At 47.1% G+C, this 144,179-nt stretch overlaps 1 protein-coding gene and 1 long non-coding RNA gene across 2 annotated transcripts; one reads left to right on the forward strand and one right to left on the reverse strand.

Annotated features, from left to right (window-relative positions):
* Positions 1-11,011: 11,011 nt before the first annotated feature.
* On the reverse strand, positions 11,012-60,866 carry FEV (FEV transcription factor, ETS family member). Its single transcript, XM_069227277.1, has 3 exons — positions 60,772-60,866; positions 56,991-57,065; positions 11,012-12,935 (listed from the first exon to the last, which is right to left on the reverse strand). The coding sequence occupies exons 1-3, from the start codon at positions 60,860-60,862 to the stop codon at positions 12,400-12,402; spliced, it is 702 nt and encodes a 233-aa protein (XP_069083378.1). The 5' UTR covers positions 60,863-60,866; the 3' UTR covers positions 11,012-12,399.
* Positions 58,993-104,999, forward strand: LOC138286779 (uncharacterized). The gene is made up of 3 exons (XR_011202061.1): positions 58,993-59,063; positions 71,917-71,989; positions 104,235-104,999. It is a non-coding gene; the product is annotated as an uncharacterized lncRNA (long non-coding RNA).
* Positions 105,000-144,179: the final 39,180 nt, after the last annotated feature.

The following is a 144,179-nucleotide window of genomic DNA, read 5'->3' on the forward strand; positions in this document are numbered from 1 at the left end:
TCAACAAAGGGTTTGCGGTGCTAAAATCACCATCTTCCCAGCCTTCAGGAACAGGCAGACTTGAATCAGAAAACCACATTTTTCAACACAATTTTGGCATTTTACTGGAACATATCCCATTTTTACTATTTTTGTGCTTTCAGCCTCCTTCCAGTTAGTGACAGAAATGGGTGTGAAACCAATACTGGATCCCAGAAAGCGAAACGTTTCTGAAAAGTAGACAAAATTCTAAACTCAGCAAGGGGTAATTTGTGTAGATCCTGCAAGGTTTTCCTACAGAAAATAACAGCTGAAATAAAAAAAACTTTGAAATTGAGGTGAAAAAAACAGCCATTTTTCTCCAAGTTTTACTCTGTAACTTTTTCCTGTGATGTCAGATTTTTGAAAGCTATATACTGTTACGTCTGCTGGACTCTTCTGGTTGCTGGGATATATAGGGCTTGTAGATTCATCAAGAACCCTAGGTACCCAGACCCAATAAATGAGCTGCACTTTGCAATGGGTTTTCATTCTATACCGGGTATACAGCAATTAATTTGCTGAAATATAAAGAGTGAAAAATAGGTATTAAGATAACCTTTGCATTTCCAAAATGGGCACAAGATAAGGTGTTGAGAATCAGTGGTTATTTGCACATCTCTGAATTTCGGGGTGCCCATACTAGCATGTGAATTACAGGGCATTTCTCAAATATATGTATTTTTTACACACTGTGTTACATTTGGAAGGAAAAAATTGTAGAGAAAGAGAAGGGGCAATAACAGTTGTTTTGCTATTCTGTGTTCCCCCAAGTCTCCCGATGGTAGGCCTAATGCTCACGATAGGAAACACAACATGGACACATCACATTTTTACATTGAAATCTGATGTGTTTTTTGCAAAGTCCTTAGCTGTAGATTTTGGCCTCTTGCTCAGCCAGGACCTAGGGAAACCTACCAAACCTGTGCATTTTTGAAAACTAGACACCTAGGGCAATCCTAGGGCAATCCAAGGAGGGGTGACTTGTGGGGCTCTCACCAGGTTCTGTTACCCAGAATTCTTTGCAAACCTCAACATTTGGCCAAAAAAACACTTTTTTCACAACATGGACACATCACATTTTCCCAAAGAAAACAGAGCTGTTTTTTGGAAAGTGCCTAACTGTGGATTTTGGCCTCTAGCTCAGCCGGCACCTAAGGAAACTTACCAAACCTGTGCATTTTTTAAAACTAGAGCTCTCACCAGGTTCTGTTAACCCGAATCCTTTGCAAACCTCAAAAGTTTCCCAAAAAAACACTTTTTCCTCACATTTTGGTGACAGAAGGTTCTGGAATCTGAGAGGAGCCACAAATGTCCTTCCACCCAGTGCTCCCACAAGTCTCCCAATAAAAATGGTATCTCACTTGTGTGGGTAGGGCTAGTGCTCACAACAGGAAATGCCCCAAAACATAACATGGACACATCACAATTTCGCAAAAAAACAGAGGTGTTTTTTTGCAAAGTGCCAAGCTGTGGATTTTGGCCTCTAGCTCAGCCGGCACCTAGGGAAACCTAGCATACCTGTGCATTTGTATAAACTAGACACCTAGAGGAATCCAAGATGGGGTGACTTGTGGGGCTCTCACTAGGTTCTGTTACCCAGAATCCTTTGAAAACCTCGAAATGTGACCAAAAAAACACTTTTTCCTCATATTTCGGTGACAGAAAGTTGTGGTATGTGAGAGGAGCCACAAATGTCCTTCCACCCAGCAATCCTCCAAGTCTCCCAATAAAAATGGTACCTCACTTGTGTGCGTAGGCCTAGTGCCTTTGAAAGGAAATGCCCCCAAAACACTATCTGGACACATAAAAATTACAAAATTCAAAACTACCTGTTTTTGCGGGGGGCACTTGTGGTTTTGGTCCTGGGCTCAGCAGCCTTACAGGGAAACCTATCAAATCCAGAATTTTCTGAAAACTAGAAACCTAAGGGAGTCCAGGACAATGTGACTTGCACGGATCCCACAGGGTATTCTCTGAAAACCTCAAATTTAGCTGAAAAATCACATTTTTCCCACATTTCTGTGTGGGATCATCTCACCGGGACAAATTTCCTACCACCCAATGTTTCCCTCAGTCTCCCGGTAAACACAATACCTCACTTGTGTAGGTGGGCCAAGTGCCTGTGACAGGGAAGAGCCAAAAACATGTTGAAATTGAGGGGGAACCAAAGCGGGTCCAAAAGAGCAGTTTGAAAAAAAGCATTTTAGGCTGACAAGTGGGGCAGAATTTTTATCAGTATAGATGAGACAATGCTGGGTGGTAGGAATTGTGTGGATTCCTGCAGATTCCGGAAGGTTCCATCACAAAAATGTGGAAAAAATGTGTGATTTCCAGCGAAGTTGGAGGTTTGCACGGCATTGTGGGTAAGAAAATGGTGCGGGTGCATGTGAAGCACACCACCCTGGACTCATCCAGATGTTTAGTTTTCAGATGTGTCTATGTCTTGTGGATTTTTCTATATGGCAGCGTCCCAAAGTCCAAAAAGTGCAGCCCTCACCATTCCAAGTGGGGCGATTTTCAAAGTTAGCCAAGCTCTCATGGCCCAAATGTAAAACCAAAACCCAAAATAATCAAATGTCCTCTTGCTTGCCATGGGATAAGATGTTTTAGTGTGCGGGAGGAGAGCTGAAAGACTGTTACCCCCTTCAGTTGGGGTGGGGGCATAACCATGCCCACACTGGTTGGTAGCCACCACCAAACTATTTAATTTTTTAATTCCCTGGCATCTAGTGGACTTTCTGCCCCCGGGGTGTGGATCGGAGGTAATTGCCCCATCTGTCCACTGGTGGGCAGAACAACTTTGGCCCCATTTATTTGGGGTGGGGGTATGGCCATACCCCCACCGTCTTATTTTGAAAAACAAATCTTTCCTGGTCTCTGGTGGGCTTTCTGTCCCCCTGGGGGGAGATGGGCCTTCCAAAAATAGGACGATCTGCCGTCAATGTCGGCAGATATGGCCAACAGTAATGTGCCCCATGGGGAGCGACCCTTGCCCAAGGGGCTGCCCCCCCAAACAAGACACACACATACACACACACCAATCCCTGGTGCCTAAGTGGTTTCCGCCCCCCCACCCCAGGGTCAGATGGCCTAAAAGAAATAGGCCGATCTGCCCCCAAGGTAAGCAGAAATGGCCTAAAATAAATTTGCTCCCACAGGGGAGGGACCCTTGCCTAAGGGGTTGCTTCCCTTACCTGAAATTGATGCAAAAAAAAAAACCCTGGTGTCTAGGGGTAGCTCCCCATATATAAAAAAAATTAAGTAAACAAAAAATATATATATCCCTGGTGTCTAGGGGTCTCTGCCCCTCCCCTCTGGGGGCATATCGGCCTAATTATAATAGGCGGATCTGCCCTCCAGGGGCATGTCGGCCTAAAAATATTTTGCCCCCCTGGGGAGTGGCTCTTGTTCAAGGGGCCGCTCCCATCATTCAAAAATATATAAAACAAAAATCCCTGGTGTCTAGTAGTTTCTGCCCCCCTTGGAGGCAGATTGGTCTAAAAAAAATAGGCCGATCTGTCCCCAAGGGGGCAGAAATGGCCTATATACAATTTGCCCCCCAGGGGAGCGACCCTTGCCTAAGGGGTTGCTCCCCATATATGAAAAAATAAAGTAAACACAAAAATATATATATCCCTTGTGTCTAGGGGTTTCTGCCCCCCACCAGGTGCATATCGACCTAATTATCATAGGCCGATCTGCACCTAGGGGAGGCTGAAAAGGCCTAAAAATATTTTGCCCCCCTGGGAAACGGCCCTTGCTCAAAGGGCCGCTCCCCTCATTCAATATTATAAAAAACACAAATCCCTGGTGCCTAGTGGTTTCTGCCCCCTTGGGGGCAGATTGGCCTAATAAAAATAGGCCGATCTGCCCCCAAGGGGAGCAGAAATGGCCTAAAAGTAATTTTGCTCCCCGGGGAGCGACTCTTGCCTAAGTGGTCGATCCCCACATATAAAAAAATAAATAAACAAATAAAACAATTATCCCTGGTGTCTAGAGGTTTCTTCCCCATCTGGGGGCAGATCGGCCTAATTATAATAGGCTGATCTGCCCCCGGGGGGCAGAAATGGCCTAAAAATAATTTCCCCCCTGGGGAGCGGCCCTTGCCCAAGGGGCCACTCCCCTTATGCGTAAAATACAAAAAAAACGAACTCCCTGGTGTCTAGTGGGCATTTCTGCTGCTGCGATCGGGCAGCAGAAATGCTGAGAAAGACCTCAAAGGAAAGGAAAGGCCTTTCCTTTCCTTTGATGCCTCTCTCAGCCGCTCCACGTGATCAGAGGAGAAATGCGATCGGCGATGAGCTTCCAGCGTGGAGGGGCAGGCCTCTGATGGGGACAGCGTGCAATTGCGCGCTGATGTCATCAGATGCCACAGACGGGTCAGGGGGGGTGCGGGGGTGGAAGGGGAAGCGATTCACCTTCCATCCCTGCACTGGGAGCGCCACAGCAAGGCACATGGGGAAAGCACTAGCGCTCCGCCCATGACCCAGTCCAAGGACGTAACGGTTACGTCCTTGGCGTCGCAGCCAAGGACGTACCGTTATGTCCTTGGCTGTGAAGGGGTTAAGGGAGCTAACCATTTTAAATTTATTTTTCCTATACGTTTCATGTCAAGCAGCTACCAAGGGTGAACTGTTGTTGTGGTTTCCTTGGAGATGCGGTATTTCAAAATATGCACTTAGATTTGTTGACTTGAGCCAAATGGCCTCTGGCCAATCAGAGACTGTTGCTCATCACTTGCTTTTCCAGCAACTCAGGGCACAGGATGTGGTTGATGGGCATGCAGTGACAGTGTGCAGCCCCTGCCACTGCCCTTTCATTGGGTCTTGATGAAGCATCAGGGCACAGACTGACCTGCTGGAACTGGCTTCATTCAGACAAGTGAACACATACAGTCCTTTCTTATCCACCAACATTATATACATCCAAAGCAGACCCATACATTCAGCTTTACTATACAGGACAGTGGATGAGTGCATGGGGTTGGGGTTATGACGTACCCTACAACCTTAGACGTCATGCACATATAAATGATTCTCTAAAATGTGAGCTTCATGCATTACTGACATACCACTTAAACTCAGGGAGCATTGGGAAGTCCAGTCATGAAAGACTGCACAGAATTTGAACAGGGAGGACCTGTAAGTCGTTGTCCCACCGAGGTGCAAGTAAAAAGGCCTGTCCTCCACAAGTATAGAGCAAGTGAAAGCAACTGTTAGTCACACCATGGATTAATCATGGGAACAGCAGTCCCACTTCAAAAAAGAAGCACTGTTGGTGATTAACATTCAAAAACATGTAGAGCGGCCAGGGGAATCATGCCACAAGTCCCTTGCACAAGAAGTATACTGGGTTTCTCAGAATCAGGAAATGAGGAACAGACTGTCATGACTACTGAACCAGGAACATTTTGCCCCATACTAAGGCCTACATTACGAGTCTGGTGGTCACTAGACCTCCAGACTTGCGGATGGCAGTCGGACCACCCCCAATGCGGCGACCGGACAGTGGCTTTGCTCAGACAATGAACATTGCGAGGGTCCTGGTGCACCCTGCATCCTACAGCTTTGCCACCGGCTCGATTACAAGCCAGAGACAATGCTATAGGCTGTTTCACACTAGGCCAGTGGGCAGAAACTCAGGTTTCCGCCCGCTGACCTAGCGGGAAACTCTAAATGTCTCTGGTGGGGAGGTAGCCAGCATGGCGGCAACCTCCCTGTCGGAAGTTTGGTGGACGGTCTAAAGTGTCCGCCGAAAGAGGCCCTATGTGTGACCCATCATTCATGATGGCAGTTCTTCTGATTTGCCACCTGATGTCATGTTCCCATTGGATAGAGGTTAGTAGAATAATCCCTATTGGTACATTTCGCTAGGTAGAGCCCCATTTAGAGAAAAAGACATTGGCAGGAACAGAGTTGAAAGTGATTCACTGATGGGAGGTCCATTGGACAGAGCCCTATTCTAGGAAGGCCCGCCTTGCATTCAGGGACCCATTGGTCCAACCAAATGTAGCAATATTGTGTCATGTAAAGGTTTACTTATTTACTCAAAATTACAATGAAAATATTTCTCAAAGGTGTTTTTAAGGCTGTTTTTTTTTTTGTTTTTTTTTTAGCAAGTACACACCTGTAGGCTCTGTGATGGACTCAAGGTTATTGGAATGAAAAAATAACCAAACTTTGATCCAGGAAGTGGATGAAAGAATGTGCCCTCACCTTGTTACGCCATGGACATGGAAATCTCAAAATGAGGACACTAACTACCGTGGATATTGGATATTTTCATATAGCAATCAATAATAATTTGAATGCATTCCTTCTGGTTTCTAACTTTAATAGCTGTGTGAATGTAAAATAAAGAAGACTTTCTATGCTATAGACAATTTTTAAAATTGTACCGAAAGAATGCAAAAGCAGTAAGATTACGATTACCTTCTCCAGTTGCTTGTGCTTACCATTTGGAAAAGTTTTGGCTCAGCTTGGATTCTTCTTTATTAATTTCTTTTTTGCCTCATTACGAGGGTTCCGGTTATGAGACAGCCAGCCTCATGGTGGCGGTCAGGACTACTGCTGCTGTGGCAGTCCGACTGCCACATTACAAACCTGGTGGACAGACCACCAGGGTACCACCATCTCTGCCTGGATCTGAACTCCTTCGTGCAGCTCTTAAATTAGAATATATTTTCACTTACGAAAGCGTTCTCAAGCCAAGTTAAAATCGCACTTCACGTGATAATGAGATCAAAAAAGAGAACGTTTTAAAACATCCTTTAATAAGCACTTCCAATATAATCTCCTTGAAGTTTAAACTAGACCTGGCAGTGAACAGGACTCCCACCCAATACACATCTTGGGAGGGGGTTGGGGAGGGCATACATTGTGTTATATTTTCATACAATAAATGATTGCAACAACTCTGCCGAAACCTTTTTCAAGTTCAAGCCAAGGTGAGTCATCTCTAATGTGGTTGGTTGCCTCACTTTTTTCATACCTTTCCCTCAGAGATCCTTCAGTCACATCTACTGTCTTCAGTCAGCACCACCACCCTGTTGCCTCAAGCACTAAAAACAATAATAACCCTCATAAGACAGACTTCAGGCCGGGGACCGACAGTGTCCATTGTATAAGCCTGACTCACCTACTCACCTTGGTGTGACTCCTCTTCTCTACCTAAGGTCATTCATAAATATTTATTTTGGAATGTTTGGAAGACCAGGCATGTCATCTTGGAGACATGATAGTGCACTGAAAGGAAAAAAAACAATCCACAATGGTGTGGAGGCTTATCTTTTTATGTGCAGAGTTCTCCGCTTCGACTGTGTAGTCTTTGCAGTTGTAAGCTTCCTATTAACTTGTAGTTTGTGAATACCAAAAAATGTAAATTTATACAAAAGTGTATGCTTACCTTTGGGAAGATACCTTTGCAGCAAATAAAAGCAAATAAAAAATCGGCTTTGAAGATTAGCCCCAGATGGATTGTATATCAGACTATTGTGCACAGCAATACTTTATAGCATGATTATCATGTCCTAAAAGTCATTAACAAAATATTGCCCCAATGTTTGTAGATTGTTCTATTATTCACTTCCAATCAGGTAATATTTTTGCAGGCGGTATTTAGGACACAATATTTTTATTAGGTGATAGTCTTACAACATTTTGGGATTGTACTCCAAGATATTGTATTGAGCTGTCTTATTGACATCTTCCAAGTACCAGAATCTTTGCTTTAGATCTATTATAAGGAGAAATTCTTTCTTTCAGGGGATGTTTGGTATATGCCTGAAGTTCTTTATTTCTGAGTTGTTAGCTAATCATTGTAGATAACATCAGATTATAGTTGCAAATGTGTTCAGTGACTCTCTTGCTAGTATGAAAGTAGAAGCATGTGGATGTTGAACAGTAGAAGTGTGCCATAGAGCAACTCTTGACACCATTTAATGAGCAAAGAATGAATCCATCTTTCCTCTGTGCCATGTAAAGGGTCGTTTGGTCCACAGTAAACATAAGCTGCAGCTAGATGAAGACAAGTTGGAGACAGGTGCTTCCATTCATCCAGGGAGGAGAGGAAATCTTACCTATTGTTAGAATGTAGGATGACTGGATACGAAGTATGATTTTATGCCATGAAGGATATGTTTAGACAAAATACATTATATGATCATTTTTACAAGGATTTTACTGATATAAGTCATGTTGGAAATTGGCTAGTGGATGGCAAGGTCATCTGGATTTGCTATCAGTTTCTTCAGGATGGAGAAATAATTGCAAGTTCCAATGTTCAAGAAGATATTGCTTAGATGTGGATGCCTTTATCACATGTGTGATGTCAGTGACAAGCAAAGAGAGCAATAGCTATATGCGTGCTGCAGGACAAGAGGACATGGTTCAACCTCTATGTTGGAGGCTATATAGTGGCCACAAGTCAACAACATTATCCATTCCTTCCTGTCTGCTGGATAAGAGAGAGGCCTAAATTGGGTGGTGGGGTGAGTTGGTGGGAAAGTATAGCAATGTGGTGAGAGATATTGTTGGTTTAATGTAGGGCATTATGACTATCTTTTCTTTATCTCTTACAGCCTGTTTTATTCTCTTCAGATAATGTATCCAAGCTATCCCAAATGTTGCCATTCTTGCTTTAGATATCTTAATTGTTTCTCACTCTTGTTACATATTTTCCTTCCTCTGTTTCTTTTTTTTCTTTCTTTTCGATTCCTTTTGTTTATTTCATCATTCGTCATAATTTCATTATTCGTCCATTTCTTCCTTTTTCAGTGGTTTTATCTTGTTCTACTTACTCATCTGATATTTTTTTGTCTTGCTTTCTTTTTTCTTTTTTTCCAGGTTCTCTATCTTTTTCACTCGCCTCTTTCTTTCTCCACCAACTGCTCTCTCTCGTCTTTCTTTTTTACTTGATCTCACCCTTTTAATATCCTATTTTATATTTTTGACTTTTTTGATTTTGCCTAGTCTCCTTTTTTCCATCCTCATTCTCTAACTCTTCCAACCAGCCACATACATCACCAGACACAGGGACATTGTGGGTTAGAAAGAGCACTTGAAGTGACTCGCCAGCTTGTATGGCTATTTATCACTTTATATACTTTCTATAGACATGGTGTCAAGCGTCTTCAATGACAGAGGAAAATATAAACAAAGCAGTTTGGGGCACAACTATATATTGGCTGGGGGTTCTATTTTCTTTTCTTTACCCTATCTTTTTTTCCATGTTCTCTTTTTTCTCTTCTCCCTCTTCCCTCTCCGTCCCCTCATTTTACTATTCAGTGTCTTTCAACCAAGCACATTACGTCATGTGAGTTCTTCCCTCCCTCGTTCTCACAAGATGAGGTTCTTTTTGGGCTATAATCTGCCAAGAGGTTGGGGTTTGGGTGCGGGGTGGGGAATGGTATTACAACAGACAGGACAGTTTTTGGAAATCTGAAAGACAATGGAAAAATGTTGTTCATTAGCAATACACTTCCATGACAGTCCCATCCGACATGGACAAGAGCCTATTAGATGGTTATATTTGACAGTGCTGTGTAATTGCTGATGCAAATCAAGTTTGCTAGAGGTAAAGGGCATCTTTTGGCATTTATTATCCCAACACCCCCAGGTCTATTTAAATCAGATGCAATTAACTGTTTTCTGCCCCTTTCTAGGTCGAGTGTGCAAACGCTTTGACCTGTTGTGTGTATTGTGGGCTTTTAACCATGGCCATATTAAGCCCATCACTTTCACTCGTTAGTGAGATTACCTTTCAAAAATCCCTAGATGTCGTTGGTAATTGCTTTACATTTGTCCCACCTTGAGGCGGTTATGTTACCGCTTTGCAGACTGATCCTGTTATATGGATAATTGCATGATTGCCATTATACTTCAGCGTGGGTGAACTATTTTTTTCTTTTGTCCCTCTTCTTCGTGTTCCATGGCAGCCATGGACCTCACAGCGTGAACAGCGGCAAAGGTGCAAACTCCATTGGAGGTATTGGAGGGCTAGGTACATTGTTCACACTGTTACCTAATCAGGGTAATTTTTTGGGCTCACCCCTTCACGCTCCATAGCTTTCCCAAAAGCACTTATAATTGATAAATGCCTTACATTAAAAAAACACAGAAATCCACAACACAGCTCTCTCTGCAGAGCGGGAGAGCCAATACTACAATATTCACTGCACTTAGGAAAAGTCACCCCACAATGCTTTACAAGCATTCTTTTTCAAAACATTTTTGCCCATTACTCAGCCTGTGGTGGTCCTAGGGCAATGGGGCCATGACCAAAACATTCAGCATGATGCACTCTTTCTGTTTAGGTCATCCATGGGTCCACCACGCTAGGGTAAACATACTACAATATGTGCTGCACTCAGTCATCCCATAACGCTTTGCAGGGCATTCTTTTACAAAACATTTTGCTCATAACTCAACCTGTTGTTGTCCTAGGACAATGGGGCCACCTTCAAAACGCCTTGAGACCCTCACAGGTGAGTAGCGCGCTCTATACATTTTTTTGATTGATTGATTGATTGAACGTTCACCAAAACCTGCTTTTTGAGTCTAGATCATCTCTGGGTCCCCACACTAGGTTAGTGGGGACCCCAAAATAATAACCCCTCCCTCCATTCAGTGTCTTTTTGAACCTCTCTCATGGCTGGAACTTTTGTTTTATAATTGATAATAGTTTGTGTTTCAAGTGTCTTGTTTGTAATATCTTTGCAGCAGGCCTCCTAACCCTGAAAATGTGTAATGTACTACACTCTCTAGGGGCTAAATATGTGGTTACACTGCAATACTTTCAGTCATTTTCTTTTCATGTGGTTATGCCCTCTAGGGGAAAACCATATGGTAACATGTTTCTTACAATTGCTACTTTCATTGTGATGTTCTCTAGGGGCTGTTCTGAGCATTGCAGTCTAATGCCAAATGTTTATTTCTGATAAAGGTTTTCATCAGGTTTATATGATAATTGTATATGTTTTTTATTAATCTCTTCTTATTGCAATTATGACCATGAATCAGGCCAATTTAACATCCTAATTACACTATGACTGTTTAAACACTTTTGATATGTTTGGGTGACCCTTTTAGATTATTTATCCCGTTACTCCTCCGTGGTTGTCTTGTTTTGGGAATTGTGTTGGCCAGCCAGCAACTGTGATGGTGGGGTGGTAATAGTGGTATTCTGTTGGAATTAGCATGGAAGATTTAAATTGGGATGCTAAATGACAAGATTTTCATTTTTGGCTACAGATAGAGGAAGAAGGTAAATGGAAGTGCTTTACTTATATGCAGGGCCACTGGAATTATGTGGCAGTAAAAAAACAAATTATGAGGCAGGATTGACCAATTTCTGTGGCAAGAAAAGTTCAGTTATGAATTTACAAGACCTCCAGCTCTAATTCAGCAAATGTGAGACCCATTGCATTACAAATGCTTGTTTTAACTGGAGGTCCTGATTTGTCTCTTTGATGCCAACATCACTGTACTCAGAGAGAGGAGTTCATGTTAGAGTGTGTTATTTAACAATTTACATCAGGTAGGATCTTCCACATAGGGACATGTTAGGTAGGATGCGAAGCATACATTGTGTATCATTGGTGAAGTCAACAGGGGGGCGTAGCATGCACTAATCCAGCTTAAAAAACATAAGCAGCAAAACTCATAGACTCAAGTAGGACTTTTTCTTCATACTAACAAAAAACAAATATCAAAAATTCTGGACACATTTACAAAAGATCTACATCATTGTCTCAATCATGAAAACACAACAGTGACTTCATAAATGCTCTAGCTACCACTAGAACATCGGTCTGTTAGGAGATCTCCCTATTTCAAAATGGCAAAATGTTTGTTTTCCTAAAATTCTCTAGGGTTTTAACCTGAAACCTGTCTAAAAATGTCTTAAGTTCCAATAAATGAGCCCTAAACAACAACACATATCTGTTTAAGATACACACTTGGGGTACATACGTCACATTTTTTCTTGTACAATAAGTGCCTTTTACTGTTTTGAAGCACTCTACAGATTACACATCATGAACATCTAAGAAAAACCCTCAGAAAAAAACTTTTTCTCCACCGCTAAAGTGCACTGAAAATCAAAGGTACGCAGCTCTTTTTTACCTTCTCCTAAAAAGATTGATTCTAACAATTCTAGAAATGGATAAGTTGGCACAGAAAGCAAATTGGGAAAAGTGCACTTATGCTAAAGCCCAAAGAGCAAACGTAGGGCTTTTGATGTTCTGCATTATTTTGGTCACATCACTTGTTTTGCCCTAGATGAATTTCAGAAAGCGCTGCCCCCTGAGGAAATATCCCCATGGCTCAGTACACAGAGGTGCCTCACAGATGTCCATAAAATTGTCAGTGTTGGTGCCCTCTAGTGGTAGTGGCTGCTCATGTTGCTGATGGAATTGATTGTGCCCAGGTGTGAGGCCGACACGGCGCTGAAGGGTGTTGACGGCTGAAGCCCATGACTAGGGTACAGAGCCGGTGCAGATCCTGTCCAATAAGAAAAACTGGTGGGGGTCACACCTGAGGTCATCAGGTTCAGCTTGGAAATTCCAGAGAATGGTAGTGGGGCCAGGTTGCTTTGGAACTTGTAGAGAGCATGCTCTGTGGTGGTGGTGGTGGGCTGGCACACCTGCGCCAGGCCGTGGAAGTCAAACTTGTAGGCATAGCGCTTCCCGTGAACCTTGGTCATGATACTTTTGTCATAATAGTAGCGCAAAGCACGGCTCAACTTGTCATAGTTCATGTTGGGTTTGCTCTTGCGCTCGCCCCAGCGGCGTGCCACTTCATCAGGGTCAGTCAGCTTGAACTCGCCATTTGTGCCCTCCCATGTGATGCAATTCATGTTGGCGCGATCGGAAAGGAGCTCTAGCAGGAACTGCCACAACTGGATCTGGCCACTGCCTGTGAAGAGTGAGAAAGGTTACATTGTTTTAAGAAGTACTATGTATACCTGATTGTCTGAAAACTGTAATGACAAACTGTTTGACTTATGTACATATACTGAAAACCCATCTACAGAACTCTAGAGGACTGCACAAAGTTGGGCACATACCAGTGCTTAATTTGAGACTGTGGTTCCGGTGCTTGGCACCGGCACTTATTTGTGAGCACCAGCACTTATGACAGCTGCCACATGGTGGTGCTGTTTGTGTAGTTTAGAGATGAGCTGAACAACAGTTGCTTATTCATTCAATATGCCTTATTGTTTATTCATTCAATATGCCTTATTAAGAACTAATACCTGTTGCTCAAGCCAGTCCTATAATTTTGGAGGTCTCGAACAGTGTGAATTGCCACACCATAGCAGTGTGATAGTTAGTCATTGCGAAGGTACTGTTATTGGCAGCACTGTCAGTGGCAATGGGTGGTGCAAGCTGTTGTGTCCTCCTGACGAGTGCCCTAGTACTTTTTTTTTATTTTTTTATTAAGCACTGCCACGGGGGATGGTGGGTACTAGGGTGGACTTCAGATTGGAAGCAGACAAGAGGGAGAGGCCGGGGGAAGGAAGAGGAGAGTTCAGAGGTGAAAGTGTGGGATAATAAGAGGTGACAGCCATTGGTATCCAGGGTTTGTGTTTTTTAACAGCGCCAAAGACTCAGGGAAGTGAAGGGGAGGAGAGGTGCGGATGCATTAAGAATGGGATCTGTTATTGAGTATGTCTTAATCTTTGGTGTATGGCTGTTCAAAATGAAAGTTCCACTGGTAAATAAAGTTTGGTGTAGTTCATAGCTTTTGAATATTTGAAAAATTGTAGCGTTAGGATTTTACTTCCAATTATTTTTTTGTGGGAGGATACTTCCCCTACAAGAATATTTTGCTGTTTTTCACAATACAAATCTCCCTTTAGCAGATTTACAAGTTTAAGAAGCACTGCTGCATTAAGAAAGCTGAAGGAAATTCTCATAGTTTACAATCCTATGAAATTTTAGGGGTGTGCAAATTTTGCATATTTTTCTTTCACTTTTATAAACAAAAATTAAACATAATTAAGCAAAATTGTAATCTATAATTTTGTGCTATAATTTAACGCTCAATACGCCCTTTTGTCAATTTTTGTCTCAAGAACACAATCCACACAAAAAAAAGTGCAAAAATCCTAAAGGAACATAAGCATCCGCCACTGGCACTCAGTTGCTCCAGTGCATTCACAGTCAATTTTTACAACAAATGTCACGTTCACTGTAAATCTTTCTTCCAAATGGCAGATACTTACATGTGATATCTAGAGAGTGACTGATAAGATGGAGGAACCTGAGACCATCATAGATACCTCCGTGAACGGATCTGCACTATAATAATGTACAAGCTTCACCTATAAGCTGTCTGTAGCTACATGAACTTCATGATTATGACCATACTTCTCTCTCTGCCCGACCTTACATTTTCTCTATTCAGGTTAATTTTTTTTATTTAATATTTTCTGGAGTTATTATGAGTCCATCTTGTCATACAATTAGGAACTACTGTGTTGGGTCTTGTTCTCCAAAGAACTTTGGGCCTAATTACGAGTCTGGCAGTCACTAGACCTCCAGGCTCATGGTGGCGGTCTCGACCGCCGCTGCTGTGACGGTCTGACCACCACATTACAACCCCGGAGATCCGACCACCAGGACACCGCCGTCTCCACCAGGATCGGAGATCCCGACGGACTGACAGTGGGTGCAGGTTGCATTCAGCCAGGGCGTGCAGCACTGACCTGCTGATTACAACTTGGTTCTCTGCCATGAAAAGTCTGGCAGAGAACAGATGCAGGGGCCACAGGGGGGGCCTGCACTGCCCATGCTTGTGGCATGGGCAGTGCAGGAGTCCCCCTGCACAGCACCGTAATAGTGCGCACTGTCTGCTCTGTAGACAATGAGCATTACGGGGGTGCTGATGCCTCCTGCGGGTAGCATCATTGCCTCCGGCTCGATTACCAGCTGGCGACAATGCTGCTGCCACTTTCCTGATGGGCTGACAGGTAGAAACCCCAAGGTTTGTGCTCGTCAGCCCAGCGTGAAAGTCATAATGGGTCCAGCGGGGAGGTCACCACTACAGTGGTGGCCACCCTGTCGGGAGTTTGGCACATGGGTGCTCTCGTCCGCCAAACTCGTAATGAGTGCCTTTTTGTCCTCATTGTCTTCACGTCTTTTCTCTTCTACGATCCCATTCTTCCCCTGAGTTTCTAATGTAGGATAATGATTGTTTTTCCTTTACTGTATACCACGAAGAGAACTTTTCCAACGGGTGTGAAAGTATTCGCTATTTCTCTATTCCATTATCAATGTCTATGATTATACACAAGTTTAAAGAAGTCACTTCCAACAGCTTCTTCCACCCCCTTCTCTGGTGGGCAAACCTCGATCTGTTGTGGACATTGCTGGAGTGTGTGGGGCACATGTGAGGGTACACTGATACATTGGTATTAAAGGCATGTGTCATGCTCCAGTTCCATCTATCCTGCTGCCCATTTCAATAAGTTATGTAGCACAATCGAATGGTCCCCAGCTTTGCATCCTCACCCATCCCATCTTATACATTCTAGAATTCTACTACTGTTTTTGCTATTTCCTCTTTTTCTTTAAGGCAGATCCAGGCATTCTTCACCTCCTAATAGTAATACTGAGCCTCAACCAATAACACTGACTTCATGGTCTCTCTACTTAGCTCCATCTAAGGAACATATTAACTTCCTGTACTGTGATCATACCCCTGAGGTACCTCATCATCTTGGTTACCCCTTCCTCTCACTTACTGAAACTAGAGATAGGTGTCCTTCTATATCTCTACTTATGATTTCAAGGGCATGCCTTACATCTTAGTAACACCCAGAGCTTTCCTTTTTATCAATTTGGTAACAGCTTCAAGAACTGGGTATAATTTTTCATGCGAGGTCTCACCGGTGATTCATGCAGTGACAACACAATCTCCTTTTGTGATGGTAACACCTCTGCTTTTACAATTCTTGGATTTGTTTTAAATCTAACATACACAACCAAGGGGTTGTTCGCAATATGAATGTCCACCTTGCCAATTTCTTTCCATAGCTTATTCACCACATATGCACAACTTTGCAATAATCTGTGATGGATCTTAGTTGCCCAGTCTCAAATAGCTATTTAGGTTTCTTGAAGTACTTGTGTTCCTTCCAGTATCCCCAGGGAAGTACATGACCATTTGAAGTCCAAACTGATCATTGGAATCTATAATGTTTGTAAATTATCTAGTGTACTAATAACAGACCAGGTGGCCATTTTTGTTTGCTTAGTATGAGTTTACTATCACCTACACTCCTGGTTCAAAGAAAGTGAAGATCTATGCTTTATCGTATTGTTATCCTGAACCATCACTTACTTATAATCAGCCTGTAATTCTTCCTCAACAAGTGGTTGGAATACTTCAGTCCTTCCTAGACGCAGTCAAGATGGCCCAAGGGGATGGCTCAGGGGAACTTGAACATCTTCATTTAAAGCCTCACTTACTTCCACTAAATGAATTTGTCTTAGCCAGCAAACCATTTGTGTTCCAACAAAGGAATTACAAATGGACGTTATGAATATTTAAGATAATTGAAAATTAAAGACTGCTTTGGATTTGGTTTTGAAATCATTTTTCTGGACAGTTCTTCTTTTTGATGTTCAAGAATATGCCCTAGAATAAACATCAGCAGTCTAATCCTTTTGGATATCGTTCCTGAACCCTGGCATACCGTGTCTACAGATTTCATTAGAGAGCTTCCACCTTCAGGTGGATGTGGTATAATAATGCTTAGTGTAGACACCTTTTCATAGATGGCTTATTTTTCTCCTATCTCAAATTACCAACAGGTGAGAAAATGGCACAGTGCTTTTTGACACTTATTTTTATGTCCTCGTAGGCTGTATTATACTATAATTTCAGATAGACAAACATATCCATCACAATTTTGAAGAGCTTTATGTAAGGCAGTGGGGTTTGAACAAACTTCACCTTGTGTGTATCATGAATTAACCATTCATGGATTGGAGCAATAGCAATGGTGCTACTGTAATTTAAGTGAACTGCATCTCATATCTCCCAGTCAAGGAATTTACTTATAATAATACAACTCACAGAGCCATCAAAGTTCATCTTAAGTCTGTACACATATTCCAAGATATCACCCAAGAGTTTTTCCATCCTCTCCATGTAGTGATCCTTTGGTTCCAATGGCAACTGATTAATTGAGCCAGTTAGATAAGCATAGACAGCATGCTTCTGGAACCCTGTTCTGTTCTAGGAACAAAGTGATGGGAATTGAGATGGATCAAGATCAGGTCTGCTTCCTTTGCTCTTGGGGGAAAATGTTGGTGTCTTCTCATTCCCTTCCTGTCCATACACTATCAGTGTAATGTTGCCACAATTTTGGGGTCTTTTGTCATAGCTCTTCAAATCATTCCTGGGGTCTTTCAGGTGAAGCTACCTCATACTTGGAAGATTCATCTTGTTTTTAATTTCTCGCACTGGGGTGAAGACGAACAGGGCTAGGAGTAATAGAAATTAAAAGGGCGAGGATGAGTAGGTTTTTAGAGTAATAATGATTACTGGGGGCGAGGATAAATAGGAGTAAAAGTAATAAGGATTACCAGGAAGTAATCAGGACACTCGCCTCCAGGGCGCACACACAGCATCACCGCCTCACCATATGGAGATGTATCCAAACATGAAAGCATACAGTGAAGAAACTGGATAAAATGTATTAATAAATAAGTAGAAAAAATAGGAAAAGGGTGGTCACCGACATCACCTTCCTTTTCTAGGGGTGTTATCTTTTGTGAAGGGGGTCGTTGTTCCCTATGCACCCCACATTCAAGCCTAGCCTTTTTGGGGGGCTGGTGGAGCTGCTATCAGGTCGGGTCAATCTCATTCACGAAGCTGTGCAAACATTAATACTGCCACGGCATCTGTCGATTTAGGGGGGTTTTAAGCCACTGTGCTGCAGCAACCCGGTCTTTGGCGCTTTATGTGCATGAAGACTTTTTCTCTCGTTCCCGCGTGGTGGGGACTAGGAGACTATACAAAACATTTTTGACTGATGTCACAATAGGGATTTTTTTCTCTTTTATTTTTTGCCATCTGCACTACAGGCCAGGTGGGGTGTCTGTTCTTCTCTGTCAAACTGTTTCACCTGCATTTCCGGGCGGAACTAGTTAAACGAGATCATACATCTTATTGGGGTGCCGTGGATCGGCTTCCGGGCTCTGGAGCTAGAGATCAGAAGGCGAGATAACTCAGTGGGTTAATGCACCACTTAAAGCACTGCGAGGGGAGCCTGCAGCATAATCTCGGCTTAATCGCACGCCTGTAATTGATTCAAGGGGCCATGAACGAGGATGTCCCAGTAACAAACAGTAACGCTTAATATTTACAGATCTACAAAGTAACACCACCGAAGTGATTAACAATAGGTTATGACTAGGTCCTGAATTACATAATCTACTCCTCGGTCCCAACGGAAGAGGATGTGATCAGCTTTGGGTTCATGATATTCCATCTTTTCGAATAAGTGGGGTTTAGGGTGTATCCCTGCCCCCCAACGTCATCTCTTCTGTACTCTCCGCATTTCAACTTTTCAGTCTTTCTCGCTGTTTCTGACTCCCAGCTCTCTCTTTGCCTTACTTGTAGACTAGTGTTCCAGTACACTTTTACAAATGGCGCTTTCCGTCTCCGATGACGTCACAGTCCGGTTGTTATTTTGCTGCCTTTTTGACATTTCTGGTTCTCCTTTAAATGTGTGTGGCTCTTCGGTGTATTCTTTAGTTTTGAGAAGTGAGTGGTCTAGGTTGAGGATGTCCGACAATAGTACTCACGTGTGTACCTCGTTTTCAGAATTCAGATTAACATCTTTCGTCCTGGCCTGCTTTCCAGCTCTGTCTTTCGCTCTTTACCAGTTTTTTCTCTCTCTCTCTCTCTTCTCTCCCTACGTCCTAGGTCTCGCTTTCTCACGTTCATTCCTCTTTCATTGACTGTGTCCACTCACCATCCCTCTGTCTCCTCCTCCACCTCTCTCCCGCTATTCCCCCCTCTCGGTTCCTGTCTTTATCGTTCTGTCTTTCTCGCATTCCCTCCCTGTGTCTTTATCTCTGTTTCTTTCTGTTTCAATATCTCTCTAACTCTTTGTCTCTTTCTTTCCGTGTCCCTGCTCCCTTCTCTCGTCCTCCTTCCAGCTCTGTCAATGAGGACCTCTCCATAAAGCAAAGATGCTCTGATGAGGCAAAATGCTGCTAAGCCGGGCTGCACCTTCTCTCATTGTTAGCAGTTTGTCCCATTCCTCCAGTGTCCTCAGGAATGTCTTCGGGGTACTGAAGAGCATGCGCTGGTACTTCACAGTTCTTCGAAAGTTCTCTGGAATGTCTTCGGGGTACTGAAGAGCATGCCCTGGTACTTCACAGTTCTTCCAAAGTTCTCTGGAATGTCTTTGGGGTACTGAAGAGCATGCCCTGGTACTTCACAGTTCTTCCAAAGTTCTCTGGAATGTGTTTGGGGTACTGAAGAGCATGCCCTGGTACTTCACAGTTCTTCCAAAGTTCTCTGGAATGTCTTCGGCGTACTGAAGAGCATGCCGTGGAACTTCACAGTTCTTCCAAAGTTCTCTGGAATGTCTTCGGGGTACTGAAGAGCATGCCCTGGTACTTCACAGTTCTTCCAAAGTTCTCTGGAATGTCTTCGGCGTACTGAAGAGCATGCCGTGGAACTTCACAGTTCTTCCAAAGTTCTCTGGAATGTCTTCGGCGTACTGAAGAGCATGCCGTGGAACTTCACAGTTCTTCCAAAGTTCTCTGGAATGTCTTTGGGGTACTGAAGAGCATGCCCTAGTACTTCACAGTTCTTCCAAAGTTCTCTGGAATGTCTTTGGGGTACTGAAGAGCATGCCCTGGTACTTCACAGTTCTTCCAAAGTTCTCTGGAATGTCTTCAGGGTACTGAAGAGCATGCGCTGGTAGGTCACAATTCCTCTAATGTCATCAGGAATATCTTCAAGGAGGGCGTGGCCAGCCGCAATCTAAGATGGCCCCAAACTAGTGAGGCTCCGTGCCCCTAAGTCGCTCCATCCATAAAATATCCGTTCATCCATCCGAAAAACATCTGCAACAAATTATGCAGTGATATAAAAATGAATCGAGGCCCGATCTGAGACCGGCTAACTCTGGCGCAACGTAAGGAAAGTACTGAGGAGTTGCGGCCTAGCGCCGTGGGGACCGGGGCCTGTCATCGGCTGGGACCCAGCCAACCTAATGGCACCAGTGCAGGAGGAGCAGCCGTAAGCGGTAACCCCCGCAGAAGAGATCTGGACGCGGGTGAGTGCGGAGACGACTGCGAGCAGCTTTGAGTGGGGGCGAGTGGCTGCGGAGACAACCATGGCCACGATGAGCTCCCCTTGGAGACCCCAGGACAATATGAGAGGAGGAGTCAAGGAAACTGCCGGAGATGCTGATCCGGGCTGCGAAGGTGGCGAAAAGGTGAGGCCGCGGTGCAGGCAAGAAACGTGCCAGAGGTGCCTTGACGCCGGGAGCGCCCGTTCTGGCTGGGAGTTCCTGAACCCCCTGTGCGTGCGGTGGAAAGACAAAGGACTGGCTCCCGGGGGCGGTCCCCCCCTAAACAGATGGCCTCAGCGATCCCCACCCGGGAAGGGGAGCGAAGGGAAGTGCCCGCCGTCTGGCGGTCAAGCGGGGGAGTTTGTCAGTACTGGGGCAGGGGGGCTAAAGGGACGAGGAGGCCCCAAGGGATTGGTGCTCGAGTCGAGCTGTGCAGAAAGTGCCCACCAAGGGAAGGAGAGTGGGTTTGGAGGTACCGGGGCACAAACTGGAGCACGAGAGGTTGAGTCCCTGCCCTTGGCCTGACACTACAGACTAAACCGCAGGACAAAACCACCACTCACCAAAAGACGGAGCGCAGGCCCTGAAACAAAGGGATGCCTGGAGGGTAAGCCGACATGCCGCTGAGGGGCTAGCTAGACCCCTTGGGCGAGGTGGCAGCAATTACTGAATGGCAGCCCTGAGATAATAAACGGAATCTTGGCCGCACAGCACGACTTGGCCTTGGGTCATGATGAGAGGGGGCCATGGAGGAATGGCAGTGCAACAAACCAAACTCGACAAATATACCATACCTAAATGATCAGCAGACGCAGAAGGACCCCCAGACCTGAGAGTGATGTCACAGACCCAGACAGCGAGGGAGGAAGAGCCCCCCACACTTCATGATGTGAAGGAGACCACAAAAGGAGTCCGTACATCCCTAGAATCACAAATCGACTCGGTAACAACGGAGGTGGGCCTCCTGCGAGCAGACTTACATAATGTGGGCTGACGGGTGAATGAAGTCGAGGAATCCACTTCCATCCTCAGAGAAGACAATGCCAGATTAAAGACTCAGGTTAATGAACTGCAGGCTCTCACCACCACCATGCAGGCCAGATTGGAAGACTATGAAGGCAGATCAAGAAGAAAGAATATACAAATTGTGGGCATCCCGGAGAGGTCTGAGGGGCATACAGTGGATATCCTTATAGAGGACCTCATCCTTAAGGAACTACAACCTAAAGGGCTATCCAAATTTTCTTTCTGGAGTAAGCTCACCAGGTGCCCAGACAGCCACCCCAACCTGGAGCACCACCCGCCCCTTCATTGCTAGACTCTTTAATTTCAGGGATAGAGACTTGATCCTGCAAATGGCAAGAGCTGCTCCCCCAGTCCTATATGGCAACGCAAGGATTACTTTTTTCCCAGACTTTACACTCCAGGTGCAACAACAGAGGCAGGATTTTCTGGAGGTTACAAAAGGCTCTACAAGAACGAGAAATTAAATACTCAATGACCTTTCCCACCAAATTGAGAATAGTCGCAGAGGGGGAAATGTGGTTCTTTGAGACTCCAACGGACGCTTGGGCATGGCTCGAGGGCTGGCGAACAGCGGGGAAACCACGGAGAAGAGCTAGACCACGACAACTGAGCCAGAGAAGAGAGGACATAAGGCGGAGGCCTAGGGATGGATCCCGGGAGGACCAAAGTGCTGCACCAAATGTGGAAGAACAGTTCAATCCCGCCTAATGGCCGACCACTAAACAGACTAGGGGGGTCATTATGACCCCGGCGGTCGGAGTTAATGTGGCGGTAGTACCGCCAACAGGCTGGCGGTACTTACCTCCACATTATGACATTGGCGGGTTGGCTGAAGCCAATCCGCCAATGTACCACTCCGACCGCCATGACTGTAGCAGCCGCCGGGCTGGGGATAACAATCTCCAGCCCGGCTGCCGCTATTGTTCCGCCGGCGGCATTATGACCCTGCCTACCCCATGGTTTTCGATTCCTTCCCTGTCACTGATAGGAGGCCCCCTCCTCCCAATTCTCCGACACCCCCCACCCCCCCCTACATCCACTCCCCCCATTCACACATACTTACACACACATGCATACACACACTCATCCACGCATACATACACGCATGGATTCATCCATTCACGCACACATCCGCACACACATCAAAACATACACGCAGACACTCATTCACATTTCCATACATACACCTACTCACACACATTCATACATGCACTCACGCACATTCATACATGCACGCAAACAACACTAAACACACACTCACATTCACGCACACACTCACACATACATGCACACACCCCCACACACACACAACACCCCCCCATCCCCCCTCCCCTGTCAGAAGCCCGACTTACCTGTATCCAGGGGGTCTTCCGGCAGGGGACGGGGCACTGCTACCGCAAGCAGCACCCGCCAGCAGAATACCGCCAGGCCGTATTATTTGTTATAATTCGGCTGGCGGCGGTCTACTGGTGTGGTGCTGCTGGTGGTAGCAGGGCCACCTTACAGCCGTCCGCCAGTATGGTCACAGACGGATTTCCGCCCTTCTTGTGGCGGAAATCTGGCTGCGGTCATATTATGGCGGACGGATGGTAGCTGCGGTGACGGTCTTTTGGCGGCCGTCGCTGCGGCGGTAGGCGGTTTTTACTGCCGTTGTCAAAATGAGGGCCTATATGACCAAAGGAGAGACGACTAAGATAATTCTGTACACATAGTCAACATGGAAAGCGGGTGGGGGTTGCCTACTTTCTGCCAGACACCTCAGTTTGGTCACTGTTTGGGAGCACAGCGACACAGGATCGTGTTGCCCTACAACATGGCCTAAAGACAACAGCAATATCATTAATAACGCTAACAATAACAATACTGTAGCAAACCTTTGCAAATATGGATGAAGCCTAGGGGATGTACCTTTCAGGTAGCACCGACCCCAAAAGTAAACTTTATCATGTTGGGAATGGGCGACAGGCGCTCTGCACAGTTGGGGAGTGGGTAGTTTTAGACTCACCATGCAGGGAGGCAGGGAGGGGGGTATATTTTGGTTCAATTGTTAGTCAATTGTTAGAACAAGTGTTTTGTATGACAAGCAAATGTTGGATGCCACTAAGACTCAGAATGCCGAGGCTAATACATCCCGACCTGCAGATGGCGTGGCCTCCTAGCCTACCCAGTGATATCTAGTCCCATGTTCGCATTCACTTGGGACAATGACACTAGGAACTGTGGATACTAAACTGCTCTCCTGGAATGTAAATGGGCTGGGGGATAAGATAAAGAGGGGAATGGTGTTGCAATACTCAAAACGAATGCCCCTTACATTGTTCTCCTGCAGGAGATGCATTTAAGCAGAAACACATATCGAGCTTAAGACCGTGGGGGATATAGAATGGTAGCGCATGCAGGATACACCTCTGACTCATGAGGAGTGGGCATCCTACTGCGCAAGTCCTGGCCCTTTAAGATTAAAGGCACATGGGTAGACAGACATGGTAGATATGCAGCGCTCACTGGGGCATGGGGTGAAACTACGCTGAATATTATCTCAGTGTATATTCCACCGTGCATATACGCAGATACATATGCAGAACTTCGTACCCTGCTCTTAAAGCTGCCTGATGGTGACCTCCTTATGGGAGGAGATTTCAATGGGACACACTGTGAGCTACAAGATGGATGGCCACAACGGCTAGTGGCCCGACCTCACCACTCACTGGCAGATTTTATGACAGCTTTGGGGTTAATTGATGTGTTGCGTACTTGTCAGCCACTGGAGCAACAGTACACATTTCTTTCATGGGCCCATGAAAGCCTCTCAAGAATTGATTACATTCTTACCTTTCCGCATCAGATCGGTTACTATAAAGAAATTAGGCATTTAGCACGAGGAATATCAGATCACTCACCAATCTGGGCACTGTACGGAAATCAGGCTCCACCAGTTCAACAAAGGATAGTGATTAGTCCCTGGTATCTTAAAAATCCACAGATCCGCTCTAACTTGACCAGTGCAGCTCAAAGCTACTTAAAAAAAAATGTAGGGTCTGTCGACTTTTCACAGACACTATGGGAGGCTTAAAAGGTAGTCATAAAGGGGAAAGGGGTCTCTGCGATAGTAGGGCATAAGAAAGATGCAAATGTGCGTTTAGAGTTCCTGGAGAGAGAAATTAGAGATCTAGAGGCAAGACTGAGTGACTTTGGCCAAGTAGACAGAACACACCAGTTGGCGCTAAAACAAAAAGAATATAGGGCCAGATGTAGTAAGGTCCGAATCGCAAATTCGGATGCAGAACAGTGGTTTAGACACCGTCTGCGAGTCGCTATGGGGTCGCAAAGACCCACCTCATTAATATTAATGAGGTGGGTCGCTTTTTGCGACCCCATAGCGAGTACCTACACTCACAGGGATGGTGGCCTGCTGAAGTCAGCAGACCTCCATGTCTGTGACTGCTTTTTCAATAAAGCAGTTTTTTTTTCTTCATTTTGCAGCCCGTTTTCCTTAAAGGAAAACGAGTTGCAAAATGAAAAAAATTACGAAACCATTTGGTTTCCTTTTTTCAGTGTAGGCAGTGGACCATTGGACCACTGCCTGCTCTGAAAAAACCTTTATGCCCACATTCACAAAGGGGAAGGGGTCCCATGGGGACCCCTTCCCTTTTGCGAATGAGTTACCACCAGTGTGACACTGTGACACTGGTGGTAACTGCGAATTGCTTTGCGACCACATTCGCGGTCACAAAGCAATTCTGCATTGCGATGCTAGTCGGAAATAGGAAGGGAACCTCCCTTCCTATTTGCGAGTCGCATTCACAAATTGCGAGTCGGTACCAACTCGCAAATTGTGAATGAGCATCGCGTTAGGCTGTTTGCATGGCGCAAACTGCGATTTTCGCAGTTTGCACCATGCAAACGGCTTCCTACATCTGGCCCATAGAGACACTACGATAGAAGCAGCCCATACACACCACATGGCCATGCAGTGTAGGCTATATGAAGTGGGAGATAGGGCTGGTAAATTGCTTGCTTGCTTGGAGAGAAAAGACAGGAACAGTAGATGGGTCCCTGAGATTGAAACTCAGAGTGGAGCTCGAGTGTGTGAAGGGCAAGAGATAGTGAAGGCATTCGCTGAATATTACACTGCCCTGTACTCCAAAACCACACCAGTCCCAGCCATTGACATCCAGGAATTACTATCAGATATCAATTTGCCGACTCTCAACTGACAAGATAAGGAACTATTAGAGCATGACATAATGCAGGACAAAATATTGCAAGCAATAAGGGACCTAGCCTCGGGCAAAGCTGTGGGACCTAATGGGATACCCATGGAATTATATAAACTCATGGCATCTACCATTGCGCCACACCTACTGGCGATGTATAGTGAAAGTAAGAACAAGGGTCTTTTGCCCCAGGATCAGCGAATCACTAGCACAGTGGTCATACCCAAAGAAGGCAAACCGCCTGAGAAATGTGCCTAATATAGGCCTATCTCGCTCCTGAATGCAGAAGTAAACATTTTAGCTAAAATACTGGCCACAAGGTCTGTCAAGGTGATCCTCTCCTTGATACACCCAGACCAATCTGGCTTTATGCTGGGTCGAAGTACTGCCCTGAACCTGCGACGCCTACATGGGGTCATAGTAGGATGCACAGAATAAGAGAGGCTGCTAGTGTTTTTGCTTGATGCGAGGATGGCCTTTGATACCATAGATTGGGTCTACCTTTTTGAAGTCTTACGAAAATTTGGGTTTGGACCAACATTTACAGCCTGGGTGCATCTCCTGTACACCGAGCCCCTGGCACAGGTGGTCGTCAACCAATGTACATCCCCAGTCTTTCAACGTCAGCGTGGTACACGACAGGGGTGCCCACTATCCCCCTTGATCTTTGCAATGGCGCTGGAGCCATTGGCCGAGTGGATACGTGGTGATCCACTGTTAAGAGTCTTGTGGTGGTCAGAGGGATGGGAAGACAGGATATCATTATATGCCGATGATATCCTACTCTATATTTCGGAGCAAAATTCCTCCCTGGACAGGGTAATGCACATACTTACGCTTTTCCGTCATTACTCAGGTTACACTATTAACTGGAACATGTCAGTGATTTATATATTGTATGGCCCAGCCTCACGCCTCACATCTCTCAACTGGCTGTGGCACCCGGATTGCCACGGAAGGGTTTTGGTACCTGGGTATCACTATGACTGGAATGGCCACTAGCTTCTATACCCAGAACTTAGAGCCCCCACTGCGACGGATGTTGAGCAATGGCGATCCCTACCATTGTCACTTCTGGGAAGGGCAGCTTTGTTGAAAATGATGGCCCTGCCTCGGGTCCTCTACATACTTCACAACACCCAGTATTCGGTCCCAGCCTCGTACTTTCGAGCCATTGACCAGGAAATATGCACACTCCTATGGGATGGGCAGGCGGCCGGCCCGAATAGCGGTAGCCAAGCTCTCAAGAAGTTGGTTTGGCGAGGCATAGCCCTCCCAGATGTGCGCAACTATTATCGAGCAGCTCAACTCACGACTATTAATCAGTGGACCTTCTTGCCGGAATCGGAGCCAGCATACCGCATGGATACGGAAGCAATACAGCCAGGAGGGACCTTCCGGGCCCTGTATGGTGGACGAGGGGTGCAGACAATCCCAGTTCTGACAGCGCTTACTTTAACCCTCTGGCATGAAACGCTGAGGGTGTTGGGGTGGAACAATGTCATTAGGCAGAGCACCCCCTTGTGGGAAAACGCAGTGCTGTGCACACTGGCAACATAACAGGGTTCTAAAAAATGGGATCTCATAGGTCTTACAAAAGTTGGGGACCTGTGGGTGGTGGGGGGCGTTCTTACCTTCACGAATCTTCAGGTGGAGAATCAGTTGGCCCCGGCAGAGATGTATTGCTACCTTCAAATCAGACATGCACCCAATAAAGTACTGCCCAGAGGGGAAGACCCCCCAAATCGTCCCCGTTAGAAGATAGATTATTACTCAAACATCTACAGAAAGAAGGCAACATCTCTCACATATCGTAAGATATTCAATAACTTACCAGATAAATGCAAAGACCTGAAAACACGCTGGGTACATGATGTAGGGGAGTTGGAAGAGGAGGAATGGCAAGAGGCCTTAGCATCTCCTAGGGAGGAAGGGGTGCGAGCAAGGTTCCGATTAGTGCAGCTGAGAGTACTTCACAGAAGTTATTATGCATGGCCAAAATGGGCAGGGGAGCCTTGCATTTGTGTTCTCGAAATTGTGGCCAGTGAGGGCCATTTTACCATAGGTTATGGGATTGTCCTAAGATACAGAGATTCTGGTCAGCAGTAGTCTCCTATCTAAACACTGTATGTGGAAGCAGCATAGAGCCTCAGCCCAAATGGTGTGTTCTGAATATAGAGGGTGATGTGGACCTTGCCAACATGGATCACAGTTGGAGGAGGCTAGGCTTAATAGTGGCAAAGCGTAATATTGAACGGGCATGGAGGGCCACCGACCCACCCGAAGTAGAGGAATGGAAACATGACCTAGACTGGTGTATGTTGGCAGAGTAAGTAATTTATGAGGGCAGGGGCTGCCCCAAAAAATAGCACAAGGTCTGGGAGAAATAGAACTCCCACAGGGGAGGGCTGTGCACAGTAGTGACAGAGGAGGAACCCGAGGAATACAACCCACCGTAAAAACTGGGTGGGGAGAAGGTTGGGAGCATGGGAAGGGAGAGGACTTGAGGGAGGGCCTTGGGAGGTCGGGAGGGCCTTGGGAGGTCGGGAGGGCCTTGGGAGGTCGGGAGGGTGGGAGGGTGGGCACTGTCAACGCTTAACTGTATTAAGACCAATATGATGGCTGAGACTGCAGAATACACTTGTTTTGTTTGTATTTCTAATAAAAAGATTTTAAAAAAGGAATGTCATCAGGGTACTGAAGGGCATGCTGTCATCAGGAATGTCTTCAGGGTACTGAAGAGCATGCCCTGGTAGTTCGCAGTTCCTCCAGTGCCCTCTGAAATGTCTTCAGGGTACTGAAGAGCATGCACTGATAGTTCACAATTCTTCCAATGTCCTCAGGCATGAGTAGGTAGTTTATAGGTCTTCCACTGTCCTCCAGAATGTCTTCAGGGTACTGAAGAACCAGGCACAAATAGTTCACATCTCTTCCAGTGCCCTCTGGAATGTCTTCAGGGTACCGAAGAGCATACCCTGGTAGTTTTCAGTTCTTCCAATGTCCTCAGGAATGTCTTCAGGGTACTGAAGAGCACAGTTCTTCCAGTGTCCTCAGGAATGTCTTCAGGGTACCGAAGAGCACACCCTGGTAGTTTTCAGTTCTTCCAATGTCCTCAGGAATGTCTTCAGGGTACTGAAGAGCACAGTTCTTCCAGTGCCCTCTGGAATGTCTTCAGGGTACCGAAGAGCACACCCTGGTAGTTTTCAGTTCTTCCAGTGTCCTCAGGAATGTCTTCAGGGTACTGAAGAGCACACTTCTTCCAATGTCCTCATGAATGTCTTAAGGGTACTGAATAGCATGCCCTGGTAGTTCACAGGTCTTCCAAAGTCCTCCTCAGGAATGTCTTCAGGGTACTGTAGAGCATGCGCTGGTAGTTCTATAGTTCTTCGAATGTTGTCAGGATTGCAATTCACAGTTGCGGTTTTGTAGACTTTGAGTCCCTCATCTCAACTAGGCACCTTCAAGCTTAGGCTCCCATTCCTCCTGAACAACAGCTGGGCACAGGCTTTAGGGTTTATTTATGGTTCAGATTCCTGACCTTGAGGGGTGTCCACAACAATCTCTATCTTCTCTTTTTTCCTATGAGCTCCACGGTTACCAGATCACCCAGACTCACTGGTATTTATTTACGACTAATCAGCAGGTGCCAGGACATCAGCAGCAAGCAGAGCTCTCTACTAGGTTCACACAGAAAAATACTGTGCTACAAAAATATCCTAGCCAGAACATCAACTGCCAAGAATATCTTGAAGGGACATATATAGGTTAGTATATATTTACTATTCTTAACGCCACATATATGTACCTTGACAAGTATAGATAACGTAAATAGATATGTAGTTGAGAACAATAAATCTGTACAGTAAAGCGAGATTAGGTTTTAGTGCTGGGGTGCTTGTTAGCTGTCACTTCATTCTAGGCTTTGAAGAACTGATGTATTACCGAAGGAGTAAACAAACTCCTTTATGTGGTAGCGTGCAGGAAGAATAAATAAAAAGAATTAATACATATGTGTGCAAGTGCTTTTTGAAAATGGAGCAACCCAGCAGTAAATGGCAGCTGCTGTGACCTGCAAAAAATGGACAAAAGAAATTCATTGGTATTGGGCGGCAGCGAAGTAATAATTGAGCAACTGGGGAAAGTCAACACTGAGGGGCAATGGGAAACGGACGAGGAAGCAATAACACAGATTGAGATGGGGTAGATGATAAATAAAAAGCAAAAAAAAGGCCATGGTCATGGAAATAATGGATGGGTGTAGGGAAGATCTGAGATTAACGTGGAGCCGGCTTTCAAGGGTCAAAGCAGCACACAAGGGACAGAGCAAGAAAACACAAACACTCTCATAGTGTGCTGATCGAAAATGATGCAGATGTCCCCATAGTAGAGCACATAGGGAAGTGTAAAAGTCATTAAAGTTTAAAAAATAGTAAAAATATTTTCGAGGATATTCCAGTACATTCTCGATTATTGTGCCTGGTGAAGAACAATCATTTGAAACCCATAATTTGATCTTAGAACACCCATATATCACACCCCTGGGATCGGGGTACCTCCACCCTGACCCCTTATTTTACTTATCATTTCTATTTCCAGCCCCGCGGACCCTCTCCCATAACAAAACGGCCACAACTTTCTAGCCAGTTTGTGGCCAGCCAATTACAGCACTTCTATTTGCACACGTATTTGTGAATATTCACAAATATTTGCAATTTATTCGCGGCCAGAGATATACAAATTTGGATTTTCCTTAATTTCTTGTAAACTACTGAATGGATTTACACCAAATATCCAAAAGCATAACATGTGTACCAACAGCTAGCTTTTGCCAAATTTAGCATAATTCCATCTAGTGGTTCGGGCTGTAGTTGTGTCTAAAAGTCCTTTGGGAAGTAAAATGGGAAACATAACTTTTTTGACACCCTCTTTTTTCGGCCCCCGATTGACGGATCACCCCAAAACTTTCCATGTGTAACAAGAATCACTGGGGCACTTTTCACTTTTTTGGGAAAATTTTGTGAAGATTCATCAAACTGTGCCAAATATATAGGCAAGTCAAAAAACGCCTTTTCTATGTAAACATGGTCCTAACTAGAACTACCTAGTGGCGACAAGCAGTAGGTTTTATTTATAGATAGATAGATAGATAGATAGATAGATAGATAGATAGATAGATAGATAGATAGATAGATAGAAAGAAAGATAGATAGCTAAAGTTTCCTTTGCCATACTCTATAAGGATATTGCACTTCACAGTGGAATTTCATAACCTTTTAAAGGAACGAGCCTGAAGGAACTCCAAGGTGACTTGTAATATCCTAATCATGTACTTCATACCATAAATTACATGGTCACACCACCACCTTTTCCACAAACCATTTAAAACCTTGCTGAGTAGCTCTTTCATACAAAATGATGTAATTTTAGATGTTATCAATGATGTCATAAATTATATCATAGAGCATGTAATGATTGATGTAATATGTGAGGTAATAGGTAGTGCATGGCACAGGCACAAATTATAGTTAGATCTGTTAACTTTAATTGGTGAAATTCACCTAAATAAAATGTTACTTTAGCCTTTTGTTTTTTTCAGTGAATTTCTAAGGTTTTTATTTAAACAAAATTAGATCTTTTTATTACACCTAACTATAATGTTATTTTAGTCTTTGTTTTTTTCAGTGAATCTCTGGGGTCTTTTAATGTAAAGTAATATTTTATTACCATACATAAAGCCATACTCCTAGCCACGTACAGCCAAAGGATGTGCCCAAGGGCCCTTTTCTCAAAATTAAAGGGGATTGAGGCCGTGTGCACCCCCGCCCAGCCTTGTTAGGCCCTGGAGACCCAATCATCAGGGTAATTAATAAAAACAAATGGGATGGCATCTGCGCAACCCCTTCCTTGAGCCTTGTTAAGCCCTGGTGACCCCATACCCCAGGGCCACTCATTTAAATAAAGGGGAGGAAGGCTGTATGGCTCCCCTTCCTGAGTTGTTTATCGGGCCCGGTGAACTCATCCATGGGTGCGCATTTCTAAAAGGTGGGTGCTCTGACGCACACCCAGAGCACCCACCATACACTTATTGGGCGCAGCATGGGTAGCCGCAAGGCCCCCGTGGCCCAAGGTGGCTCTCTGCATGCAGCGGGAGCTGGTATTTCTCCAACCCAGAGGGAGCAGCTACTAATGCTGCTCCCTCCAGGTGGGAGAAATATTTTGATCTGTTTCCCTTCCCCATCAGTGCAGACAGAGAAACAGATAAAAAATCTGCTCCCAGGTGGTGGGAGCATTTTCAAAGCTCCCACGCACTTGGAGCAGACTTGGGGCCTGATTATGACTTTGGTGGTCCTAAAAGTGGACCGCCAAAGCCATGGGGAAGATGCCACCGTTAAACTGGTGGCGTCACTCCGAGCATATTTTTATGTTACCGCCGGGCTGACAGGCAGAAACATTGTGTTATGCATTCCCGCCAGGATGACCAGTGGGAACAGAGCTACGATCTTGGACTCAGCTCCTTTAAGGGTGCCGAGCCCAATATCACAGAACCGATGGGGAGAGCCCCTACTGTAGCCCCCCGAACTGGCTTTTGGCTTTCCTTTCCATGGTGGGCTCCCTGCCCCTGCCATGCACTGGTATGTGATCAATACTTTTACTGCAGATGTTACATTGACATTATCAATGATGTTATCAGATATGTCATGAATTCTGTAATTTGTGAGGTAATTAGCAGAGCATGGTGAGGGCATGAGTTATAGTTACCTTGGGCACAAGTTATAGTTATTTGAAATAACTATAACTATAACTGCTGAAATTCTCTGGTTTTGTGTGAGTAAATTCAGAACCTGACTGTAATGTCACTGTAACCTTTGTTTTTTTAGGTGAATTTCTAAGTTTTTAAAAATTCTATTTCCTACTTATAACATCCCTGTAACCTTTCATTTTTTCAGTAAATGTCTATGTTTTTTTACATAAAGTAATTTTAATTACTATACATTAATCCAACCACTGCTACGCATGGCCTTCGGCTGTGCTCAGTGGAGGTTGACCGCAGAGCCTGGCCTTCAACCGTGCGCAGCGGTGGATGACCACAGGACCTGGCCTACTGCCAGGCCTGCAGCCAAGCCCCTCTAACCACCCAACCCTGTGCCACTCGCGGCTTTCGGAGTGAGTGAGAGGGAAAGAGATAGTGAGCTTTTAAGGGTTTGAAGAATGACATACTTAGAATTAGATATCTCCCAACAAATTGAAAAAAAATGTATTTGTCAATTAAAAAGAGTGAGGTCACCTTTCAGGATGTACCTTAAATATTTCAAGTTGAAAAGTAACAAGGGCAGAGTAATGACCACAGACTCACCTAGACTGGAACCCTCAATCTTGAGTGTGAGGGTTTGAGACTTTAACCACTAGGCTAGAAGTGACTGCTTAATGTGCTTTATGCAGCCTTACCTATGATATTCAACCCAAAGATTTTGATGGGAAAAAGACTTGAATGTTCCATTACTAGAAATGTTTAACAGTCAAAACTATTGAAAATGAACAGACACGCTGCCATGAGATATAAGCATTTGAACTTTCAGCCTACTGAGTGACAGTAGGTTTTATGTTCCATTATGTTTAAAATTCAATTTCTCTTGAATTTATGCTAAAAATCGTCTATATAGAAAAAAGAGAAATGTGAAGAAATTGATGAAGGAGTGAATCAATGTATTGACATTTTCATGGAATTAATCCGGCGATATAATGTTATGTTTTTTCTTTTTTACAAATGTTTGCTAAACACATCATAAATACTTTTCATTTTTTAAGTTTTTGTGATTTGTATATATTTCTTTTAAAATGAAGGCTAATGAAGGTTGAATTTAATTAATTATGTGTTAGAATCATGATGTACATAGATTTTTCTGGGATGCCTGTTATTCTTAATTTTCAATTTTTTTACTTCACACGCATTGCCACTGGGTGTCAAAATTGACATGAACCTGTCCGGACCCGAGGTGCCCATCTGGAAAACGAGGAATCGCTCTTTTGTGGGAGAGAAAAATTAAGCATCACCTACCCAACTGAAGAAAAACAACGCATGGCTTCACTTACGAGTAAGGAATCAACGCATCGCTGACTTTTCTGACGTACGCGTGCCCGTGCGGTTTTATTTTTGATGCAAACCAAGTACTTTGTGTAACATCAATGCATCCATTGTTTTCTTTGGAAAAGACTCTTTTTAATTTAAAAATTCATAACTTTACTTGTGTATATTAGATTTTTGTCATTTTGGTCTTGTTTGATTTAGATAAATATTGGCTATTTTGTCTACACTGGTGTGGTGTCTATTTGTAGTGTTTTCACTGTATTACTGTGTGTTTTGGTACAAATACTTAACACATTCCCTTTGAGATAAGCCTGACTGCCTGTGCCAAGCTACCAAGGGGGTGAGCAGGGGTTATCTTAAGCGTGTATCTCCATTGCCCTGACTAGAGTGAGGGTCCCTGCTTGGACAGAGTGCAAACTGACTGCCAACCAGAGACCCTGTTTCTAGTATATATATATATATATATATATATTTTTTTTTTTTAAACTACTGGCGGTCACCAGTGTGGTGTAGTTAGAGTTAGGTCTGTGTTTCCATAGGAAAACATTTTTGTTTTTTCCTAATAACTTTGGCACTAATGTGCCAGTCACTTCAGCTGCTGTCTGGACACCATGGGACGGATGGAGGGGTCTGTGACCGACCCCTCATGGGCAAGAAATTGTTCAAAGGCACACCCACTCCCATACCCACTCACACACCCATACAGCCACTCATACACCTACTCACAAACCCACAAAACCACTCCCATGCAAACAAAGCCCGCACACTTACTCATACACCCACAGAGCCACTCCCACACTCACTCATAGACCCGCAGCCAGTAACACACGCACTGACACACTCACCAAACACTCACACAGTCACTTGATCCCGCACAACCACTTACACACCCACTCACCAGGGATGTCTTAAGGATTTTGGGGACCCAGGGCCAATTGTATTTTGGGGGGCCCTGTTCGGAAGAGTTTTGAATTTATGATCCAATTTCAGCTCTTTCATGTCCTCTTTGGCCAGATCACTGTCAGTGCATAGGCACACTCATCCAAATTCTTAATGCGTCTACATCTAATATTCAGGAATAGTGATGTGCGTTTTCAATACTGGAACACAACAGCAGTTCACTAATGTTACTGGAATCCCCCCATTTCTGATGTGCGAGGTCCTGTTTTGATCTAAAAGAAACGTTTTTATGAATGTTTCATTAAACATAAAAACATTTGTCTGCAAAATGTCCATAATAGACTCTCACACATCAGCCCCATTAAAAATTATATTTAAAACAATTTGTTTAAGAATTATTCAAGGTCATCCGGGTACCACTCTCTGCAGAACAGAGCTGACTCCATCACCCCCTAAAAGGCTGGGGACCTGGGCCTGAACCCACTTTTGGGCCCAAGCCTTAAAATGTCTCTGCCGCTCACACACCTAGGTTACAGGGATGTTATAGTTAGGTAATAGCATTACAAAACCATAGAAATTCACTGAAAAAAGGTTACAGGGCCATTATAATTAGGTTCAGATTTTACACACACAAATCCATAAAAATGTAGCAGTTATAGTTATCTCAAGTAACTCAGGGGCTGATTGTGTATCCAGCGGGTCAGGCCACCTAGCCAGCGGCGGCGGTAAATACCGCCCCCGGCATGGCGGTCTAAACCACCATATTATGTACACAGGGAGGGCCACCTGTCGGCGCTCCACCACGACTAGGCTACCGTCGACAGGCAGCCTGACGATGGTGGATATCATTATTCAACAGGGCAGCACTGCAAGTAGCGCCGCCCTCCGGATAATGATCCCTGTTTCCCCCAGCCTTCCCTGGCGGGTTCACCCGCCATGCAAAGGCCGGCAGAAGGGGTGCTCTGGGGCCCCCCTGGGGGCCCTCCTGGGGGCCCCTGCACTGCCCATGCACTTGGCATGGGCAGTGCAGGGGACCCCGTGCAGTGCCACGTCACGCAGGTCACTGCCCGATTTATGGGCAGTGATCTGCGCGACGGGTGCTGCTGCACCTGCCGCACTGAGGCATTGAACTTGTGGAGCCGTCAGCAATGTCCCGGCCATGCATTCTGCTGGGCTGGTGGGCAAAAACACTGTTTCCACCTGCCGGCCCAGCAGAATGTTCATAATTCAGCCAATGGGGTCTCAAGGGGGCTGGCAGTATATGAAAAGACCGCCAGCATGAACACAGCGGGGTTTCCCGCCGTGTTCATAATGAGCCCCTCAATCTTCTGCTCTAAGGTGACTATAACTCACATCCTCTATAATTACCTTTGGGCATGAGTTATAGTTAGCAGAGTCTTCCAGATCCCTAGGCACCTTGGCAGGTAATACCACTGCATCACGTATCCCCAAAGATCATAGTGGGTATTGGCCTATTTCTTTGATTAAAATAGATTTTAAGATCTTTGTCAAAATACAGGCCAATAGAGGGTGCAAAGGAATTTCATCCCTGGTGCATGAATCTCAGGTGGTAGTTGTACTGGGCCAGTTTTCCAGAAGTAACTTCAGGGCCTTAGTGCACCTTCTGTGGCAGTCAACCGATATCCCAATTAATGTACGTTCCACCTCACTCAACGCAGTGAAGACTGGGCGATCACATCGAATGGAGATAGTTATTCCAGCTATTTGAAGAGTGGGTTCGGGCCTCAACTTTATTTCCAAAATGAAATAGCAACATACTTCGCGCACAGAACTTGTTATTCTGACTTCTGCCTGTTCTGATCAGGACTAAGAGTCTGCCAGTCTCCCTTGTGGGGTGAGGGGCTATTAACCAGGAGAATCAAGGACATTTTTCCTGGAGCCTGGAGTACCAGTTTCTGTCTGACCTAAGTCCGATTGACCCATAAAGAGAAAGAGATCACCTGGAGGTAGTGAGGTCCAGTGGGAATCCTGCAGAGTGGATCCCGGGCAATGGAGTGGAGATTCTGGTATGTCGGTATCAGTGCACTGATCAAGTTGACTAACCGAATGTGCTGTGGCAACCCCTGAATGCCGAGTAGGGTCTGTGGAGAAGATGGGACAGCAGCACCAATCAGTACATCTACTTGTGTCTGTTGAACACAACCACCTGTATGTCAGGTGGGGTTCGTGATGAAGATGTTAAGGGCAGTCACCTTGGTCAAGTGTTATTGTGAAGAGAGGACATCGACCTGTGCAGCATGGTGACCCAAAGAGGGCTGTCAGAGTGCCAAATACTGCCCAGTAAGCCAGATGGGGGCCGGGGAGGAAGCAGAAAGCCATTGACTGTGAACAGTGTGCAACTATAAACCCAGAGCAGCTATGCTGTCATTGTAACTCAAGTAACACTCCAGGTCTGTCATCGGAGATAGAAGATACTTACCACGACAGTGGGGGAGCGTCATGGAGGTACAGACACCATGCTGCCCTCAACAAGACGACCATTCATTGCTGGTACCAGCCGCATTCATCCTTGTCTCAGGACCTCTAAATGCACCTGGGCCTTCCGTCTTGTCTCCAGCAGGAGCAGGCAAGACTGACATTGAATCAAAGACACCTTGGGGAGCAATCTGCTCTAACTGAAGGTTCGAAGGCGCTGGACCACTTGGACTTTAAACAGCCATAGTGGGACTTGTAGGACTCACGTTCTCTAACGGGACATAGCTCTGATGTTGCCTAACATAAATGGAGAGTAATCCCAGTTCGTAGCTAGAAAAGTGGGGCGCTGGTGCCCGCATGGACAGTGCTAATATACAGACTTTTTGAAGGGCATGCCACTATTTACTGCAAATCGCATTTTGCTTTTTGTTTGTGGGTATAAACACTACTTTTTAAAAAGTAAGCATTTGGCTGAACTTTCATTATTGAAGTTACTGAACATACATTGAGTTGCGAGCGTGTATACTCCTTGCATCTATCTCCTCCCAGAAAAGCCTTTGACTGCTACTACTGAGAGCCAAGTGCTGAAGGGACACTTAGCCCAGTTGCTCACAGCCCATAGTAGACCGGGCCCTCACATGTATTTCTTTGTTTTATAGCGCTACTCATACCAGTGTAGGGTGTCAGAACACTCAATATCACTTTACATAACATATACATTATACAGAGACAATGCATCATACATGTGTAAATCAGTCCATGGACCATGACAAAGGCAATGAGGATTACAAAGTGTATAAATCCTACTTCACCCACACTAGTAGACAGTATGGGGGTCGTTACGACCCCAGCGGTCGGCGTTAATATGGCGGTATGTACAGCTAATAGGCTGGTGGTACTTACCGCCATCTTATGACATTGGTGAGTTGGCTGAAGCCAACCCGCCAATGTACCACTCCGACAGCCACAGCGGTAACAGCCGCCGGCCTGGAGATATCCATCTCCAGCCCGGCGGCCGTCATTGTTCCGCCTGTGGGATTATGACCTGGCCTACCTCCATGTCACTATCAGTCGGCACCGTTCCTCCACATTGGAAACGTGCAACTGTGAAGCCGTTGCTTAAGAAGTCCAGCCTGGATCCACTATTCCCTGGCAACTATAGACCAATCTCTATGCTGCCAGCCCTTGCCAAAGTATTTGAAAAACATGTCAATACTTATCTTTCAAGTTTTTTGGAGGAAAATAACATTCTCCATCCGTCTCAGATGGCCTTTAGACCATTACATAGTACGGAATCTGCATTAATCGCAGTCAATGAAGAAGTTAGGAAACGTGTAGATCAGGGCTTGGTCTCGGCAATCGTGCTGCTCGATCTTGGTGCCGCATTTGACACGGTGGAGCACAATATTTTACTCCAGAGAATGAGGGAAAGTGGAGTCTCAGGCAATGCTCTGAGTTGGTTTGCCTCATTCTTGGAAGCAAGATCATTTCAAGATTTGGACCGTTCCTTTTATTTGAGCTGTTTTAAGAGTAAGTGGGGGGTGCCGCAGGGCTCTTCTTTGAGCCCTATGTTATTTAATATCTATATGGCCCCTCTAGCAAAAGTTGTGGAGCCCTATGGACTCTCTGTAGTGTCATATGCAGATGACACCCAGCTTGTGGTATCCTTTTCTACCGATCAGAACTCAACCAATTCTCGGCTCATTCCTTGTCTACAGGCAATCTCCAAATGGATGTCCAACTGTAGACTTAAGTTGAACGGAGACAAGACTGAGGTTATGTTTCTGGATAACCAGGCAAAACCCAAACTTAATCTCCCCAGTATTACAACCATTAGAAGATCTTCCATTGCCCAAAGAAAGCATTAAGAGTCTGGGAGTATGGTTTGAGCCATGATTGACCATGGGTCATCAAGCGAAAAAAATATCCTCCTCCTGTTTTGGCATACTCAGACTTCTTAGAAAGATTTTCAAAATACTTCCGTGCATTGCAAAGAGGCTCATCATACAGGCCTTAATAATCTCTCGGCTGGATTATGGGAACACCCTGTTTCTTGGTGCTCCAAAATATGTTATGAAGAAATTGCAGGTGGTGCAGAACACTGATGCCTGCCTTCTCTTCAATCTACCCAGGCATGAATCGGCCAGATCAGCTTTATCAACGTTGCACTGGCTTCCTTTGGAGCAACGGATAAAATTGTAATCTTCATGTTACATTCACAGAGCGCTATATGACAAAGGCCCACCAATATTGCGAACCCTTGCTTCTTTTTACAAACCTACCATACATCTTAGATCATCCTCCATGGCCCTAGCTGTCTTTCCCCCAATTAAAACGGCCAAATGGGGAGGAAGATCAATATTGTATCTTGGAGTTAGACTTTGGAATTCATTACCACTGAATCTACGTCAAACCAGCCATGAACTGTCATTCCGGCGGCTAATAAAAACCTGGTTATTTTAGTTTGTGTCCCAAAGCCGTATATTCAAAGGTTTTTCTGTATAGCGCTGGGGGGGCCTTCCGGTAGCTATGCGCTCTATAACTTTTCATAACATAACATGGTTTTCGTGGCTTTCTTAAAGCCACGAAAACCATGGCGGTAGGCACTATAAGTGACAGGGAATTCCTTCCCTGTCACTGAGAGGGGTCTCCCCCCTCCCTCTCCAGTTATCCCCCCCAGGGCCCCTACCTCTCCAAAGCCCCCCATACCCCTCACATTCACGCCTCCCCTTCACACATACACATGCATACACACACCCATTCCCACAGGTATCCACGTGCATACATCCATTCACAGACACATCCGCACACACTTTCATGCATACACGCAGACAAGCATTCACATAACACAACATAAACACACTCACACCTCCATACATGCCCACATGCATTCAACACGCAACACACACCTGCATCCATGCACACAGCGTCCGCCAGCAGAACACAGCCAGGCCGTATAATTGGTCATAATACGTCTGGTGGCGGTCTACTGGAGTGGCGCTGCTGGTGGCAGCAGTGCCATCTTACCGCCATCAGCTGGCATGGCCACAGCCGGATTTCCGCTATTCTTGTGGCGCAAATTCGGCTGTGGTTATAATAGGGCAGATGGTTGGTAGCCGCAGCGACGGTCTTTTGGCAGCCATTGCCGAGGCGGTAGGCGGTTTTTACCGCCAATCTCAAAATGAGGGCCTATATTTTAAGAGTGTTTGGTCAGGAGAAGCAAAAACTCAGAATTTCAAATGTACCACACTGGTTACAGCTGCCTTTACTAATAAAAATGTGCTTATACCCAAACTAACCCTTTTTAGCAACATTTGGATAATGAAAGACTGGAGAAAATAACTTAACGTTCTAACCTATACCATGCAGTTTGCATGCAGCTCTTTGATAACAGTGCATTGGTCACTATTTTAGGATTGTAACTTATACACTGAATTAACAAAAGGATCTCCGTGACAAAAGCAGTACCCCACTGAGGTAGCCACATAAAATACAATTCTGTGATCTGCATTGTATGTGCTCCTTGCAGCAGGCATGTTATCCCTCTGCGCTACTGTATGATGAGTCAAAATTGCCACTAGAGAAAACTCCATCTCACTCCAGCAGAAATATTACTCCTCAGAGATATCTTGACATTTTTTATTGTTGTCTGAAAACTGTTGGATACAAATGCACTGTGCAGCAGGTGCTTTTTTAAGCCCATAAGTTATTTCTAAACACAGCGCCTCTCAAGCTCAGTACCAGGTGCGGATGTACCAGCTGCACTGCCTTACAGGCGGCCCTGCCTGCTATCCTCACTGTCTTACACTAAAGAACAATAACCCTTCCTCTAACCTTAGAACCATACTCATTATAATATGGTATAATATGTTAGTGCCCCACATTAGTTGGGACTCACCATAACCTGCAGTCTTACTGTAAAGAGAAAGTTTCTAATTTTACAAACTCACTGTACACAGTCCCTCTACTACCCAGCCCTGTAGTACATTACTAACATTACTGTCCCAATTCACAGAGCTCCAGTATTAAACTGAATGCTGACCCCACAGAGCATCCATTGCTACTATTACTGCCCTACTTTGCAGAGCCCACTAATAATTGCACAGACTCTTGCTAACAATCCCCTACTGCAAATATTATACCCCCATCCTGGACAAACCCCAAGTAACCTTACAGGGCCTTGCCTTAAACACACACTGGCCCTCATTATGACCCTGGCGGTTTTGCACCGCCAGGGCCAACGGGGGCGGGAGCACCGCCGACAGGCCGGTGGTGCTCCCTTGGGCATTCTGACCGCGGCGCTTTGGCCGCGGTCAGAAATGGAAAACCGGCGGTCTCCCGCCGGTTTTCCGTTGCCCATTTGAATCCCCCATGGCGGCGCAGCTCGCTGCGCCGCCATGGGGGATTCTGACACCCCCTACCGCCATCCTGTTCCTGGCGGTTCGCCCGCCAGGAACAGGATGGTGGTAGGGGGTGTCGCGGGGCCCCTGGGGGCCCCTGCAGTGCCCATGCCAATGGCATGGGCACTGCAGGGGCCCCCGTAAGAGGGCCCCGCTAGTATTTCACTGTCTGCATAGCAGACAGTGAAATACGCGACGGGTGCAGTAGCACCCGTCGCACCTTCCCACTCCGCCGGCTCGATTACGAGCCGGCTTCATGGTGGGAAGGTCGTTTTCCCCTAGGCTGGCGGGCGGCCTTTCGGCAGCCGCCCGTCAGCCCAGGGGAAAAGTCAAAATACCCGCTGCGGTCTTGCGACCGCGGTACGGTATTTTGACGGCGGGACTTTGGCGGGCGGCCTCCGCCGCCCGCCAAGGTCCGAATGAGGGCCACTGTCCTTACTTGGTCACAATCCAGAGTCCTCTCCACTCACCTCACTGCCCCAACCTGCTGGCACTAATCGATCATTAGTGCCCGAACCATGGAAGGGTGCCATTGTCCTCACTGCCCGACCATACATCACTTCGGCTGTTCCCCTGTTACCCCATCAGTGGCCCTACCACTCACTATACTGGTACACCCTTCAGAGCCACTAAGAGCTTTACTCTCTACCATCTCACACCTCCAAACTTGGCTCTGCATGTAGGAAGCTGGCCTGGTGTGTGGTGAGTACCTACGGTATTATCACCTTATACCACGTCCAGGTAGCCCTATATGAGTGAAGTGTAGGCAGTGTTTAGAAGCCAGGCTCTCTAGAGGTAGTTGTGGATGAGCAGCCAAGACGTATCTTGGAGACATGCAAAGCTTATGCAATACCACTGTAGTCACACAGCACTTACACACATGGAAAGAACCACACAGTGCTACAAAAATAAAGGGACACAAGTACTAAAAATACTAGATAAGCAATACTTCAATAGGAGGTGAGTAATCACACTAGACAGGTACAGTAGCAATCAGAAATAGGCATAAAAAGTAATAGAAAACAGTTAAACGCAATAGGCAATACTGAAGACCGGGGGGGGTGGCAAACCATATATTAAGAAAGTGGAATGTGAAAGTCGGGTCCCTGCACAGGGAAGTGGAATTGGGAGAGGGGAGCTCGAGGAGCTACGGAACACACAAGGTAAGTACCAGAGTTCTCCCCAGCGACCAGGAGAGAAGAGGTAAGTTACTGGTTCTACCCAAACCAACCCAAAGGACTTCAGAGAAGGATATTGCAAGACCCAGACAAGACTGCAGGAAACCAAAGGTGGATCTCTAAAGAAGAAGACCTTGAACAGAAGAGGACTAAGTCCAGTTCACGTTGGAGTGTCCAGTGGTGGCAGCAGCCACTACCCACCTGTCCGTGGATGCAGGAGTTGGTCAGGGGGAGACGAAGACTGTCAGCCTTGCAGCCCTGGAGCCGATAAAGAGTTCCTGAGTGATGCAGTCAATGTCCTATGCCGGATGAAGGATTGCAGTCAGTCTGTGGTGTGAAAAAAACACCAACAAGCCTTGGCAATGGCAAATGTCGTAGTTGGTGGAAACGTGGAGCTGCCAAGTGGAGCTGCCAGGGACTACCAAGGCCCAAAGCGACTCAACCCACGGGGGAGTCCTAGGCGACCCTCAGAAGTGCAGGGTCTGAAGAAGAAGAGGCAGCCCCCACAGAAGACCCACAGGCAAGGAGCCCAGGAGTCGCATAGAAGCCCACGCAGCACACCTGAAAAGAGGTCCTTAGTCACAGGAGAAGCATGCCGAGGGCTGTGCATCACAGGGAAGAGTGCTAGAGGTTGGGACTACACGGAGCTTGAAGATCCCTTGGAGGAGATGCCAACAAGCCTTGGTAGCTGCAGGTGATGCAGTGCACAGGTGTACAGTCCTGTGTGGGAAGGCAAGGACCTTCCTTTGCTATAGTTGGACAGCTGGCAGAGAGGACCAAGGGGACCACTCCAAACTACCATCCGTGATGCAGGATCCACCCAGCTCAAGATGAGAAAAGATCCACACAGCCAGTCGTCGTTGTATTTGGTGCCTGCAGGTGCAGGGACCTGACTCCTTTAGTCCAAGGGAGATTCCTTCTTGATTCTATTGCAGATTGAAGACTTGCCACCCTCAGAGGATGCACAGCCAGGGAAATGTTGCAGTTCCTGGAGGGAGCTTAAGAAACAATGTTGCACAGCAGAGTCTTGGCTGTAGCTGCAGATTGTAGGTTCCTGTGGAGTCCAGTTGCAGTTCCAGTGGCCAGGAGTCAAAGTAAACAGTGCAGAGGAGTCCTGCTTGAGTGTTTTCCATTGAATCTGAGGACCCACCAAAGGGAGAGACCCTAAATAGCCCTGGAAGGGGGATTGGTCACATAGCCAAGTGACCACCTATCAAGAGGGGGCTGTGACATCACCTGCCTGACCTGGCCACTCAAATGCTCCCAGAGGCCTCGGCCCACATTGGATTCAAGTTGGCAGAATCCAGGGTCCATCTGGAGGAGCTGTGGGTACCACCCCTAGGGTAGTGATGGACAGGGGAGTGGTTACTCCCCTTTCCATTGTCCAGTTTCGTGCCAGAGCAGGGACTGGAGGTCCCTGAACCGGTGCAGACTAGTCTATGCAAGGAGGGCACCAAATGTGCCCTTCAAAGAAAGCCGGTGGCAAAGGGAGGTTACACCTCCCCAGCCTTGTAACACCTCTGCAAGGACAGTCTTCTCTCTGCTTCTCCACCCGTGTGGGACTCCTCTTCGGGTGTGCTGCCTGGGCCTCACTGAGACTTACTGTGCCTGCTGCCAGTGGGTTGCTCATGGGGACTCCAACTGCTTCTCCTGCTGGCTCACCTGTCTTCTTAGGGTCAGCCCGGACTCCCCTCTAAGGGTCAAGTCTCCAGGACCTTGCTGGTCCTCTTCAGCTCTGCAAATCTTCTTCAGCTCCAATTTGCATTTACTTGTGCTTGAAGGTGGTTCTCCTGACCACTTACCCATCTGCAATCTAGTAACTGTCGAGGAACAGCTCTTAGATGACTTCAGGGACTCCTCTGCAGCTCCTGGGGTCCGCAACTGGACTTCATTCACCACCACCAACCCAGATCTTCACCCACAGAATGGTGGGCATTGCCTCCTGCCCCTCCTTGACACTCCTGCATGGACTGGACTCTGTCGTTTTCTTTTACAGGTCTTCTTCATCCAGAATCTACCAGTGGGTTCCACAGGCCTTGTCCTGTTTTTACAATATTCTATTTATGAGTCCCCATGTTAGCCTATGGGTTACCCAGGTAACTTACCTCTGCTCTCCTGAATGCTGAGGGTCTTCCAGATATTCACCTTTTGGAGTAACATACTCTCCCAGCCCTTGGCTAACTACTCCATATCCTATGGTGGGGCTCCCATTCTTGCATTCCACTATTTTAGTATATGGTTTCCCTCCCATTGGGCCCTTGCTATTTCTTGCTATTTCTTATGTTTTTATGGTAATTCCTAGTACTTACCTGTGCATATTTTGTGTGTACTCCAGAAAGGGGGATTGCCTATAGTGATCTAGTTCAGTGTGCCTGTAATAAAGTACCTTTTTTTTTTAAACAACGTGGTTCCTTTCATGTGTGATAAGTTACTGTGTGACTAGTGTGGTATTGCAAGTATTTTACACTCCTTGATAGGTCTTGGCTGCTCACCACAGCTACCACTAGAGACCTCTGGCTTCCTAGACACTTTAACACTAATAACTGTTGTCAGGACCTGATATAAGGTGGCAGCACCATAGGTGTCCACCACACATCAGGCCAGCCTCCTACACAGGGCAATTATTTTCAGGAATAACTTGGATTTTTCCATGTTTTTCAATCTGCACTTGAGATAAAGGTATATTAATACTCTTCTGTCTTAGAGACCCCGCATCCCAAAGGCAGATATATTGTCTGACGTGGGCAAGTACTTATGAAATCCGCTTGAGAAGTAACAGGCCAGAAGATCTCCCAGTTCATCTTGTCTTGTCCACCCCACAAAGCCCTGGATAGTAAGTATTCTGTAAACAACCCCCTAACAGTGCACTGCCACAACCTGCAAGGGCTTAGCAGTTAATATTCCCACCTCTCAGAGCCCCTGCTATTGCTTTTACTGCAGCCCCAGCAATGACTTTATTTTCTCTCCACTGCCCCAACAAGCACAACCAGCCGGGCTAACCCTACTACTGACTCTAGGAGCCCTCCTCTTCCTGGTACCCATTCTACAGAGCCCCCACTAATGCCTTCTTTAAACCCCCACATCCCCCAATGCTAGCTTTACTTTTCTTCATTTGCAGGTACCCCATTCTCCCTACCATCCTAACATGCACAGCCAACCCCGCTAACCTTACTACTGTCTGCAGAAGCACTCCCCTCCATATTGCCCCCATTCTACAGAGCACCCACTAATACGGTTGATGAAACCCCACATCCCCTAATGCTAACTTTAATGTTCCTCTCCCATAGACGCACACTCTCCCTACTGCCCAACATGCAGAGCCAACCCCACTAACATTAGTACCCACTCCCTGAAGAAGCACCCCCTCCCTACTGCCCCACTTTACAGAGCGCTCATCACAGATATGAATGTAAGACCCCACAATACCCCTACGACCAATGCACCACCATACACCTTACTGCGCTTTCCTACACAGCCACCGCCATTAAAGTCAGAGATCCCACTGCTGCCCCTTCCTTGTAGTAAACCCAACCTACTCTCTGTCCCACCCTTCAGAGACCCAGGCACTAACCTTACTCCACTCTGGCCCCACAACTAATTATAAGGTTCACCCTACAGATCCCCAAATGCTTCCTATATTGCCTCTGCAAATCCCCTGTAGCAAATCTTACTGCACGTTGTCTATAAGACCTCTGCTTCCTTTACTTTCACATCCTACAGACCCCCCACTACTACAAATACTTCCCCACCCAGAAGTTTGCATATATTCACCCCAGCTTTCTCTACTGCCCCACCCTACACATGCCTGCTTTCCTGACTGGCCCACCCTACACCCCCAGCTGTCATTACCTCAAACCCCTCTAATCCTCCAAGCTTTCCTTACTGCCCCACCCTATACCCCTGCATGCATTTCCTTCTGCCCCACCCTATACCACACACTAACTTTCCTTACTGCCCCACCCTAAACTCACCTTAGCTTTCCTTACTGGCCCACCCTACACACACACCTGATTTCCTTACTGGCCCATCCTACACATGCCCCAGATTTCCTTACTGTCCCACCCTACACACACCCCAGCTTTCCTGACTAGCCCACCCTACAACCCTGCCAGCTTTTATTACCCAAGCTTTCCTTACGACCCCATTCTACACCCATGCATGCATTTCTTACTGCCCGCCCTACACTTATCCCACCTATCCTTACTGCCCCACCCTACACACACCTGCATTTCTTATTGCCCCACCCTACACTCACTCCAGCTTTCCTTACTGCCTTACCATACTCATGCCTACCTTTCCTTACTGGCCCACCCTAACACCCCCCAGTATTTGTTACTCCCCAGACCTACAAACACCCATGTTTTCCTTACTGCCCGCCCTTCACCATGCATGCCTTCCTTACTGATCCACCCTACACGTATCCCCTATCCTTACTGCCCCATACTACACAAACCTTTATTCCTTACTACCCCAGCCTACACACACCTGTATTCCTTACTGCTCAACGCTACTCACACCCCAGCTGTCCTTCCTGCTGTACCCTTCACTCACCCTGGCATTCCTTATTGTCCCACCCTGCACTCACCCCAGCTTTCCTTACTGCCCCCTCCTACACTCATCCCAGCTTTCCTTCCTCTTCCACCCTACACTTACCCCAGCTTTCCTTATGGCCTTACACTACACACAGTGCAACCAAGCTTTCCTTACTGCCCCAACTATTCTTACTGTGCTCTCATACAGAACCTCTTCTAGTCTCATAATTTCTTCCCACTAGAGCCCTCACCACCCATCTTACTGCCCTTATCTACAGACACCCACTCTCTCTCCCCACGAACATCATTGGCCCCTTCTACAAAACACACAGACTCCCAAACTTCTCATTATCCCACTCTACAAAACCCCCACCACTATCATTCCTGCCCCACCCTACAGACTCCTGTACTCAACAACTTCCCACCCTACTGAGCCCCACCACTGTCCTCACTATAATACCCATATGGGCAGGCCGTCATTCCCTACTGCCCCACACACAGAACAAACTACTCAACTACTGACCACCCTACTGAACCTCATCACTGCCCTCACTATAATACCCAGAGAGTCTAGTCCTCACTCCCAATTGTACCACCCTACAGGGTCATCTACTTAACTACTGTCCACCTTACTAAACCCCACCACTGCCGTCACTATATCAGTCAATCAATCAATCAATCAATCACTGCATTTGTAAAGCGCGCTACATACCCTTGAGGGTCTCAAGGCGCTGGGGAGGGGGGGTGCTACTGGTCGAAGAGCCAGGTCTTGAGGAGTCTTCTGAAGGCCAGCAGGTCCTGGGTCTGTCGTAGGATGGTGGGGAGAGTTTTCCAGGTCTTGGCGGCGAGGTAGGAGAAGGATCTGCCGCCGGCTGTGGTTTTTTGGATGCGGGGGACTGTGGCGAGGGCGAGGTTGGCTGAGCGGAGGCTTCGGGTGGGGGTGTGGAAGCTGAGTCAGTTGTTGAGGTAGGTGGGTCCGGTGTTGTGCAGTGCTTTGTGTGCGTGGATCAGGAGCTTGAAGGTGATCCTTTTGTTGACGGGGAGCCAGTGCAGGCCTCTCAGCTGGAGTGTGATGTGGCTGCGGCGGGGGACATCGAGGATGAGTCGGGCCGAGGCGTTCTGGATGCGTTGGAGTCGTCTCAGGAGCTTGTTTGTAGTTCCTGAGTAGAGGGCGTTCCCGTAGTCGAGTCTGTTGGTGATGAGGGCCTGGGTAACGTTTTTTCTCATGTCGAGGGGGATCCATTTGAAGATCCTGCGGAGCATACGGAGGGTGTTGAAGCAGGACGCGGAGACGGCGTTGACTTGCCTGGTCATGGAGAGAGTGGAGTTGAGGATGACTCCCAGGTTGCATGCGTGGTCCGTGGGTTCCGGGGCTGTGCCTAGTGACGTGGGCCACCAAGAGTCGCCCCAGGCTGATGGGGTGGGTCCGAGAATGAGGACCTCCGTCTTGTCTGAGTTCAGCTTCAGTCTGCTGTTCTTCATCCAGTCGGCTATGGCCTTCATTCCTCGGTGGAAGTTAGCTTTGGCGGTGTGGGGATCTTCGGTGAGGGATATGATCAGCTGGGTGTCGTCGGCGTAGGAGATGATGTTGAGGTTGTGTTGTCGTGCGACGTGGGCGAGGGGGGCCATGTAGATGTTGAACAGTGTCAGGCTGAGGGAGGATCCCTGTGGTACGCCGCAGATGATCTCGGTGGTTTTGGAGCGGAAGGGTGGGAGGCGGACGCTCTGGGTTCTGCCGGAGAGGAAGGATGTGGTCCAGGCCAGGGCCTTCTCTTGGATACCGGCGTCATGGAGGCGTGCTGATAGGGTGCGGTGGCAGACCGTGTCAAAGGCTGCTGATAGGTCCAGGAGGATGAGGGCGGCTGTTTCTCCTTTGTCCATCAGGGTCCGGATGTCATCAGTGGCGGCGATGAGGGCGGTCTCGGTGCTGTGGTTACTGCGAAAACCAGATTGGGAAGGGTCCAGGATGTTGTTGACTTCGAGGTAGCGGGTCAGCTGTTTGTTGACAATCTTCTCGGTCACTTTTGCCGGGAAAGGGAGCAGGGAGATGGGCCGGAAGTTCTTGAGGTCCTTGGGGTCCGCCTTGGGCTTCTTCAGAAGGGCGTTGATCTCGGCGTGCTTCCAGCTTTCTGGGAAGGTTGCTGTCTTGAAGGAACAGTTGATTGTTTTCCGGAGGTGGGGCGCGATGGCTGCGCTGGCTTTGTTGAAGACGTGGTGAGGGCAGGGGTCCGATGGGGATCCGGAGTGGATGGAGTTCATGGTTTTCATGGTGTCTTCGTCGCTGACGCTGGACCAGACGGTTAGGCGACTGGTGCGAGTGGTAGTCGCAGGGGTGGTGGACTCGGTGGTGGGTGTGGGGGGGTCGGGGTTGAAGCTGTCGTGGATGTCGGTGATCTTGCGGTGGAAGAAGGTAGCCAGGGAGTCGCACAGGTCTTGAGATGGCTGGATGTCGTTGGTGATGGAGCTGGGGTTGGAGAGTTCTTTCACGATGCTGAAGAGCTCTTTGGTGTTGTGTGCGTTGTTGTCTAGGCGGTCCTTGAAGGCGGTCTTCTTGGCGGTCCTGATGAGTTGGTGATGTCTGCGGATGGCGCTCTTGAGGGCTGTGTGCTTGTCTGGTGTTCGGTCGTGGAGCCATTTCTTCTCCAGCTTCCGACAGGTGTGCTTGGAGATCCGGAGGTCCTCGGTGAACCAGGCAGCTTTCTTGTTGGTGTGGTTGGTTGTAAAGGTTTTGAGAGGGGCGAGGGTGTTGGCGCAGTCGTTGATCCACTGTGTGAGGTTGGTCACGGCGGTGTCTGGATCGGTGGGGTCGGTGGGTGGTCTCAGGGTGAGGGCGGTAGTCAGTTGGTCCTCGGTAACCTTGCCCCAGCAGCGGCGTGGTAGCTGTTGGGTGCGGTGGTGTGTGGTGGGTTTTCTGAAGGTGAAGTGGACGCATCTGTGGTCGGTCCAGTGTGGTTCGGTGGTGTGGTTGAAGGAGACGTGGGGGCTTGCGGAGAAGATGGGGTCGAGCGTGTGTCCAGTGGCGTGAGTGGGTGTCGTTACCAGCTGTTTGAGTCCGAGGTTGGCGAGGTTGGCGATCAGGGCGGTGGAGTTGGCGTCGTTGTTGTTCTCGAGGTGGAAGTTCAGGTCCCCGAGGAGGATGTAGTCCGTGGAAGCGATGGTGTGGGTGCTGATGAGGTCGGGGATGGTGTCACTGAACTGTGGGCGGGGGCCTGGAGGTCTGTAAATTAGAGTTCCTCTGAGGGTGGTGTTGGGGTCGGTGTGGATCTGGATTTTTTTTTTTTTTTTGCCGCCGAACACATGCACTTCCAGATCCAGTATAATACTATAATAATACCTAGAGATACTGGTCCTCACTCCCTACTGACGCACTGTGCAGTCTTCTACTCAACTACTGCCCATCCTACTGAACCCCACCACTGCTCTTACTATAACACCTGGAGAGTCTAGCCCTCGCTCCCTACTGCCCCACTGTGCAGAGTTCTCTACCCAAATACTGCCAATCCTCCCGAACTCCACCACTGCCCTCACTATAATACTCAGGGAGTCTTGTCCCCACTTCCTACTGCCCCACCCTACATCCCCTACTACTCAACTACTGCCCACCCAATCGAACCCCACCACTGTCCCCACTATGATATCCAGAGGGTCTGGCCCTCACTCCCCACTGCCCCACCCTACAGAACTAACTACTTCATCTACTGCCCACCCTACTGAGCCTCACCACTGCCCTCACTATAATACCCAGAGAGTCTGGTCCTCACTCCTTACTGCCCTACCCTGCAGAGTCCTCTACCCAGCTACTGCCCATTTTCCAAACCCCACCACTTCCCTCACTTTAATACCTAGAGATCCAACTCCTCACTCCATGCTGCCCCACTGTGCAGATTCCTCTACCGAACTCATGCCCACCCTAGTGAGCCTGACCAGTACCCTCACTATAATACCCAGGAGAGTCTTGTCCACACGCCCTACTGCCCCACCCCACAGACTCCTCTACCCACCTACTGCCCACTCTATTGAGCCCCACTACTGGACTTAGTACAATAACCAGAGAGGCTGGTCCTCACTCTCTACTGCCCCAACCTAGAGACTCCTCTAATCAACTACTGCCCACTCTACTGAGCCCCCACACTGGCCTTACTCTAATACCCACAGAGGCTGGCCCTCACTCCCTACTGCCCCACCCCACAAACCCATCTACTCAACTACTGCCCGCCCTACCAAACCCCACCACTGCCCTAGCTATAATACCCAGAGTGTTTGATCCTCACTAGCTACTGTCCCACTGTGCAGGGTCCTCTACGCAACTACTGCCCACCTTACCGAGCCCCACCACTGCTCTTATTATAATACCAAGAGATTCTGGGCCTCACTCCCTACTGCCCCACCCTACTGACACCTCTACTCAACTACTGCCCACCCAACCGAACCCCACCACTGACCTCGCTATAATCCCCAGAGAGACTGGCCCTCACTCCCCACTGCCCCATCGTGCAGAGTTCTCTACTCAACAACTGCCCACCCCACCACTGCGCTTACTATAATACCCAGAGAGGCTGGTCCTCACTCTGTATTGCCCCACTGTGCAGAGTCCTTTACCCAACTATGGCCCACCCCAATGATTCCTATCACTGCCCTTAATATAAAACCGAGAGAGACTGGTCCTCACTCCCAACTGCCACAGACTCCTACCACTGTCCTCACTATAATACCCAGAGAGACTTGTCCTCGCTCCCTACTGCCCCACCGTGCAGAGTCCTCTATCCAACTACTGCCCACCTTACCAAGCCCCACAACTGCCCTCACTATAATACCCAAACAGTCTGGTCCTCACGCCCTACTCACCCACCCTACAGACCCCTCTACTCAACTACTGGCCACCCCATCACTTCCCTCACTATAATACCCAGAGAGTCTGGTCCTTTCTCCCTACTGCCCCACCCTACCGACCCCTCTACTCAACTACTGCCCACCCAAACAGACCCCACCACTGACCTCACTGTAATCCCCAGAGAGACTGGCCTTCACTCCCCACTGCCCCACCGTGCAGAGTCCTCTATCAACTACTGCCCACCCCACCACTGCCCTTACTATAATTCCCAGAGAGACTGGCCCTCACTCCCTACTGCCCCACCCTCCAGATTCCTCTATCCAACTACTGCCCACCCCACTGAGCCCCACCACTGCCCTTACAATAATACCCAGATAGTCTGGCCCTCACTCCCTACTGCGCAATTGTGCAGAATCTTCTACTCAACGACTGAGCACCCTACCACGACCGAACAGTACCCTCACTATACTACCCAGAGAGACTGGTCCTCAGTGCCTACTGCCCACTCCACCACTACCCTCACTATAATATCTAGAGACACTGGTCTTCATTCCCCACTGCTGCACCCCACAGACTCCTCTACTCAGCTACTGCCCACCCAACTGAACGCCACCACTGCCCTCACTATAACACCTAGAGATACTGGTCCTCACTCCCTACTGCCCCACTGTGCAGAGTCCTTTACCCAACTACTGCCCACCCTACCAAACCCCACCACTGCCCTCGCTGTATTACCCAAAGAGTCTGTCCTCACTCCCTACTGCCCCACCGTGCAGAGTCCTCGACCCAACTACTACACACCCTACGGAACCCCATCACTGCCCTCACTATAACACCCAGAACGGCTGGTCCTCAGTCCCTACTACCCCAAACTACAGACTCCTCTACTCAACTACTGCCCACCCACCGTACCCCACCACTGCCCTTACTATAATACCCAGAGAGACTTGTCCTCGCTCCCTACTGCCCCACCGTGCAGAGTCCTCTATCCAACTACTGCCCACCCTACCAAACCCCACCACTGCCCTCACTATAATACTCAGACAGTCTGGTCCTCACTCCCTACTCCCCCACCCTACAGACCCCTCTACTCAACTACTGGCCACCCCATCACTGCCCTCACTATAATACCCAGAGAGTCTGGTCCTCAGTGCCTACTGCCCACTCCACCACTGCCCTCACTATAATATCTAGAGACACTGGTCCTCATTCCCTACTGCTGCACCCGACAGTCTCCTCTACTCAGCTACTGCCCACCCAAATGGACGCCACCACTGCCCTCACTATAACACCTAGAGATACTGGTCCTCACTCCCTACTGGCCCACTATGCAGAGTCCTTTACCCAACTACTGCCCACCCTACCAAACCCCACCACTGCCCTTGCTGTAATACCCAAAGAGTCTGTCCTCACTCCCTACTGCCCCACCGTGCAGAGTCCTCGACCCAACTACTACACACCCTACGGAACCCCATCACTGCCCTCACTATAACACCCAGAACGGCTGGTCCTCAGTCCCTACTACCCCAAACTACAGACTCCTCTACTCAACTACTGCCCACCCACCGTATCCCACCACTGCCCTTACTTTAATATCCAAAGAGACTGGTCCTCACTCCCTACTTCCCCACCCTGCAGACCCTTCTACTAAACTACTGACCACCTCACCTAACCCCACTACTGCTCTTACTGTAATATTTAGCGAGTCTGGCCCTCACGGCCTACTGCCCCACCCTGCAGACTCCTTTACCCAACTACTGCCCATCCTACCAAACCCCACCACTGCCCTCACTTTAATACCTAGAGATAAACGTCCTCACTCCCTGCTGCCCCACTGTGCAGATTCCTCTACCCAATTAGTGCCCACCCTAGTGAGCCCGACCAGTACCCTCACTATAATACCCAGAGAGGCAGGTCCTCACTCCCTACTGCCCCACCGTGCAGAGTCCTCTATCCAACTACTGCACACCCTACCGAACCCCATCACTGCCCTCACTATAATACCCAGAAGGGCGGGTCCTCAGTCCCTACTGACCCACCCTACTGACCCTTCTACTCAACTACTGCCCACCCCACCACTGCCCTTACTATAATACCCAGAGAGGCTGGCCCTCACTCCTTACTGCCACACCGTGCAGAGACCTCTTTCCAACTACTGCCCACCCAAACGAACCCCACCACTGACCTCCCTATATTCCCCAGAGAGACTGGTCCTTACTCCCTACTGCCCCATCCTAAAGACCCTTCTCTCAACTACTGCCCACCCCACCACTGCCCTTACTATAATACCCAGAGAGGTTGGCCCTCACTCCCTACTGCCACACCGTGCAGAGTCCTCTATCCAACTACTGCCCACCCTATCGAACACCATCACTGCCCTCACTATAATACCCAGAAGGGCTGGTACTCTGTCCCTACTGCCCCACCCTACAGATTCCTCTACTCAACTACTGCCCACCCAAACGAACCCCACCACTGACCTTACTCTAATACCGACAGAGGCTGGCCCTCACTCCCTACTGCCCCACCCCACAAACCCATCTACTCAACTACTGCCCACCCTACCAAACCCCACCACTGCCCTCCCTATAATACCCAGAGTGTTTGATCCTCACTAGCTACTGTCACACTGTGCAGAGTCCTCTATGCAACTACTGCCCACCTTACCGAGCCCCTCCACTGCTCTTATTATAATACCCAGGGATTCTGGGCCTCACTACCTACTGCCCCACCCCACAAACCCATCTACTCAACTACTGCCCACCCTACCAAACCCCACCACTGCCCTCCCTATAATACCCAGAGTGTTTGATCCTCACTAGCTACTGTCCCACTGTGCAGAGTCCTCTACGCAACTACTGCCCACCGTACCGAGCCCCTCCACTGCTCTTATTATAATACCCAGGGATTCTGGGCCTCACTACCTACTGCCCCACCCTACAGACACCTCTACTCAACTACTGCCCCCCCAACCGAACCCCACCACTGACCTTACTATAATCCCCAGAGAGACTGGCCCTCTCTCCCCACTGCCCCATCGTGCAGAGTTCTCTACTCAACAACTGCCCACCCCACCACTGCGCTTACTATAATACCCAGAGGGGCTGGTCCTCACTCTCTATTGCCCCACTGTGCAGAGTCCTCTACCCAACTATGGCCCACCCCAATGATTCCTATCACTGACCTTAATATAAAACCGAGAGAGACTGGACCTCACTCCCATCTGCCACAGACTCCTCTACTCAATTACTGCCCACCCTACTGTGCCCCACCACTGTCCTCACTATAATACCCAGAGAGACTTGTCCTCGCTCCCTACTGCCCCACCGTGCAGAGTCCTCTATCCAACTACTGCCCACCCTACCAAACCCCACCACTGCCCTCACTATAATACCCAGGCAGTCTGGTCCTCACTCCCTGCTCCCCCACCCTACAGACCCCTCTACTCAACTATTGGCCACCCCATCACTGCCCTCACTATAATACCCAGAGAGTCTGGTCCTCATTCCCTACTGCTGCACCCAACAGTCTCCTCTACTCAGCTACTGCCCACCCAAATGAATGCCACCACTGCCCTCACTATAACACCTAGAGATACTGGTCCTCACTCCCTACTGCCCCACCCCACAAACCCATCTACTCAACTACTGCCCACCCTACCAAACCCCACCACTGCCCTCTCTATAATACCCAGAGTGTTTGATCCTCACTAGCTACTGTCCCACTGTGCAGAGTCCTCCACGCAACTACTGCCCACCTTACCGAGCTCCACCACTGCTCTTATTATAATACCCAGAGATTCTGGGCCTCACTACCTACTGCCCCACCCTACAGACACCTCTACTCAACTACTGCCCACCCAACCGAACCCCACCACTGACCTTACTATAATCCCCAGAGAGACTGGCCCTCTCTCCCCACTGCCCCATCGTGCAGAGTTCTCTACTCAACAACTGCCCACCCCACCACTGCCTCACTCCCTACTGCCCCACTGTGCTGAGTCCTCTACCCAACTACTGCCCACCCTACCAAACCCCACCACTGCCCTCGCTGTAATACCCAAAGAGTCTGGTCCTCACTCCCTACTGCCCCACCGTGCAGAGTCTTCGACCCAACTACTACACATCCTACGGAACCCCACCACTGCCCTCACTATAACACCCAGAACGGCTGGTCCTCAGTCCCTACTACCCCAAACTACAGACTCCTCTACTCAACTACTGCCCACCCACCGTACCCCACCACTGCCCTTACTATAATATCCAAAGAGACTGGTCCTCACTCTCTACTGCCCCACCCTGCAGAGTCCTCCATCCAAATACTGCCCACCCTACCGAACCCATCACTGCCCTCACTATAATACCCAGATGGGCTGGTCCTCAGTCCCTACTGTCCCACCCTACAGACTCCTCTACTCAACTACTGCCCACCCAAACGAACCCCACCACTGACCTTACTATAATCCCCAGAGAGCCTGGTCCTCACTCCCTACTACCCCATCCTACAGACCCCTCTACTCAACTACTGCCCACCCTACCAAATCCCACCTCAGCCCTCATTATAACACCCAGAAAGTCTGGTCCTCACTCCCTACTGCCCACTGTGCAGAGTCATCTACCCAACTACTGTCCATCCTCCCGAACTCCACCACTGCCCTCTCTATAATACGAAGAGAGTTTGGTCCTCACTCCCTATTGCCCCACCCTACAGACCCCTCTACTCAACTTCTGCCCACCCTAGTGAGCCTTACCACTGCCCTCGGTATAACACCCAGAGAGTCTGGTCCTCAGTCCCTACTGCCCACCGTGCACAGTCCTCTCTTCAGTCCCTCCTGCCCCCTCCCTCTGCACAGATCAATTGCAGCCCTCACCCTCTGGCGCCCCATCTTACTGCCCACAGTGTACACTCCCCTGTTCTGCCCCTCACCTGCCCCAGATCGCTCGTTCGCCCCCGAAATTCCGACTCCGCTCCATGCTTCTCCCACATTTCATTCCCCCCCCCCCCCCGCCCCCCTCGAGCTCCCTGAGGTGACCCTCACCTTTCTGCACGCCGGGGCTGATGGACCCCCAGGGCTGCTGCTTCCCTTCCTTCAGCAGAGTCTCGCCGACGGGGTCTGCAAGGGAACACAAGACACCCCGAGAAGGTCAAATCCGCGGTTGCACTCAAGGGGCTCAGTCACAGAGCAGCAGCGGCGCGTGCAGCGCTGCGAAGCTGCGGCAGCAAGCGCTATACAGACGAACTATCACTGCTGCTGGGCTTCTTGTTATGGGAATTATTATTATTATTATCATCATCCTCATCATTCTGATTAACAGTACTACTGCTATTATTATTTTTATTATTATTATCAGTATTATTGTTATGATTGTTGTTATTATCATCATTATTATTAACAGTGCTACTGCTATTTTTATTATTTTTATTTTTATTATTATTATTACTATTATTATTGCTATGATTGTTGTTATTATCATCATTATTATTAACAGTGCTACTGCTATTATTATTATTGTTATTATTACTGTTATTATTATTATTATCATCTTTATTGTTACTAACAGTACTAGTGCTATTATTGTTATTGCTATTATTATTATTACTATTATTATTGTTATGATTGTTGTTGTTATCATCATTATTATTATTATTAATTGAACTAGTGCTATTATCATTGCTATGATCATCATTATTATTATCAGTACTAGTGCTATTATTGTAATTATTATTATTATTAATATTATTGTTGGTATTATCATCATTACTATTATCAACAGTACTACAGCTATTATTATTATTATTATTAGTAGTAGTAGTAGTAGTGATATTATTATTATTTATATTATTAGTAGTAGTCTTGTTGCTGCTATTATTATTATTGTTATTATTAGCAATAAGAATAAGAATATTAATCATAGTAGTAATACTATTGCTGTTATTATTATTGTAATTATTGTTATTATTGTTGGTATTATTATTGTAATTTTTATTATTAATATTATTTTTATGAAGTGTACTACTGCTATTATTATTGTTAGGAGCAGTATTAGTACTGATATTATTATTGATATTATTAGTAGTAGTATTGTTGCTGCTATTATTATTATTGTTGTTATTATTACCAATAGTAATAGTAATACGAAGAATCATAGTAGTAATACTGTTGCTGTTATTATTATTGTAACTATTGTCATTGTTGTTGGTATTATTATTGTAATTGTTGTTATTATTTTCGCCTCGCGCCTACCTAGCGCCTTGTTTCCCACCACTCCGCGCTGAGCTCCTTTTCTCATCTTCATCAGTTCTTCTCCAGGTGGTTTTTCCTTTTTCAATAAATAAAGTCGTTAACATGAGCAGTTGCGGTTTTTCTTATTTTCTGCGTCTTTTTTTTCCTGAACGAGCGGACTACAAGGTGATAAACGAAAATGTGACGTAAACCCGTTCAGTATAAAACACGCAACAATTTGAAAGTCGATTTCGTTCGTAAAATGAATTATTTCTCCAAATTGAGGGGTTTTAAATAGAGTCGTTTCTTCTTGTGGCGGAAAAACCATCCCGCTCTTGGGTCTGTCTGTGCTTTTCATCGGCAAAAATAATGATTCCAGCAAACGAAATATGAATGACATTTCAGCTTTGGTATTTTAGTTCGTTTTGTTCTGATTTTGTCGTAATTTGAATTCGATTTTTTTTTTTTTAATCACAAAATAATAATTAGGAAACAAAAAAACACCGAAATTCTAGGTTTTCTTCATTTTGCGGAAAGTAACTCTGACACTTGTCCTTGTATAATATTTTCAAAAAAAATGTTCTTGTTCTTTTTAAAGAGGGATTGCGTTGGTTTAACTGGTTTGCGCTGCTTTGATGTTGTAAAGTCAGCAGGTGTATTTAATGCTATTTTACGCTCGGGTTTTGTCCTCCAGCCCGCGGCGTCTGGGGCCAGGAAACGCGTCCAGGAAAAAGGAAATCCGACTTCCGACAGCGCCGAGAGGGAGCGCTTTAAAGGGGTCCGGGGGGCCGGGGCGCCAGAGCCGGGAGCGGGGAGAGGAGGTGAGAGACGGAGGAGGAAAGAGGGGAGACGAGAGAGGAACCCCCTGAGAAAGAATCGGGAAGAAAGGTGAGAGGAGAAGGGTGAAAGGATGAGAGCGGGAGAGTGGGGAAGGGAGGGAGAAGAAAGAAGGAAGAGAGGAGGCGGGGGGAGAAGGAAAGATGGAGTAGAAGAGGGAGCAAAGAAGGAGAAAGAGGTGAGAGAGGGAGAAGGAAAGAAGAGGGGCCATAAAAGAGAAGAAAAGAGTGGAAGAAGGGAAGATGGAGAGGAAGGATAGAGTTGGAGAGATTGAGAGGTGAGAAGAGAGGAGGGGAAGGAGAGGAGGGAGGAGAAGTAAGGGAGGAAGAAGAAGGGAAGAGAGAGGAGAACAGAGAGGAAAGAAGGAAAAAGAGGTGCGAGAAGGAAAGAGAAAAGAAGGAGAAGGAGGTGCGAGAGGGAGAAGGAAAGAAGAGGGGTCATAAAAGAGACGAAAAGAGGGGAAGGAGTGGAAGAAGGTAAGATGGAGAGGAGAGGAGTGAGGTGGAGGGATTGAGAGGTGAGAAGAGAGAAGGGGAAGGAGAGGAGAGGAAGGAGGAGAAGTGAGGGAGGAGGAGAAGAGGGAGCAAAGAAGGAAAAAGAAGTGCGAGAAAGAGAAGGAAAGAAGAAAGAGAGACGAGAAAGAATGAATGAAGAAGAGGTGATATGGAGAAGAGGGGTCAGAAAGAGAAGCAAAGAGGGGAGAGAGTGGATGGAGAGGAGAGGAGGAGAGGAGAGGAGAGGGGAGAGAAAACAGAGAAGTGAAATAAGGTGAAGAAACCTGGGGTTGGGAGACATGATGGGAAAAAGAGTGAAAACTATGACCCGGAGAAAAGAGGTGCAAGACGTAGATATTTAAGGGGTGACACATGAGAGAAGGGGGCACAAGAGAGAGGGGGGAGAAGGAGAGAGAAAGAAGAGGGGAGGGAGAAGTGAAGAAAGTGGAGAAGTGATTGGAACAAAGGGGCAGAGGAGACGGAAGTATGAGGAGCGCGGGATAGGGTAAGAGGAGATGTAAGTCAGACGAGGAAGAGAGGAGGCAGTCGGGGAGAGAGAGAGAAAGGGGACGGGTGCGAAAAGAGAGGGAGGGAGGAGGAGAAGATGGTAAAAGACAAAGGGTACGGAAAGAAAAGGGAAGCGATAAATGTGAAAGGAGAGCGGGTGGAGAGGGAGAGTATTAGATGGAAGATCGGGAGCGGAAGAGAAAGAAAGAAAGAAAGAAAGAAAGAGAAAGAAAGAAAGAAAGAGAGAGTGAAGGAAAAAAGAAAGAGTGAAGGAAAGAAAGAATAAAAGAAAGAAACAAAGAATGAAAGGAAAGGAAGAATGAAAGAAAAAGAAGAAAGAAAGAGAAAAAGAAAGGATGAACAAATGAAAGAAAAATAAATAATGAAAGAAGAAAGAAAGGAGACGGAGGCAAGATAGGACGAAGGAAACTGGGCCTGACATCTATCAGTGACAGGTGTATATAGAGAGGGGGGGCTGAGAACCCCCTGTTCTGCAAAAGGAAGGAGTGTTCGCCCCAAGGAGGGCAGCAGCACCAAGTAAACAAACAGGAAATGGACGAGGCAGAGGGGGACAGACACCTGAGAAGTGAAACCTGGGAGCAGCGCCGGGGTCGCAGGGACACGCCACACACATCCCCCCGAAGGCATGTTTTCTAGGCGCACGGGAACCGAAGCTCGGCGCTAGGACAGCCCCCTCCCGCAGCGCACCCCGGGGGTCCCCGCACCCTGGGGGGGTAAAGAGAGGGAGCCGGCTCTACCTGACAGGTACATGTTGAGCAGCAGGTGCGACCCTCTGGTCTCTCGCATCTCAGGGAGGAACTGGCCCAGGAAGGGCCCTGCCGCCTTCATCTCTCCTCCAGCAGAGCCGCCCAAATAATACACTTTATCAGGGGAGATAGGGGCGACGGAGTGACACGGGGGGGTGGCGGTCTCCCAGCAACCTGTGGAGATGTCACGGGGGGAGGGGTGGGCAATATCTTCACTGCAGCATCCTTTTTAATTAAACTCCCGATCTGATTGCGGGGCCGCCTCCTGCCTGCGCCATAAAGCCCGGCTGCGCCCCCTCCGCCCCCCGGACCCCTTATCTCGGCACCATCGCACTTTTAATAAAAGTGCCCCGCCTCGGATCGGGGTTTCCAGGCAGGGACGGAGAGGGGCGCCGCGCTCGCCACAGGCCCGATTTTCCGCCCGTTTAACTCTTTGCAAACACCAGCCGCCCAGAGCGGGCCCAGGGCAGACCTAATATTGATTCTGGGGCCTTTAAATCTGCTCTACCGACTTTAGGAAAACAAGTTTAGCAGGGGGTGGCGTGCGCCGTGCAGATAATGAGGCCATAATTTCAAAAGAAAAAGCTGTCGTGGTGTGCTTTTCCTGTTTTATTGCAGGTCCTGGCTGCTGTTTCCTTTTTGTTGCCTAATTGCTGATTAAACAGCGATTTTCCACCTCCCTACACCCGGCAACTCGTCCCTGTCAGTGGCCGTGGACACGGGTGGATGGCTGGGTGGAAAGTTCCTGTGGCTTCCAGCACCCCCTCCCCGCCCACCTACAAACAGGCGTAGCAAAGTGCGATGATAACTAAAAGTAACACCTATTCTTTAAAGCTCCTTGAAGCCATTAGTTTTGTGGTGGGAGCTGGGAAAAGTAAAAGTCGCACTTGGAGTACATGCCAAAGCAGTGATTGCATGAACCCACTGAGCTATCTGAGACTGAATGTATGCTGTGTAGGGGCGCGCACATCTGTACAACAGAGGGGTAAAGCCGCTGAGCTGCGGCGAGGGACTCACAGGGGTCGCTTTCAGGTCACATGTTTCCTTAGCAGGTGCGTTGACCCAATGAGATATCTTACTGGCATTCAACGTATGGCCTTCTCAGGAGACGCGTTATTTAATAGAGGAGGGTCAGCCAACAGATTAACAAGGAGAGCTGAGCCGAGCCAAGGGTCGGCTCGGGCTCTAAGATTCAGCCCGAGCCGAGCCTTGGAACGATTTGGCTATAAATCATGCAACTAACATCTTGTAACCCATGTAATAAACTTTCCTTAAAACTCAGTGTATGTCTTTATCAGGTGAAGCGTTTCATCTTAGTAAATCAGATTGGATCTCGGATTTAAGGAGAATGATTAAAAGTGAGTTTTCAGCTATGTACTGGAACACTCTCGCCCCGCCCTGATGACAATGCTAACAATGAACTAGGAGGCAAGTGATTTGTAATGTGTGGCCTATGTGTAGGCAACATTCTTATTACAGATTAAACATTGTCTATTGACTCGAATCTAACAGGAGTTTGTACAGCGCACACCTGAACTCGCGCATTTGAAGGTGACATGTATGTGAAAATGAACAAAAACTGAGATTCTGTGACATAAGGTAGCACAGGATCAGACGATTTGGTCAAGCAGGGAAGCCGGGATTGATCCCGATTTTCTAGTTTCACACTGTGCAATTCAGGTGAGTACCCCTTTCTGACATCAAAGGTTAACGATTTGTCTTTTATTTTTAGAGGATGGGGTTACAGTATGGGTGACAAGCAGAGGGGTCACAGCGTGGGTGACAAGCAGAGGGGGTCACAGCATGGGTGACGAGCAGAGGGGGTTCAGCGTGGGTGACAAGCAGAGGGGGTTCAGCGTGGGTGACAAGCAGAGGGGGTCACAGCGTGGGTGACAAGCAGAGGGGGTCACAGCGTGGGTGACATGCAGAGGGAGTCACAGCGTGGGTGACAAGCAGAGGGGGTCACAGCGTGGGTGACAAGCAGAGGGGGTCACAGCGTGGGTGACAAGCAGAGGGGGTTCAGCGTGGGTGACAAGCAGAGGGGGTCACAGTGTGGGTGACAAGCAGAGGGGGTCACAGTGTGGGTGACAAGCAGAGGGGGGTAACATGCAGAGGGGGGTCACAGCATGGGTGACAAGCAGAGGGGGTTACATCGTGGGTGACATGCAGAGGGGGCCACAGCGTGGGTGACAAGCAGAGGGGGTTACAGCGTGGGTGTATGCAGAGGGGGTCACAGCGTGGGTGGCAAGCAGAGCGGGTAACATGCAGAGGGGGGTCACAGCATGGGTGACAAGCAGAGGGGGTTACAGCGTGGGTGACAAGTAGAGGGGGTCACAGCATGGGTGACAAGCAGAGGGGGTCACAGCGTGGGTGACATGCAGAGGGGGTCACAGCGTGGGTGCATGCAGAGGGGGTCACAGCGTGGGTGACAAGCAGAGGGGGTCACAGCATGGGTGACAAGCAGGGTGGGTCACAGCGTGGGTGGCAAGCAGAGGGGGTCACATCGTGGTTGACGTGCAGAGGGGGTCACAGCGTGGGTGACAAGCAGAGGGGGTTACAGCGTGGGTGGCAAGCAGAGGGGGTCACTGTGTCGGTGACAAGCAAAGGGGGTCACAGCGTGGGTGACAAGCAGAGGGGGTCACAGCGTGGGTGACATGCAGAGGGGGTCACAGCATCGGTGAAAAGCAGAGGGGGTTACAGCTTGGGTGACAAGCATAGGGGTCACAGCGTGGGTGACAAGCAGAGGGGGTTCAGCGTGGGTGACAAGCAGAGGGGGTCACAGCGTGGGTGACATCCAGAGAGGGTCACAGCGTGGGTGATATGCAGAGGGGGTCACAGCGTGGGTGACAGGCAGAGGGGGTCACAGCGTGGGTGACAAGCAGAGGGGGTTCAGCGTAGGTGAGATCCAGAGAGGGTCACAGCGTGGATGACATGCAGAGGGGGTCACAGCGTGGGTGACAAGCGGAGGGGGTCACAGCGTGGGTGGCAAGCAGAGGGGGGTGACACGCAGAGGGGGGGGCACAGCATGGGTACAGCATGGGTGGCAGCAGAAGCCACATGTTATTGTTGACAGTGTTACATAGCGCACACCTGCGCTTCACAACAGACACCGGCCACGTTACACCTTTTTAAAACTTTTTTTTCGATAGAGGGAATCCGGATGCTGAGCTGATACCAGGATCCCAACCTGCGTCCCCATGGTTCATGCTGAGCAGCTGTAGCCAGTTGGCCACATCACCTCCCATGAAAGTTCGGCTCGTCTTGGGCTCGAGGTTCCAACCGGACCTCGAGCTGAGTCAGAGCCAGGGTTCTGGGTAGAGTCTGGCAGAGCTTTCCGCCTCTGTTATTTAAATCTGCTATCTGGCAGTCATGCAAGCCTGTGACGTACATATTCCACACAGTGCTCCGATGCAGGGTCAGATGCTAATCGGGTTGCCTGCAGGCGACACACAGATCTCTACAACAGGTGAATTCACCCATTGAGCTACCTTGATGGAATTCTGTTGGCTGCCTGCAGTTTGCACTCATAGCTCTAATCCGAGGAAATGTTCCTCGGCAGCGCACCTGAAGCAGTACCATAACATATGAAGTTCCTGTATCATAGTTATTATATTGCAGGTGCATGTATGTATATATGTAATGTTACTGCAGGTACCTGTATATCTGTGTGATTATATTGCAGGTGCATGTATGTGATTATACTGCAAGCATATGTATTCGTCTGTAAATATGCTGCAGGTGCATGTATGCATGTGTAATTATACAACATGTGCATGGATGCATGTGTAAATATACTGCAGGCACACGTATGCATTTGTAAATGTACTGCAGGCGTATGTATGTGGGTAGTTGTACCGCAGGCACATAAATTATTGTATAATCATGCTGCAGGTACATGTATGTGTGTGTAATTATGCTGCAGGTACATGTATGCATGTGTACATAAGCTGCAGGCACATTTATGCGTGTGTAATTATGCTGCAGGTACAGCAGGTACATGTATGCATGTGTACATAAGCTGCAGGCACATGTATGCATGTGTAATTATACTGTAGGTGGATTTATGTACTGGCAATTGTAGGAAAGTACCCTCTTTTTGGCATGGTTTCTCCCACTTTTTTGCCTGCTGTCAGTGTGTTTTGACTGTGTTCACTGGGATCCTGCTAACCTGGACCCCAGTGACTCTGCGCTCTCACTCTAAATTTGGTTGTCCCTGACATTGTGCACCCCATATTTGGCATACTGGTACCCACCTGTAAGTCCCTAGTATATGGTACCTAGGTACCCAGGGCATTGGGGCACCAGGGGTTCCCCATGGGCTGCAGCGTGTACTATGCCACCCATAGGAGCCTATGCAAATTGTGTCTGCAGGCCTGCCATTGCAGCAAGCGTGAAAAGGTGCATGCACCCTTTCACTACAGGTCACTGCACCAGGTCACAGTAAGTCACCCCTATGGCAGGCCTCCCTAGCCCAGAGGGCAGGGTGCAGGTACCTGTGTGTGAGGGCCCCCCTGCATGAGCAGAGGTGTCCCCACAAACTCCAGCTCCAGGTTCCTAGGCTTCAGGAGTGCGGGGACGCCATTTTACCTGTGTGCTGGATATAAGTCACTACCTATGTCCTGCTACATAATGGTAACTCCGAACCTGGGCATGTTTGGTATAAAAAATGTTAGAATCATACCCCAATACTGTTGCCAGTATTGGTTGTATGATTCCATTCACTCTGGGGTTCCTTAGAGGACCCCCAGCTTTGCTCCTACCAGTTTGCAGGGTTTTCCCGGGCAGCCTGTGCTGCTGCCATCCTACAGACAGGTTCCTGCTGTTTGAGCAGCTCAAGCCCAGGAAGGCAGAACAAAGGACTTCCTTTGGGAGAGGGAGGGAACACCCTCTCCCTTTGGAAATCGATGTTACATGGCTTGGGATGGGTAGCCTCCCCAAGCCACTGGTATGCTTTGAAGGGCACATTTGGTGCCCTCCTTACATGAACCAGTTTGCACCAGTTCAGGGACCCACGGTCAATGGAAAGGGGAGATACCACTCCCCTGTCCATCACCACCCCAGGGGTGATGCCCAGAGCTTCTCCAGGTGTCCACTTGATTCTTCCTTCTTGAATCAAAGGTGGGCAGAGACCCTGGAAGCATCTGAGTGGCCAGGTCAGGCAGGTGACATCACAGCCCCCTTCTGCTAGGTGACCAATCCCTCTTTTAGGGCTATATAGGGTCTACCTCTTGGGTGGGTCCTCTGATTCAATGTGCAAGATTCCAGCAGGACTCCTCTGCAATGTTTACTTCAACTTCTGGCCACTGGAACCGCAAATGGACTTCACAGGAACCTACAATCTGCAGCTCCAGTGACGGCTTCGCTCTGCAACATTGTTTCTCTGGTTCCTTCCAGCAACTGCAACATTTTCCCGGCTGTGCATCCTCTGAGGGTGGCAAGTCTTCAGTCTGCACCAAGAAGCAAGAAGGAATCTCCCTTGGAGCAAATGAGTCACAACTGCAATGATGTCTGGCTGCGTGGGGTCCTCTCTCCTGCAACTATGCGTGGATCCTGCAACACAGATGGTAGTCTTCAGTGGTCCCCTTGGTCCCCTCTACCAGCTGTCCAACTTTGGAGGTGGTGAGTCTTTGCCTTTCCTTGTAGGACAGTACCCCTGTGCACTGCGACTCTTGCAGCTACCAAGGCTTGTTGGCTCTTCTTCCAAGAGATCTTCTGGCTCCGTGTAGCCTCAGCTTCCAGCACTCTTCTATGCAATGCGTAGTCTCCTGCCTGCTGCTCCAGCAACATGGGTCTTCTTTCCAGGTGTTCTGAGTGGACCTCACTGCGACTCCTGTGCCTGCTGCCTGTGGGTTGCCTGTGGGGGCTGCATCCTCAACTTATGGCTCTCCTTACTGCGGAGAGTTGCCTGGGACTCCCCTCCTTGGGTTGAGTCCCCTCGGACCTTCCTGGTCCCCAGCAGCTCTGCAACTCTTCATCTGCGACTCTTGCCTTTGCCAAGGCTTGTTGGTGTTTTTTTCACACCACTGATGGACTGAAACTCTTCTTCAGTCATGGGACATCAACTGCATCACTTCTGGAACTCTTCCTCTGCTCCTGTGCTGCATAGCCAACTCCTGGTCTTCACCGTCGACCTGGTCCTCCACCTCCGGAAGGGTGGGTAGTGGCTCCTTCCCCGACTGGACACTCCAACTGGAACTGAACTTGGTCTCCTTCATTTACAGGTGCTCTTCTGTCTGGATACACCTTTTGTTTCTTCCATTCTTGCTTCGGTCTTGCACAGACCTTTTGCAATGTTTCTCTGTGGGTTTGGGAAAAAAAGGTACTTACCTCTTCTCTCCTGATCACTGGGGGACACTCTGGTGCTTACCTTTTCGGGTTCTAGTTTCCCCAGCTCCTCCTCTACAGATTCCACTTACCTGGGTGGTGGTCTGACTTTCGCATACCATTTTTTTAGTATATGGTTTGGTCTCCCTCTACAGTCTCTATTGTTTACTGCTATTTCTCTGTTTTCTATTGCTTTCTATGTCCATTTCTGATTGCTGAGGTGCACATAATAGTGTGTTTACTCACCTGCTAGTAGAGTATTACCTATATAGTATTTTAGTATTTGTGTCACTAAAATAATGTCCCTTACTTTTTGTAACACTTGTGTGGTTCTTTCATGTGTGTGAGTTCTGTGTGACTACAGTGGTATTGCATGCGCTTTGCATGTATCCTAGATAAGTCTTGGCTGCTCACCCACAGCTGCCCCTAGAGAGCCCTGGCTTCCTAGACACTGCCTACACTTCACTAATAGAGGATACCTGGACCTGGTAGAAGGTGATAACACTATAGGTGCTCACCAGGCCAGCTTCCTACAGCAATCACACTGTAAGTGCATTCATGCCTATGTAATTATACTACAGGTACATGTTTGGATATGCAATTATATTGGCGGGACATGTAGACATTAGGGGTAGGCTATAAACTCGGCTCCGCCAGCAGAATTCAAAGAGTTTTGCCCACTCAGCCCTCCGCTTGGAGCATGGAATTCCGTGAAAAGTTTGCCAACTGCCATGTGGTGGAGTTTTTTAGAGGTTTCCCAATGCGAGTGGTCACGACAGGTCGCTACCATTCGCATTGAGAAAGGTACAGGCCACGTAGAAAACCTACTTGAGCGGCAAAAAGAACCAGCGCCCTCCGGCTTACCACATGGTGCTATTCGCACTGATTTTACAGCACAGAACAAGCTCCCAGTGCTAAAAATCAGCGTGAGCTGCGCAACGTTCCGAACTTGGCCACTCACGGAATTACTCGGAATCCCACAGAGTTTTTATGGAACTCCACAGAATTCCGCAGAGCAAAACTCCTCAAGTTCTGCCCACCCCTAGTATGCATCTGTAACTGCTTTCCCATGTGAGTATTCCTGGAAAGCTGTGACTGTCACATCTTCCCTAGAATCACTCCTGGAAACTCTGTTGATCTTTTCCAGATGTGTGTGCCAACTGCAGGTGTAGACATGCCCTCTTTTGTCAGTCTGGTCTCTAGATTCAGGGCAATGGTAAGGCTGGTAGAGCTGGCAGCCTGGTCAGCACCCTGGGTCCCTGCAGGTGGCTCTCTGTAACACAGCACAGGTTGTTCCTGAAGAAGTCCAGGTCTCCTCTGCGGGATCTGCCAATGTTTCCAAATGTGAAAGAGCGCAGAAAGGGAACAGGCTGTCATATTAGTACAAATGGCACAGTTGCTATTGAATAATATTTATTTTCAGGATGGCTGCACTCTAACTCTTCAGTGTGCTGAAAAGGCGTCCAGTGGAAGCATTGGTCTCTCTTTTGTATGGTTCCCCAGGCTCCTCGTTGGTGTATTGGCTTGATTTCTTTTGATGCACACAACCTTCCTCACTGGTTTATTGGCTTGTCTGTTTTTTAATGCACAGCAGAGTTCCTCACTGATTTAGTGGCTTGTTGTCTGGATACACAAAACATCCTTAACTGATGTATTGGCTTGTCCTTTCGATACACAACAAAAATCAGTCACTAGTGTGTTGGCTTGTCTTTTTGATACACAACAAAATCACTCACTAGTGTAGTGGCTTGTCCTCTTGTGATACACAACAAAAGTTCCTCATTAGTGTATTGGCTTGTCCTTTTGATACACACAAGGCTCCTCTCTAGTGTATTGGTTTGCCCTTTTGATACACACATGGTTCCTCACTGGTGTATTGGCTTGTCCCTTTGATACACACAAAGCCCCTCAGTAGTGTATTGGCTTGTCCTCTTGTGATACACAACAAAAGTTTCCCATTACTGTATTGGCTTGTCCTTTTGATACACACAAAGCTCCTCTCTAGTGTATTGGCTTGTCCTTTTGATACACACAAAGCTCCTCTCTAGTGTATTGGCTTGTCCTTTTGATACACACAAAGCTCCTCTCTAGTGTATTGGTTTGTCCTTTTGATACACACAAGGTTCCTCACTGGTGTACTGGTGTGTCCTCTTTTCATACACAACGAAGCTCCATATTGGCTCAATGTAGTTTCCTTGCAGATTAGCAGTTAAATTCTGCTGAGGGGCAGCAGCAAAAGGAGCCTCCGTGTGTTGTTTGGGTTTGTATTTTTACACAGAACAAGCTTTGCTGGGGAACAACAGATTCTGTACTTTAGGCGAGGGTGGGGGGGGAGGAGTGGGTTAAACACAATCGTACACACGAAGTGAGTATTGACATCTTTTTGAATCGCACAGTTACATACCATCGTCTCCCCCCTGGTAGCGGGTCTGAGCTCAAGGCACATGCTCTGCAGATGCATTGAGGAGGGTGTAAGTTACAAGTTGAAACTATCTTACAGGAGGAAATACCGGTCCTAGAGTATGGAACCACTAATCAGCTTCCAGGCACCTGACCCATCGAAGCCAATGCAAGTGTTGTCCAGGCTCTGGGATGGGACAGGGGTTTTAATGTTAGAACATGTTTAACAAAAATATCTTTTGATATAAACGTCATTGCCAAAATAGCAAATATAACACTCTATTGAGTGTGAATGTTATGTTCACAGCTCCAGTGTGATGGTTTTTGTGAAAATAGTATTTAAGCAGCAGTATTTTTGTCAGACGATATTTAGGCCACGATTTCCTGGTTCCATACCTTGCTGGGCCATGAACTCTGCACTGCCTTGGATCCTGACATCAAAGCAAAACCAAACTACCTCCAATGCAAGAAACCCCTTAAAACTAAACTACTCAGCTGTCCAAATGAAAGAAGATTGTGGCATGGGACTGCTGAATGACCAATCTGTGATCCCTTAATGTCAAAAAATAGCTCTGTCTTGTGCTGGACTCTGGCTGCAGCTATTTATTCTCTTTCCAGTGATTTCTCCTTCTCATTCTGGAGTAGATTTAAGAGCCCCTTGCGCCATCCAATGACACATTAACGTCATTTTTTTAGGCTAATGTGGCATTAGATGGCCAAAAACACCGCACCAGATTTACATTGCATTGCGTCACTTTGTAAACCCTTGCTCCACATTATGCTTGTACCAGACATAATGGGGCATATTTATACTCCGTTTGCGCCGAATTAGCGTCGTTTTTTTCGACGCAAATTCGGCGCAAAACTAACGCCATATTTATACTTTGGCGTTAGACGCGTCTAGCGCCAAAGTATGAGGAAAGAGCGTCATTTTTTTGCGTGAACGCCTTCCTTGCGTTAATGAGATGCAAGGTAGGCGTTCTCGTCTAAAAAAATGACTGCGCCGCAAATGCGTCGTATTTATACTCCCGGGCAAAAATGACGCCCGGGAGTGGGCGGGGCAAAAAACCCCGCATTTGCGCCGGATTTTAGCGCCTGGGTCAGGGCAGGCGTTAAGGGACCTGTGGGCTCAAAATGAGCCCACAGCTGCCCTCCCATGCCCCCAGGGACCCCCCCTGCCACCCTTGCCCACCCCAGGAGGACACCCAAGGATGGAGGGACCCACCCCAGGGACATTCAGGTAAGTATAATTTTTTTTTTTTTATATATTTTTTTTTGGCATAGGGGGGCCTGATTTGTGCCCCCCTACATGCCTCAATGCCCAATGACCATGCCCAGGGGACATAAGTCCCCTGGGCATGGCCATTGGGCAAGGGGGCATGACTCCTGTCTTTACTAAGACAGGAGTCATGTAAATGGCGTCTGGGCGTCGTTAAAAATGGCGCAAATCGGGTGGAGGCGATTTTTTGCGTCAACCTGACTTGCACCATTTTTAAGACGCCCTAGCGCCATTTTTCCCAACGCCGGCGCTGCCTGGTGTACGTGTTTTTGTTCCACGCACACCAGGCAGCGCCGGTCTGCTTGCGCCGGCTAACGCCATTCAATAAATACGGCGCCCGCATGGTGCTTCAGGATGGCGTTAGCCGGCGCAAATTTTTTTTCCGCTAAACTGCGTTAGCGCAGTTTAGCGTCAAAAAGTATAAATACGGGCCAATGTATGCAAAGGGGGCCTTCCCCCGTTAGGGGGGGATGAAAAAATGGTGCAAAGAAATCTAAGAGGTTTCTTTGTGTCATTTGTTTCGGTACTTTTAACGTCTGCTCAGAGCAGGCATTAAAAGGAGGCTCCCATTGCTTACAATGAGCCTCAATGGGCTTTGCAGGATTAGCGTCAACATTTTTGACACTAATCCTGCAAAGCTCTGAACTAGCATCCAAACATTTGACCCTAGTTTCCTAACTACTGCCATGGTGCGCTGTATCTTAGATATGGCGCACATATGGTGACTTTAGGAGAGCGCTAAGGGGCACAAGACAAGTGGCGCTTTACTGTGTGCAGTGCCACTTTCCTTAAATCTGGCCCTCTGTGTATTAAGTATTCAAAAGTTGTCTCATGACAGCACTCAGTGAGTTTACAAAACATCTAAACAATAAACGTACAGGTCCTGATTCTCACAGCAATTCCTGTGTGTAAATTTAAACTGAACATGCAAATTGTGTTATTAACAAATGAAGTCATACTTGTGCCACTCTTGTAATTTACAAACATTGATTTTGAATTTTAAATGAATGTACACACATGAAGATTTTTGTGTGAGTAAATCCAGGATCAGGGCGTGGGAATTGTCAGGAAGTGGGCTTTGTAGGCAGGAATGCACGCAAGTTTAAAACACCCACAAACCTATATATTTGTAGATATTCACATGCTCCTCTTGGACCCATTGACTCCCTGGAAATTGTTGAAGATTTACTCCAGACAAAGGCAGAAGTAAGTCAATTTAAACATAACTCTGCACAACATGCTCCCATGTTTCCCTATTACTCAGGAACAACTTATAAGTATGATGCAGTTACCTAATGTTTTTCTTGTTTAATATCAGTATAATGCCTCTTTACCATTATAAAATGGCTGTAAGAAGGAAGTGGGGTATTGGTACTTTCATAAAAGCGCTACTCTTACATTCATTTACTGTACGTTTTGCATATTTCTATTGCCCTCTCAACTCCTCCTAGTCAAAAATTGCCCTGGGAAATAATTCCCTATACTTGACCGTGCTTGCAACTTTAAGTAGTAGACACACCATCCTTCTGGTGTTTTCATTTGGCAGTTGTTGGTCATTGACAGAGCCCCTGCACAGTGTTTTAACAATCTGGGAGTGAGAGTTGGGCCTGATTTAGAGTTTGGCGGAGGGGGTTACTCTTTCACAAATGTGACGGATATCCTGTCCACCGTATTACAATTCCATTACAGACTATGGAATTCATAATACGGCCGATGGGTTATCCGTCATGTTTGTGGCAGGGTAACATGTCTGCCAACTCTAAATCAGGCCCATAGTCCTTGTTTGGATTTTGGTGGTGCGAGCGGACTGCTGCAAATCTGCAGTGCTCCGGCTAAGCCAAACTCATCAATCCCTTGCTCCATTTAGAGTTAGAGAAGCACCATATTTACTCATTTGGAGCCCCCACTGGCTTCATATTGTAAAACTTTAACTTGGCAGCTCATTCGCTAAGTGGCTGCTAGGTCACCGTGCCCTTCATCCCACTATGCAAGGGACTGACAGATGTACACAAGCAAAATACAGAATTGCCCAATGCCCAAGGGAACAATTCACTGCACATCAGAACCATTTTTTTCAGAGAAAATAAACTCCTGCTTTAGATACTTCTATTGTTTTCAAAGAAAAGCACTGGGGTAAACTGGATTTATTGTGTCTGTAGTTTGACTGTTTGAGCTGTGGTTCTGTACCCCCTCACTACCTCCCTGAGAAGCCTTTGACTGTTCATCCTTGCTGCCCAGAGAGTCAAGTGCAGAAAGTGTGTGCTTGGCACCCCGTTTACAGAGCAATAGTAGATCTAGCCCAGTCCCATCAATGGTAAAACCCTCAACTCCCAGGGTTGTGGCCCATTAACCACAGGTTTCCCTGTGACAGCAGAATGTGTTCTGGAAGTTTGAGAAGTACCAAAGTTAAAGCACTGATAAACCTTGAGCCCACACTTAGTGCATCCTCAACAGTAAACAAAAATATATTTAGATGATTGATGAGGATGTTGAGCAGGTTTGGGTCAGGAATGAGCCTTGTCTCAGGCCCATTTCATACGGAATTAATCAGTCAACAGGGTATGTAGACCCATGAAGCATACGTAATACACGTGCATCACTTGTCTTCTCCTAGCCACACAAGAATGTGCAAAACTTGGTAAGGTTTGTCTTGTGTATCTATCACCACCAAACAATAAGGATTCATTCAGCAAAACAGGACTCACCCTACATGCTTCTGGACCTTTTTGACAGACGGTTTCACCAGTTTTCTAGCTTGGATTGAGGTGCATCATTATCTGATGAAGACTTCACCCAAGCTACCTACAAACTAGAGATCAATACATCAACATCTTTTGATTAATGGACTGCCCTTTTATAGATTCATATTCACTAGATGGAATTTAGCAATATTATACAACATAGGAAGTACACAGATTGTAGAGGTGGCTATCATATATTTCAAGTGCATCTGAGTCCTTTTAAATTTCTGTTCATATTTTCACTACCTTCACAAGCACCGCATCTGCACCCAGCACAACTGTATTTGAATACTTTGTTCACTTATGCTATATTCAGTAGTCTGTATGGATAATGATGTGACCTTTTTGGGCCCTGAGTGCCTCCACTGCAACCATGTCTGGATCCCTGGTGCTGATTTTTGTTGTCAGAGGTAAATCAGATCAGGCGTGTGTGCCATGACATAGGCCTGCCTTGCAGATTGTGACTTGTTGGACTGTGATGGTTGCCCAAAGCTCTACCCTCATAGTGGTGAAATGCTACTGCCTTTGCCAGGTGAGAAGTTGAAAGAGTATGGTGGCCTTTTTACCTGTGTCACTGGAGTGAGGCCTATAAGCTCACTCTTGTAAAGTTATGCTGCTGTATGTGGAACTCATCCTTGGCATACATCAAATTTGTGTGTAACACTGTGCAGCGTATGTTTGTTGAATGCATGTGCTGGGTGTATATGTTCCTGTGAGGGTACACTACACTGAATATTCTGGATTTTATTTTGAGAGACCCACAGCTGACTTGAGAAACATTAGAAGGTAGAAGAACCTATACAAACAGATTTGTTTATTGCTACATTCCTATGAGTTTGGTGGGACACACACTAGAGGAAGGAGAGCCAGGATCTTCAGTATACTCAAAGGCTGCTCTTTGATTCAGAACAAAAAGAGGTCACTGGGGAGGGGCCTGGTCACATCTCAGGAAGGAGATGATGGGACTGATAAGAGCATCATAAAGAGTTGAACTGGGATCCGGGGTTAACCTTTTGATGCACATATCACTGTGGCTGACATCGCGGTATGAACCTCTAGTTACTCTCATGGCCTATGTTGTGGTACTATCATATTTGGAGTTGCTCCTGCTGCAACAGACTGTTTCCTGGAGGAAGAGCAAGGCAGAGAAGTTGGCAATTTACAACTAAGCAAACCCAGAAGACAAATTTCAAAGACTCGAACCTTAATCACATTTGGCATCTGGAAATTGACTTTGAGCAGGGGAGCTCGAGGCACCCAAAATGATCAACTGTCAAGCAGCTTGATCTTTTGGGAGTAAAAGAGCTCTGCAAGACTTCTGTCTGTGACTAGAGATGGGGGCTAAGGCTTGCCAGTCACCTAGCTCAGTGAGTGTATATCACCCAGGAAAATCCAAGACTACCTACCCCCGCAGCATGGAGCACCAGTGCTTCCTGCTTGCCAAGACAAGTGCACCAAGTGAAGAAGAGGAGACCATTTGTAGGGAGCGAGGTTCAATGGGGGATTATGGAGAGTGTATTCCTGTAGTGAGGTGTGAGGAGAAGGCTGATGCACTGATTGGGCTCTAGCCTGTGCACCAGGTGAAGTTGGTGACCATGTGTGCCAGAGAGGGCTGCTGTGAAGATTACTGTAATGCTGATCGGGCAGTATCATGTGTGTGGAGTGAAGTCAGCAACTGAGTATGCTAGAGGGGGCCACCATGAAGATTACTGCTGCACCGATCGTGCCACAGCCCGTGTGTGGAGTGAAGTTGGCGACCTCGTATGGTAGAGGGGGCTGCAATGAAAAGGAAATTATTGCATGGCAATCAGGCCATCGTCTGTGTGCAGAGTAGGGTCAGTGACCCAGTATGACAAAGTGGGACACAAGAAATACGTTTACCGGATCAAGAGAAATAGAGAGGAGAAGCTACCATGGTGAACAGTGCTGGTCCAGACCCCCAACTGAAGATCAGAACTGGAGCAGTCACCACCTGCCCCCTTCCACCACCTGTGGGAAAGATCAGAGGAACTTATTCTCTCACCAGATCAAGAGCCATGTCCACTGTAGGAGGTTGGCTGTGTATATACTATCTCAAAGTGAGAGATAGTGTGCACAGAGTCCAAGGGTTTCCCTTAGATGTTGATAGTGGCAAAATTAGATAATAATAATGCTCTATTTTGTGGTAGTGTGGTCGAGCAGTAGGCTTATCAGAGGGTAGTGTTAAGCATTTGTTGTACACACACAGGCAATAAAAGAGGAACACACACTCAAAGACTTAACCCCAGGCCAATAATTTTTATATAGAAAAATATATTTTCTTAATTTATTTTAGAACCACAAGATTCAGGATTTGAGGTAAGTACATAAAATGCAAGGTACTTCACACAGGTAAGTAGAGAACTTTGATTTAAAACAGTAGTACACACAGTTTAGGTTAAAATGGCAATAAGCTATTTTAAAAGTGGACAATGCAAAAATCAACAGTTCCTGGGGGAGGTATGTTTGGTTCAGTTTCTCAGGTAAGTAAAGCACTTACACAGTCAGTCTCCTGGGCATACACAGCCCACCGTTGGGGGTTTAAGGCAACCCCAAAGTCACTGCACCAGCAACACAGGGCCGGTCAGGTGCAGAGGTCAAAGGAGGGCCGAAAACCCATAGGCGCCTATGGAGAACAGGGGTGCTCCGGTTCCGTTCTGCTGGCAGGTAAGTACCTGCGTCCTAGGGGAGCAGACCAGGAGGGTTTTGTAGAGCACTGGGGGGGACACAAACAGGCACACAAAACACACCCTCAGTGGCAAAGGGCGGCCGGGTGCAGTGTGCTAACTAGGCGTCTGGTTTGCTGTAGGAAGCAATGGAGGGACCAGGAGGTCACTTAGGCGATGCAGGCAGGGTACGGGGGCTTCTCGGTCCAGCCACCAAGTGGGCTAGGAAGAGGGCCGCCTGCTGGTCACTCCTGCACTGGTGGGTGGTTCCTCTCGGTCCTGGGGGCTGCGGGTGCATTGCTTGGTCCAGGCGTCGGGTTCCTCGTTAACAGGCAGTCGGGGTCAGGGGGAGCCTCTGGATCCTCTCTGCAGGCGTCGCTATGGTGGTGCAGAAGGGTTGACTCAGGTTACTCACGTCATCGCAGTCACCTGGGAGTCCTCTCTGCAGTGTTTGTTCTCTGGAGCTCGAGCTGGGTGTGTCAGTTGCAGAGTGAGAAGTCTCACGCTTCCGGTGGGAAGGGAGAGTTCTTTCAAAGTTATTTCAAAGTTGCAAAAATGTTGCAGTTGATGAACAGTGCCGCTGTTCTTGGGAGTTCCTTGGTCCTTCAGGTTCAGAGCAGTCCTCTGACTCCTCAGAGGTCACTGGTCCTTGTCGGATGGTCACTGTGCAGGTTCTTTGAGTCTGGAGACAGGCCAGTAGGGCTGGGGCCAAGTCAGTTGTCGTCTCCGTCGCCTCTGCGGGCTTTCAGGTCAGCAGTCCTTCTTCTTTGTGTAGGTTGCAGGAATCTGATTTCCTGGGTTCAGGGTCACCCCTAAATACTAAATTTACGGGTGTGTTTAGGTCTGGGGGGCAGTAGCCAATGGCTACTGTCCAGGAGGGTGGCTGCACCATCTTTGTACCTCCTCCCTGAGGGGAGGGGGGCACATCCCTAATCCTATTGGGGGAATCCTCCAAAACCAAGATGGAGGATTTCTAAAGGCAGGGGTCACCTCAGCTCAGGGCACCTTAGGGCCTGTCCTGACTGGTAGTTTACTCCTCCTTGTTTTTCTCATTATGTCCTCCAGACTTGCCACCAAAAGTGGGGGCAGTGGCCGGAGGGGCGGGCATCTCTGTTAGCTGGGATCCCCTGGGGTGCTGTAACAAAAGGCATAAGCCTTTGAGGCTCACGGCCAGGTGATAGAGTTCCTGCAGGGGGAGGTGAGAAGCACCTCCATCCAGTACAGGCTTTGTTCCTGGCCAGAGAGTGACAAAGGCAATCTTCCCACGTGGCCAGAAACTCGTCTGGTTGTGGCAGGCTAGCAGAAACTGGTCAGCCTAGCACTAGAACTCGGACTGGTATTCAGGGGGCATCTCTAAGATGCCCTCTGGGTGCATTTTACAATAAATCCCACAATGGCACCAGTGTGCATTTATTGTGCTGAGAAGTTTGATACCAAACTTCCCAGGTTTCAGTGTAGCCATTATGGAACTGTGGAGTTCATGTTTGATAAACTCCCAGACCATATACTCTATATTGCTACCCTGCACTTACAATGTCTAAGGTTTTGCTTAGACACTGTAGAGGCATAGTGCTCATGCACATATGCCCTCACCTGTGGTATAGTACACCCTGCCTTAGGGCTGTAAGGCCTGCCAGAGGGGTGGCTTACCTGTGCCACAGGCAGTGTGAGGTGTGCATGACACTCTGAGGGGAGTGCCATGTCGACTTTGTCATTTCCTCCCCACCAGCACACACAAGCTGTGAGGCAGTGTGCATGTGCTGAGTGAGGGGTCCCCAGGGTGGCATAAGACATGCTGCAGCCCTTGAGAACCTTCCCTGGCATCAGAGCCCTTGGTACCAGGGGTACCATTTACAAGGGACTTATCTGGGTGCCAGGGCTGTGCCAATTGTGGGAACAAAGGTACAGTTCAGGGAAAGAACACTGGTGCTGGGGCCTGGTTAGCAGCACACTTTCAATCATAACTGGCATCAACAAAAGGCAAAAAGTCAGGGGGTAACCATGCCAAGGAGACATTTCCTTACAAGTGTTTTGCCTGTATCTACCCTCCTGCATCTACCTCACCCAAGAAGACTTAGGGGGTCATTCTGACTTTGGCGGGCGGCGGAGGCCGCCTGCCAAAGTCCCGCCGGCAAAATACCGCTGCGCGGTCAAAAGACCGCCGCGGTAATTCTGAGTTTCCCGCTGGGCAGGCGGGCGACCGCCAGAAGGCCGCCCGCCAGCCCAGGGGAAACCCCCTTCCATGAGGATGCCGGCTTCGAATGGAGCTGGCGGAGTGGAAGGGGTGCGACGGGTGCAGTTGCACCCGTCGTGGTTTTCTGTGTCTGTGTGGCAGACACTGAAAATCTTGGTGGGGCCCTGTTAGGGGGCCCCTGCAGTGCCCATGCCATCGGCATGGGCACTGCAGGGGCCCCCAGGGGCCCCACGACACCCGTTACCGCCAGCCAGGTTCTGGCGGTCAAAACGGCCAGAACAAGGCTGGCGGTAAGGGGGTCGGAATCCCCACAAGCAGCGCCGCCATGGAGGATTCCCTTGGGCAGCGGGAAACCGGCGGTACACCGCCGGTTTCCCGTATCTGACCGCGGCTGTACCGCCGCGGTCAGAATGCCATGGGAGCACCGCCAGCCTGTTGGCGGTGCTCCCGCGGTCGTTGGCCCTGGCGGTCCATGACCGCCAGGGTCAGAATGACCCCCTTAGACTGCTCAACCCATGCTAGTACAGAGTAACGAGTGCTGAAGGGGTACTTGGCCCAGTTTCTCCAGATCCAGAGTAAGCCGGGTCCCAGGCTATCAGGAGTAAAAGGCCTTAACCCTCACGGTTGGTAGGGCCCAGTGGCTCCTTCTTGCCCCTTGGCTCTCTCTGTATGTGTATGAGAGAATTGTAGACTTTCACAGTTTATGTAACTTTGCATCTTTCTCCGAAAGAATCATTGTTTTTTCACAGTTGTTTCAGAAATGTCCTAGAATTACCATACTACTGAACCCACAACAGAGAATCAATAGGCTTACTCAGGGAGGTGCAGTGAAGTATGGTTGAAGGCTTACCCAGGGAGGTGGAGTGGGTTAAAAAGTCAGAAATCCACACAAACAGTAATAACACTCAGCAATGCTACCTCTCCAGCCAATGCTGCTACTTTGCAAAGATAAATGCACTTTATTCTACACACAGCTGAATACTACATATAAAAATATAACTGATCATGGAGAAACAACAAGCAATATAATGCACAATTTACACAATTAGCAAACTTCCACTTTGTCTTCGACAAAGGATTTTCATCATCGATACACCACTGTCTATGGGCTTTGACAACAGGTTTTCAAAATAAATAAACCGCTTACTATGGACAGTGAGAAAATGTTTGATAACCAATAAGACACTGTTAGACCTTTCTGCTCTTGGCATGGTTTTCCCGGTCTTTTTGCTTCTGACCTCTAGTTTTGATTCTGTGCTGAATTTGGTTTTTGCTGGCTTTCGGACACTGGGCACTTCTTCACTGCTGACCAGTGCCAAAATGCAAGTGTCCTCTGTCTAAATGGTTTTGGTGATTGGTTTATCCATGATTGGCATATCTGATTTGTTAGTAAGTCCTGAGTATAGTGCACCATGTGTGCCCAGGGCCTGTAAATCAAATGCTATTAGTGGGCCTGCAGCCCTGATTTTGCCACCCACAAGAGTTACCCTGTAAACATGTCTCAGACCAGCCACTGCAGTGTCTGTGTATGCAGCTTTGAACTGCTAGTTCGACCTGGCAAGTGCACCCATTTTCCAGGCCAAAACCTTTTCTTTTACTACATGTAAGTCACCCCAAGATAGACCCAGAGCAGCCCCGTGACCAGGGTGCATTGTATTTAAAAGTTAGGAGATGTACTTTGTGATCATGAAATACTGCTAAATTTGGTTTCCAATAGTGAAAGGCCTGTCTCTCCTATAGGGTAACATGAGGATTGCCTTGAGATATATTTCAAGTGAAAATTCCGACTGGGAGCAGAGGGAGATATGGAGTTTGGGGTCTCTGAACTCACAATTTATAAATACATCTTTTGGTGAAGTTGGTTTTTAAATTGTACGTTTGAAACTGCTACTTTTAAAAAGTGAGCATTTTCTTGCTTAATGATTCTGTGCCTTTTTTCGGGTTGGTCTGGGTCAGGATGACTGTTAGGCTGTTTGTGAATTCACTCACAAAGGGAGCTGAGGTATGCCCTGCATATCCTGATGGGTCTTCATGGGTTAGAGTGGTGGGAGGAGCTGACACGTGCACATGAATAGGGCTGTGCTTGTCCTTACAAAAAGCAGTCGCTAACCCCCTGGAGTGTGTCTGGGGCCAGGGCAGAAAGGACAGGGTCTTCTGCACTACAAAGACTTTGGCCCGCATTACAACCCTGGCGGTCGGTGGTAAAGCGGCGGTAAAACCGCCAAAAGGCCAGCAGTAAAAAAAATAGAATTATGACCATGGCGGAAACCGCCAACATAGACAGTCACTTAAACACTCCGACCACCACGGCGGTACAAACAAACAGCGCAGCGGTCATCGCCAACAGACAGACGGAAGGCAATGTACCGCCCACACTATTATGACAGGCCAATCCGCCACCTTTTCCGGGGCGGATTCAACGCGAACGAAAACACGGCGGAAACAGGACTTGGAAGAGAAAACACTCACCTCTACACATCCCACGAGGAACCAGGAAGCCATGGAGCCTGAACTCCAAATCCTCCCTGCGATAGTCTTCCTGCTCCTCTACAAGGAGCATGAACGACGGGGGCGACGACCACGGTGAGTACTGCACCTACAACACAGGGGAGGGGGGAGGGATAAGAGAGTGACACACATGCAACAAGCAACACCCCCACCCCCACCCACAACAACATACACTCAAATACATGCTGCAAAATTGCATTTACACCCACCAACCCCCCCACTGGAAGAACGCAGTGACAAAAGGAAATTATTGTAAACATTGTAATCAAGAATAATCCATTAGTCAAAAATGTATATACACTATAAACAATTAGGTACATCAAGAATTCAAGTCCAGGTACTGCACCTATATAGTCCGTGGACCACTTGGCCCAAAATGCATTGGCGAGGCCCACACTCGATACCCGATCGAAACGGAGAGAACACTGCAGGGGCATCAGATCAAAATAAAACTGGCACCTCAGGGGGAAGGGAAGGGGGGCACCTCAGCCGGATGAGTGCACAACGCCAGCTCCACGAGGGAGCTCCATGCCCATTGATGTATCCTGGGGAGTGCAAAGCCACAGTCTCTCAAGTTTATCAAGTGGGTGGTTTGCCCACTGCTTTACCCTGGGGAGTGCAAAGCGACAGTCTCTCATGTCTCTCCAGTGGGTGGGTTGCCCACTGCTTTATCCTGGGGAGTGCAAAGCCACAGTCTCTCCAGTGGGTGGGTTGTACACTGCTTTATCCTGGGAGTGCAAAGCCACAGTCTCTCAAGTCTCTCCAGTGGGTGGGTTGCCCACTGCTGTATCCTGGGGAGTGCAAAGCCACAGTCTCTCAAGTCTCTCCAGTGGGTGGTTTGCCCACTGCTTTATCCTGGGGAGTGCAAAGCCACAGTCTCACAAGTGGATACCAGTCTCCACTGGTTCTGGAGGGGGCTTTGTGCCCAGAGTGCTTCATCCTGCCAAGGACTGAGGTAGTGGATGTGATACTCCACTGGTTCTGGAGGGGGCTTTGTGCCCAGAGTGCTTCATCCTGCCAAGGACAGAGGTAGTGGATGTGATACTCCACTGGTTCTGGAGGGGGCTTTGTGCCCAGAGTGCTTCATCCTGCCAAGGACTGAGGTAGTGGATGTGACACTCCACTGACAGTGGTGCAACATGCAAGCTGCCCAGGCCCCTGGAACTGACCACCAGCCTCGTACGAATGACCACTGGGGATGGCAGCCATGTCTGCGGTGGTGCCACTGGCTCAGGATGTTGCGGGGCCGCTGGTGGTGCTGGTGGCGGGGTCAGTAGCGGCGGTGCAGGTGGCTAGCTCACTGACTGCTGTGCTGGTGGCTGGCTCACTGACTGCCGTGCTGGTGGCTGGCTCACTGACTGCCGTGCTGGGGGCGGTGTCAGTAGCGGCGGTGCTGGTGGTGGGCTCACTGACTGCGGTGCTGGCGGCGGTGTCAGTAGCGGTGGTGGTGGTGGCGGGCTCACCGACTGCGGTGCTGCTGAAGGGCATAGTGTCTGCGGTGCTGGTGAAGGGCTCAGTATCTGGGGTGCTGGCAGCGGTGTCCGTGGCGGCGGTGCATGTGGCAGTGTCGGTGGCGGTCTTGTCCGCCATGCAGGTTGGTGGCGACGTTGACTTGCCTTTCATTTTCAGGCCCTTCCCCACCTTGGATGGTGGCGCAGCTGAGGTGCTGGGTTGGGACCTGGAAAGGCGGGCCCTAGGGGACGGACGGGGTGGTGGAGGTGGAGGGAAGAGGTCAAGATTTGATAGGAAAAGCTATTTAGACACATTGGGATGGGTAGATGGAGTGGGTTTGGGAGTGGAGGAAGAGGTAGTGGTTGTAGGAGGTGTTCGTTTGCTGACTTTGGGTGAAGGTGCATGGGCTGGAGGCTGTTGTGAGGTGGATGGCTGTTGGGTGGGTGTTTGACTGCGTTTGTGTACTTTGGGAGGAGGGCTCACAGACACACTGGGAGAGGACACAGGGGATGTGTGAATGGTAGTGGGGGTGGTGAGTGCACGTGAGCGGTGTGTGGTGATGGGCGTGCTGGTGATGGAGGTAGTGACTGAAGATGTAGTGCATGCAGGTGTGAGTGGAGACATGACAGGGAGGGAGAAGGGAGACGTGGAGGAGGGGGACACAGTGGAGGCAGTGGATGTTGGTATGTCTGCATGGGTATGATGCTTGTGTGAGTGCCTGTGGGATGTGTGGTGCTTATGGTTGCCAGAGCCACCCATGTGTGTTGAGATGTGTGCATGCTGGTCTGATGGTGTGCTTGGGATGGGCTGAGGTACTGGGGATTGGGTCTGGGTGGAGGAAGTTGGAGGCTGGACACAGGGACAATGGCTGCCATCAGTGCTGAGGCCAGAGCCTGAAATGCTCTCTGTTGGGCTGCCTGGCCAGAATGAATGCCCTCCAGGTATGCATTTGTCTGTTGCAACTGCTTCTCTACACCCTTGATGATATTCAGAATGGTAGACTGCCCAACAGTGAGGGATCTCAGGAGGTCAATGGCCTCCTCACTGAGGGCAGCAGGGCTGACTGGGGCAGGGCCTGAGGTGCCTGGGGCGAAGGAGATGCCCGCCCTCCTGGGTGAGCGGCCACGGGACACACGCTGAGGGGCTGTTGGGAGCGCAGTGCTGGTAGGGGAGGTGGCGGCTGTATCTGTAGATGCTGTGGGCATAGAGGGGCCCCCCACCGCAAGGGAGCTCCCATCAGAGGAGGAGTCGATGTCGCTGGTCTCTGCTCTTGTGCCTGCCGTGGAGCTCCCCTCGCCCCTCGTCCCACTGGTGACTTCCGACTCCGTTGTCTCACCCTCCAGGGCCATGTGGGATGCAGCTCCCTCCTGCTCCGGTGGCACAGCTCCTCCGCCTGATGATGCTAATGCACACAAGAACAGGGAGACCACAAAAAGGGGGGGGGGGAAGAAGAAAGACATGTTCAGTGCATGCAATGCCGCTACTGTTGGCGGACACTACAGACACAGCAGCCCTCTGCACTACGCCATGCACTTAGAGTTCCCTAATTAATCACTGGGACATGGGGTACATGGCCTATGCCCGATTGCTGCACACATGGAAGTCACAAGAGCCTGACTAGGTGTAGATGGCTCTTACCACTAGTGGGGTTGGGGTGCCACTTAGCCTGCCTCACAAAGGGTCCTTGCCTACAAAGCTCGCCCTAGCCTAGGGGAACCCACTGCCCACCTCCCCCACCCAGACACCTCCAATGCACGCAGAGTCAGATGGATGTGATGGTACTCACCCACTTGTGGCTGCTGTGATGCCCTCAAGCGCCCATCCAACTCCGGATACGCCACCGCCAGGATCCGGAACCTCAGGGGGGTCATGGTGCGACGGGCACCCCTCCCACGTTGGGAGGCCATCCCCAGCTGGGCCTCCGCCGTCTTCTTGCTCCAGCGGCGAATGTCTTCCCATCTTTTACGGCAGTGGGTGCTCTGTTTGTGGTGGACCCCCAGGGTCCGGACGTCGTTGGCGATGGCACGCCAAATATCCTTCCTTAGGTGTGCGCTGACCTACAGGGATAGTACAGGGGAAAAGGAAAAACATTAACCGTCCGGACCGTCACAGTCATTGTCCCACGTTCCCACCCTTGCCCTGACGCACATACACTCACCGTCCGATCATGCAGGCCTCATCCCCTCTGTATCTTCCATCCACACCACTCCAAACAGGCATTGCCCATACAGCATGCTCACAGTGTACTCACCTGTTTGTCTGGAGGACCGTAGAGTAGCGTGTACTGGGGGAGGACCCCATCCACTAGTTTATCCAACTCCTCCGATGTTAAGGCAGGGGCCCTTTCCCCATACACATGAGCCATCGTCGCTTCCAGACTGAGGTCACAGCAGCACTTGCAGTGTAGGTCCTCTACTGTTGAAGATCAGGTATCAAGTGAGTGAACAGACAGAAAATGGCGGTCATGTCCGCGGCGGTGCGTACCGTCACTGCCAGTGTACATCGTCATTGGCTCCTGGGACCCATAGGGCCCAATGTTAACCAATGCAGGACTGCGCCGCAGTCTTCAACGCCAGCGCAGTTACCTCATATCCCCTTGTCCCACATTACAGGTCAGGCAGCCGCCATTTCAGTGGGCCACATGGCATTACTTTTAAATGCATCACACATATCTAGGCCTTGCATACACACAAAGACAGGCACATAGCGGATTGACAAATGTGTGCAATAAAATGTTTTTTTTACTACCTCAGTGTTGGCTGACTCTGTGCTCGCTGTTCTCATCCATAGGGCACGTCCGCTGGGGCAGGTGATGAGATGGCGGCATCCTCTGTTGTACAGACTGCTGGTGGACCTGTCGACAATGGAAGAGAGACATGTAATAGTCACCTACAGACTTGATCGTGCCACAATCCGGGAACTGTGTGCCCAGTTGGAGCCAGACCTGATGTCAGCTATCCGCCATCCCACAGGAATCCCCCCTCTAGTGCAGGTCCTGTCAGTACTCCATTTCCTGGCAAGTGTGTCTTTTCAAACAACAGTGGCCATAGCAACAGGGATGTCCCATCCTATGTTCTGAAACGTGTTGTCCAGAGTGTTGTCTGCCCTGCTGAAACACATGCGCAGCTACATCGTGTTCGCTCAGGTGGAGGATTTGTCTACAGTGAAAGGTGACTTCTATGCCCTGTGACATATCCCCAACATCATAGGTTCCATTGATGGGACACATGTGGCCTTGGTCCCCCCCGCAGGAGTGAACAGGTGTACAGAAACCGGAAGAGCTACCATTCTATGAATGTGCAGATGGTGTGTTTGGCCGACCAGTACATCTCCCATGTGAATGCCAAGTTTCCTGGCTCAGTGCATGACGCTTACATTCTGAGGAATAGCAGCATCCCTTATGTGATGGGGCAACTCCAGCGGCACCGTGTGTGGCTGATAGGTGAGGACAAGGACCCTATACCCTGTGAATAGTTGTCTGGGTCTGGGGTTATCCCTACGGGTTAGTGTGTGTCTAACAGTTGTCCCTCGACATTTGCAGGTGACTCTGGTTACCCAAACCTGTCATGGCTACTGACCCCAGTGAGAAATCCCAGGACAAGGGCAGACGAACGCTACAACGAGGCACATGGGCGAACTAGGAGAGTGATAGAAAGGACCTTTGGCCTCCTGAAGGCCAGGTTCCGGTGCCTCCTTATGACAGGTGGTTCTCTGTACTACTCACCAAAGAAGGTGTGCCAGATCATCGTGGCCTGCTGTATGCTGCACAACTTGGCTTTGCAACAACAGGTGCCTTTTCTGCAGGAGGATGGTCCAGACAGAGGTTTTGTGGCAGCTGTGGAGCTTGTGGACAGTGAAGAAGAGGAGCCAGAAGAAGAGGATATCGACAACAGAAACAACATGATCCAGCAATACTTCCAGTGAGACACAGGTAAGAAGACATCACTGCCTCCTACATCTGATATAATTGTCAGACCTATCATATGTCTGTCACTTTCACCCAGTGTATGGACCCTGAATGTCACTTTGCTTTTCCATTTCACAGATGTGGGTCCCACTGTGTGACCTCTACTATGTTACAACATGGACTAGAGCTGTGTGACATAGGTATGTTGACAATACAATGGACATTGCTATTTTCCTCAGTGATTGCAAATACACATTTGTGAAAGCACAGACTGACTCCAGATTGTTTTGTGATTCATGGGTGTTTATTCAAGTGCAAACTAGTGGAGGGGGTTGAAAAATGGTCAGGGGTGATGGTGGAGGAATGTCCATGGCAGAGTCTAGTTATTTGTCTCACAGGTGCATTGTCCAAAGGGGCATAGGAAGTGGAGCTAGGGCAGTTTAAGGATGGACAGGGTGACAAAGTGGGACAGAAGGATGACATTCAGGGTGGTCTCATTTCTTGGCGGGGTCTTGGCATTGCTCTCTGTCTTTGTCCTGGATCTCAGGGACTGTTTGCAGGGTGGTTCTCCATCTGCAGGGATTGGGGTGCTGGTGTCGTGGTCCTGTGGCGGTGCCTCCTGTCCACTAGCACCAGCGGAGGTGGTGGGCAGTTCATCGTCCAGGCTAGTGTCAGGGGCCCCTTGTTGTGCCACAGTGTCCCTCCTGGTGTTCACAAGGTCCTTCAGCACCCCTACAATGGTGACCAGGATGGTGTTGATGGACTTGAGTTCCTCCCTGAACCCCAAATACTGTTCCTCCTGCAGCCGCTGGGTCTCCTGAAACTTGGCCAGTACCGTTGCCATCGTCTCCTGGGAATGATGGTACGCTCCCATGATGTTGGAGAGGGCCTCGTGGAGAGTGGATTCCCTGGGCCTGTCCTCCCCCTGTCACACAGCAGACCTCCCAGTTACCCGGTTTTCCTGTGCCTCTGTCCCCTGAACCGTGTGCCCACTGCCACTGCCCCCAGGACCCTGCTGTTCTTGGGTTGGTGGGTTTGCCTGGATTCCCTCTAGTGGTGGACACACTGTTGCTTGACGTGTCCTGGGGACAGAGGTATGGGCCTGCTGGGTGGGTGCTGTGCTGGTGTTTCCTGAGGGGGGAGGCTCTGTGGTGGCTTGTGACTGTGTCAGGGGAACCGACTGTCCCGAGGTCCCAGATGGGCCGGGCTGGTCATCTAGATCCAGTTGGACAGAGCTGCTGTCATCACTGTGGGCCTCTTCTGTGGGGGGGGTGGACATATCTGGAACCTCCTGTCCGGTGACGTTGGGTAGGGGTCCTGCAGGTGTGTAAAGGCATGATTATTGCATCTGTGTGTGCCATGGTGTGTAATGGGTGGGTGACCCTGTACCCCAGTGCTTACATTCTTGTGTAGGACCTTGTGTGATAATTGTTTTGGGGTCTGTGTGGGTATCTGTAGTGGACATGCTTTGGTGATGGGTGTCCATGCTTTGGTGTTGCATGCAGGGCTTGGTGTTGGGATGGGTGGTTTGTGATAGTGGGACATATGTGAGGTGTTGGAGTGATGGGGGTGATGGGGGCATGTGATGGCATGCAGGTAGGGTGGGGGATATGGTAGTTAAGATTTGACTTACCAGAGTCCATTTCTCCAGCTACTCCTGCAAGGCCCTCAGGATGCAGTATAGCCAAGACCTGCTCCTCCCATGTTGTTAGTTGTGGGGGAGGAGGTGTGGGTCCGCCGCCAGTCCTCTGAAATGCAATCTAGTGTCTTGAGACCACGGAACGCACCTTCCCCCGTAGGTCGTTCCACCTCTTCCTGATGTCATCCCGTTTTCTTGGATGCTGTCCCACTGCGTTGACCCTGTCCACGATTCTGCGCCATAGCTCCATCTTCCTAGCTATTGAGGTGTGCTGCACCTGTGATCCGAATAGCTGTGGCTCTACCCAGATGATTTCTTCCACCATGACCCTGAGCTCCTCCTCAGAAAACCTGGGGTGTCTTTGCGGTGCCATGGTGTGAGGTGGTGTGTGTTGTGATGTGCGAGGGGATGTGTTTGTGTGTGTTGTGTGAGGTGCGTGGATGTTGTAAGAATGATGGTGTTGGGTGCCTGTGAATGCTAGTTTGTTGATGGTGGTGTCTCTCTCTGCCCTTCTGTCGCAATTCTGGTCGTAAGGGTTTGTGGGTGATGTGGGTGTGTGTTTTATATTGTATTGGGTGTGTGGGAGTGCTGTGTGTATGTGTATCAGGTGTGTGTATTTTGAATTGTCCAATGTGGTTGTGTTTTGTAAATGTGTGTGTATTTTGAGCGCGGCGGTGTGTACTGCCAATGGAATACCGCGGTTGAAAGACTGCCCGGTGGATTCGTGGGTCGTGATAGTGTGGGCGTATTCCTGTTGGCGTGGCGGTGAAGTGACTTGCCAAATCCAGTTCCTGGGCCCTTGGGAGGGAGTTCTGGTGTTGCCAAGAAGAAACAAGCACATCGACTCCAGAGTGACTTTGTAACCGGTGCTGTTGTCTGACTCCGTGTGGCAGCCTGCACAAGAGCTGAGGTCCCCACTGAGTGCAACGACTGGAACCAATGCCACAGGCTGAATGCCGCCGCAGCACCTCCAAAGTCCCGCCACATCGTGAATCATGAGGGTCGTGTCACCGATGTCCATGACACCTGACTCCGCCGCTGCACCTATGGCCCCATGGTGTGATCGGGACACCTCAAAGTTGACAACTTCCATTGTGAGCTGCTGGATTCAATGACCCCGCTGGATCGTAAGGAACCAACACCTCACCACTGATACTGAATCACCCCCCCTGCAATTGTAGGGACCCAACGCCTCACCTCCCTTGCCTAGCTGTGAGGAAACAATGTCTCACCTTCCCAGTAGCAGTATGGAACTGGCTCAAGCGACACTGCACCTCCCCGACTTCATGCACCGTCTTTGTTTCCTTGTGTCCGTGCAACCCCATGACTGGCCTGCACTCCCTCACGAGTGGTGTTGGACTGTTGGGAATGACTCCGTCAAGGCGATGTGAAAACCCCAGGTAGAGCTATTGTGTTTCTACGCGCTTTACTAAAATTTAGGCCCAGATTTATGCAAAAGTGGCACAGTGCTGTGCTGCACCAAAAATAGCAGTGCTACGCTGCGTCACTTTTGAAATGCATGGGTGCGCCGTATTTATAGGAATATGGTGCACCCCTACGTTTCCCCCTGCACTGGTGCTGAATTAAGCTGCTGAGCACTAATGCAGGCATCCTAGCACCATAGTGCAAGGGTGTCTGCGTTGAGGGGCTTGATTGTTTTTGTGTAGGAAGGTGTCCCTTCCTGCACATAAACATTCTATAATGGCGATTTGGCACTTCTATGTGTGCTGCAAAATGCAGCAAACATAGAAGTAACAAAGTGTCATTTGGAATGATTGTTTATGTATAGGAAGGGACACCTTCCTGCACGTAAACAATCGTCCATGGAATAGTGCTTCTTAATAAAAGCATTCCTCCTTGTTTTGCCATGCTAACGCCACCCCTGGGGTGCTGTTAGTTTTTGGTGCGGACTCAGGTTTACGACAACTCGTAAATCTGAGGCAGCTTCAAAAGCAATGGGTGTTGTGGTGGAACGCCCACAGCAACACCCATTGCATGCCCCTCTGACGCAGAAAACTGTGTCGGAGGGGCCTATATTTACAAGGAAGCCTAACGCCACAAAAAAGTGGCGTTACACCTCTTTGCAAATATGGAGTAGTGCTTAGCGCCACCGGAGCGCCACGAAAAGTAACACTCCGGTGGCGCTAGGGGCATCTTAAGTATGCCCCTTAAACTTTGAAAATTTGTATCTTTACTTCTGTATGTTGGATTTTTGTCATTTTGGTCTTGTTTTACTCAGATAAATATTGACTATTTTTGTAAACTGGTGTGGAGTACTCTTGTGGTGTTTTCATTCTGTTACTGTGTGTGACCAAATACTTTACACATTGCCTCTGATATAAGCCTGACTTGTGCCAAACTACCAAGGGAGTGAGCAGGGGTTCTCTTAGCTGTGTGGCTCCCTTACCCTGACTGGAGTGAGGGTCCCTCCTTGGAAAGGGTTCAAACCACTGCCAACTAGAGACCCCATTTCTAACAGACACAACCTACTGACTTCAAGAGGTTTTCATAATAAACCACCACTGTCTGCAGAGTTTGACAGGAGGGTTATTAGAAAGAATAACACTCAATCTATTGACTTTATAAAGAGGGTCACACCAGGGTCTGTGTTACAACAGGCAACTGTGTCCATTGGCTGCGTACCACGACACTTTGGCATAGCTGGGGACTGCAGACACTTGCGCAGAAATGTCTGTAGTAGAGATCTGACTAGTGCCACGTGTAGCACAATTTCAAGGTGACATTCAATGTACAGGAATGTGGCCCCAGGCATGTGAGGGAACAATGTGCCGCTCATCCTAAACCATGTTGCATACAAGGGCACAGACACAAGGGTTCTGTCAGGGATTACATGACGGTGAACTACACTGAGGAGGTGCACAGTCAGTGGGTGGCACCTTGAAAAGGGCATTGGATCAATGGCTCTCCCTCATTAAACAGGTGCAGTCGCTCACTGCACCCGTCTGCTGGAAGAAGTCTCCCCCTTTCAAATGCAGCCCACACCGCCACCTGCAAAGTGAAAGGCAGCTTCAAACAGCCAATCTGCCTTTTATGAATGTGGTGCCCCCCTGGCACATGTGAGTCTGAGGTTTCACCGCCACCAACAGGGCGCGCTGTCACAGTCTGAGCTTGGCGGACTCATTTAAAGTTGTGCTGCAACGCAGACAGGGACCCTGTTCCGTTTATGATTTGCCACATAATTCCGTTCTGAGTTATGACATCTGGAGGAACGCCAGGGATTTGCTTGCTTTTACCCAGATATTTTAGTGGCAGAAGGCAGCTGAAATATCAGAGCAAATCCTGATTAAAAATGCAGCTTTTTTAGAAATAAACTTAGCACGTTCCACAAACTTCACCCTTATCTAGTATTGACCCCCTCGTGGTTTGTCTTGATTAGAGCAGCAAGAAACACAGGTGAGCACCCAGTCTAAAACTGATGCCCCTGACAAGGTAAACCCTTCCAATTTATAGGAATTTAACCAGCCCACTCATTTATTTGAATGCATATTACACTCTTTAGCAGAAGCCTCTGGAACTGTTCCTGTCCTACTGGTGTGTGATCAAAACTAAGGGGTATATTTACCAGGAGCGGCCCGTCCTTTAGGGCGGATGGGCCATGCCCCCCCACTTTTTGCCCCTCATGAGGAGTGTCTGTCAGGTTGAACAAAGGTCAGCCTGACAGACACTCTTCATGTTCAGCTCAGGCAGCCAGGAGCAGACATGCGCGATTTGCGTAGACTCCTGGCTGCCTCAGCTGAACTTTGCTGGGCTGCGGAGGTCACAGCTCCTATGGGTGTGACCTCCTCGGCCCAGCAAAGGTGCCTCGAGGCCCTCCCCTGGTTGACGAGAAAAGCGTAACCCATTGACTTTGACCTGGGCGCTTCAGGTTTAAGCCCTGAAGTGCACAGGGCTAGTGTCAATCAGTGACACTTCATCACAGAGTGGGGGCGGGGTCAGCACTCTCACTGACCCCATCCCACTCTGTGACGAGGCTGGGACTGCTGCCTTCCCTCATTGGCTAACCTAAGTGTTATGTATATCTATTGTTTATGAGGTGGAATGTTGGGCGCGGGGAGGTAGAACGGTGGGCGCGGGGAGGTAGAATGGTGGAATGTGGAACGGGGTGGATGGATGCTGGCGATCGGCGGTTGGCGGTCGGCGTGAAGGACGCGCTGTGGGTGGCTCCTGTTTAGTTTCCGATTAAACCTATTTTCTTACCAAAATCCGCTCCGTCTGCGTTACTGGAATACAACAAAATTTTGGCGACGAGGGTCAGGAGCCACTTCGGAACCTACGCGAAACCACCGAGTCATCCCCATTTCAAGGCTGAAGCTGTTGTCTTCACGGGTGTGTATCCTGCTTCTGTGGTTCGTGTCGTACAGTTTCTTCAAGGTGACAAGTCTTTAATTTTTAATCGCAAAATTGGATGTTTTGGTACGCCTAGCAACCGGCAAATTTGGATACTTATTCAAACGTAGAGCGCGTGAGAAAGAAGACGCGCGCGCGTTGGTATTCAAGCAAACATTGCACCTAGCAACCGTCTAGCTTCAGCACGCAGTGAAGCGCAGAGCGCAATTACAGAGGAGGGGCGCACGTCTGTATCCAGGCAACCATCATGTTGTTACGGAAGTGTTTGGGCACGTCCGTCTACGCTGAAATTTGACAAGTTGGTTACTTTCTTTCAAAGTTCCCTTTGTGTTTACAAGAAGCTCTGTTAGTTTATCGACGCGTGTCTGCCCAAGTTTTTTTTATTATTTTGGCTTGGAAACACGTATTTTTATCCTTGACCTTAGGATTTTGGTTATTATTCTGGGGTATATCACTGACTTTATTTTATTCTGTATCTGCTTTTTCCAGTTTTGATTATTAGTGAACAAGTCAAACTCTTGCTTTCTGGGTGATTTCGAATTCACAGTAAATAATATTCTACAGATTGCAAAATGCAATCTGTGTCTGCTCCCCCACCTTTCTTGGAAACACCTGGAGAACCACCTGTGCTATGGTCTCAATGGTTTGACGCTTTCGAGACTTATTTAGGTGCGATTGGAGCATCTCGCTTTAGACCGGAAAGGAATTTTTTTTTGTTATTACACTCTCTGGGTTTTGAAGGCCGTGAAATTCTTAAACATCTTCCAGATATTGAATTACAGGATAATGAAGAGTTGGATGAGTACCGAGAAACTGCTAAAAAGTTGACTCTGAGATTTGATAAACAGCCCAGTCTAGTTGTGTTACGCCACAAATTTTTCAAGAGGAGCCAGTTTCAAAATTAATCCATTGACGAATTTGTCAGTGCACTTCGGAAGCTATGTGCACAATGCCAGTTTAGTACTTTCCGTGATCAACTGATTAGAGATCAGATGATAGGACATTGTTTTGACAAACATATTCAGCAAAGACTTCTCACTATGGGGGACCCTTCACTTGAAGATGTTATCAAGCAAGCTAAGAGCATAGAAATGGCTCAGGCATCACTTAAGGAACTTGCAATTCAACGCAAGGAAGAAGAAAAAACTTTTATTAACGTTGTCTCTTCACGCAAGGAACAGAAATCTATGAACAGTTTTTTTAAACGAACAAATATTTGCTTTAGATGTGGTAACTTACCACATGCGAAAGACTCTAAGGGGTGCCCTGCTAAGAATGTGGTGTGCCATAAGTGTGGCCGGGTAGGTCACTTTGCTAAAGTTTGTCAGAGTATTGGGAGCAAGTATGTCAAAGTTAACAGTGTGTGTGATCCTCCTCTAGTGAATGATCAAGATTTGGAAAGTCAGTTCCGCGATATGATTGTTGTAGTCACGGATGACAAAGTTGTTTCGGGTATTCCGGAAGAGTGTATTGACCCTTATGTAGATATTAACGTGGGTGGCAAAATTCTCCATTTACTTGTTGATTCAGGTGCACGTATCACTATGGTGACATCGGACTTGTTTAAGAAAACTTGGTGCTCCAGAGCGTTACTTCCTCCTGACAGAGCTCCTGTCTCCTATGAAGGAAGGAAGATCGAACTTGAAGGGTTCATTGAGGATTTTTTGGAATTCAAAGGGCGCAGAATCCGGGGTAAGGTGTATGTGGCAGTGAAGGGTCTTAACATATTAGGATGGTACCACCAAGGCCTCTTTGGTATGGTACTGAGGCCAGGTACCGCTGAACAAGTCATGGTTGTTAAAGATTGTGGTAGTTTAAATTTGCAGTCTTTACATGAGTATTTCCCTGGGGTGTTTGAGAATAAATTGGGGTGCATTAAGGGGTTCAAACATAAAATCAGAATCAAACAAAGCGCCATTTCCATTAAGCACAAATTGAGAGCGATTCCCTTCAGTCTGAGAGATGATCTTAAATTAGAGTTAGAAAAGTTACAATCAGCAGGAGTAATTGAACCGGTTGAGTCTAGTTTGTGGTTATCTCCCATTGTAGTTGCTCGCAAGCGTAGTGGCGAAATGCGCCTTTGTGTTGACTTGAGGAGTTTGAACAAGGAGATATGGGTCGATTCTTTTCCGCTTCCCAGAATAAATGATCTGTTGGGTAAACTCAATGGTGCACAATGGTTCTCCAAAATTGACTTGGCTTCGGCCTACCACCAAGTTGTTCTTGAAGAAGATTCCAAACATTGTACAGCTTTTAACACACCCTTTGGTACTTTTCAGTTTAGAAGGATGCCTTTTGGCCTTGCATCAGCAGCATCAGTTTTCCAGCGCATTATGTCACATCTTTTGAGGGATATTGATGGAGTAATAGTGTTCCAGGATGATGTACTTGTTTTGCTAAACATTTGACTGAACATGACACAATACTTAAGTTAGTGCTGAAAGTGTTTGAGGAGAGTGGGGTTGTGGTGAAGGATCAAAAGTGTGAATTTTGGAAGAGGGAGATTGAATTTTTGGGACATGTTGTGTCGTCTGAGGGGGTCAAACCAAGACGTGGTCTTGTTGATGCTGTCAGGAACTGTCCTCCTCCTAAAAACAAGGATGAACTACGCTTGTTCATGGGTTTGTGTGAATTCTATTCTAGGTTCATTCCTAATTACGCTTCCAAGATGAAGTGTTTGTCTAATATGATGAAGAAAAGTGTGGGGTTTTCTTGGAACAAAAATTGCCAAGACACATTCGATTTGGTGAAAATTGAAATGACCAATGCTAGAGCGCTACACCCTTATGATCCCCAGTTAGTATGTAAGATAATGGTTGATGCCAGCAAATATGGTTTGGGTGCTGTTCTCGTCCAAGATTCCAAGCAAGGAGAAGTGACAGTTAGTTATGCTTCTAGAGTGTTGAGAGAGGCAGAGTTGAATTACTCCGTCATTGAAAAGGAGTTGTTGGCGTGTGTCTGGGCTAGTGAAAAATTCAGGAGCTATGTTTGGGGAAGGAAGTTTGTGATTGTAACCGTGCTTTATATTCTCAATGGAGACAAAACTAACTATACCACTCTACGTATTGCTTGTCTTACTACTAAGTTGCTGCAATATGATATTGAGGTTACATTTTTACCAGGTAAGCTTAATGTAAGAGCGGATTTTCTCTCTAGGTTTCCCATAGAGGACCCAGATAATTGTGATTCGGAAGATGATAGAGAAGATTGTTTTGTTGCTAGTGTGGATCTTCCAGTGTTCAAGGCTTTTAGCAAAATGGATTGGGAGACTGCAGTACATGAGGACCCCATTCTAGTTCAGGTAAAGGAATTTTTGACCAATGGTTGGCCGAAAGAGAAAAGTGTTCCTTTACCTCTTCAACCATTTTGTAAAGTTGCTGATGAAATTTCTATTGAAGACCAGATAATTTTGAGGGGTGAGAGATGTATTCCACCTTTTGGTATTCGTTCAGGTTTGATTAATTCAGCACACGAAGGTCATTTTCGGGCTACTATGACAAAAAGGAGATTAAGAGAGAGTTATTGGTGGCCATCTATGGACAAAGATGTGGATGCTGTTATTAGTGGGTGTGCAATTTGTAATTCTGCTGAGAAGGGTCTCAAAGTGTGTACGCCTCCGTTGCATCCTATACAAGTTCTGGATAGACCTTGGTCGAAGCTTGGGATTGACATGATTGGGCCTTTTAAGTTTCTTCCTCATAACTTGCGTTATGCTTTTGTTCTCATGGACTATCACAGCAGATGGCCAGAGGTTTATTTTTGTGCCACCCCGTCAGCATCTAAGGCAGTTAATTTTCTTAAAGATGTTTTTAGGCGTGAGGGGTTCCCTAACACCATCATTTCTGACAATGGAGTACAATTTATTAATTCTGAGATAGATTTTTTTTTACAGCAAGCAAATATTAGACATCTAAAAAGCTCGTTATATCATCCCCAAACTAATGGTTTGGTCGAAAGAATGAATAGAGTTGTGGGGGACTGTATAAAATGGGCCAGACACAATAATTATGATATACAAGAGGCGGTCAGCACCATGCTATGGGTCTATCGTTCCACACCTCATTCTCTGACAAAGGTGTCTCCATTTGAAGCATTGAGAGGTCGCAAACCCACTTCCACTTTATTTCCTTCATGGTTAGCAAGTTCTTTGAAAAATAAAGGAATGAGAGTATTGGATGGTGGGATCAGCTGGCAAAAGGTGGAGTCTGGTCAGCAGCGCATGAAGAATAGATATGATACGGTCAAAGCTACTAAGTTGCGTGTGTTCTGTCCTGGTGACTTAATGCGTATAAAAAAAAGTTTCTTTGTGAAGAAAGGGGATACTGGGTTTAGCAATCCAGTTAGGGTGAGAAAGGTGTGTGGAAGTGCGGTCATGGTTGATGGTGGACAGTGGTGGAATGTGTCGAAGATTGTTAAGGTGTCGGAGGACCCATCTCCAGGTCCCAGTCATCTTAGTGGTGGTGGTGAGGTTTGTAATAGTGGGAGGTCGAGGGTGCAGGTCCAGAGTTCGTATGAGTCCAATTGTCAGAGTTCAGCTATGAATCCCTCAGAAGGGTCTCTTCCAGGGAAAAGTTTTTACCATGGAAATTGAGGTCTGATGTGTTTGAATCTTTATCTAGATATTTTCCCTATTATTGATTGTTTTTTTTTGTTTTTTTGTGTTTTGTTTTTGTTTTGTTGTGTTTCAAAACGGAAAGATGCTATGTTATGTATATCTATTGTTTATGAGGTGGAATGTTGGGCGCGGGGAGGTTGAACGGTGGGCGCCGGGAGGTAGAATGGTGGAATGTGGAACGGGGTGGACGGATGCTGGCGATCGGCGGTTGGCGGTCGGCGTGAAGGACGCGCTGTGGGTGGCTCCTGTTTATTTTCCGATTAAACCTATTTTCTTACCAAAATCCGCTCCGTCTGCGTTACTGGAATACAACACTAAGGTTAGCCAATGAAGGAAGGCAGCAGTCCCAACCCTCCTGGGACCTCCGAGGCTGCAGGTAAGTGTGTGTGTGAGCTTTTAAAATGAATGTCTGGTGAGTGTGTGCATGTTTGAATGTTATGAGTGTTTTTAATGGATGTGCGTGCATGTGTGCATGCGTGTGTGTGTGTGAAAGAATGAGTGTGTGTGTTCTTCCCGCCCACTCCCCTCCCTCCTAAAGCTGCCGGCTGCCACTGATATTTACTGCTGTCGTGTTTGCATCACAAAAGTGACACAAATTGATGCTAAATCTTTTTTTACTAATTTATCTTCTAGCGCAAAACTTGTTTAGCACTGGAAAATCGCTCGAAAATAGCACAAAGCAGCACATACCCCCACTTTGCATTTTTCAGAGCCAAGGGGTTGTACCATGGGTGATGCATGAGCATTCCCGTGAAACCACCCAAGGTTTCTGATTTACTTAAAGAAGTAGACAAGGTTTAGTGCCAGGAAATAGCGCCCACTTCAACCAGGCACTATCACACAGAAATGCTTTCATTTCTCCCTTCTTTTCCGACTTTGCATGTCTGCTTCACTGTACAGCACACATACAAGGTGGGAAAAGTTTTAAGTTTAGTCTATTCATAGTATTTTGTACTGGAAGAGCATCCTTCCAGTACAAAACCTATGCTAATCTCACTGAGACACCCTTGCACTATGGCACAAAGGTGTGTATGTGGGGCACGCCAGCACATTGCTGCACAGCCGCTAGGGGGAGGGGAGGAGAGTGCCATATTTCTGTAAATATCTCTCTCTCCTGCTGTCTCGTTCTCACGCAGCACGGTATAGCATTTGCGGCTTCTGCACTGCATGATTATCTAGTAAATCTGGGCCTAATTTGCTTATTGTTGGTCCAGTACCGTAATGGTATAACCGAGGTAAAAACAATTCAGTGGAAGGAGCTCACAGCAATCACCCATGGTTCAGATTAATTCAAGCATTTCCATCCACCACTTTTGAGGTCTTAGGCCCTCATTACAACATTGGCGGTATTGACTGCCTACCGCCATGGCGACGGCAGCCAACATACCGTCGCCGTGGCTACCAGCCGCCCACCCGCATTATGACCGTAGATGGCATTCCGCCAGAAGGCTAGCGGAAAACCATCGACTGTCATGGCGGCGGATGGCGGTAAGGTGGTGTTGCTGTCAGCAGCAGCGCCACGCCAGAAAAACACCGCCGACCATATCATGAGCAATGATACGGCCTGGCGGTGTTTTGCCGGCGGACGCTGCCGCTGGCAGCAGCGCCTTGTCCGTCTCCTGCCGGAGGACCCCCTGCAAGCAGGTAAGTCGGGTTCTCCAACAAGAGAGAGGGGTGGGGGGGATGTGTGTGGGGGTGTTTTGTGTGTGTTGGGGTGTGTGTGTCTGTTTTTGTATGCGTGCATGCGGGGGTGAGTTGCGTTGAATGAGTGCGTGAATGACTGAATATGAGTGCACGTGTTTGTTGCGTGTTGTAAATGCGTGTGTGCGACAATGTATGTTGGTGTGTGTCGCGGTGTGTGGGTATGTATGTGTGCATGCGTGGGTGGATGTGGGTATGCGTGTGTATGTGTGCATGTGTGGGTGTGTAAATGTGCGGGGGCATGAGAGGGAGGAGAAGGGTGAGGGAGGACTCTGGGAGGGGGGCAGGGAAAACTCCTATCAGTGCCAGGGAAGGAATTCCCTGGCACTGATAGTGCCTACCGCCATGGTTTTCGTGGCAGTACGCTTGCCACGAAAATCATGGCAGTAGGCGGGTCATAATCCCGAGGCCAGGCACTGGTGTAGTGGCAGCAAACGCTCATTCTGTGGGTTCCTGTATAATGGCAACATCTTAGTTAGAAATGCGTTCAACTTGCAAAGCTAATTGGCGAGACGGGTGCAAACAACTTAGGTAAATGGGTCTAAAGTCTTCCTAAAATCCCATTAGACTTAGACGTCAAAATGACTCTTTTGTTTCTTTTGTCTGTCTCTTTTGGTCCCATACCATTCAACTGCCGTAAACACATTAATGGATGGAGTGCCACAAGAGACATAGGGCCTGATTCTAACTTTGGAGGACGGTGTTAAACCGTCCCAAAAGTGGCGGATATACCACCTACCGTATTACGAGTCCATTATATCCTATGGAACTCGTAATACGGTAGGTGGTATATCCGCCACTTTTGGGACGGTTTAACACCGTCCTCCAAAGTTAGAATCAGGCCCATAATGTAGACGCTAACCATTTGAGCTGGAGCGTCAAGGCGCCTTTCACACATTCCAATACTTGAGTACGGTTCAGATCCTTGTGTTTCTGCAAGCAGATGATATTGCAAGGCTGCCCCCCTCCACCGCCTCTTCCCCATTAGGAAATGAGTCCCACTTTTCAAAGAAAACAATTGTACCTACCTGTGTCAAGCAGCGTCTTCACCCATCTGTGATGTGCAGCGCTTTGAGGCCGCGGTACATTACAATAAATGAACTGAACTGACAATCAAATGTTATTAGAGTGACCTGCATATGGCATGAAAGAACCGCTGATAGGTTTAATTAACACTCTAGTCCAGTTTCATTACAGTACATCCTTTAATGTGTTCATTCCACATAAATGTGCCTTTCAAGTTCTCCTTTTGGGTTTGTTCCTCTTAGAGAATGTTTGTGATTCTCTTTATTGACAGTGGTTGCCTTTCTTCTTTGAGTGAGTGAGTCAGTCAGTTCAAATGTAAGTTTCCATAGTACTTTTATGGGTGACTTCCTCTAAGCATTGACGTAGACACAAGCATTAGACTACAATTGCGGCCGATGAGTCCACAACATGGGGGCAAACAACCCCAGCCCCCACCAGCTGGAGTAAAACTGTAGGTCCAGGAGCCCGGCCCCGGGTGAGTATAAAGCTTGGGCGCTATGAAAGATGCCTTTCGGATAACAGGAGATTTATTGGCGCTATATTTTGTATGACACAGAAGCATTAAAATTAGGGTGACCAGATTTTGAGGAGCAAAAACCGGGACAGATCAGACGTAAAAGAAGGACTAAAGACTTTACTCTCACTTTTATATCTGTCCTGTCCCGTTTTTTTTTTTTTTTTGCATAGCTTTGTTAATGTGTGTGTGTGTGTGTACACACACACATACAAAATAAAAATCAGCTATGGCTTGACCTCCCACCCTGCACCCCCAACGCGCCCCCACCCACCTCTCTCTGCTCCTCACTCCATCTCTCTGCTGGGAGCAGACAGGGGACTGTGTTGCCTGACAGTAACAGATAAATTACTGTAATTATTTCCTACTTTGTAGGGGTCTGTTAAAGGAGAGCATACCTTTAACTTATGCTTTCCTAGATGATCTGACCTTTGTCCCAAAAACCAGAACATTTATTATAGGAAGTTGGCTCTGTATACACTATCTCAAAGTGAGAGATAGTGTGCACAGAGTCCAAGGGTTCCCCTTAGAGGTTGATAGTGGCAAAATTAGATAATACTAATGCTCTATTTTGTGGCTGTGTGGCCGAGCAGTAGGCTTATCAGAGGGTAGCGTTAAGCATTTGTTGTACATGCACAGGCAATACATGAGGAACACACACTCAAAGACTTAACTCCAGGCCAATAGGTTTTAATATAGAAAAATATATTTTCTTAATTTATTTTTAGAACCACGAGATTCAAATTTGAGGTAAGTACATAAAATGCAAGGTACTTCACACAGGTAAGTATAGAACTTTGATTTAAAACAGTAGTACACACAGTTTTGGTTAAAGTGGCAATAAGCTATTTTAAAAGTGGACACTGCAAAAAACAAAATTTCCTGGGGGAGGTAAGTTTTGGTTAGTTTTTCAGGTAAGTAAAGCACTTACACAGTCATAGGCAGCCCACCGTTGGGGTTTCAAGGCAACCCCAAAGTCACCACACCAGCAACACAGGGCCGGTCGGGTGCAGAGGTCAAAGGAGGGCCCAAAACACATAGGTGCCTATGAAGAACAGGGGTGCTCCGGTTCCAGTCTGCGTCCTCGGGGAGTAGACCAGGGGGGTTTTGTAGAGCACTGGGGGATGCACACAAGCACACAAAACACACCCTCAGCGGCACAGGGGCGGCTGGGTGCAGTGTCCAAAGTAGGCGTCGGGTTTGCTATTGAAAGCAATGGAGGGACCCGGGGCACTGGTAGGTGGTTCCTCTCGGTCCTGGGGGCTGCAGGTGCAGTGCTTGGTCCAGGCATCAGGTTCCTTTGTTACCAGGCAGTTGTGGTCAGCGGGAGCATCTGGATCCTCTCTGCAGGCATCGCTGTGGGGGGGGGTCGTCTCAGGGTGTCCACGTCATTGGAGTCGCCTCAGAGTCCTCTCTGCAGTGTTGGTTGTCCTGAACTCTAGCCAGGGGCATCGGGTGCAGAGTGTGAAGACTCACGCTTCTGGCGGGAAGTGAGAGTCTCTTTAAAGTTGCTTCTTCGTTGCAATGTTTTTGCTGTTTCTGGACAGAGCCGCTGTCCTCTGGAGGTTGTTGGTCCTTTAGGTGCAGGTCAGTCCTCTGAGTTCTCAGACGTCACTGGTCCCGTTGGGTGCGTCGCTGTGCAGGTTCTTTGAGTCTGGAGACAGGCCGGTAGGGCTGGGGCCATGTCAGTTGTCGTCTCCGTCGTCTCTGTGGGGCTTTCAGGTCAGCAGTCCTTCTTCTTTCTTCAGGTTTCAGGAATCTGATTTCCTGGGTTCAGGGTCGCCGCTAAATACTCAATTTAGGGGTGTGTTTAGGTCTGGGGGGCAGTAGCCAATGGCTACTGTTCTAGAGGACGGTTACACCCTATTTGGGCCTCCTCCCTGTGGGGAGGGGGGCACATCCCTAATCCTATTGGGGGAATCCTCCAAAACAAGATGGAGGATTTCTTAAGGCAGGGGTCACCTCAGCTCAGGACACTTTAGGGGCTGTCCTGACTGGTGGGTGACTCCTCCTTATTTTTCTCATTATCTCCTTTGGACTTGCAGCCAAAAGTGGGGGCTGTGTCCGGGATGTGGGCATCTCCACTAGCTGGAGTGTCCTGGGCCGTTGTAACACGAAGCCTGAGCCTTTGAGCCTCAGAGCTAGGTGTTACAGTTCCTTCAGGGGGAGGTGTGAAGCACCTCCACCCAGTGCAGGCTTTGTTTCTGGGCTCAGAGAGCACACAGGCTCTCACCCCATGGGGCAGAACTCCTCTCAGTGGCAGGCTGGCACAGACCAGTCAGTCCTGCACTGAAAGATTGGGTAAAACACAAGGGGCATCTCTAGGATGCCCTCAGTGTGCAATTTTAAATCAATCCAACACTGGCATCAGTGTGGGTTTAATAATCTGAGAAGTTTGATATCAAACTTCCCAGTATTTAGTATAGCCAATATGGAGCTGTGGAGTTTGTTTTTACAAACTCCCAGCCCATATACTTAATATGGCCACCCTGTGCTTACAATGTCTAAGAATGGACTTAGACACTGTAGCGGCATATTGCTCATGTAGCTGTGCCCTCACCTGTGGTATAGTGCACCCTGCCTTAGGGCTGTAAGGCCTGCTAGAGGGGTGACTTACCTATGCCACAGGCAGTGTTTTGTGGGCATTTCTTCCTGAGGGGGATGCCATGTCGACTTTGCCTTTTTCTCCCCACCAAACACACACAATCTGCAATGGCAGTGTGCATGTGTTAGGTGAGGGGTCCCTTAGGGTGGCACAACACATGCTGCAGCCCTTAGGGACCTTCCCTGGTCGCAGGGCCCTTTGTACCACTGGTACCTTTTACAAGGGACGTAACTTTGTGCCAGGGGTGTGCGAAATGTGGAAACAATGGTTCATTTTTAGTGAAAGAACACTGGTGCTGGGGCCTGGTTAGCAGGGTCTCAGCACACTTCTCAGTCAAGTCAGCATCAATATCAGGCAAAAAGTGGCAGGTAACTGCAACAGGGGCCATTTTCCTACATTTATTTAATGGTCTGACCTTTGTCCCAAAAACCGGGACATTAATTTAAAATTAAGGAAAGTGTTGGGGCACCGGGACAGTCCTCTAAAAACCGGGACTGTCTGGGGAAATCCGGGATGTCTGGTCACCCTAATTAAAATGTCACTCTGTCCTCATCTATCCTGAGACACGAGTCCATGATCCTCCCCCCCCCAGTGTCTGTGCGAAGTGTAATTCTGCATTTTCATGAAGTTAATAGTGTTTTGTCCTTTTTTGCAATGTCTAAAATATAGGGCTTGCTGTACTCAACATAAGAGCTCTTCTACTGAAATATTGACTACAAAACATCAACCTGTATCAATGTCCATTACAGGATATCGACCTGAGCAACATCCTCAAGGAATGTAGATTTGGAAATGGAATAGTATATCTGTATTCTACTACGGATGTGACTAAGACAAAAAATAAGCCCAGACACCAAAATAAAGGAGGTCCTGTTAGTGAACTAGAAAGATCAAAAAGTGACCAATGCTGCAAAATAGGCCAGTTTTGAACTTGTAAAGACGCGCTGTATATGTGTTTTGCAAGGTATAGGGTTCTGCATAGATTTAACTTTGCTGCAGGAAATGTTTGTTTTAATATCAGGGAATTCAGTGGTAAAAGAACTGGCCCACAAACAAACCCAAAAATGACCCACACACAGACCTGACACGCATAATAGAGGGCATTCACTGCAGTGCGAGGAGACAAATGTTGGGTGGTGTAACCTTATTAGATGAAATGTAATCATTTATGGTTGTTCTAATACCATCCACATGCTACACTAGTATGTTTACCTTTGAAACAATAACAGTTAATTTTGTCTTTACATTGAATAATGATGATTAACTTTAAGAAAATGTACTTCTCCATTATACGTAATGACGTGCTTTGTATTAATTGTAACATGACGTTTTAAATTAGAAATGTAATGTATAATCACAAGATGCAGAAGCTAACTTTACAGTATTATATGAATTAAATGTGCATTTGAAGTATTGTTTTAGCTAATCTGACTAGGCCAAGATTCCTGTATGTGAGAAAGTGTTTTCCATTTCCTGCTAACATGTCATTCATTGCAGGTAACTACAATGAAAAATGCTAGTTTGGAAATAGAGTTGCTGTTGTCTTACTCATAGTGAACTTGAGAAAGTAACCTTGAAGACACGGAGAGACTCGGAGAAAGTGTGACCACCTCTATTCATCCATGTTGCAATCATTGTACAAGAGACCAAAGACAGTTACCTTCCCAGGATCATCTTGGGAAACCATGAACAGGTGCAAGTTACCCCTTTAGATGTGAGAAGATGGGACTGGAACTTTACTGATCAGAGAAGGCATTACCAAATTGGATGTTCATCTTTAACCAGGACTTTCACTGATTGATTGTGGGACAGATGCGGTTTCCCTTTGGATGGAGAGGTACAGACCTCTCACTTTCCCAATTTCCCATGCCTGCTGAGTGTGGCTTCAGCCTATACTTGATTCTCTAAGAAGACTCTTGACCGAGCTTCTGATATGCTGCTGAATTCACTTTATGTCTGCCTTTTTACTTCATTGGTGATTTCTTTTCACACATGATGATATTTTTCCTAATGATTTATATCTTGTATTGACTTTTACCCTTTTTTTATCCAGTAGGTTGGAATATGCCCCTTCATTTAGGTTCCCTTAGGAGATTTTTGATTGCCCTTAGCTAAATTAGTTAGATGAGTCTATTTTCACACTAATGTGTGACAGACTGAACCAGCGAATGTTCTCAGACCATCAAATAATTCTACTTATGATTTGTGTAGCCATCTCAGAACTGCTTGTATGTTTAATGTTAACTTGCATGTGTGTTTTTCAGCACATTGGGTGGCCAATTGCTATTCTGTATCTTTACAATATGTTCTTGAGATTTGTTTACATCAACCTGAGTATTAACTTGTAATAAAACCCGTTAACTTGATTTCTGACTTGGGTCGTCAGTGTGTAGCCACACTGGTTACACTGTCTATTTTTGTGATGGTGGATTGTCGACATGATTTCCCTGTCTCACAACACACGTACATGGCTCCAAGATCTGTCAACCTCGTTTCGAACATAACCAGTAAATGCTCTGTCAATACCAGTGCTCAATGCAAAATTTGATGATTGTAATGACATACCAAAATAAAATATATGATTATTGGGTTTCATCTCCAGGACATAAGCCCTGTTGAACCTTGCGATTTAAGAGTGAAACATGTCGGCTGCTTTGCTGTGTATTATGCTGTTCATCAGAAAAACAACAAATAACAATTCTAAACATCTTGGGACTTCTTGGGTTCTTGAACTGAAGAGATTTTTCATTGTTTTTGTTGCCTCACAATATTGTAATGTTTTAGGAGTGTGGATTTGGGACAGCAGATCCAGGGAGGTGGGCAGCATATTTGTGTGACATCAGGGAAACTAATTGGTGGTTGTGGCGGAGAACCTTAGGCTGTCCATAAGAAGTAAGACTTCAATGGATATGTGCTTGTCCTGAGGGTAGCTTTGAGTGTGTGTTTGAGTGAGTTCACAACTGGACACCTCCTGACTGAGTGTGAACTTGGAACACAATTGCACACCCACTAGGTTAGTCATTCCCTCAATTGATTTGCATATTCTTGAAGGCACACATGTGAGTCTTGAATCACAAAAGACTGACGAGTTTTGTGCCTGCACCATATAAAATGACTCTCTGCGGTTTAACAGTGGAGGCTACCTTAGAGTGGTGGTGGGCAGAATATTCAGAGTGGCAGCAAAATCACCAGGAGTAGCTGAGCCCTCTGGCATGCCAGGTGGTGCCGTTTGCGCTGATTTCTCAGAACGGAACGCGCTCTTCGCACTAAATCACAGCGCAAAGACGTGCCTGTTAGTGGAACTCCACGGAATCTTGCAGACTTTTCATGTAACTCCCCCGAATTCTGCAGTCTCATATTCCGGAAGCTCCGCCTACCCTTACATCACAGAAGGACATGCAGCACTGAGCAGCAGCATATCCTTTTTAAAATATGAATATTATAGACTCATTTTTGGAGTGGGTAATTAAATGTTAATTACGAAACCTTTTGTCTTTTTTTCAGCAATGCCTTTCCACATAGGATTAACTATTGCTATCCAAGCCAACCTGAAAAAAATGACAACCATTTTCCGTTCCAGGCACAGTTTCTTTTTTGTTTTGTTTTGTTTTTGGCAGTTTGTCAGTTTCTGTTTATTATTAGTTTATTAGTTAATACAAACCATAAACATGCCTACTTCAAGCGATCATAAAATCATACTTTCATCTGCAGGACTAAAAACAACAGGATTAAACAGTTTAAGATCAGTAAAAGAAGCCTGTTTGAACCTGGCTTTGCACAGGAAAATGGTGTGAAAACTGCGTTGTGCGAGCATTGGGAACATAAAACATGCTAGGCGTATGGGCATCATGCAAAAAAGTGCATTGTGCAAACATTCAGGGGTATAGCACATACATGGGCATAAGCAGATATTCCACTACCCAACCGTGCATGCCATGAAGTGCAATCATGCCAAACTGTGTTATGAGACCGACAACAGACATACTATGCACAGAAGCATAAACAATAATTAATTTCCCATAGACCTGAGTGTGGGGTAACTTAAAATTGGCAGTGAAACCCTACCAGGGTAACTAAGAGGCTCAACAAGAAAAGAGAAGATCTTATACAAACAAACAAGGGGCGTAAAGCATACGTTAATTGGTAACAAAAGCTACTATGTCTCTGCAGGGCATAGTAACATACTTCACACTACTTAATTAAAACTGACACAGGCTGAACGGCCAGAAATAGACAGAATAGGGGGCAGAATTCCTCATCCCCTTCCCCTAGCAGCCCTCCCGTTTGATTAATTCACAACTCTGGGGTGGGGTCCATAGTTCTCTTATTTGTCCCCTAGCAGCCTATAGTAAAATAGAGACCTTCTAGAGTCCAGTTAGCATATGCCCCATCTAAGCCATAGGGTAATATCGCTATTTACAATGCTTTTATCTGATTATTGATAATTGCTAGAAACCGCACCAGCTGAATATTCGGCATAAGTTTTTTTTTATTTAGAGCCTCTATGGCCCACGATCTGCAAGTTCACATGGCAGATTGACCTCTCAATTTTTTGATTTTAAGTGGTATCCGTACTTTGAACTATTTATGGATCTGATTCTTGATCCATTAAGCAAAAGTCTATGGCCCTCATTCTGACCCTGGCGGTCCATGACCGCCAGGGCGGAGGGCAGCGGAAGCACCGCCAACAGGCTGGCGGTGCTTCCGGGGCAATTCTGACCGCGGCGGTAAAGCCGCGGTCAGAAGAGGTGAACCGCCGGTTTCCCGCCGGTTTTCCCCTGCCCCAGGGAATCCTCCATGGCGGCGCTGCATGCAGCGCCGCCATGGGGATTCCGACCCCCTTCCCGCCATCCTGGTCCTGGCGGTAAAAACCACCAAGAACAGGATGGCAGGAACGGGTGTTGTGGGGCCCCTGGGGGCCCCTGCACTGCCCATGCCACAGGCATGGGCAGTGCAGGGGCCCCCTAATAGGGCCCCATAATGATTTTCAGTGTCTGCCTAGCAGACACTGAAAATCGTGACGGGTGCCACTGCACCCGTCGCACACCAGCAACTCCGCCGGCTCCATTCGGAGCCGGCTTCATCGTTGCTGGGGCTTTCCCGCTGGGCCGGCCCAGCGGGAAAGTTGGAATGGTCCCTGCGGTCATTTGACCGCGGGCGGTGTTTGGGCGGTTTCCGCCCAGCGGGCAGCACCCGCCGCCCGCCGGGGTCGGAATGACCCCCTATATATCCAGTTTAGATATGGCTGCTCACCTCTCAAATCCTATAATAGTACTCGGAATTCTGCCCCAAGTACTGATCTATGTACCAGCTGCAATTGTACTCCAGAATCTACTATACATTTCATGTTCATATGCCCAGCATATAAGATCGCTCGACGGTAGTGGCTAAGACCAGTGTATAGAATTATGGGGATGAGACATTGTATGGCTGCCTTAAGGATTATGATAAGGGATACTTCCACTTCTCTATTCTGTGCGGTCAGCAAGTATATTGCAGCCGCATGGCATATACGTAATCGCTTTTTAAAAAATGACAAATTTTAATGTTTTGTTTTAGTCTTTAGCTTTAATTATTTATTTAAGACTGAAACAAGATGTCACGACCTTAGTGACTGCCTTTTGGGCCGAATGATAGGGTCTAGGGGGTCAAGTACACCTTGAAGGAAAGTATCCTCATGATTTTAAGTACCCATGTTTTATCTTCCTTTAAAAAAAAAAATATATATATATATATATATATATAATTTTTTATATATGTTGAATTTGTGATATTTATGTTTTTTTTCTCCTTTTTATTACAATTTTTTTATTTGAGAGATGGTTTTTTGCTTTTATCGTTGATTGATCTGCAAGTTCTTCCTCCCAGGGCTAAAAACTCTTTGCGGAACAGGACCCTCCGGCGTACTAGTAATTTAGGGCACAAGTGGCACAATAATTCCTCTGATTGTCCCTTCTTCTGCTATTCAGGTATTAAGTCTAGGGATGGAAGGAGACCAAATTGCATTCTTATAAGTTCCCTCTTGATGCTTAATGAAAATGCTTCCTCAAAGTAGGGTTGATCCTTTCTGATATCATAAGAATTTATAATCAGCCACCCATGTGCTTGTTTTGCTAGTTTTGTTTTATCCTCCCAGTGGCTTTTCTGCTGGTTGCATTTATTCAGAGTTGGCTTGAAGATATGTTCACTCATGTTCAGTTGCCATAACTCTGAAAGACCAAGATTCTCTATACTGTTCTGTAGATACTTGGTGAAGTGACTTTTCCCTCTTTGTAGATTAATTTCTGCCTAGGCAAGGTGTGCGCATGAATCTTCAGGGGCATTCCTTAATCGATGGCAGCATCTGACAAAAGCCTCTTGTCTGTCTAAAGATTGTTTTACCAGAGAAAATCCAAGTCTTACTTGGGCGGGTGAGGCAGACGTCCGTAGCTGAAAGACCCATTTATATATCTGTAATATAAGCTTCTCCAAGATGTGGACATCTTCGTCTAGCATTATCTCTCCTCCGTAGGATACAGTAGGAATCAGTTTTGATTTTATCACATTAATCAGTGCCTTTAGATTATGCCCCCACAGGTTTTTCCTTAAATGAGAAAAAGCAAAATTTTGCGCATCTGTTTTCGTTATAATGGCTTTGTTTTGTGCAGTGAAGGAAGCCCTCGAGTCCAGTTTGAACCCTAAGTACATATAGGTTGGTGTTTTATCAATCGTAGACCCATTGAGGTACTATTTCCTCTGTTTGGAAATTTGGGGGGTTATTACAACTTTGGAGGAGGTGTTAATCTGTCTCAAATGTGACGGATATAACACCAGCCGTATTACGAGTTCCATAGGATATAATGGACTCGTAATACGGCTGGTGGTATATCCGTCACTTTACCGTCACTTTTGGGATGGATTAACACCTCCTCCAAAGTTGTAATAACCCCCTTGGTGATTTAAGGGTATGACTTTGGTCTTTGTAAGATTGATTTCTAGTTGATTGTTGCCCGAGAACTCAGCAAGCCTCTTGAGCAGTCTACGTAGGCCTATTCGGGTGATGCTGCACAGGAGCAGATCATCTGCATATTCAATGTTATACAACTGTTGGCCGCCAAGACTCGGTGCATGCGGCACCATTTCAGCAAGGAATAGTGGAAGATCCAAAATAAACAAGTTGAACAGAGGTGGTGCTAATATTGACTTCTCTGGACAGGCAGGGCCCATTGCCTACCTTGATCTTCTCCCAGACTTTAATACATGGCAACCGAATTAGCCTCAAAAGCTTTGGCAGGATTCCCTAGTGTTGTAACTTTTCCCAAAGCTTATCTAGGGTGAAGCGGTAAAAGCCCATCTTAAGGTCCACAAAACACATAAACGGCGGCGTACGGGTGTCACTTGCCCTTTTCATAATGAGGCCCATGGCCATCAGGTTAGAGAGAGTCCCTGTTTTTTTGGTGAACCCTGTTTGATTCATAGGCACCCTTCTAGCCTCTGTCCTCCACTCCAAGAGATCCTGCAGGAGTAGGGTTGAGAAGTATTTGAGGCCCACACCTAGCAGGGCTAATAGTCGGTAATTACTTGAAGACTCAGCTGCCCCACCTTTGAAGATGGGATGCATGACTGACCACCTCCAACCTTTTTTGAATGCTTTCAGTCAGTAGTATATTGTTGAACATCAAGGTCGGAAGCCTCCCCAAATTATAGTGTTTTCTTGCAGGAGGGCTGGTAGTATTACATTAGGACCAGGTGTACAGCTGGTAGGTGAGTTCTCAGTGCCTTTTGCCAGTGACACAGTTGGATATTCCTAGATTTCTGCATCATCATTGCTGTTGTTTTTAATAAGTGCCATACCGAATCGGCCCATACTGAGTCATGGGGCGGATGAAACATCTGTGCATCCCTTATAATGCACTCTTAAAAAGTTCACCCATTCTTCCTTGTGTATGTTAGCAGCCCTGGGGCTCTTATTAAGTTCATTGATTAGCTTCCAAAATTTCCTATGATCATTTGGTTTCAAAGAGTAGAGAAGCTTGGCCCATAACACTTTAGACCTTCCTTTCTTGTGCGGCCAAACCTCTCTTTTTAACCTTCTGCGATCAGATCGAAGACACTTTAACAATGCATATTCTGCGGTGAGCGAAGCAGTTGTGGGAGAATTCTGTTAATTCGAGAACTGATAAGGCGAATTGGCTTTGGCCAGTTGATGATCCTATTATACTTGATGCTTGTGCTGTTGTGTGAGATGTTGGTTGGGTACCTTGCTGTTAAACACTCCGAAAGACATTCCCATGCCTTTATTGCATTCTGCTCACTAACTGATACTTCTTTTCAAAATTCCCACCGCCTCACTTGCCAAGCCTTGAATATTAACCAGACTCCATTTGAGGCATTTTAGATTTTCAGTATGAGGTATCTACCTGCACCATCCAGACATAGCCCAGAATGGCTGTATTGGCACTGAACCAGATATTTTGTGGGTGGTGATTACCAGCTGTTAATTTGTAAATAGAAACGTGCCGGTGCCCAAAGCTGTCCACTGAAACATACGGCTACTGCAATTAAATGTTTGAGCACAGAATACTTAGACACGGTAATCCAAAAGCCATCTCTGGCCTCTTTAATCCATTTACAGACATTCCCTGCCCCTTCAGCTCACTATTGCAGCTTGCTTCTGTCTCCCTTTGTGACGCTTTCTTGTTTTTCTCTTCCCCCATCTTTCCCATATGTGTCTTTTGCTTGCAGTAAATGTTTGAGGCAGAAAAATAAGTGCCGGCCCTCAAAAATAAGTGCCAGTGCTCACACCAGAAACCACCGGCTCAAATTAAGCACTGGTGATCACTCTCGGGTCTCTGATCGATTATGAAATCAATCACCCTGCTATTCTAGCTGGCGCTCTCCATGGTAATCAAGGTAGGAGGTCGTCTTGTCGGAGGACGTTGTCCAAGATAGTGGGATCTCCCTCTGAAGGCGGTCAGGTACAGTATTACTGCTGGTGATACTGTGTACTATATAGCTTCACAGCTACGATGCAGTTGTAGGTAAAGCAACACTGCCATCTATAGGTTAAAACAAAATTAACATCGCATTCGCTATAAACGTGTAATACTTTCACACACCCATAGCAGCATTTTGAGCTCATCCCAATTATGACTCTTCGAAAACGTATGACTGAGGGAGTGTTGACCCTCTCCCTTCGCTACACTCTGCATTGTGTATTAGTTGCATAACGTCTGGTAAAGAACTAAAACCGTCTGTAGACAAATCAAAACAGGGCGAAATAGGTTAGTTTTCGGAAACAAACTCTACAAATCCCTCTACTGTTTAAGAATTTTCTCACAAAGTGAGGTGTAATAAAGTTGGGGGACTACGTAAAGCTTGCAAGCTTGCCAAATTCACCCAAGTGGAAGAAACACATCGGCCACACCACAGGAGTCCGGGTTCAATGACAGTGAATGACTCCTGGTGGAATTGTAGGAGTGAATCAGGGGTCCCACATCATTTTGGGGACCACCACATCAGTCTTACACATTGTAGTAGGGTCTGTGCAATTAAGAACTCTGCCCTTCACTGCTCCCATAAAGAGTCATGGCAACACAGGAGGGGAGGACTTTGCTCATGTTTTGGTTGAATTTCCATAGCTCCCTCCTATAAATCATGACGCAAGAGTATTTGAGTGCCTTGCGTGAAATGACAATTGTCTGAGGCCTCTAAAAGGTCTTTGGTCTGAGAAAAGAGACTAGTCTTTGATACATTTGTCAGCAGGATCTTCTTTCAATAGAGACAATTAGAACATAAATTACATGTGCTTTTGTGCGATACAGCATCTCTTAAAAATCATTCTTCATAATTATTAGGTTGGTACTTGCAGACGACAGCGGTATCTGGATCCATATATTTTTTGATTTATCCATGGCATTCGACACCTTTGATCTGAGATTCCATACGATAGGATGTTATATTGTGGTATGCATCATATGGTAATAAGAAGCGTTTTCTACTGTGATGGTGTGCTTGAGCTATTTAGCATCATCATAGCAGAGCTTAATATAACAGGAGATGGTTGAGTTTAACTATCTGACTTTGAGCTAACCAGAAAGGAGTGGTGGATGCCACGCTGACCACAATTAGACAGTCTATCCCTTCAGCAAATGACTCCTACGCTAAGGCCCACATGTGTCCACACATTTCCCATAGACACAGACAAGTTAAAGTTCTTTGGTACACAAGTCCCTATGAGGCATACTATCAGGAGCACACTCGCCATGGCTCCCTTTTACTTTCTTTCACATTCCTCCCACTACAAGCTACAAGAACCACACATCCCCCTCTAATGCCACTAACATATGAGATGGATCCCACACTCCAAGTTGCCATCATCTCCTTTGTCGCTACTGACCAATTTCCCCCTCAAGGTTTCAGTCATATGGTCGTCTGGTCTGAGGCTTTATTTCTTTCTCTTGCTAAGTCTACAATCAGTGGTTCAGGTTCTCTAGCCTATAACTACTTCTGAAAAAAGATAAGTCTGACTCCTCCTTTACTCCAACTAAAGACTTGTCTCTCTTATTTTTTTTTCCTCCATTTCTGTTTTACAGCAAACAGTTGCTTTTCTGGTGTTTTGCTCAACCAAGAGTGGCCTCTCCTGTATCACCAATGTTTTCACTTCAGCACACAGTAATTGTCTATCAGTCAAATTTATTCTCCTTCTCCAATTGGCCACATGTCACATAGTCAACTATTCGGTCTACATATTAGGCTTATTTCCTTTGACATCACCCATGTAGTCCTCAAATGTTTCCCATATCTCTCCAATCATTCATTCTATTTCCAAAAAAACTCCATCCAGTCCTTTTCTACCATTTTCCAAGGGGTGCTCCCCAAGACCAGTGGCGGCTGGTGAACTTTGAAAGTGGTGGAGAATAAACCTACATCCCAGTTTGCACCATGCAAGTGAGCTCCTATCCTGTACTTTGAGGAGGCAGATGGAGGGAGGAGTGGTTCCTCCCTGAGATTTCTTGTAACAGAGAAAATGGTGCATTTGTCAGCACAATTTCCTTCTGGCTCTTACCTTCTTAGAGGTACAAATTAATGGGGAGAGTAGAATCAAGGGTCTGGCTTGGCTCTAAGAGTCTGTGCAGGGGCCAGGTCATGAATACGTTTGAAATGTAAATCGTGCAACAAGTACTACGTAAAAATTAGAGTCCCTTCAAAGTTCAAAAAAGTATATTTCTTTAACACGTGGAAGCATTTCACTTAAGTACACCAGCTTATATTACTGCATTGAGATGTGTTTAATTTTGCACTAGAAGTTTTATTTTTATTCTTCATGTCTGCAAACATGCTCGCTCTTTCAATTTAAAGAGCTACCACCAAGATTTTAAGTGTTTTTTTAAAGGTGATGGTTTGATCATTTAATATATGGGATGAGGTACCCCGAGAGTACATGATAAGGCCTTGTTCCTCTATATGGTTATGGAACTCCTCTGTACATTTCAAAATCCATATAATGTATGGCAGGTGGTACTTTAACCTGTCACAAATCTCTAACCTACTCACTAATTTCCTACTCATTACCAGCCCACATCCCTTTGACCATGCTGTTAGACACGTCTGCCACCATCTCTCCTGCCCTTTGTCTCCTCCAAATGATCACATCATCAAATGTAAACACTGTCCAAAGTCCCCACCATCACTCTTAAATCAAATTCAGAACAACCTCACCCTAATATTGAACTCAGCATCATTTGACACACTTAATGGCAAACTGAGAACAACTTTGATTCACGCAATCTCTTCCAGAGCTTTGCTCATGCAGCTCTTTGTCCAGTGCACTAAATTACTCCCAGCATCAAAACATTCCATCCCAAAACATGTTTATTCCTCTGTAAGTGAAACTAAAACCTACTAAAGCTCTTGAGGCGTACAAACATACAAGGAGTGCCATGAGAGTGACCTCTACATCTGAAAAACCCTTATTAGTATCATAATCACACATCTCAAAATGCCTCATCCCTTCTTCTAACACTGGGTGACAGCTGGATCACTATTGTTGTATTAATCCAAAATGGAAACTATTTATCTTTCTCGAAACCTTGGTACCTGCTTCTCTCCCTTCCCTGTTCATTTACCACCAGAAATCAGGACCACCTCATCAGTGTCTTGAGGATTATTTCAATTCTTGGATAAACATGGATGCATTCATAAACAGCACAGCCACAGCAGATAGATTCCAACTACTGGATATTCAAAAATATGTTCTACCATTCTGCTGCACACAGCCAAGAAGTCTCTACTATAAGTCTCTAGTATATCACTGACTTATTATTTTACCACAAAAGATAACGCTCTAAAGCACTATCTTCAACCTTCCCAGACACAGACCCACCTTACAGTACAGCCCCAAGTTGGCTGGTTCTTAGATAAAAACAGGGGGCCTCATTTGCAACATTTTAGCACAGGGCAACGCCACAAGGCTTCTTGCTGCACTGCCCCTTGTCAAAAGGAAAGGGCAGGAATGTGTTGTATTAATGAAATATGGCACACGCCTTTCTGCCTGTGCTGGCATACAAATTGGTGCCTAGCGACAACGCAGACACCCTTGCACCATGGTGCATGGGTGTCTGTGTTGTTGGCACAATTGTTTTTGTGCAGGAAAGGACACCTTCCTGCACCAACTCAACCAATGGAGGCGTTTTCCTCTTTCTTTGTGCTGCAGAATGCAGCACACATAGAAAGAGGAAAAAACTAGGAGAAATAGTTATTTCTTCTCGTTATACACAGTTTTGATGCATTCCCAGGTTTACAGATTCTTTTCAATCTGGGAATGTGTCAAAACCAATGGGTGCTGCATGGGAAAAGCCACTGCAATGCCTATTGAACATCTCCTTGATGTAGAGTAATGCAAGAGCTGCCTTGCCTTACTCCATATACATGAGGCCATTCAAACCACACCAGGTAGCTTTGAGTCACCTCATAGATATGATTGAGAGGCCTGCGTCATTGGAGCATCATAAGAAGTGACGCTCCGCCAGTGCAGGCCTCTTGTAAATGCCCAGGTTCTTTACAAGCTGCTGATATTTGTCTTCAATGCCATGAATGGTTTCGTCCCACGACTATCTCTCTGAAAATCTAGGATGGTACGTTCCAGCTCATAAGCTGTTTTCAGACAGCTAAGTCCTGCAGGCTACACAAAATATCCATGTGCACCATGTAGGACTAGTCCTGTCAATCACTCGATCTGTCTTCTAGTTGAAACATGTCAAATCACGTTTCTCACACCAGTCAAACCTGCTCAAGGAGCACCTCATCTTCCAGGAATTGTCTGAACTACCATATCTAGACTCAAATCTGTCACTGTAATCTTGTATCTTTAAACTGCTATGAAGTTGTGTGTACTGTCTCTGGTCGCTATGTACAAATAGTAGTGACGACGAGAGAGACTGTGTACACAGGTGTTGTTGGATTTACACACAGTGAGAAACCAAGGTGTGAGACTCTCACCCAGTGTGTAAGATTGTCAGATTCATACTCATTGAGTAACCTTGTGCTCCAAGAAGCAAAACTTACACTTAGTGAGTGAAACTCTGCTCACAGGCAGGGGACAGACAACTAATTAAAGAGACTCTGCACTACCATTTAAACCTCAAACCCAATGCATGACGCTGTGCACCAAGATGTGGGTCTCACACCAACTAGAAGCGACTCTGAACCTAGGCGTAGACTCACAGCAAACAAATATGCCTGAGCTGTAAGGAGAGAGACTAACAGTGAGACTGTGCTTCAAGAAGAGAGACCCACGCTAGTGAGTGAGAGGGTTTTTCATGATGTAAGACTTGCGCACCGACAATTCAGACACAAACCCAGGTACGGAGACTGCGCTCCAAGACATAAAATTGAGGGCTAGATATATTAAGGTTTTGCATCTCCCTTGAACCACACAAGGGGGCGCAAGGATGACACAAACCTAAGTTATCAATCCACGCAAGACCACATTGCATTGCCCTGCATGGCTTGATAAATCTGGATTAATGCAAGGCAGCACAAATCAATGTTTTGCATTACTCTGCCCCAGGGAGGCTTTACATGGGTGGAGCATGGAAGCCTTCCTGCACAAAAACAAAAACAATCCTATGTACAATGCAGGCACTCTTACGCCATGGTGCAAGGGCACCTGCATTGGTGATAGGCAACCAAAGGTGTGCCAGTGCAAGGAAAGGGCAAAAAAGTGACTTGCTGCATTGTGTGAAAGTATGATAAATATGCAGCTGAATTTCAACGTGTGACACTGTCTTTGAAGAGGTGAAACTCACAGCCAACAAGTGACACTATGCCAAGTGAGAAAACCTATCAAGCATAATATATAATTGTCACCCAAGTACAGCTTTGGCACACCACAAATCTAGCGAAGGGATGCCTTTACTCACAATGAAGACAGATGTCTTAAGGCGTGGGCAAAGTGGGCAATTTCTCAGGGTCCCCAACATCAAAGAGGCCCTTGTGTAAACTTTCTCTCTCTCTGTTTCACCTCTGTCTAATTCTAGATCTCTGCCTCTCTCCTTCACTCTGGCCATCGCTATCCCTAACTCTCACTCTTTACACAGTGTCATCTTAAGGATTTTTGGAGCACCCTGAAAGAGGCTTTTCAACTGTTTTTATGTAACTTAGTTTCTGAAAGATTCTTTGGCATCATGCTGGCTTGAATTAGTAGAAAATGGGTAACACAAGTCAGAGTTGTTTCAAACAGTGGCCTCTAAAATATGTCTTGCCCAGGCCCCACAAAATAGTTCAGATCACTGTAGCTCAAGAACACAGCATGTTTCTTTGTCCTTTATGAGGAATGGTTGTTTCCGGTCCCTGTATTTCTGCCAGCAGTTTAACCCCAGGCTGTTTTTCTGTTTTGGCGCTGATCAAGAGTCTCTTTACCCTGTGGTTAAATTAAATTATGAAGAGGCACTTTGAAGTTAAAGGTTCCTCATCCCCATGCTTTATAGCGCAACGTCCTCGTTGTTCCTTAGGCCGACTTGATCGACCGCGCCCCGGGTCTTTGAAAATAGAACAGTTTGTGTGGCCTGTGGCTAAGGTTAATGAAGGATGAGGGGGTTGTGATAGAGGAATCAGGTTACCAGTCCGTAGTTTAAGAACTTGCACAATCTGGCCTACAAGCCAAGAAATATTTCTTATCTTTGGAATGCTAACCTTTTTAGGTAAACTGTGACCTAAGTTTGAATTTCACTGGAGGAGCAGATCCTTCGGCAGTCAAGGCCCCTAAGTCCTTTCAATCCTTTGTGCATGGTGAGGGCCCCAAGGTGCAGGGCTTTGCCTTCCAGGGTAGGGACAGGATTAGAACATCGAGTTGGGGTGTGACAATTTGGGCACCAAGAAGAACCAGCAGTCCATATTTTTAGTTTTTGCCTGCAACAGTGCATGCACTCTCGCATGTGAGAGATATTGTATAAAATAAGGTTCTTTCTGCCTGCCTATTGCTTGCCATTTGTTGGCTTCATTGTCAATCTTATTTGTTGCCTTCTGACTGGCCAGTGTGTGCAAGGTTCACTTCCTCTTCTTCTGGCTGGAGCAGGGACCAAGTATTGATTACTTCTGCTTGATTGCTGTCTTTCTGCTGACTGTGCTGTGATTGTGGTGCTATTTTATTTTTTTCTGTGTTGCTTCTTCCCCCTCCCTCCCACATTTTCATATTGATTCTTTACCCCTCCCACCACCTTGCCCATGTTGCTTCAGAATGGTCCCATCACACAGTTGTGCATGTTACTTCTTCCCCAAGCACAATAACCCCATATTGTGCATTTTAAATATTAGTAGGTCATCCATATATGAGCTTTGTAGCCCACAAGGTGGGGTACATAGTTTTTAAAAGTTGAAAATGTAGAAAAAGTATTTTACCAAGTCTATACAGTGACTAGGCATAAATGCTTCTTTCACTATGGCAGGCCTAGCTCTCCTACATAGAAAACCAGAATACAGACTAAAGTACTAATACTGTTTCTTAGGAATGGGACCAGCTAGAAAAATTATTAAACCGCAATTTTTTTAGTTATTAAAAATCAAATTCAATGGTGAAATCAGAATTTTAATAAATGATAAAGAAAAGCAATGCTTAAAAAGTTAAGCTTTACCTGTCTGAACAGTTAGAAGGCTACCTAGCATAAGCCTCTGCCAGCTCTGGTTCTAGGTATAAATGTTGCACCTCCAGTCATCCACTTCAGAACACTTCTAGACCTGCATAAGACCAGAAGAGGACTGGACCTGATGTTGGTTACCTGAGAGGAAGCCTGAAGGACTGGAGCTGCTCCCTCTTGTATCCAGGACAAAGACGTGGACTCTGAGTTGGCTGAACTCTTGTGTGGGCATAGGGACACAACAAGCTGCAAGAGGCCTTTTCATGGAAGAACACAGCTGACCAGAATTGTTAGAAACGGGGTCTCTAGTTGGAAAAGTTATGTACCCTGTTCAAGTAGGAACCACCACCCAAGTCAGGGTAAGTATGATACACACCCTGAATTAACCTGCGCTCACCCTCTGTTAGCTTCGCACACAGAAGGCAGGCTTAACTTAAGAGGTATTGTGTAAAGTACTTGTGCAAAACTTAAAACTGTGAAAACACCACACAAAAAATACCACACCTGGTTAGAAAAAGATAACTTAGTTCAATGAATAAAACTATATAAAAACAACAAATATATGCACTTTTTAGGTTTAGGTGAAAATAGCCCATAATAGAGCAAGGCGCCAACTGTGTTTATCTGGCCGCGCCGGACTGGGAAAAAGTCACAAGTTCAGGCCCACTATAATGGAGTGGGGCCAGCTACAGAGACACACTTTGGCCCGCTGAACACAGTACTTTAATGTGAGAAAGTCATCCTGTTAGTTCTGTTCACCCCCATTTCCTTTGACTGATACTGGTGGTAACTGACTGTGCCCTGGGCTCTGCTAACCAGGCCCAGGGCCAGTGCATTGATTAAAAAGGTATATGGTAATTAGGTATAATTACAATTGGCAATGACAGACGCCTGTTAGTCCCTAGTATATAATAATGGAAGGGGATTCAAACTACCTATAAGTGCTCAGTATATAATAGGGCAGGGAGGTTTAGAGGCCCAGTAGATTTCCTGCACTGGAATGTGCACTGCTGTGTCCCTGCTGTCATTTTTACAGTCAGTCCTGCCTTGCACAATGCCTTTAACAAGTATGCAAGTTAGACTTTGGAATTAAAGGTACTTCCAAAGTAACAATCTACATTATTTTTTCATATAAGTTACCCACAATGTCTCCCATAAATTTCCCAGGGGTAGGGTGCCATGTACCTATAATCAGGGGCATTATAAAAGATGTTTTATATGCCCTGGTTAGGGAAAAACTGCCCATTTTGTTTTGTTTTTCTTCCCATAGTAAATAGTTCGCTCCACAGGCTAACTTTGGAACATTTTATTTAAGTGTCAATAATGCTAGGAAGGAGCTAAAAGTATCATTCAAAGACTTAAAGGATTAGTCATGATGAACCCAACTTGCTACTGTTGAATGTATCATAACTAATACAGAAGAGAAGTTATAGGGCTTTCCTTTCTGTGAGACAAATTCCAGCCATCTAGCAGCCTCTCCTCACTGGTCACCCTTAACAGGCTTAGCCAAGCTGCTTTGTATTTGTGTTACTTATAGATAGCATTCAGACCAGAAGTATCAAAGTACTAGACAGATAAGAGAGGCTGACGCGATTCGGAAAACTACAGGGAAAACAACCAGATCTTTAGTTGCAGTTGAAATGGTAGGAGGGGTGAGATATCCCTATTTTGGGCTAGGAGCGAGTTCCATAACTTAACAGCTGCCACTGAGAAAGCCCTGTCTTCCCATTTTTGTCTTTTGCTCCTCGGAGTCTGTGCCAACCTGAGATCTGCTGATCTTAATGGGCGACTAGGGATGTACCAATTAATTGCTGCCTACAGATATCCTGAACCCTGAAAGTGGAGAGCTTTGTGGGTCAGGCACAGTGCCTTAAAAATGATGCGCTCCTAATGGGTAGCCAGTGTAGCTCCCTCATGCCCTTCTTAGTGGATACAAACTTGGATAGCCCGAGCCCCAGCCTGGCAGCTGTGTTTTGAATGAGCTGCAGTTTGTTCAGGGGTGATTGATTTATTGATATAAGGCGTTACAGTAGTCCAATCTGGATATGATGAGAACCAGAACCAATGTCACCTTAATTCTTGTGGTATGAATGGCAGGACATTTTTTAGGATTTTAATCATCCAAAGAAAGGCATTAGTGACTCTATTTACCTGGGGATCAAACGTTAGGGCTGAGTCACATAAAATCCCGAGGTTCTTAGCTGCATTAATGGGAGAAGGCACGGATCCACAAGTCTCGGGCCACCAGAGATGATTCCAGATAGAGGTATTCGCCCAAAAGATGATAACCTAAGTGTTGCCCCCATTCATTTTCAGCCAGTGTTGGCTCATCCAGTTACTGACTTCTCTCATGCAGGTTTGAAACGTGCCAGCTATAATGTGCACGTTGACTCGAAAGGAAACAACAATTTGGGTATCGTCAGCATTCAAGGACAACTGGAAATTGAAAGATTGAACCAATTTAGCCAGAGGGGTCAAATAAAAATTAAAAAGGGTTGGACTAAGAGATGACCCCTGAGGAACTCCACAGGGCAGCTGAAATGGAACTGAGCTAAAGTCCCCACACCTGACTGTTAATGTTCTATCTCGGAGAAAAATTCCCAGGATGCTCAAACCTGAGTCCCTCAAACCTGCCTGCTGTAAACGATGTGCCATTATTTCGGGCGAGATGGTGTCAAAAGCGGCCGATAAATCTAACAAGATTAGAATAGTGCCAACTCCCTGATCTACCTGCTTTCTAGTGGAATCTGTAGTACCAATCAGGGTGGACGACGTACTGTAAGTTTTCCGGAATCCGTGTTCGGAGGTATCCAAACAATCCTGAGCCAGCAGAAAGGTGGCAAGCTCTTGGTTGATGAGGTGATAAGTGTCCTGCATTGAGCAGAGATTATTTGGTGGGGAGATGTAAGGAAATGCCTCCTTGGCATGGGTACCCCCTGACTTTTTGCCTTTGCTGATGCTAACTTGTGACTTGAAAGTGTGCTGGGACCCTGCTAACCAGAATCCAGCACCAGTGTTCTTTCCCTAAACTGTACCTTTGTCTCCACAATTGGCACAACCCTGGCACCCAGGTAAGTCCCTTGTAACTGGTACCCCTGGTACCAAGGGCCCTGATGCCAGGGAAGGTCTCTAAGGGCTGCAGCATGTCTTATGCCACCCTAGGGACCCCTCACTCAGCACATGCACACTGCTTCACAGCTTGTGTGTGCTGGTGGGGAGAAAAAGACTAAGTCGACATGGCACTCCCCTCAGAGTGCCATGCCAACCTCACACTGCCTGTGGCATAGGTAAGTCACGCCTCTAGCAGGCCTTACAGCCCTAAGGCAGGGTGCACTATACCACCGGTGAGGGCATAAGTGCATGAGCACTATGCCCCTACAGTGTCTAAGCAAAACCTTAGACATTGTAAGTGCAGGGTAGCCATAAGAGTATATGGTCTGGGAGTTTGTTGAACGCGAACTCTACAGCACCATAATGGCTACACTGAAAACTGGGAAGTTTGGTATCAAACTTCTCAGCACAATAAATGCACACTGATGCCAGTGTGCAATTTATTGTAAAACACACCCAGAGGGCATCTTAGAGATGGCCCCTGAAAACATACCCAACTTCCAGTGTAGGCTGACTAGTTTTTGCCAGCCTGCCACACACCAGACATGTTGCTGGCCACATGGGTGAGAGTGCCTTTGTCACTCTGTGGCCAGGAACAAAGCCTGTACTGGGTGGAGGTGCTTCTCACCTCCACCTGCAGGAACTGTAACACCTGGCGGTGAGCTTCAAAGGCTCACCCCCTTTGTTACAGCGCCACAGGGCATCCCAGCTAGTGGAGATGCCCGCCCCTCTGGCCACTGCTCCCACTTTTGGCAGCAAGGCTGGAGGAGATAATGAGGAAAACAAGGAGGAGTCACCCACCAGTCAGGGCAGCCCCTAAGGTGTCCTGAGCTGAGGTGACTCTTACTTTTAGAAATCCTCCATCTTGTGGATGGAGGATTCCCCGAACAGGATTAGGGATGTTCCCCCCTCCCCACAGGGAGGAGGCACAAAGAGGGCGTACCCACCCTCAAGGACAGTAGCCATTAGCTACTGCCATCCCAGACCTAAACAAACCCCTAAATTCAGTATTTAGGGGCCCCCAGAACTGAGGAAGATAGATTCCTGCAACCTAAAGAAGAAGAAGGACTGCTGACCTGAAGCCCTGCAGTGAAGACGGAGACGACAACTGATTTGGCCCCAGCCCCACCGGCCTGTCTCCCTACTTCGACGTAAAATGCAACAGCGACGCATCCAACAGGGACCAGCGACCTCTGAAGCCTCAGAGGACTGCCCTGCATCCAAAGGACCAAGAAGCCCCGAGAACAGCGGCCCTGTTCAACAAACTGCAACTTTCTGCAACAAAGAAGCAACTTTAAAGACTTTACGTTTCACGCCGGAAGCGTGAGACTTTCCACTCTGGACCCGACGCCCCCGGCTCGACCTGCGGAAAACTATCACTACAGGGAGGACTCCCCGGCGACTGCAAGTCCGTGAGTAGAGTTTACCCCCTTGAGTCCCCACAGCGACGCCTGCAGAGGAAATCCAGAGGCTCCCTCTGACCGCGACTGCCTGTAACAAGGGACCCGACGCCTGGAACCAACACTGCACCCGCAGCCCCCAGGACCTGAAGGAAGTGAACTCCAGTGCAGGAGCGACCCCCAGGTGACCCTCTGCCTAGCCCAGGTGGTGGCTACCCCGAGGAGCGCCCTCCCCCCCCCCTGTGCCTGCCTGCATCGTTGAAGAGACCCCCGGGTCTCCCCATTGCATCCTACACAAAACGCGACGCCTGTTTGCACTCTGCACCCGGCCGCCCTTGTGCCGCTGAGAGTGTACTTTCTGTGCCTGCTTGTGTCCCCCCCGGTGCCCTACAAAACCCCCCTAGTCTGCCCTCCGAAGACGCAGGTACCTACCTGCTGGCAGACTGGAACCGGGGCACCCATGTTTCCAATGAAGCCTAAGTGTTTTGGGCACCTCTTTGACCTCTGCACCCTGAGCTGCTGGTGTGGTAACTTTGGGGTTGCCTTGAACCCCCAACGGTGGGCTACCTTGGACCCAACTTTGAACCCTGTAAGTGTTTTACTTACCTGTGAACTTAACAATTACTTACCTCCCCCCGGGAACTGTTGATTTTTGCAGTGTCCACTTTTTAAATAGCTTATTGCCATTTTTGTCAAAACTGTACATGCTATTGTGATTATTCAAAGTTCCTAGAATACCTGAGTGAAATACCTTTCAGTTGAAGTATTACCTGTAAATCTTGAACCTGTGGTTCTTAAAATAAACTAAGAAAATATTTTTTTTCTCTATAAAAACCTATTGGCCTGGAATCAGTCTTTGAGTGTGTGTTCCTCATTTATTGCCTGTATGTGTACAACAAATGCTTAACGCTACCCTCTGATAAGCCTACTGCTCGACCACACTACCACAAAATAGAGCATTAGAATTATCTCTTTTTGCCACTATCTTACCTCTAAGGGGAACCCTTGGACTCTGTGCACACTATTTCTTACTTTGAAATAGTATATACAGAGCCAACTTCCTATAGGGGAGCACTGCAACTGCAGAGAACAGGCCTGAAAGGGGTCTTGGTAAATCAAACTGGGCTTCAAAGAGAGCGAGAGAGTAAGGAACGGCATCCAGGCCTATCCTTCTCTTCCTGTACCTCCCAGCCAGATGACAGGCCCAGGAATGGAATTTGCAGAAGCTGTGGAGGGGAAGTGTTGTTAGAAATGAGTCACACCTGTAGGCTGGTTTAGACGGGTCTTACTCTCCTGGAGAGGAATCCCCCATCTTGAATTTTAAAGTGCAGTGCTTAGTGGGACAAGAATATGCCACACTTTGGAGGAAATTGTCATTTGTTTGGGTGGCACCCTGTACCTCATTTGATGGGGGTGTCCCCCTGCTTGTCACCCCAGATCATTAAATACATATGAGAGTGCTGCATAGCAACTCAGATCTGCTGCCTGAAATCACAAGAAGAAGGACTGCCCTGCTGGAACCCTTGTCTGCAACCGAAAGGTCTGCATCCTAAAATACTGCTCCTGTTGCACCTGGGCAAAACAGCCCTAAGGACTTTGCCTTGCTTTTAAAAGGACTAAGGAGTGAACTCCCTGAAAGCAATGGGTTAATGGAGCTTGCCTGCACCATCTGTCACAAAAAAAAAACAGCCTGGAGTGCGTCCAGTGGACTTTTAAGGAGTTGACCAGATGCTTTGTGGGAATTGTAGTCCTAAACTTCCAATGACCATCCCAGAGCTTCTAGACCCTTGGATTTGTGTTTTGGACACTTTGAACCCTCAAGAGGAGCTTCAGAAAAAAGTTCCAGAAGTTTGAAGAAGTTTGGAGCAACTTTGGAAAAAAGCTCCATTAGTGGACTGACTCGACGTCATGAGTCAATCCAACTACCTTCAGCTGCGACCCAGCCTGCATTTCAGATTGAGAGCTCCAGACTGCCAGGATTTGACTGGAACCTCACGGAAAAACAATCCAACAACATCTCATCAAAATTGGCTTGCTGGAGAGGACCGCACAACGACGAGAAAGAAAAGCTCCAGAAACTTTTCTAAGTGCAAAGGTAAAATTTTGACTGTAGACTCCTGTTCAGTCTATCTGCGTGGGGCTCCATTGAGGTCAGCCTCAAACTTTGACTTTATCCAAGTCAAGCACGACCAGATGTCCCCAGTTGGCGCTATTGATTTCTAAGCACTAGAAAGCACATTTTATCTTTAATCTTTAAAAATTCATATAACCAAATCCCTATATTGGATTTTTGTCTGCGTGGCGTTGCTTTGCAAGGTTTCACATTGCCCAGCTTCGGTTCCAAGAAGCTGTCCTGCAAAGCTTTGCAGGACTTGGCATTGCTTTGTGCTGATCCCAGGAAGCTGTGTGGTGAGGCTTTGCAGGGCTTTGCATTGTTTTGCAGCAATTTAAATGAGGACCACAGAGGGCAGAATACCTTAGGCCACTTCCAAGGGTTCAGGGCTGGTTTGGTACCACTTGGCAGGGTAGACGCACAGATCACTCTGGGTTCTGGGTTGTAGAGATGCAGGTCCAATCTTTTTCACTCCCAAGCAAGAAAGCAGCAGGCACAGATCAGCACAGCAAAGCAGGAGTACAGCAAAGTAGCAGTCCAGCAGAGGGGCAGCCCTTTCAGCAACACAGCAGTCTTTCTTCCTGGCAGAGTATCCACAGGTCCAGAAGTATATTTAAGTGGTGGGCAGTATTTATACTTTGGTGCCCTGGTTCTGTAAGATGGGAAAAGCTTCCAGAGGCATGCCTTTGAAGTGCACAGATGCCCTGCCTCCCCTGTCCTGGTTACATGCCGGCTAGAGTGATCATGCAGGATTGTTAAGCCCTATTGTGTGTGGACAGAAAAGGTCTATTCAGGTGTAAGTGAAGCAATGCTCAGCTCCACCCCCATCAAGCCAATTAATGGCCCATTTAGGTCAATCAAGTCGCACCTAATCTCCCATTGTACTTTGCTGTCTAGAGAGAATACACAAGCCCACAACATATGTGTACTGGAGACAGGTAGAAGGCACACAGGGCTATGAGCAGAAAAAGCCAACCATCTAAGAGTTGCATTTGTAAATTGTAATGATAAATTCGACTTTACCATTAAAGATGATTTATTATTACAATTCCTTAGGTACTAAACATGACAGCTCTACCTCCTTCCTATCAGGTATTTCACTTCATAAATGTATTAAGGAATCTCCAATATTATCTTATGGGAGGGGTAGGCCTCACAGTAGTAAAAAAACAATTTTGAGAGTTTTTCACTACAAGGACACGTAAAACTAAATAGTATGGGGGTCATTCTGACTCCCGCCGGGCGCGGTCACCGCGCGCCCGGCGGGAGCCGCCAAAATACCGTACCGCGATCGGAAGACCGCGGCGGGTATTTCGAGTTTTCCCCTGGGCTGGCGGGCGGCCTCCAAAAGGCCGCCCGCCAGCCCAGGGGAAAACGACCTTCCCACCATGAAGCCGGCTCGTAATCGAGCCGGCGGAGTGGGAAGGTGCGACGGGTGCTACTGCACCCGTCGCGTATTTCACTGTCTGCTATGCAGACAGTGAAATACAAGCGGGGCCCTCTTACGGGGGCCCCTGCAGTGCCCATGCCATTGGCATGGGCACTGCAGGGGCCCCCAGGGGCCCCGCGACACCCCCTACCGCCATCCTGTTCCTGGCGGGCGAACCGCCAGGAACAGGATGGCGGTAGGGGGTGTCAGAATCCCCAAGGCGGCGCAGCATGCTGCGCCGCCTTGGAGGATTCTGACGGGCAGCGGAAAACCGGCGGGAGACCGCCGGTTTTCCTGCACTGACCGCGGCCAAAGCGCCGCGGTCAGAATGCCCTGCGGGGCACCGCCGGTCTGTCGGCGGTGCGCCCGCCGACCCTGGCCCCGGCGGTCTGAGACCGCCGGGGTCAGAATGACCCCCTATATGTCCTGTCTTTTACTTACACAGAACCCTGCCCTAAGGGCTGCCCAGGGCCTACCTTAGGTGTATCTCATGTGTGATTAAAGGGGAGTTTAAGGCTTGGCAAGAGGTTTGAAATACCAAGTCAACATAACAGTGAAACAGCGCATTCAGGCCCGGCAATGGCAGGCCCGAGACATGTTTAAAGGGTTACTTAAGCAGGTGCACAGTCAGTGCTGCAGGCACCCTAGCAGCATTGGATTTACAGGCACTGGGTACTTGTAGTGCACTTTGCTAGGGACTTACAAGTAAATTAAATATGCCAATTGTGGATACACCAATGTTACCATGTTTTAGGGAAAGAGCACCTTCACTTTAGCACTGGTCAGTAGTGACAAAAAGCGCAAAATCCTAAAGTCAGCAAAAATTAAGTCAACAAAACAGGAAGTCAGAGGGCAAAAAGTCAGAGGGGAAACTAGAGCTACAAAGTAAATTACTCCATCGCCCTTATGAGGTGCAGACAACCAAAATCAGAAATGTCTGCTGGACCAGAGGACATTTCTAGCATTGGCAGGAACCGCCTTCACAGCAGTTCCTGTCAATGCACTGTAATTTTGCTGTATGGTAATGTCAAATGTCAGAGCTGTACAAAGTTTTTTAGATTTTTAAAAAGAAAATCCAAAAGCGGGATTTTCTTTTTGTAAATAAAAAAAACAATGCCCCCCTCTTGCCACTTTTCAGTGCCTCTTACTGTCAGGGTTTTTCCTGGCAGTGATGGGCACTGAAAAATGGGTTAATGCCCACCCATCTAAATTACGTAGGCAGACACATAGACAAACCTCCGACAGCCCTTACTCCATCTGGCTGTTGGAGAAGTTTGACTATTCAGTCTCCACCATCATCAAACTATGGTCTGCATGCAGTCAGGCAGACCATAGTCTTGGTGGTGAGGGAACACCGACTCTGTTGAATTACCTCACTGCCAAAATGTAAATCTGGCGCTAAGTCAGAAGATAAAAGCTCTGCAGAGGATGAAACTGGTTGGTGTATGCGACCCGCACTTGATTATGGGCAGCCTCAAATTGTGCCTAGGTCCTGGGCTATTGAGGCTATTGACTATCATTGGTGCTTTGTGCTTTTTGGCACTATTTCTACTTTCAAATTTTAAAATGCATATCTCCAGGATTTTTATTGTTTTGTATTTTTATGTTATTACTGTTTTGATACTGCATAACTATTTTACACACTGCCCTACGTTAAGCCTGCCTGCTCTGTGACATAGCTACCAGGGGATTGAGCTAAGGTTAATTTAGAGACTTTGAAGGTTCACCCTGAGAAGGGCTGTGATTAGTCCTTGAGATGAGTAGTCACCCAACCCAAATAATGTTCCAATTCTTTTGAGTTGCCTTACCAATGTCAATAATAGGTTCCCGGGTGCTACAATATTTTCTTCTAAAGTCACTCCTTGAGCAGTCTAATCTAATAACTCTAGCCATAGGACACTGAACGTATCTGTGAAAAAAAGTTAGCACTGTGCTAAAGCTCATTCCCTTCCCTTCGATGTACAACACTAAGCACAGTTAACTCCATTGAAAAAGTGCCAAAATCTTCACCAGATACAGGGTACATTCATCCATCCAAAGTCAGATGCTCCTCATACGTGCTATTCTCTTGTGGTAATATGAGCAGTTGGGCACGGAGCTGCCAGGAGGTGGCTGGCCTGTTGGTGGTCCTGGACCTTCTAGTTCTATCTCTGGGTTGCCTGTGGCTCCACCATTTGTGGGTTGTCACAGATTCCTCTGGCGGGGACACTGTATCATACGGTTCCCTGGTGACTATGTTTCGGGATTCTGTCAATTTGCAGTTCAGCTACACACAGTGTATTGTGTATCACACTGCAGTGAATAAAGTGGGTATCTCTGTCAGTGTTCTGTGCCTGCCCCCATAGGAGAACGTAAACAAGACCTCAGAGAACTGCAATTTGTCAATATCAAAACATTATTGCTGTATTCTGAATACTGGATACTGGGCTAGTACGCGGTCAAGTTGGACTTCGTTTTCCCGCTATGTCAGTATGTGGTATGCCTTTGCATAAACTCTGTGAGCGATTAAGTCAAGTTTAATGCTACAGTACAATATGCACTGTTGGTACCATCTCTGAGGTACAATCTACTTGATACTCCTCGTGCCAGTGTGAGGTCGGTGACGGTGTAGTCCTCAAGAACAGATGAGACAATATGTCTCGAAAGATGAGATTCATTGCAGCATTTCAAATAACAATCATTAAATGAGGATTAACTCAAAGTAGGTCTATTAAAATATTAAGTACAATGGAGAAGGCAAGGATATATTTGGTCTTTATAAGACAGTAATAAGAATTAGAAATCAATTGATTAATCGCTCCAAAGGTTTTAAATAGATGCAGCATTGGGCAGATATGAAAAATAGACTAACACACTGAGGGGCATGTTTATGAGACCCTGTGCAACTGACGCATCATTTTTTGTGATGCAATGGCAGTGCATTCCTTGCAACAATATCTACGAGGCCATGCAAGCCACTTTGTATGGCTTTGAATAGTCTCATAGATATGGAGTAAGACAAGACAGCGCCAGTCGCTGCGTTGCCTTACTCTGCAAAGGGAGGTGTTCCATTGGCATTGTGGTGGGTGTTCCTACGCAACACCCATGGATTTTGGCACATTGCTAGAATTACCAACCCTGGTAAACCTGAGAATGCGCCAAAACCTTACGCCTCCAAAGGTGAGGCGCAATAAGCAGAAATATCTTTATTTCTCCTCATTTTTTTCGAAAGAGGAAAAAGCCTCCCAGGATTGTTTTACTTTCCTGCACAAAAACAACCCTGCATGAAAGTAGGTACCCTTGCACCATGGTGTACCTGTATTGGCGCTGGGCATCCCATTGTACGCCACTGCAGGAGGAAAGGACAGGAATGTGCCGTATTCCTGCCCTTTCCAAGTGACGCAGCACAGCAAAGTGACCTGAGCGTTGCACTGCGCCACTTTAAATCTGGCCCTTAATCCAGAATATGCAATAGAGAAACGGACATGCATAGTAGAGAGCCAGCTTTAAGGTGTGTGGGGGGGGGGGGATTGAGGGGTGTTTCTATTGTTTCCCAGATACTCACACAAACATTTCCTGCAGCAAGCACAAAGGCATGCAGTCTCCCATCCCTTGCGAAACATTCATACAGCTTGTCTTTACAAGTTCAAAACTGCCCAGAATTTGTAAATGGTGGCCACTTTTCTCTTGGTGCCTTTGCCTATCTCTTATGCCAGTCCGACCCTGCTTACTACCTGCCTCCGAGCCTTAAACTCGTCAGAGCCCGACAATTTCTGCCTCTAAAAGACGTTTGCTTCGCGACGAAATAGAAGCAGTCACACAAGAAGTTAATTATAAGTGATATGAACGCCTCCATATGCAAATTAAAAGCCAGGGACATTTTGTGTGGCCATATGATTTTTTATTTTCCTTCATTCTTTCTGACGAAGACCAGAAGTAACAGGTACGAGGGCTTCTCGTTTTTCAAAAACAATTTTCGGATTTTAGACGATTCAGCGCGGCACAGTCTAAGATTTGAAAAAGAGTGTAAGCCTGACATCTAGTGGACAGTAGCAAATATGCACTAATCAACCTTTCACAGCGCCATAATGTAGCGGCACAGGCTGCAATCAGCACACAAAGTGAAACAAGGCGCATTCACTTTAACACTGGCATGTGAACTATATTCGTCCGTTTAGGACAGGGTCTCCACCCAGATTCCAAGGATGTATTGGGCACAACGCCAATGGCCTGAATTAGTTCCTTGGCGGAGTTGGCTGCTAAAAAAATGCATAGACTACCTAGGGATGTATTTATTTACTTCTGTGTTATAAAAAAAAAAATGAAATGTGTAGATTTAGATAGCGCGGCTTATCAGCCGTGAGGGTATCCAGGTGCTGTGCATTGGCAGATTAAGGCCCATATTTATACTTTTATTAGCGCCGCATTTGCGCCGCGTTTTGACGCAAAACGGCGCAAACTTGCAAGTTTGAGCTGTTTTTGCATCAAAAAGTGATGCAAATGCGGCGCTAAAAAAGTATAAATATGGGCCTAAGTGATTTGCCCGAAATCACAAGATGTTACGTTATACGCAGTTTTGTGCGTTTTGTGCAGTTGAAACCAGGCCCTAGAAGCATCAGAACTCTTTTCAACTGATGCAAAGACTGGAAACACCTGGGCCCATATTTATGAAAAATGGCACACAACTGCGCTAGTGCAGTTGTATGTCATTTTTTTAACTCAAGCTAGCGCCATACCCTAACGCCATCCGTGCGCCATATTTCTAAAATGACACACAATGGCACTAAAGAATAGTTAGCGTCGATAAAATAGATGCTAGCCAGTGACGGATGGCATTAGGGGAAATGGCACTAGTTGGCCAAAAATGACAGTAGGCTGATTAGCGGCAAAATATCTGCCGCTAGTCAGCCTAGCATCACTTTTTGACGCACAAGCAGCCAAAATATAACTTCTAAGTATAGGAAGGAGTCATTAGCACTTCCCCAATGCCCACCACAGGGGACCAGTGTCCCCAGGGCACGCCAAAAACACCCACTGCCAGGCAGGGGGGCCCATGTAAGGGCCCCCCAGTGGCACACCACACAGATACACTTACCTGCAACTTACCTGGGATGGGCTCCCTCCTCCTGTAGTGCTCCTGTGATGTGGGTAGTGGTGATGTTGGGGGATGGGCATCTTTGTGCCCATTCCATGGTGCTTTCCAATGGAAACGGGCCTACCTGCACATTAACGACTGGTCTGACCAGGCGTTAAATAATGGGTCTAGCATCAAAATATAAGCATGGAGTTAAGTTAGTGCAGTTTTAGCATCAAAATTAATTACGCTAAAGCAAAGCTAACCTTCCATAAATATGGGCCCTGGTGCCAAGGGCAAGCAGAACGTCGGCAGGTGTGTCCTGTACATTGCTGGGGTAGCAGTTTCATTACACACCAAACAGTGGCTATTTATACATAAATACGGGATTAGGATTTATCTAGCAGATCCATTGTAATCATTCAGGAACTGGGTAAAATTGAAATGTAAAAGTGCAGGTTCTCACCGTCTCTGAGTATTGGTTTCCTACTGAGGTGAGGTGGTACTCTCCTACGAAAATATTGCTTGCCAACTGTAAAGGGCGGGTGTTGTCATTTTCAAATTAACGATGCCGAGATTACCTAGTACCTGTGCTTCTGTCCAGCCCATTTAATACACAGCACACAGATATACACTCAGCCTCAAGGGAATATGTAACTATACATAGCATAGATAACATATCAGCATTTTCATTCAGATGGTCAGTCGTAAAGTGACAGATCACACTTGGAAATGTCAGTAGAGTGGCAGGCATCTTTATAAGAAAGGCTTTACTAGTAGTGCAGAATTATGTAAGCGTCTGTATTAACTGCAGACATTCAAAGTTTTTGTAGATGCCTGATGATAAGATCCAAGCTAGAATAATATATCTCGTGATTAACCACTAGACAGTCTTTTCAATGTTCATAGTCCTTGCATCTGCTTGGGCCAAACCATATGCAGACAGGTGCTGACCATAATGTGTACCCCAAAAGCAGTGTTGGCATAGATTCTTCAAGATTTTCCATACCGGGGTCTACATTCTAAAGAAAATGTTGGAGAAAAAAGGCCAAAACGGTGCATTTTACAACACATTTTTCATTACATACGTATCTGTCACTGCACAGAAGCCTGATCAAAGGTTAAGCCAGTATCGCAGCACAGTGCAGGCCCAAAACTCAGTGTCACTCTACCACAGAAGCACCTGGGGAGCCCTGTGCATGTCTGCAAGGCATAGGGCAGCCAGTGAGGGTTTACATACTCCCTTCTCTTCCTTGATTCTGCCAGAGGTGTGACTAGTAGTGCAAGTCTGGATGAAGGGCCTTTGAAGTGGCTGATGGACAGAAAGGCCCTTGTCCCCTACTGCCAGGCACAGGACAGATCACCATCATAAGCCCTCATTCAGCTATGCTCTGCTGTCCAGGCTATCACCATGTCCTTGGGGGCAGTCCACCCTGCTCTTTTCACACCTGTGTTACAGGAATATTACAGGATCTGGGCAGGTCTCCCCCCAGTGCATTGGACCCCTGCTATTACACTCAGCCACCGGGCCCTTAGATCCCTGCAAGGACTGGCCTGGGGTATTTGCATATTACGGCTTACCTGCTGCTTTGTCCATCCTTATTCCCTAGCAATGCAGCAGTCCTCTCAAGCCTTCAAAAGCTGTAGCGAATCCTATCTTGCTTTCAATAGGAAACAGGAGTTAGCTTAGCCTTCTGGCTTGCGGACCTGTGCCTCCGTCACCTAGTGACTTTTACCCTACTTAGCTTGTTCTGTTTTAGCACAATTATTTAATTATATGCTTCCAAGATGGCTACATTGTTTCTAGTTAGGCCAATGTTTTAGTTTCAAGTTATCAGTGCCACCATGCTAAGGCATCAATATCAAGCGACAAAGATGAACAAACTGTAGGTATTCACATTAGGTACTTTCCCTCTTCATGCCTTCGAGGGAATTGTTTACATAAATTGCCATCCTAAGCCTGTCTTGTTATCGGTTATTTGGGAACAGACCTATGTCAGGGGTCTGAGCAGATCTGTATAAATGCACCTCACTTAGACAGATAGTCAGAGGGATTCCAACCAGATGCCATCACTGCTATCGATGTTACGTGTCTCCTTGACACTGACCCAGTCTTCGTGCCCCTACGGAGTCTGAGCTAGCGTCCGCATTCCAAGATAACGAGGGTTGGGGGACTCTTCTCATGGCCATGACATTGGCAGATTAGGTTTAACACACCTAGCTCTCTTTTTAGGTTAGGGTATAGGTTCATCATGTTAGGGTATTAGGACATAATTCACATCTCATGTCATTTCATGTTATTGCAAGATGGTAGGGGTCTTAGTATTAATGACTGTCGTGTTCACAATTCTGTTTCTTGCATTATTCATTATCCTAATCATTGCAACCCATGCAACTTATCGTAGATTGCAGTTTTGTTAATAAAACCTATTGAAAACTTTACTGCATCTCCCTCATTGTCTGTATCTGATTGAGACATGTTGTTCATGTGAGAAAGGGGTAATCTCCGTTTAACTACGACACACCCTGAGATGTCATACTCTTGAGTTTATGCAGAAAGGCTGCCACAAATCACCTTTTACTGTTTGGGTTTAAGTTGGCTGAGGTGCTGCTTGTGAGCCAGGATGGCTGTGACAACAGTTGCGACTTGTTGTAGGATTGGCATAGTTGCCTAAAAACATAAGAACTGTCATCCTTAAACCAGCAGTCTTGCCTAGAGCAGGAGTCAAACTACGACATGGCACCACCAACGATGGTGTTTAGGCACTAATTTACAGATACCCTGACTATCACTGTCTCACATTCAACAGGTACCCTAAGTACCATTATACGGAGACGTCTGTGGTCTTGGGGAAGATCCTCCACAGCTGAACAGGGAGCACCTAATTACTTTGTAGGTTGTTCGAGCTCGAACTCATAAAAGGTCTTTTCTCCCCACTTGGTGTTCCATCTCTTATACCGTTATAAAAAATGGCTAACGCCATAGATATTCCTGAGAAGGCTAGACAAGCAGTAACACTACACTGAGTAGCACATGGCTTAAGAGAAGAGGGCGAGGAAGTTACATTCATAGTGGAAGCCAGTAAAGCATATCAAACAGAAACATTTTATTCCTGGGTTCACTTTCCTGAGGATAACTCTACATTCACATTCCACACATACAGAATTCCAAATGTACCTCAACGGTGCCAAGCATGCCAGTATCATGAAATCCCGCTCACTTATCAGTAGCATGGGAACTGGTTTAATGGCGCCCTACCACATGTAATACAACTCGTGAGGTTAGGTCCCTTAGGTAATGACGGACCAACGTGGCCTATGTTTGCCACATATACGCCTCACACTGGTATACAAAATATGCAGGCAGCTGATCTGTGCAATTTATATATTGAAATAGTGACACTATATAAAAGACTTGTTCAGTTCATAGTGCGAACTCTGAACACTACACCAGCAGGTCCAGCACCACCAGCACCTCCTGCATACCAATTGGCTACTGGGATTAATCCACAAACAGTACATACAGGAAGCAGACTGAACTATGACGCGGAAACAACAAGGGTTGTTGTCCACAAAAGTGGAACAACACTTTCCTGAACAACGACCCTGTTTTCCCCTGCCTTAGCCACGCATGTCTGAACAACGAACATGCGTGGTTAAGGCAGAGGAAAACAGACTTGGGATCGGAGAGGACACTGTTAGGTAAGTGGGGCTGGGGTAGGGTTGGGGGGTATTTTTAGGGGCAGGGGTGGGAACATTTTAGTTATTGGGGCAGGAGTTAGGGTAATTTTAGGTTTTAGGGGCGGGTGGGGGTTGAGGTGATTTTCGGGGTGGGGTCGGGGTCAGGGTGGTTTTAGGTTCTGGGGGGGTCAGGGTACGTTTAGGTATTAGGGGCGGGTGGGGGTCACAGTAGTATTAGGGACAGGGGTGGGGGTTGGGGTAGTTTAGGTTTTAGAGGCGGGGTGGGGGATCAGGGTAGTTTTAGGTTTTAGGGGCGGGATGGGGGTCGCGGTAGTGTTAGGGACAGAGGTTGAGGGTCAGGGGGTCGCATGCTGGAACCACGCATGCCATTCCACCCATGCCTTTACCAGGAATGCCTTTACAACGAAAAATCGTTGCTAAGGCATTTGTGGGAAAGGCATTAGTGGTAACAACACGGTCATTGTTCTGACCGCTTTGTTCAGGCATGCGTGGTTCCAGCATGCGTTGTTCCAACATATATTCATAGATACTAGTATGGGTAAGGTACCCACAGAGTGAGAGAAAATCCAGTTCTGGATTGTCCAAAAAATAAATCAGCTATACGGGACCACAGGAAAAACATAGAACTCTCACAATGTGCTTGCCTTTCAGGATGGTTCCCTCGGTGGATGACTGCACCACATGGGGTACAGTCTTCGCTGCAATATATACTACCACACATGGTACCCCAACACTTCCCAATTTACCGGAAGTGTTAAAACAAATTCACAATGAGCATGGGGCATGGGGCAGCCCCTGCCCTAGATTTGGGGATGAAATTAATGTGTAACTTTGATGCAGTCTCCTCAGTCATATTCAGTAAAATTAAAGGGGAAGAGGTAGAACTGGCTATACACCAGTGCCTCCGAGAGATTCCACATTTGGACCAGGAGAAACAGCTACCGAAAATTATCTCTGACACCTATACTAGTATAGGACGGGATAGTTTGGGAGCCAAGCCGTAGAAGCTTGAAATAAAGAGTATCACCCCTAAGGGAGGTACTAAACAAGCACAGGAGGGTTCTAAAAAATGCTGGGATAAACAAAAGAAATTTAAAGACAGACAAAACCAAAGAGCAGATTCTCCAAACCCGGAGAACTCCGACAGGAGATATACTCTCAGAAATCGAGAAAATATAAAAGCTCCTGACAGATATACTGATTCACCTCCCTCTTGTTCCTTTCAGGATGCAGCGGATAGACGTAGCAAGAGAGGGGACCGTCTAGATCAACATCCTGAAAATGTGAAACAGATGAAAGACCCACCACAGTCTTCAGACAAAAAAGAAGAGAAATCCCCATAGCAAAAGCCACAGTTTAAAAAGAAAAAGGTGGCAGCACTGTCAATTAAAAATGCCAGTACACTTGAGAACATTGCTGAAGAACAAGACATGGGCAGTGACACTGTTAGACAGTGCAGCAGAGGTCATGATATTTCGCCAGAGTCTGAAAGATCATCTGGATCTGATAGCAACTAGCGATTTCCTTGCAGTTAAAACTGTGGACAGGCGCACTCTCCCACCCAACAGGGTTTATGATTTAAATATCCAAATTGAGGGAGACGCAGAGTGCACCATTGGAGTGATATTCTGGGATGAACTTAGTTGTGATATCCTGCTGGCCCAAAGGGAGTGGCCTCCGGAGCACGTCCATAAGCTCCCACATGGGGAAGATGTAATTTTGCTTTCCTTCTCTGATCTTGTTCCAGAAGTGGTAAAACAAGCCTACGCTGTCAATTGGACTTTAGAGCAGGCACCCGCACTATACCGCAATCATGTAGGTTGGGACAAAGACTCTCCTTGTCATGTAACACCTATCAGGTCTACACCCCAGCCTCAGCCACAATATCCTGTTAAAAACGAAGCTAAAGCTCCAATGAAGGAGATCCTCACTCACCTCGAGTACCAGGGAGTAATTGAGCCCTGTGTCTCTGCAATGAATAACACTTTATCGCCCGTTGCCAAACCATACCATTCCTACAGAATAGTCACAAATTACAGACACTTAAACAGTCATACACGCACATACCCTATACAAAATTCACATAGCACAGCACTAATTAACAACATAGTGCGCAAAATATACAAAACAACCTTGGATAGTTCCAAAGTTTTTTCCTGCTAGAACTTAGCACGCAAAAGTCGGAACCTGAGTGCATTCTCCTTTAGCTCACAAAAACACGCCTCTGTCATGTGCCCCAAGGTTACAAGAACAGCGCAGGGCTGTTCTCAGCCCGTGTAACATCAATATTACATTATATTGATCCCGAGGCTTTGTCTTATGTGGATGACATCTATCTCACAGATGACGACCTCACCATTCATCTTGCCAGGGTCGATCAGATCATTTTAGGATTTTCAGCCCTTGGTTACAAATGTAACTTTAGGAAAACTAAAATAGCCTTTCTCAGTGTAATATTCCAGGGATCAGAGCTATCAAACAAGGGCAAGAGCTTGGCCCCGCACTTTCTCGAAAAATGTGCTCAACTCCAATCACCAAATACAATCAAGAAACTCCAGTCTTTACTTGGTTTCTTTAACTTTGGCAGAATTTACATTCCTGACTATGCACAACGTATCAAGCCACTCTATGACTTAATACACCCTGATTTTTCTAGCAGACACTGGACAATTGAACACACCTGCATCCTTAGGGAATAGCAACAGGACATGCTAGAAGCAAAACACTTGCACACCCGTGATAACAAAACAAACTTGGTCACCAGAATAATTGCTGGTGCCCTTGGGTTCACTTATGTCACATTTAATGAAGGCGACACTGTGCCCATAGCATATAAATCACATTTATACTACAATGCAGAACAACGTTTTGCTCCCACAGAAAAATTCTAACTGCAGTTCAGATGGCTGTCATTAAGGAGAGGCCACTTACCCAAGGGAAACGCATTATTGTCGTTACCCCGGTGCCAGCCTTAGAGGCAGTCACCAAAGCAAGCTTTCCAAACGCTAAAGCATTACATCCACGCTGGATTCAATGGGCAACGTCCCTGACTGCCACTGATGTAGATTTCATCTCTGATCCTAAACTTCAGACACAAGAATTTCACCAATATTCACAGGAGTACCCCACTCCTCTAGATATTTTGCCGCTTGACAGATACCATGCTGTCATTTACATGGATGGTTCAGCACAACTAGCTGTAGGTACCAAACATCAATACTGATCCGCTTGCGCAGCTGTGAGCAGAGTGATGAAGGATGGTGTATTCCACCCTCATAATACCTACATGCAGAGCCTAGGGGACTGCACAGCTCATCTGGCTGAACTCAAAGCCCTTATCTTAGCGCTAGAACACACAGAGCCAGGATTACTGACTTTAATTGTCTGTGACTCATACTACTGTGTCCAGTCCTACAATGATTATCTTAATCAATGGCAATTGAATGGGTTCAGAGATTCCAAAGGGAACACCATAAAACACAGAATTCTGTGGGGGAGGGTGGTTGTTCTCAAGGATAAGCTACCTTGTGTCCATGTAGTACATACATTGGGCCACCAACATGTAGGAATACACGTTATCGGCAACACTTTGGCTAATGATGCAGCCAAATCTGCAGTAGCTACGGCTTCTGTGGCTGCAGTGACTCGTTCTCAGACAAGATTGGATAATGAAATTCTGACTGCCGTAAAAGCTTTGGCGATAGATTAAACCCAGATCTGTGTGACTGGGGGTGAATGTTTGATTTGCTCCGCATTCCGTCCATCATCTCTTCTTTTTGCATTTGTCGCCCCAAGTGGGAAGGGTATGCCCAGACGTGGTTCCTGTGCTCACTGCGTCACTGGATTCAAGCTAGCCTAGCTAATGAAGGGTGATACCTTGAAAACGGTCCTGGGATGCTTATTTCTGGTCCAGGGAGGACCTGGCTTGGCAGTTCGGGCTGGACTGTTCTCATGAGGAACAGGGTCAAGACTGATTTGCATATGGTTGGGTCCAACCTGGGGTGGCGTGGTGAGCAAAAAAACAATGGATTAAACCCAGATCTGTGTGACTGGGGGTGAATGTTTGATTTGCTGTGCATTCCATCCACCATCTGTTCTTTTTGCATTTGTCGCCCCAAGTGGGAAGGGTATGCCCAGACGTGAGACCTGTGCTCACTGCGCCACTGGATTCAAGCTAGCCTAGCTGATGAAGGGTGATACCCTGAAACCTGTGCTAGGATGCTTGTTTCCGGTCCAGGGAGGACCTGGCTTGGCAGTTCGGGCTGGACTGCTCCCATGAGGAACAGGTTCAAGACTGATTTGCATATGGCTGGGTCCAACCTGGGGTGGCGTGGTGAGCAACAAAACGATGGATTAAACCCAGATCTGTGTGACTGGGGGTGAATGTTTGATTTTCTGTACATTCCGCCCATCATCTGTTCTTTTTGCATTTGTCGCCCCAAGTGGGAAGGGTATGCCCAGACGTGGGTCCCGTGCTTACTGCGCCACTGGATTCAAGCTAACCTAGCTGATGAAGGGTGATACCCTGAAACCGGTCCTAGGATGCTTGTTTCCGGTCCAGGGAGGACTGGCTTGGCAGTACGGGCTGGACTGTTCCCATGAGGAACAGGGTCAAGACTGATTTGCATATAGCTGGGTCCAACCTGGGGTGGCGTGGTGAGCAAAAAAACAATGGATTAAACCCAGATCTGTGTGACTGGGGGTGAATGTTTAACCTGCTCTGCATTCCGTCCATCATCTGTTCTTTTTGCATTTGTCGCCCCAAGTGGGAAGGGTATGCCCAGATGTGGGTCCCGTGCTCACTGCACCACTGTATTCAAGCTAGCCTAGCTGATGAAGGGTGACACCCTGAAACCAGTCCTAGGATGCTTGTTTCCGGTCCAGGGAGGACCTGGCTTGGCAGTTCAGGTTGGACTGTTCCCATGAGGAACAGGGTCAAGACTGATTTGTATATGACTGGGTCCAACCTGGGGTGGCGTGGTGAGCAAACAAACAATGGATTAACCCTAGATCTGTGTGACTGGGGGTGAATGTTTGATTTGCTCTGCATTCCGTCCATCATCTGTTCTTTTTGCAGGCATGCCTCTTCCAAAAGCATACCCTACAGAATACTCTTACCACATCAGTGCACAGAATGTTGCTTATGCAACAATTCCTGGGGTTGGAGATCGAGCGATCCCCGATCAAGACAAGAGATTAGATCTCATCGAAGCAGCGCATGAGGGTGTCGCTTCTGCACATGCTGGTATTTCAGCCACTGTAACACTTTTACAGAAATGCTTCTTGTGGCCAGGTCTATACAAACAAACAAAGCAATATGTTCTTTGTTGTGACATTTGCCAGCAGATTAAGGGCCCCAACATCAAACGCCCACCACAGACATCCCTCTTAGTGTCCAATAAGCCACTACAATGTGTGTACCTGGACAACTGTGGTCCCCTTCAACCTGATGGTGCATACAAATACATCTTAGTCGCTGTAGATTCTTGTTCTAAATTCTTGTGGATATGGCCTCAGTGGTTGTCTGATGCTCAAACTGTTATAAAAGACTTGCTGATCTTTATTGGTACATATGAGGTTGCAGCATTCCATTCGGACCAGTGCATTCAGGGACACCATGGGGACGATGGGTGTTGAACTCCATTACTCCTCACCATACCATCCCGAGGGAAATTCAGCTGTGGAGAAGAGGAATCATGATCTAAAGCAGTCCTTAACAGCTAGAGTATTAGGTTCTGGCTGCAGTTGGTTTCATCACCTATATGGGGTCCAGAGAGCACTGAATAATCTGCCAAGACGGTCATTGGGGGGACGCACTCCCCATGAGGTTATCTTTGGGATACCTATGTATGTCCCAGATCTTGATGGCCCTGGTTTGGTGGCAGCAGACACACCTTTTGACATAAATGAATGTCTCACTGTTTTACAGGAGCTTCAGCAATTTTGTGATGATAAAGTGCTGCCACCTTAGGAATAAGGGATTTACCAACAACTTCCATTGGCTGAATTCCTAAATTCGGGGATCTGGTTCATGAGAAGATCGCTGTGAAGAAGGAATTCGGTCCATCCTACCGAGCACCGGTCCCAGTCCTGGGAGTACAAGGTACCAGAACTGTCATCTTACCACCCGCTACCTGGTGCCAAAGTGAACAGATTAATTTCCATTGATGACGTCAAACTTCACCATGTGGCCGATCCTGCACAGTAGACCCAGAGGTCCCTTGGGTAGTTCCCGGTCGGCTCTCACTACCCAGCAGGACATACCTCTTCAAAACAGTAATAACAACACTACTTCAGACTACAAAACAATGTCCAACGATGCTACAAATACCGCCTCGACCATGGGGAGGGCGGAAAATGAGCTCTTGCTGATTCCAGTTATCACTTCAATAACAGCACCTGTCCAAGATTTGGCTGTTTTCTACAACAACACAACACAAACTGACGGCATTGTCTACCATGAGCATCCACGCAAAGTGGATGCATCCACTGGTAATGCACTTGTTCCTCCGTTTGCAGAGACTGCATCTTGTTACTTCATTGACATTGATGAAGTTTCTTCAGACTCATCCACTCCTGTAATTGAAAATGTTTCAAAGACACGTAAGCTGTATTTATGGCTTAAAAAATGACAATTTAATTCACCCATGGAACTATTTATGGTTCTGCTTGACATTTTTTGCATTATTTCTATGGATTGGTTTCAGTGACTGTTTTCTTTTTGCCTATAAATGGTCATTACCTTCCCAAACGCTCCTCTGTTGAGCCAGTGGATGAAGTCTTAACTCCATATCATTCCTCACATAAGGTCCGAAGAGACTTGTCCCTTGTGAACATTTCAGCTGTACCTACTCCTGACGGGATTGTGTGGGACAACGTTCCATTTGATATATACGGGCCTACTGAGGTCATTCAAATTCCATATGTCTTCAAAATTTCTATGACTGATGTAATTACACCTGGTGTTGTATCTGATGATTGGGATGTCCAGACAGTTGATTCAGTGTTTGAAAGTGAAGATGGATACACAAATACAAAGAACTATGAGGAAATGTTCTGCTTTAACAACTGGGGACATTACTACCTGCACCTTGCCACTTGACATAGACCAGTATTTAACTACACACAGTGGGAACACTGTTCAACTCCATCTGTGGGAATCCAAAACATTTATTTTGATAAATTCACTTATGTTTCTGGGCATGACATAAAACATGCAGAGTCATATTATTTCAAATTACTTCCTTCAAAAATTAGGAAAATTTTGCCAACTGATACAAAACTGATTTATTCCTATTCCTTTGTTTGCCTTCTTACAATTGAAGGTTACGAACACTGGAAGAACACTATTGATGTCAAGAGTGTATGGGGAATACAAGATTGGCAGGGTAGGGAACCTTTATTTAGAGCATGCCTTATTCCTATGCAAATTATCTTTTTGAATGACACCATTCAGCAGACATCCTCTCTGGGGTTAGCAAAAATGAAAGCGATGAATATGCCTAGTATCCCCACACCAGCAAAGTTTAATAATTGGCAATACTTCCTGAATGTCACAGAGGAAGAACTAGATGCAAAGTTTCAGGCTGGTGCCTATAACTCTTCACTTTCCATTCTCAGCGGGTGGTTGATGTGGCCAATAGACACAAATGGGTGTCAGGCATGTTTTGTGAATTCCTCAGTGGGTTTCAAGATTAGCCTGCCAGACTCTCGCTTTGTCTCGAGTCAACACATGGGTATAGTTCCAACATACAGTGTGGGTAAACTGTGCCAACAGTGGGTACAGACTAACATGTTAGCCGCAGTTAAGGAACATCTTATTACTCTTTCTGAAGATATAAATTTGCAGAACTTTTTGTTAGGTCCAAGAAAGCCACGCTCTAAAAGATTCACTTATGCCATATATAATGAGATCTGGAAGATTTCTCAGATAGAAGCTGCTGCACATTTAGGGCAGCTAGATAAGGAAAACGTAGAAAAGACTTTAGCTGTTGTATACAACGGCATGAACACTCTGTCCAACAGGACTTATTCCCTGACAAACATAGAATCATTTACAATAGATATCATTCAGACAGACATGACCCTTTTACATCACTGGCAAAGTCAGCTGTGTTCCATCATGCAGTTAGGATGGACATTACAGACTTTGAAAAATGGCCGTGTTCCATGGAAGTACATTAACGGTAGTGGCGTGTTTACTGCTTTTAATTTATCCAAGGAACAGCAGACAATGGCTTAAAGGGCAGTGAGTTTCACCATGCTTCACATAGAAAAGTTAGAGAAGTTGCCTTTCACAGTTGCAGAAAGTCCATCAACAGTATGGCTCCTACATGGCATTATTAATCTTCCCATTTCCTCTTTTCATTTTTTGAAATGCCTGAAACATCTTGCCGTAGGCAGGTACGAGTGGCTAGGCGATAGCGATATTAAAGAAGAGTGGGAGTTGCCCTTTGAATACAAATGTCTGAATGGCAAAACAGAGGTCTTTCTCAGCGAAGCGAATGTGAGCTACTGTT

Source organism: Pleurodeles waltl, chromosome 3_2, assembly GCF_031143425.1.
Source record: "Pleurodeles waltl isolate 20211129_DDA chromosome 3_2, aPleWal1.hap1.20221129, whole genome shotgun sequence".
NCBI lineage: Eukaryota > Metazoa > Chordata > Amphibia > Caudata > Salamandridae > Pleurodeles > Pleurodeles waltl.

Excerpts from the sequence above, each read along its gene's own strand:
- FEV (XM_069227277.1), bottom strand. The coding sequence starts at position 60,862 with ATGAAGGCGGCAGGGCCCTTCCTGGGCCAGTTCCTCCCTGAGATGCGA. Across the intron at positions 57,066-60,771 it reads GCTCAACATGTACCTGTCAG|ACCCCGTCGGCGAGACTCTG; the intron begins GTAGAGCCGGCT and ends GTTCCCTTGCAG. Across the intron at positions 12,936-56,990 it reads CAGCCCCGGCGTGCAGAAAG|GCAGTGGCCAGATCCAGTTG; the intron begins GTGAGGGTCACC and ends CACTCTTCACAG.